This window comes from Thermobia domestica, unplaced genomic scaffold (genome assembly GCF_964235325.1).
Source record: "Thermobia domestica unplaced genomic scaffold, izTheDome1.hap1.1 HAP1_SCAFFOLD_395, whole genome shotgun sequence".
NCBI lineage: Eukaryota > Metazoa > Arthropoda > Insecta > Zygentoma > Lepismatidae > Thermobia > Thermobia domestica.
In genome coordinates, this window is record NW_027656106.1 from 1 (window position 1) to 144,179 (window position 144,179).

General features: G+C 36.6%; 1 protein-coding gene across 1 annotated transcript; it reads left to right on the forward strand.

Moving 5' to 3' along the window:
• The first annotated feature begins 17,904 nt into the window (after positions 1 to 17,904).
• LOC145676824 (uncharacterized) lies at positions 17,905 to 79,910 on the forward strand. The gene is made up of 8 exons (XM_081747604.1): positions 17,905 to 18,187; positions 26,505 to 26,704; positions 31,964 to 32,158; positions 34,556 to 35,129; positions 73,496 to 73,743; positions 75,021 to 75,180; positions 77,366 to 77,468; positions 79,690 to 79,910. The coding sequence occupies exons 2-8, from the start codon at positions 26,519 to 26,521 to the stop codon at positions 79,718 to 79,720; spliced, it is 1,497 nt and encodes a 498-aa protein (XP_081603730.1). The 5' UTR covers positions 17,905 to 18,187; positions 26,505 to 26,518; the 3' UTR covers positions 79,721 to 79,910.
• The last annotated feature ends 64,269 nt before the right edge of the window (positions 79,911 to 144,179 follow it).

Sequence of the window (144,179 nt, forward strand, 5' to 3'; positions counted from 1 at the left end):
CAAAAATTTCAAGGGGTGCACAAATGTACCTATGTCTTATAATAGGGGATGGACCCCTATACATGACCATATAACCATATAAGGTAATAGGACCTCATCCATTGGAATAAATTAGGTCAAAAATCAAACACGTGATACAACGTATTGCTTACGTTTATATTTTGGCAATTTTGTACCCCTAAAAGGGAACGAGGTAGACCACCCAAATTTATAATAATCTATATTAGGTCCAGTACTATGATACCAAATGTTTAAATTGGGCAATTTCCAAAATTTAAGGGGTGGGCCAAGATACTCCTCCCAAAAATTTTAAAGATATGCACAAATGTACCTTATGTCTTACAATAGGAAATGAACACCTGTATACACCCATATAACTATATAAGGTAATAGGACCTCATCCAAGGGAATAAAATGAGCCAAAAACCAAACATGTGGTTGTACTAAAATTTGACAATTTTGTACCCCCTGAAAGGGAACGAAGTGGACCACCCAAATTTATAGTAATACATACTAGGGTTCTATACTATTGTACCAAATGTTTAAATTGGGCAATTTCCAAAATTGATGGGGTGGGCCAAGGAACACCTCCCAAAAATTTAAAGGGGTACACCAATATACCCATGTCTTATGAAAGGTAATGAACTCCTGTATATGCCCATATAACCATATAGGGTAATAATACCTCATCAAAGGGGATAAATTAGGTCAAAAAACCCCCGAAATTTGAATTTTTGGCAATTTTTTACCCATGAAAGGAAACGACATAGACGCCCAATACTGATAGAGGTACATACTGTGGTCCTAGGCTACCACACCAAATTTTTAGATTTGGCAATTTCCAAAATTTAAGGGGGGTGGTCCTATGTACCCCTGCCAAATTCTAGAGGGGTGGTCCTAAGTACCCCTAGGTCATTGACACAGGCCAGGGACCATGGGTCCTGCGGGGGTCCTATGTACCCCTGCCAAATTTTAGGGGGTGGGCCATGGTACCCCTAGGTCATTGACCCCGGGCCAGGGACCATGGGTCCTGAGGCAGGGACCCAGGGGCCACAAAGTGTCCTGAAGTGACCCCCTTACTACTGCGCTACTCTTTTCTGATTGGTAGTTGTATGAAAGTCCAGAAGAAAATAGAAACTGCTTCTATTTCTTCCAAGTCAGGATCCAAATAAAGACAGCAGAAAATTTCAACCTGTTCTATGGGCAAGTTATCTCTCACACGATCGTTAAGTAAGGTTGTGAGTTTTAGATTGTGAATCGCAGGCTACTTTAGTCCCGTCTGAGGCAGAGCAACACTGTTAAGTTGTAGCCTGGATTAAGGCCTTAGTTCAGATCCGTGTGAGACAGGCTTAACTTTTAACTTGCAATCGTATATTGCGTCAGAACTTAATAATCCTTATCTTGAAATTCATATCTATAACTGAAAGTGATGGTATCATTCATTAAAAAGACAAATATACAGAGTCTATAAAATATGCAATGTACAAGAAAAAATAAATTATTTGGACAAAAACGACACATAAAATAGAATGGCTGTTCTTGCAATGGAATTCACGAGTACTCGCAATTCACATTTTCGTCTTCACCTAACTATAATTAAATATCTGTTATGGTGCTAGCATAAACAGCTATTTCCCGATAAAGAGAAATGAGTAAAAAGTCCCATACTTTTGTTTTATTAATTTTCAGTAATTGATTACAGAGGAAAACAAACAATGAAAACGCATAATTAATTATTACATTTTTAGTAATTAATTATTAAGTTTTTGTAAAAGAAAATCACATTTAAGCATGCAGTAGTAGGGGCCCGCGTTCGCCCGAATGACTCATCCTCACTCTCTTTTATGACCAGGATTTTTGAAATTTGTTCCCTTTTACGGCTAAGATGAGTGCTTTGGTACCTCGATTCTGATTGGTTGATAGAGGTCACGTGACGTTAGGCCCCGCCCACGCGGGAAATTCAAATTTCCAGGTCACGTGGTATGACGTCATGAGTCACCCCGCGGGGGAAATCCCTCACCCGGGATTTTGAAAATTGTTCCCTTTTACGGATAAGATGAGTGTTTATGATTGGTTGACAGCTATCACATGATCTTAGACCCTGGGATATTTGAAAATTCGTTCCCTTTTACGGGTAAGATGAATGCTTTGGTACCACGATGCTGATTGGCTGATAGAAGTCATGTGATCTTAGGCTCTGGGATTTTTTGAAATTCGTTCCCTTTTACGGGTAAGATGAATGTTTTGGTACCTCAATTTTGATTGGTTGATAGATGCCACATGATCTTAGCTGCAGCTCATGCGAGAAATTCAGAGTGATATGACGGCGATCCACCCTAGACCGGGATTTTGGAATTTTGTTCCCTTTTATTGATATGTACTGAAGTTCACCTTAAATATTATCATTTCCTTTTATGGGTATGATGGTTCTTACCTTATATGTTTACGTGTGGAGATCTTGTCCTTGAATTAGTAGCCTATGTCTCTGGAAGGAACAATGGTGAAAGAGGGGGTCCATCCTTGTCGCTTGTAGATTTCTTATAACAAATTGTTGTGGGTTTAAGCGATTTATTGCTCAGTAAGCGCTTCATTAATGGAAACAGTGTTGCCAGATTTTTCTTACCTAAACTGCTCCGATTCTTTTCGAAACGGTTCCGCAGAGTGCAAGAAATTTTAAACTAAAATTTTTTCGAACTAAAAAATTTGTAACTAAAAATTTTTAAACAAAAAGTTTCAAACAAAAAATTTTCGAACTAAAAATTTTGAAACAAAAAAAGTTTTAAACAAAAAATTTTCGAACTAAAAATTTCAAAAAAATTTCGAACTAAAAAAAAATTGAAACAAAATTTTGTCGAACTAAAACATTTTTTTAAAAACAAAAGTTTCGAACTAAAGATGTAAATCACATCTAAAAATTTTCAAATCAAACTTTTTATCGAACTAAACTTTTAAAATTTTCGAACTAGAAATTTAAACCAAGTTTTAGAAAAAACTAAAAAGAAAAATCCTAATAAATGTTTTTCCAGGAATCGAACTCAGGTCTTTCAAACCAAAGATGTGTATGCTAACCGCTTAAATGAGATCAGATTTAATCATGCTTGGTGGGTTTCGAACCATGGTTCTTGAAAATGATACACTTATACTTGAAGATAATAAATCTGGCAGTGTAACGTGGATTAAAATAAAATGCTGATAGACTTCTTTGTGTGTTGGCATAGAAGCACATATGATTGAAAATGCAAGCGTCAGCCGATGTTGTATCATTAGTGTTGTAAAAAAACGGTTTTTTTTCTGTGAAGTTTTTTTTCAATAAAAAACATCGTTCTTTTTCATGTTTTTTTTCAAAAGTCTGTTTTTTTTCTGGCAACTATTATTTATTGATTTACGTTGCAGATTATTGAAATAATCAACAGAACTTGAGTCGAAGCCCTCGTAACTTACAAATCTTTTGTTTCTTTGTGCCTATATACTAGCAAAATTGTGTAATTATTCCTTTCGGCACCAGGTCATTTTTGGCGTTTTCCTACATTTCCAGTTAGTGACTTATTGCTCAAAAACCATTCATTCCATTGATATGGTTAAGGTCTTGTTTTTTAGAAAATAGAAGTGGGTATTTTTTGGTGTAAGTTGCATTGCATTGCTGCCAACGGCTGGGAAATTATTGAGGGAAATGTAGGGATGAAAATTTACAAAAAAATTCCCTAACCGAATTTCAAAATTTTTTGTATCTAGCACCACTGCTGCTATATGAGTTCAAGTCACCTAAACAAATCTTTGGTGTGTTGACAAGGTACAGTGAAATCCTGAAGTCGCTGGCTTCCATTCAAAGAGGGAAAAAAATTCTGTCATACACATGAAATTTTGACACTTTTTAGGCCTCAGAAGCAAAAATCAAATATGCCGAGGCTACAGCTTCTCTAATTATCCTATTGAAACTTTTTATGGTGCGTTCTGTAGGGCAAAGAGAAAGCTTTCAGGTAGTGATACGTTTGTTTCAATGTAGCCAGTAAGAGGGTAATAATAAAGGGGAAAAGGGAATTTTTCCGAATTTTTCACCTAATAGTAGGAATTAATTGTTTTGACTGGAAATGCTGCCATCAGACAGACGAAAACTATCTGGAAATAAACCGTAGTGCTCCAAGAATATATCCTACTAGTATCATGGCGATATATAACAAAGTAAGCATGAAATTAAAAAAAATCTCATTCTACCTCACAAATTCACCATTTTCTTACCATTTCCAGAAAATGGTTTATTATAAACCTAAACTGTACTTCCCCTAATTACTTTAGTGAAGCTTTTTGTGGTGCGCTGTGTAGGCTAAGGATGAGGCTATTATACACTGGTACGTTTGTTCGAATGTAGCCAACAAGAAGGAAATAATAGAAATAAAAAGGGAATTTTTTCCAAAATTTGCCCCTAAAGTCTGGAATTAAAATTTTCTGTAGCTGGCAACACTAGCATCAGACACACACAAACTATCTTAAAATAATCTTTGGTATCCCTCTAATATATCCAACAAGTATTGTGACGATATCTAATAAAGTAAGCATGTCAATAAAAAATATCTCATTCTACCTTTTAAAAAATCAGTTATCTTTCCAATTAGAGAACAAGGTCTACTGTAAACCTCAACTGTACTTCCCCTAATTATCCTATTGAAACTTTCTATAGTGCGTTGTGTAGAGCAAAGAGGAGACTTCCAGATACTGGTACGTTTGTTCCGATATAGCTAACAAGAGGGAAATAATAGAGAGAAAACATATAATTTTTCCAAAATTTCCCCCTAAAATCTGGAATTAAAATTTTCTGTAGCTGGCAACACTGCTACCAGACAGACGCAAATTATCTTAAATTAAACATTGGTACACCACTAATATATCCTACAAGTATGATGGCGATATTTGAGGAATAAAGTTTCTAATTACCAAAAATATATTACGGTAAACAGAAAAGTAGGCAAAAACTAGAAAAATCAAGGGTTAGAACCTAAATACGAATTTTACGTACGCCCCCTAATTACCGCATTGTAACGATCTGTACTTGCGTTTGTTAAGTAAGGACAAATTTTCGATTGGCGTAAATTGACTTGCACTCGGACGTAAAAATACCGATTTATAAACAAAAATTTCTAATTTTTTGCCCAAATATAGGAGAATTTAAATTTCCCTAATTAGCAACACTGCGCGCAGGCCCGTCCAATTGATGTCAACAGTTAGGTATCCGTCCGAGGTATTTCCCTGGCAAGTCTTAAGGATGTCTTTCTACAACTAAGGAAGCTACAGGGAAAAAAGAAGTAAAGGAAATTCGAAATTAGAAAATTCTCGAATTTTTGACTGGGGTGAAATTTGAAAAGGAAATTCGACACCAGAAGAAAAAGAAATTAATATGATAAACTATAGTCCAGCCATATTTTGCAAGAGTAATATTCCGATATCTTAATTAGTGTCCACACAGGAGCGGATTAAACAAGTGACATACCCGTGTGTGCCACTTTGGCCACCTGGGCCACCGAGTATACATTTGATTACATTTTTTGACTACTAACTCATGTTGTTTTGTAGTTATAGTCTCGACTAATAATAATATCGTTGTAAACAATAACTTTAAGGAAAATTTTCTCTCCTTTTTACATCTTAGTTCCAACACTGTTGGTGAGAAATGCAGGGTGTTTCAAAATTAATTTTGGTTCTTTAAGTCTTCGTAGTACTTATTACATTTTATGTACAATTATAAGCAATGCATCAAGTAAAAGAGCACCTCAAACAGTCTTTGCTACAAGTGTTCGATGTGAGATTCATTCGTCACACGGCACACATCTAGTCGATAGGCGAGAAAGGCCCATAAAGTTTCTGCCATATGGCACAAAACACATTCAATTTATGGGAGTCTCGTTTCAATTGTACTATCTCCTGAGGATTTGCTGACGGCCAGATGCAAACATTATGAGTTGAGTTGATTTTAGTTTAGCGTCCCGTTCAGCAGTGAGGCTATATAAGACGTGGACCTACTGATTAACTTGGAATCCGAACCACATGAGCTCCCGCCGGGAATCGAACCCGGGTCTCCCACGCCAAAGGCGCGTACGCTAACCGCTTAGCCACGAGGGAGCTCGCAAACATTATGAGTGTTCACATTAGCTCTTAGGTGAAAGGTCGATTTATCACTGAAGACGACACGATCCAGAAAATCTTCATTCTTATGCAGGAATATTTCACTTGTGAAATTGGCACGTAAACCGTAATCTGTAGGCTTTAGACCTGTAGCAACTGCAAACGATAAAGACGTAGTTACAAGCTTCTCCTTAATATTCTTCACACAGACGGTTGCACTGTACAGATTCAGTCTTTATTAAAACAAAAAGCTTTCTGATCTCTAATCTCCATCTTTGCTACTTGCTCTTTCTAACGGCAGACAGAAGAAACAATGCATGTAAATGCGTGAGTACAAAACTGTTTGAGTTGCTCTTTCATTTGATATAATATTTATAATTGTAAGTTAATTGTAATAGATACTACAAAGTTTCTAAACCTTAATATTAATTTTGAAACACCCTGCATTACTTCAAATTGAGTCATCCTATATTCATGTCTTTTATATACATATCATCAGGGCCGGTCCTAGTCAATTTGTCGCCTCGTGCAATGCCATAATTTGCCGCCTCCCCCTTTCTCCAGAAAGAACAAATCTTAAAAGTCATGATTTTAAGTATGCTACTCCAGCATGAACAACAAAGGTGAGGGTAAGTGCAGTCGCACTCAGAAAGGCTTAAATACTTACTAAAAATGCAGTCCCGTCGTGTCTGTTTATTTTTCTTTAAAAATTAATCTATTATGTTAGTGAAAGATAAAGCAAACACACCTGCAGAGGAAAGATGGTAATCCTTTTTATAGAATTCGCTATCGAGCTTCAATCTCAATGTATAAGTTTGCAATTCCAGTGCAACTAACTCTTTTATCTTTATTTCTTGATTTTTCTTCTATATCTTCTAACATTAAAAAAAAACTTGTTTCTATCTTCAATGATAAGGAACTTGTTTCTGACAAAAACAAGACTAGTTTCATATCAAAACTGTGATAACGTACTACATGGAACAGATATTCACTACTATTCGAGAATTGAATTCTTGCACTTGAAACAATTAAGCAATTTGTGCTCGGATTTATTCCACCATTTGCTTTAGCATTGTCCATGTGGCCTTAAACTAATGCAACCTAAACTTAATTTATGAATGTAGTATTCAAATCGAAAGTCAGCTTAGTAAATGTAACTACCATCCTCATGAAGTCTGTTTCCAACAAGAAATATTTAATTTAAATAATATTGTAAAACTTTGTCTCATATAGGATCTTTGGATAGAGCAGTTAATAAAAAGAGCGTCCGGAATCGACTCTCCACTACCAGTTTTTATTATAAAAAGTTTCCTCTATAAAAGTATTTTCACAAAATACTATACAAATTGATCTATCTAGAATCAAGGTGAGTTATAGGTGGTCTTTGACCGTCGCAGACAGGATCTCCAACAGAGCTCCGTAGCAGGCTAAGAGGAGTGGATTTAAGGAACCAATGCTCCGTAGCAAGCAGAGACGGGTTAAGTGGCCAACAGAGCCCCGTAGCAGGCTAAGCGGCTGAGGTTAGGATTCCCAGACAGAGCCCCGTAGCAGGCTAAGCCAGGAGATGAGATAGGCGTAGTCCCATAGCAGACTAGAGGCCTGGGGTTAGGTTACTCCAAGAGTCCCGTAGCAGACTGAAGGAGGGTCTCCAGAAAACTGGTATCGAGTTGCCTTCGTCCATCCAATTTATAGGGTCCTTTGGGTGGCGGTGGCGCTGCTGCTCCGATGTCGTCTTCTGCTCCGTGGGAGGGGCCAGAAGCCGTCGTCTGCATGTAATTATAGGTCCCTCTGGTGGGAGATCCTCTTGCCGAACTATGTGGAGGTGTTTGTAAACATTGATGTGGAATTGCTTGTTTACCACATCACATAGGATATTACAATATACTTATGACAGATTTTGCCGGACCATGCAAGGTTGCCGCTCCACGCAAATGCACGTGTTGCATATATGGTAGAGTCGGCTCTGCATATCATATATATCTAGTCGACAAATTATTTATATATGACATTTAGAAAAATACTATTAGGCAAATTAGTATTAGTTTTTACCTTTAGACAAGTTATTGGATACTGTTCGTGACATTATTTTTGTACTTATTAAAGGCCTGCTTTCACGAAAAAACAAAATTTCATTTCTACTTTTATTTCTTAGTTGATAGTGATGAAAACTGCTGAAACCCGAATTGTTAATAGGTATGATATTCATGTAAATTGTAAAATATTTGTAGCGTATCAGTACCTAGCGTATAATTTATGTTGCATTTTACGGTAATTACACCTATATAAAAATATTTCATACTTAAATTGACGCAAGATGCATTACAAATGACTATTTGAAAAAAAACGAAATTTAGAAAAAAAACGAGAGGCAATGTTTTTTTTCTAAAAAAAACGTAAATTTCTGAAAAAATACGAACCGTTTTTTTTCTATTTACAACACTAGACATGATCCTGTCAGAAAGCATTTTGGGATGATGTCATGATCAGAACTGTGATACTAGATGTTGTAACTATTGAGAAACTTGAATGACGTCACGATCGATTGTTACACATCGTTTTGGTTCGTGATTCATGATAAAAGCAGCGTTTTGATTGGTTCGTTGTGATGTCATTTTATAAATTTCCTCGTTTCTGATTGGTTGATGATGACGTCGTTTTCATAGCGACCTAAATACAAATCTAAATTTCATTTTTCAAATCCTACACCGCTCTCAACTATCGAGTGAGATGGTCTACTTTTAAAAGTGTCTTCATTGCACCGACTTTTTGTTCATTGAATTTGAGGTAAGTTCAGTGAGATTTTATTTTTCACACAAGATTCGAAAATCATTTTTATTTCATATTTGTGGACGGATCACGAATACACTGTTTTACTTTTAGTACGAAATATTTAGGCTATGTGGAATTAGTGGAATGGGAAAGTGGGAGTACCCGAATAAACTCACGAGATCGAATCAGGAACTAAGCACGAGAAATGATATGGTTTAGCGTCCCTTCAGCGAGCGCCCGTCGGGAATTGAACAATGGCCAGAGATGTATGCGCTTGGTTTTGAAAAGAATTCATTACAGAATTTCGAAAACTACACCTGAGAATAATATGGTTCGATTCCCTTTGAAACCATTGTTTTAGTTTAGCGTCCCTTCAGCTTAACGTGATATTCGAACAACCACCTGGGATTGAATCAGGGCCAGAGGTGTGTACGTCAACCACTTAGCTTAGTTTTGAAAATAATGTATGATAACGCATGAGAATAATAAATTTCAGAAAAGGTTTGACAGCGCCCCGACGTGGAAAGCAAACCCACCGAGGATTGAGCCAGGGCCTTTCACGTTAGAAGCATGTACGCTAACCACTTAGCCACGAGTGCATGAATATTTGGTTAAAAGTTTTACGCTATACAGATTTTGTTTTGACAATTACATATGCGTAACGTTAATGTTTGATGAATCTCTTCAACTTGCAAACGCTTTGTTTTAGTTTAGCGTCCATTTAACTTAACGTGATATTCGAGCAACCACCAGGGATTGAACCAAGGCCAGACGTGTGTACGCCAATCATTTAGCTTAGTTTTGAAAATAATGTATGATAACGCATGAGAATAATACATTTCAGAAAAGGCTTGACAGCAACTCGACGTGGAAAGCAAACCTACCGAGGATTGAATTTGGGCCTTCCACGCTAGAAGCATCTACGCTAACCGGTTATAAAAAGAGTGCATGAATATTTGGTTAAAAGTTTTACGCTATTCAGATTTTGTTTTGACAATTACGTATGCGTAACGTTAATGTTTGATGAATCTCTTCAATTTGCAAACGCATCATTTAAAGGTCGTTGTGAGTGGAAAAAATGCTGACGCGTACTTTGTCACGTCTCAGCACTGTTGAAACATTCATTCATTTCATGCATTCTTTTTATCACTATAGAATGGTAGGTCAGTTACATGCTGATGCAATGGTCTCGAGTTTGACAGCAATAAAACACTCATTTCAGTAACATAATTATTTTTAACTTTGATTTCTAGTACGTGTGCTTTAATAATGAGATAATAAACGCCACCGCCAGGGAATCAAACTCAGGACCTTTACATGAATTACTTAGTTAAGAATTTATCATGAATGTTATGATTTCCTGTTTATCAGGTGATTAAGATTTTTCTTTCTTCTTTTCTTTTGTAGTAAACTCACACTGCACAATTCCTTTTTTCCACATTACATATTTGTTTTACCGTACCTGTTTGTTTGTTTTCTCCTTTTTTAACCATGGCCGAATCGGGTTTTACTGTTCGTAATGAAATCACTCGTCATTATAGACGATTTAACATTGAGGGCAGAATGTTGGAAGTACAATTTAATGCACCACCCGTAGGAACCGATATTATCCAATACGTGCATAACAGTTTCCAAGCGATGCTGGACCATTTACTAGCCATTGTCGATGATGAGGCGATGGTTGGTTTATCGGTAATATCACCACACAATACCAATAAACCATTTTGGGTGAGTTTTCGCCAAGCACGAAACATGACACTGGAAACAATGTGGGCCTCGTTCGAAAGAGTTTTACAAAGTAACAATTCATTTCTCCTGCACGAGCCATTCACCGTTCATTTCCATCGTGTGGATATACCACGTGGGTACGGCGACGGTTTGCGGCAAGGAGTGCTTCAAAACGAAGAATTGTTACGAAGCAAGCGAGGGATTGTACGTGTACAAAATCAAGATTCAAGGTGTTTGGCGTACGCCCTTGTTATTGCTATTGGCCTGAAGGCATACAAGAATGTAGATGTGCAACGTTATAAGCAGCATCAACGCCAATCGAAATATGTTGTGGACCAAGAAGTCGATGCGCTATGTGCAAATGCAGGAGTCAATTTGGATCATGGTGCCAGTGTAAATGAAATTCGGCAATTCCAGTCATACCTCAAAGAATATAAAATTACAGTCTACACTAGCTTCAAAGGTCGTGACATCATGTACGAGGGGCCCAACGATGAAAATCGCACTCCCATAAATTTGATTTGTTTTGCTGGCCACTTTGATATCATCCAATCTTTAACGGCTTGTTTTGCAACCAAGTTCTACTGTGAAGCGTGCCATAAAAAGTATGATCATCGTAACAGACATGTGAAAAATTGTCCTGTAACATGCTCCAAATGCTTACAGAGACCTCTATGTGACAAGAACCAAACGCCGATATTGTGAAACGACTGCAATCGTCAATTTTATGGCGAGGAATGTTTTAACAATCATCGTAATGCTCCATATCATCATGGGGAACCTGTATGCAAAATGGTGAAGCAATGTACTAAATGCTACAGAGTTTATTCTTTTGTACGAAGTGGACAACGCATTCATGACTGTAATGAGATCTTTTGTAATGTATGTAAGAAGATTGTTCCAGGATCACATCAATGTTTTATGCTTCCCGATCGACAGTGTTTGAAACCTGGTGTTCCATCACTCATGCACGCAAAGAAAGCCTTGTTGATTTTTTACGATATAGAATCTATGCAAGACATGAATATTGGCGATAATATGTATGTACACGTTCCAAATTTATTGGTTGCACAACAAGTATGTTATGCATGTGTTGAAAACAATAATATCCAGCAGTCTTGCAGTACGTGTGGTCAGCGCCAACATATTTTCCAAGGAGACGATCCAATTTATGATTTTCTTGAATACTTGCGGGAACGTCGTCCCAATATAAATAGGATTTTCTGTCTCGCTCACAACTCGAAGGGCTACGATGGACATTTTATTCTAAAGACCATGGTAGAACAATGCCAATGGAGACCTGACGTCATATTAAATGGGACCAAGATATTGAGTTTAACGTTGAATAATCTGACGTTCATTGACTCTTTGAACTTCCTACCTATGGCATTAAGTAAATTGTCAAAAGCGTTCAATTTACCCGCAACCAAAGGCTACTTCCCGCATTTCTTCAACACCAAGGAGAATCAATTGTATATTGGACTACTTCCAGAAACGTAGTATTATGGTGCAAATGAAATGGCCGTCGAAGACAGGAACAAGTTTATGCAGTGGTATAACGATCATCACAATGACACGTTTGATTTCCAGAAAGAAATTATCAATTATTGTATTCAAGATGTCAATGTACTGCGACAAGCATGTGTTTCGTTTATGACGTCATTTGAAGCAGAAACCAAAGTGAATCCCTTCTTGGAGACGATCACGATTGCAAGTGCTTCTAATTTAGTATTCCGCCGGAATTTCCTCAAACCCAACACCATTGGAATTCTACCGGCACATGGCTATCGATGGAGAAGTACCCAATCGATCGCCGCAATGCAATGGCTGACCTACATTGAAAAAACTGAAGGAAAACAAATCTTACATGCGGCCCGACAAAAAGAAGTGTTTATTGCGGGATTCCATGTTGATGGCTACTACCAAGATCCTGAGACGTTAGAGGAGCACATCTACGAGCATGCTGGCTGCTTTTATCACGGGTGTAAAGTATGTATTACTACAGGCCGTAATCAGCCCATCTACGACAATCCAGAAGACACCATGGAATTCCGTTATGAACGAACGCAACGAAAAAATGCAAGACTGCGTGAATTGGGGTACATTGTACATGAAATATGGGAGTGCGAATTTAAACAGTTCTTGAAACAAAATCCAACAATGGCGACGTATCTGAAGAATCACCCGTACATGAACCGCAGACCATTAAATCCAAGAGATAGCTTTTTTGGAGGAAGGACCAATTGTGTGAAATTGTACCACCAAGTCGACGAAAAAGCAGGAGAAGTAATAAAATATTTCGATATTGTTTCACTTTATCCTTACATAAATAAGTGTGCTAAATACCCTGTAGGACATCCTAGAATTTATCTACAGGGTGATGAAAATATACCACCAATAAATAAAGTCAATGGTCTGATCAAAATGACGATATTGCCAAGTCAACATCTTTATCATGGTCTCCTGCCTTACCGATGCAACAAGAAACTACTGTTTCCACTGTGTGCTGCGTGTGCCGAAGAAATGAACCCAGACCCTACACCAACGTGTACACACAACGATCAGGAGCGGTGCCTCACTGGAACATGGGTATCATATGAAATACAGAAGGCAATAGAATTAGGATATCAACCGGTGGAAATCTTTGAAATTTGGGATTATGACATTGAACAATATGACCCCATCACGAAAACAGGTGGCTTGTTCACGGAATATATCAATACGTTTTTGAAATCGAAAATGGAAGCTTCTGGCTGGCCCAGTTCCTGTGTGACCGAAGAAGACAAATCAAAATTTATACAAACCGTCCTGGAGCGTGAAGGTATTGCATTGGATCCGACCAAAATTGAAAATAATCCTGCACGAAGAAGTTTATCTAAGCTTTGTGTGAACGCTCTATGGGGAAAACTTTCTCAGCGTACAAACTTTAGCCAGACCACAATTATTGATCGGCCGGAAGAATTTTATGAAAAACTCACTTCCCCCGACATTAAACTCCATCAAATTGTACCCATCAATGATACGATGTTGTATGCATTCTGGGAGTACAATGAACATGTGCCTGTTCAAAACCGAAACACCAATGTCGTGTTAGGTGCATTTACAACATGTCAGGCACGTTTGGAACTGTACAAGTACCTGGAAATGTTGCAGGAACGTGTTTTATATTTCGACACGGATTCTGTGATATTTACAGAAAAGCCAGTAGAGCCAACCATTGAACCTTCAACGTACTTGGGATGCTTATCGGATGAAATGGAGTCTTATGGACAAAGAGCATACATCAAGACATTTGTCAGTGGAGGACCGAAAAATTACAGCTTAGAAATATTCAATCCGGACACCAACGTCACCAGTTACATATGTAAAATTAGAGGATTTACATTAAAATACAATGCAGGGCAGCAATTAAATTTCAACACGCTAAAAGAAATGATAACAAATCAATGCCGTGGACAAGTCGCCATTACCATCCCCCATAAAATATGCAGGACCAAAGACCATACCATCGTCACTCGCAAAGAAGAAAAAATGTACAGCATCCAGTACACAAAACGTCGATTTAAAGAACTCAATTCTTATGATACGGTTCCGTACGGGTACGTTAAAAAACAGAAGTTGGAACTGGAAAAAGAAGAAGACGAAGAAAAAACTGTAAACACCCAATAAGGCCGCCATTTCTTTTTTCCTTTTCCTTTTCCCCCCTCCTTGACCATAAAGCAGTAACACCAAGAAGAAAAAAACACAGTACCCAGAAGAGTTCATAAACCACCAACACCATCAGTGGAAGAAATGCAGAATCTCGAACCGAAGAAGGAACCTTGACCATAAAAGAGCAACACCTAGAAAAATGCAGTACCCAGAAGAGTTCATAAACCGCCAACACCACCATCATTGGAAGAAATGCTGTCATCTCGTACCCGAGGAGGAAGATGAAACTAAACAGATCCATCATTTACGAGTAAGTTTTATTTCTCTCTTATCAATATTTACTCGTTTTTATTGTTTCAGAAAAAAAAGAAATTCATAAAGTAATCCGTCGTTTCTTCTTTTTCTTTACAGGATACGTCTACACTCTACAGGATTCGAAGATGATGACACGTCCAAAATATTCATTAACTAGATTCTGTATTTATTATGTTAATAAAATTGTATAAGAAGAGCACATACCTTTCGTTAAAATACACAAGTTGAAAAAAATGTTTTATTATTTCTTGAAACCCTGAACACCTGTTTTCAAATAATGGTAATCTTGAAAATTTAAGGTGGAAAATATATCCAAGATTTGGTTTACATGATTTTGTTCGAAAAATTAATTAAAGAATTTTTAGTGTCCAAAATTTGGTTTTTAATTTAGTTGAAAAAAATGATTTGAAAATATTCAAATGTGGCTTACATCTTTAGTTCGAAACTTGTTTCTAAAATTGGTTCGAAAATTTTTAAAATTTTTAGTTCGAAAAAATTTTGATTTGAAAATTTAGTTCGAAAGTTTTTAGTTTAAAATATTTTTTTCGTTCGAAAAATTTTTGTTTAAATTTTTTAGTTCGAAATTTTTTTGGGGTTCGAAATTTTTTTGATTTGAAAATTTAGTTCGAAAGTTTTTAGTTTAAAATTTTTTGTTCGAAAAATTTGTTTAAATTTTTAGTTCGAAATTTTTTCGAAATCTTTGTTTCAAATTTTTAGTTCGAAAAATTTTTTGGTTCGAAAAATTTTGTTACAAATTTTTTAGTTCGAAAAATTTTTTAGTTCGAAAAATTTTTAGTTTTGAAATTTTTTTAGTTCGAAAAATTTTAGTTTAAAATTTCTTGCACTCTGCGGAACCGTTTTCGAAAAGAATCGGAGCAGTTTCGGTAAGAAAAATCTGGCAACACTGTTTCCATTAATGAAGCGCTTCCTGAGCGTTTAAAAATCGCTTAAACTACAACAATGTGTTATAAGAAATCTACATGTGACAAGAACGGGACCCTCTTTCATCATTAGAGAATAAATATATCCTTTTAGAGACACGCTAATTCAAGTACAGGATCTTCATACGTAAACATACAAGGTAAGAGCCATCTTGCACATATCAGGAAACGATAATATTTAAGATAAACTTCAGTACAGTAACAATAAAAGAGAACGTAATTCTAAAATCCCTGGTCATGGGTGGATCGCCGTCGTATCATGTGACTTCTATCAACCCAATAAAAATCGTGGTACCAAAGTTCATCTCACACATAAAATGAAACAAATGAGTGAGCGATTTCCATGTAACCTGTTCACTGTGTGGCGGGTCTAAAATCATGTGACCTCTATCAGCCAATCAGTATCGTAGTACCAAAGTAAACATCAAAATTGATACCGTAATTTAAAAAATCCTAGGACCTAAGATCACGTGACCTCTATCAGCCAATCAGAATCAAGGTACCAAAGCACTCATCTTACGCGTAAAAGAAAACGAATTAGTGATGAATTTCCCCGCAAGGGTAAAACATGACGTCATACCATGTGACCTGTTCATCGTGTAGCGGGTCTAAGATCATGTAACCTCTATCAGCCAATCAGAATCGAGGTAGCAAAGTACTCATCAAAGAGGATACCCAAATTTCAAAACCCAGGGTCTAAGATCATGTGACCTCTATCAACCAATCAAAATCAAGGTACCAAACCCCTCATCTTACCCATAAAAGGGAACGAATTTTAAAATAGTCCCAGAGCCTAAGATCACGTGACCTCTATCAACTAATCATCATTGTGGTACCAAAGCATTCATGTTACACATAAAAGGGAACGAATTTCAAATATCCCAGGGTCTAATATCACGTGACATCTCTCAACCAATCAGAATCAGGTATCAAAGCACTCATCTTACCCGTAAAAGGGAACGAATTTCAAAAATCCCGGGTGAGAGATTTCCCGCGGGGTGACTCATGACGTCATACCACGTAACCTGGAAATTTGAATTTCCCGCGTGGGCGGGGCCTAACGTCACGTGACCTCTATCAACCAATCAGAATCGAGGTACCAAAGCACTCATCTTAGCCGTAAAAGGGAACAAATTTCAAAAATCCTGGTCATAAAAGAGAGTGAGGATGAGTCATTCGGGCGAACGCGGGCCCCTACTACTCATGCATACAACTAATATTATGTTGTTTATTTTTTAAACGAACAAAACATGATTAAATCATAAATATTGTTATTCTTGAACAGGAAAATATCCCTGAAAGGTTTAATTTGCATATCTTATCAGGTTTTAAGCAAGTAATCTATTTCTGTAACAACATATAGCCTTACTCCTTGCCAACTTTGGCAAAATTGTGGTAAAGCAACGTAAAAGTTGCAAAAACATTGCAAGTGCTATTAAAAGTAGGCCGCCTTATGCAGGGTCGATTTGAAATAATACTAGAGTCATACTAAAAGCTTGACTACTACAGCAAACATATGTTAGTAGGACTCTTTAGTATGGCCCTAATCACACCTCAGAACGTCTTTGCATAAAGGCGGATTTTCATGTGTCCTTTACCTCCGTGAGTTGCGAGCGATTGTGCTAAACAGCCAATGAAATCACGCATCGGAGATGGCGCGCTACACTCGCGTCAGAGTAAAAATTTGTTCAATTCTGACGGAAGTAGCGCGCGTACACTATTGTATTCACTGACTAACATGGCGGAAGTCGCAAACTTTCTATTTTACGCATGCGCATTAGCTAGGGAGTAGTAATTTGGCGCAATACACGCACGGATGTATGAAAACGAAAATAATTTACGGTGAATACGCTACATGTGATGCTTCCGTTCTAACGCGGGCATGAAAATCCGCCTTAAGGCCTAGAAAGTAGATCCTTGCTTTGAGTTGACGCAAACCGTTACAGTGTAGTGATCATATACAAGGAATTTTACAAATATTATCTAACGATTTCTCAACAAATTGGAGTAATTTCATCTCTCGATCAGCAAGTTTTTGTGTCAACCTTTTTGGAACACTTTGAAGGCCCTGTTGGCAACAGTGTTAGAAGCAGTGATGCAAATTCAAAATAAATTTTGCGTTCGAGGGAAAAACCAGATCAGAATTTTGCTTTTGACAGCAAAAGGCATGTATATTTATATACAAACAAATGAAACAATATTTGTAAGTTGTGGAATCTAAAGTTGTAATTCCAATGGTATGGTAGTTAATAACGCAATTAATATTTGCGCTTGTGGTTTAATTTTATGAACGTACAATAAAACTTCGTATAGGTTTATAGACTTATCGGTGCGTCAGATTCTTTTAAGTAATAAGGGGAAATTTAGATTGGCACAAAGAAACTTCTAATTAAATTGGTTGGAATCACTGTTGATAAGGTTGGAGAAAGAGTGTTTGACAGGAAGCAGGAAGAGATATTTTTAAAATATCATTACCAAGAAAACTAATCGTTTGTTTGGGTTTCCGGTGAAGTGCTATATCTCCGCATTCAGGTCATATAGTCTCAAATTTGCATGTAAAATATATAAAGTGACGAAGACAGATATTTAATTTTATCCACGTAATAACTGTATTTGTGAATTTGCTAAGGAAATTCTGCCAAGAAGACATAAAACCAAGGGGTACTGAGGTAAGTAGTTATTTTGGTGCCGATTGAGAATAGGGTTCCACATATTTTCAAAATATACAAAAGAATTTTTTGATAATATTTTAATAGGGCGGTACGTAAGTAATTAAAATATGTTGTGCTCGTATCAGTGAGATGCATATCTCCATAGAAATACATTACATCTACTACGAATTCCACAGTAATGTACGAATTAACCGCTGTATCACCGCACCAATTTTACAATATTTATCAGATAATTGGAGAATTTATTTTTTGTAAAGAAGAGTGAGTGAAAGCTCAGTTTTTATATAAGTGCTTCGTTAGTAAGAAGTAATTAATTAATTATCACTTGATTGAGAGTACATCAATCATATTGAAACGCATAGTAATGTAAATAATTAATAATAATTATTAAAAATGCACATTATGTCGTATGATCCACTGCTGTTTTTAGCTTAGGAATTCAGCTTTTCGTAGGTGTGAGTCAGGTTGTGTATCACGAACACGGTATATATCAAAAGTCCGTGGTTCGAATTCTGAGTTTCACCAGTTTAGTTCTTAGTTGGTTAATGTTTACTTGTAGGTTGGTATTTCTTAGTCTAAAGGTCTGTTTTCTTTCATGAATCAGTATAAGGACGTTCAGGGATCAAACCCGATATCATTAAATTTGTTTACTTAAACGGTAGCCCACAGGAAACGAACCTAAACACCCTCTTATAAAAGTTAGGTGAAGGGAATAGTGAGGTTGACAAAATTGTTAGTTGTTTTTGATGAAAACGGCATTATATGTGGAGGCGGAAGGGACGGCAAAGCAGTGACAGGGACCCAAGCCTGAGCCCGCAGTTTCAGTTCAAGTTCCCAAGCCTGAGCCGTAATAAAGACAAAACAAAGTGCCCAGCGGGGCTCTAATGCGCCTTCATTCGCTCGCGCTCGCTGGGCAATACAATATGAATCAGGAAATCACTACCTTGCTCATAGCATGACCGAAGGGACTACAAAGGTACATTTGTTACGATTTATGGGAAAGGTATTGTGGAAATGGTGCGTAAATGACCAGATTGTCATATATCGTTTTGGAAATTTATCGAGTTGTTAAGAAAATAAGAAGTGTCACTTGTTAAAATGGTGTGAAACATATGGACTACTAAACAAGCAAACAATTTGTCGTAAGTGTAGAAATGAATTGAAACTACAGAAAAGGGCATTTATTCCGAAGTTGGTCATCCGCATAGTTTTCGGCTAACAACGTAATAATTAGTTCCTTTGTATACCAAAGTTTAATATTTAATTCAAATATTATTGCCGAGCGAGCGTCAGCAAGTAAAGGAGGGTTAGAACCCCGCAGGGCACATTGTTTTCTGTCTTTATTACAACTAAATGGGAATGGGAACCTGTGTTCTTCAACCTCGCCGCCATGTTTGTTATGTTATCGTTACATTGACAAGTAACTTTTCTTTAGTTATTTGCTTCCTGCATTTTCTACAATCTATTTTTATATTTATTAAGCCATGACTGTTACTTACTTTAATAATTTTCCTGATTATCAGTAGCCATGTGTACAAAACTAATGCTCATTACATTCCGAAAATCCTACCATGATGTAACCTTGTGCCAGTAGTTCCCTCCGCTTTCCAAATAGTTCCATGTTTAGAACCGTTTATGTAAGAAAATAATTACAACACTCACTCTCCTTATACATTATCAAGCACACAAACAAGCAATTTTTTTATTTCTTTCCGGTAAATTTTCGAAGTGTTGCTAGAATCGGACGACCAACTTTGGAACTTAACCCCAGAAAACAATAGGAACATCTGACCGAACCTAATCTAACTTAGTGTAGTACATTTTGATATTTTTGCGTGCAGGTTTACTTTTGGCGCACCCCTTGAAATAATTGTTCAAAAATTAGAATCCTTTCACTAATATCGCGCCGTGTGGACTTTGTGGTGGATAAATACCGTGCTCGTGGGTTTTCTCGGGGTTCTCCCGTTTCCTCCCACTTTCTTCATTTCGCTCATCATCACCGTCTCTTTTAGCCTAACCGGCATAATCGTGGGTCCTAAAACTTGAAGATTTTTTTTCACTAATTTCCTTCTTAATGTTTACCAAATGACTTGCGCTGGACGACATGAAAATATTTCACATGGCATACTTAGAATTCGAGGGGACCATCATTAGTAATTGAAATATTACAATTATTTTACGATTTGCGTATAAATACGGCGTCTGGATGTATGCATAAAAACTGCAGTGCAAGAAGCACAAAACAACTTGTGCTAGATGGCCAATAAAAAGCACGAATGCTATCTAACCGAGTAAGGCTGGGGGTCCTAGCGCTAGCGAGGAGATGCGTCCGAAGGGAGCAGTTGCTTCAGCGAAGGTGAGTATACACATAAGCGAGGGTACTGAAAACGAGTAGGTTTTGACAATGATACGAGTTTCAGTAGCACTTGTCATGGTTTCATACTAGTAGCATTCTGCTTGTAAGCATAAAATAAACTTGTGTACCCTGTGCAGATTGACCAACGACTTTCATTCCGTACCAGCTTGTTAGAAAATTGCGGAGTGTAACGCAATGCAAAACATGGTGGAATCAATTAAAACTATTATGCCTACTATCGCAAACTAAAACCCCGATTGCTTTGTGCTCACACATATCATTGCAGCGTGAGTCCCCAAATATATTTTACTGTTGCAGGTACAAGTCACTTCCGTAGCTTAATTGTATTCCGCGTGTAAAATTGCTTTTAAATCGATATATATATATATATATATATATATATATATATATATATATATATAAATGGATGTGTGTGTGTGTGTGTGTTCCACCATAACTCTGGAACATCGAGAGCAATTTTAACTAAAATTTGTACACACATTACTTGCAGTCTGGAAAAAGAATCCTATCGGGGTAAGACCCCCGGCACACCTAGGGGAAATGAGGAGAGAAAGACATAAATATGATGGGAAACGACCAATATTAGTGAAATCCGTAGTTTACGGGATCTATGAGCTGACTAGTGACAGTTTCGATGTTTTGTTTAAGTCCAAGTTCAGCCCCAGTGAGGGTAACACCTCCCCTTGCACATCTAGCGGGAAGGAAGTACATTCAAGAATGATCGAAAACGGCCGATGTTAGTGTCGTATCCCTTGTTTTTGGGAGTCGCTGAGATGAACAGTGAGATTTCCGATACCATTTAAATCCGAATTCAGCTTCAATTAGTACTCCAAAGAGAGGGGAGGGATGGCGACGTATAGAAATAATTGAAAATGACCGATATTAGTGTTGAATCCATACTTTTCGATTATGACAATTTTGTTGCCCTTGAAGTTCAAGGTCTGCTCCGAATTGGGACGAGGCACCTTATCACTCCTAGGAGGAGGGGAGGAGAAGGCATAAAATGATCAAAAACGACCGATATTATCGTCCAGTGGATAGTTTTTGAGGTCACTAAGTTGATTGGTGACAGCTTTGTTTTCCCTTAAATCCAAGGTGAACTATGAGTTGGGATAAGACCTCTGTCACTCTTAGGGAGAGGAAAGCGGATGACATAAAAATTCCGAAAGTGAAGACATATAAAAATTATCAAAAACGGCCGATATTAGTGTCGAATCATTACTTTCCAGCGTCGCTAACCTAATTGGTGGCAGTAAGTCCAAGTTCATCCTGTAGTAGGTCCTAGGGGTGAATGGAATTGGCAAACATAAAAATGATATGTAAAGACTGATATTAGTGTCGAGTCCATAGTTTTCGGTTCCCTAAGTTGAGTGGTGGCAATTCCGTTGACCTTTAAACCCGGGTTTCAGTGAGGGTAAGACTCTCCTTGCACACCTTGGGAGGAGGGGGGTACGTAAGAATAAACGATAACTGTCGAATCCGTAGTCTTTGGAATCGCTGAGATGAACAATGACACTTCTCATGCCATTTAAATCCAAATTCAGCACCCTATAAGTACTCCTAAAAGGGAGAGAGGGAGATGGTGAGATAAAAATAATTGAAAATGACCGATATTAGAGTCAGAACAGTTATCAGAGTCCTTAAGTTGATTGATAACATCCCTATACAGGGTGTCTTATCTCTCACGAAAATCATGAATAAATCACGAAATCAGAAAATGATCATGAAAGTCAAGAAATTTAGCTTTTGGGTCACGATTTTTTTCATCTGTACAAATATAAGTAATAGGTCGTTTTTTTTTTTTTTTTTTTTTAAATCGTCAAAATTCATCACCAAAAGTGTCTGTGGTCGGCTTTAGACGCTACCAAATCGCTAGCAAAGCAAACATGAAAGTTCGGCTCAGTTCGCACCCAAATTTGCTCTTGGAAATGTTACTAAATTGTATGGTTTGAAAAAGAAAAGGTCATGAAAAAGTTACGTAATTTCATTTTGGAATTTTAGTAGACGCCCTGCTATACAATTTACGTCAATTTTCAACCCCATTAGCACCCCTAGGGTTGTGGAAGAATGTACATATAAAATTAATCGAAAACGGCCGATATTGATATCGAATTTGTAGTTGTCGATATTGCTGAGATTAATAATTACACTCCGCGTTAAAGTCCAAGTTCAGCCTCCATCGGTATGAAAGTGAGAAGGAGTGAAAAACAAAATGTCTCATATGACTTGAGATTAGTGTCGAATCCAAATTGGTTTCGTCATGCCATTAGGTTACAATTGCGATAACATTTAATCCCAAATTTAGGCATAAACAAGCACGTCAGCTGAGTTGGGAATATACAGAGGCAACACCAAAGGCGTTGCTCGCATATCTATCTATCTATATATATTTGGATGTATATGTATGAATGTATATTCCGCTTGACTCCGAAACCTCTGGGGCAATTTTAACCAAACATGGTAGACAAATGATGTTCAATCTGGGAAAAATACTGTAGAGATGAACTACCCCAAGGGGTGTGAGTTGGAAGGAGTGACATTTAAAAATAATGCAAAACGACTGTTAGTGTGCAGTCCATAGTTTTAGGGGTTGCTGAAATGAATAGTGACACTTCCAGTGCTGTTCAAATCCAAGTCATCCTCATGGGAACGGGGGGAGGGGGTAGATAAAAAATAAACTGTGATAAATAACTGAGATTTATGTCGAATTTATAGTTTTCGGGACGGGTAAAAGTCTGGCCCGTTTGAAATTACTTTTGGAAGATAGATAGGACCCACTTCAATATCAATTTGATTAAAGGCTTATTCTGTGGGAAAGGGTATTTCAATATTTATGCCACAAATAGAATATCTTCGGTATTTTTATCATTACATTTTTATTGAAACAAATACGACGAGAGGCTGGAAAGTTCATGAAATCACTAAGAAGAAATTTACTTGGAAGAACCATTTTAATACATTATTCAATGTATTTCCCCCGAAGCTCAATACACTTTTCACAACTATGTTGCAACATTTCTAACCCTTGCAAATAGAAGGTTTTGTCCTGCTGTGCAAACCAGCCCTCCACCTCCGCAATGAGTTCCTCTTTGAGATGTTTATTGAGATGTGGGAAGAGGCGATAGTCGGAGGGGGCCAGATCAGGTGAATAGGGTGGGTGAGGTACACAGGTGAAGCCCATATCCACCAGCAATTGCATGGTTTGATGAGCCTTGTAGGAGGGTGCATTCCCCTGGAGAAACTGAACACCACTGCTCACTTTTGCCCGACGTTTTTTCTTCAGAACCTCCTCCTTTAGCTCAATCAAACAGTTGAAATAAACCCCAGCATTGATGGTTTCACCCTTTTTAAGATATTTGATAAGGATGACACCGTCCTTATCCCAAAACACCGATGCAAGCACCTTCCCAGCTGATCTTTAGGTTCGGTCGAGGAGATCTACTGTGGCGCCACTCCATGGATTGCTATTTAGTCTCTGGATCATAGTAGTGCAGACATGTTTCATCTTCTGTCAGCATACTGCGCAAGAACTCAACAGGGTTTTGAAACGTTTGCAAAATTTCGTGTGACATCTGCACCCGTGTTCTCTTCTGGTCATCATTCAAACATTTTGGGATCCATTTGGCACTGACCTTCCGCATGTCCAAATATTCTGCTATTATGACACCCACACACGCAGTAATGTTTTTGATCGATATACGCCTATCCTCCATGATTATGTCATGCACTTTGTCGATGTTTTCCGTGGTCACTGCACTTTGAAGGCCTGCCTGAGCGAGGTTCATTTTCACTCTCACGATGACCAGTCTTAAAATGCCTCACCCACTTCGCTGCTGTTGTATATCCAGAAGCGTGTTCCCCCAAAGCATCCTGCAAAGTTTTATGAATTTCCATAGAGGGTTTGTCTTCCAGCGCAAAAAGCTTGATGACGCTGCGAAGCTCATTCTTCTCTAATTTTCCTAGATCCTCCGCCATATCTTCTTACAGAACCTATAACAAAGGAAATAAAAATGATAAAATGATCATATACGGGACGGGAGGTTTACAATAAATGACCTTTCTAATAACTACAATGATAAGTTTCAATTTTTATTTTTTTCTTGGTGATTTCATGAATTTTCCAGCCCCCTCCTCCCCTCGTATTATAAGCGGAAACGGATTCAAATATTTCCCATAAACCTATTCTCCCCGTGCGAAAATCGGGCTTTTCAGCTAGTATACGTACGTATATATTATATGCATTTTTACCTAGATATTTATCTTGAAACCGTGTAAATTTACAAAATTATACCGTGTTGATATCAATTTAAAAAAATGAAATGAAATCTTTGAGTTTTACGTCCCACGATTATGCCGGCTAGGCTAAAGGAGACGGTTATGATGAGAAATGGATGAAATGGTAGAATGAAGAAAGTGGGAGGAAACGGGAGAACTCCGAGGAAAACCACACACACGGTGTTTGTCCACCACAAAGTTAACTTGGCACGAGTTGGGATTGAACCAGGGACCCCAAGCACCAGAGGTGAACGCTCTACCACTGAGCCACCGCGGCCCTGATATCAATTTATTTACTGTATATGTTCAAAGTTATGTAGGCATTATATATAAGTTAAAATTTTCCTCCGTTCGTGCACTCATGTTCCTTGTCAATGAATTGTAGATTCTTAGCAGTTTATAATTTGCATGTTTGACCTCATACTAATATGAACTTCTCTCAGCAAATATCCGTTTTTGTGGTTTCCTGTGACTGTTATCTACATGTTGATTACACAGTCGCCTAGTAAGTTTTGAAACTGGTGACCTAAAGATAAAATAAAAATTCGGAATAACCGTAAACACATGTTGTTATTCCACGTAGATTCCTCCTCTGTCGATGCAAATAGTAGCACGGAGAATAAGGAGGAAGCACCTGTCAGCAGGTTGAGTTGGCAAAGGCTCTCCGTAGTCGTCAAAAAATGCACGTTCAGAAGTCACGCATGAAGACGATGTTGTTGGTGTTCTTCGACTGGAGAAGTGTAGTTCACAAAGAATTCATACCTGAGGGTCACACAGTCACTGCAAAATTTTACGAAGATGTTATGCATGAGTTCATGAAGAAACTTTGACATGTGAGAGTACATATTCTTGTTTCTTATGACTGGCTTCTCATTCGTGAACGTACCTTTTCTTAACATAATTCTTGCTGAGCAAGTTCTTGGCCAAGAAGCAAGTTGCCTGCACCAACGACCCTCATATTCTTCCGACCTAGCCTCAACAGTCTTCTCTCTGTTCCACAGAGTCAGATCCAAGCTGAAAGGGCATAGGTTAAGGTTTGACTCCATTTTGATAACCATCAAGCTGTTACCAGTGAACTGAATAAGGTCACTCAACAAGGCTTCCAGGAGGGGATCTTACAGCTCTACACGCGTGCCACTACTTGCATCGAAAGAGGTGTAATAATAGCATGTGATTACTTTATTCTGTCTTTGTATTTCGTTTTTATACCAACAGTCGCGAAACTTAGTAGAAGAACTTTGTTCATATTTGTTTGGTAATAACATCCATATGAAGATGACTCGTTCGTCTTATACACGATGTACGTTACTCTATGTGAGAGAATATAGGAAAATTCATTTTTGTGCATGTAAACTTGAGGGATTAAGAAAGACTTTAAGTTCAGATTTTTGGATTTGCTATCTAGGATTTTGTAATAAGGAATGTGCCAACCTTTATGTCAAGTATTTGTGGAGCATAAGAGAACTGTTAATACCGTTGCGAAAAAGGAAGAGAGAGAGAGAGAGAGAAGAAAAATATCTGTAAGTGTTACGCATTTAGTGACTTTTTTGTTAATTTTTGAGGAACATATAAGTAGATCACACTGTCTTATATATAAAGTTAATTATATATATATAAAAACATTTTCTGGGGTGAATTTTTATTTTTTAAATGTCTTTTTAGATTAATTTCAGATAATGGGCTCGAGTCAACGTTTCTCTTTGCGATGGAATCATTATTTCCAGCACATCACATCAGCATTTGATACTTTGCGAAATGAAGAGGATCTTGTAGATGTAACACTCAGTTGTGAAGGAAAGCGAATCCATGCTCATAAAATGCTTCTATCTGCGTGCAGTTCGTATTTCAGAGAATTATTCAAGGTTAGTGAATGTACTCAATCCTTTTGGATAGTTTCAAAATTGAAGCACTCGTCGAACAAGAAATTTTCGTAAGTGCTGCTTGCTATAATAATAATAATAATAATAATAATAATAATAATTAACACTGGCTTTGTATCGAAAAATGATTATTGCTTCTTATTTAACCCTCCGTGGGGTCTTCGAAAGTAATTTTCCTAGTTTTATGCAAATTCATCTTCGAAGAGGATTTCCTTGAAATACAGTGCTGTTGTAGTTCTTGCCGACCAAAAATTTACAGATCATTGCACAATTTAAAATGTATCTCACTGCAATATCATTATTTTATATATAAAAGAAAGTTACAAGCATCTGTTTTATAGCAAAAACTTTATAACAGTCCTGTATTAGAAGACAGAATCCAGAAAACTCTGATTTACTATTTTTTTTTATTGGAAGTAGATTCTTACACATCTTCACTTAAAGACATCTATTCTTAAATATTGAATTTTTAATGCCACTAACAGAATATACAAGGTCTGGCTAAAAAAAAATAACGGAACTGGTGCCAAAAGTACAGTTTATTGTGACAAACTTACAAATTAGAGGTAATCCCTTTGAATATACCCCCTTCCCTCTGCGCATACACGTTTGCATTTAAGTTTCCATTATTGGAAGAAGTTGTGGAAATCTTCAAGTGTCACTGTCTTGAGAACCGCTACCATTTCTTTCTTCACTTCTTCCACTGTCTGAAAATAAGTTCCCTTGGGAGCGGATTTCACTTTTGGAAAAAGAGAAATCGCACGGTACCAAGTCCGGGAAATAAGATGGGCGTTCCAACGCTGGAATCCTCTTAGCTGCCAGAAACTGCTTAACGGTTAAAGCAGTATGAAAAGAAAAAACATTATCGTGATGCACAATCCATTCATTGTTTTTCCACAAGAGGGTCCTTTGTTTTCACGCGTTCTCCTTGCTTCCTCAAAATTTGGTGATAATATTGTTTATTCACTGTCTGACCTGACGGTACCCATTCAATTAGTAGGGGACCGTTGATTTTCTCTTGCGTACCGTGTTCATTCGCGGTGATGAGGGAGTTTTCCGGTGCATTAATTGGCTTTTCGTTTCAGGATTATACTGAAAGATTTACGTGTCGTCACCAGTGAAGATTTTCATTAACAAGTCCGGTTCTGCTTCCAAGCGTTTCATTGTGTCAGTGAAAATGCTTCCAGCAGTCTTTCTGGTGCTGCGTGAAGTTTTTGTAAGTTCCGCTTCCTTTCTTCCTTCCCTTTCCACGGATTGTGTCTTCGCCGACGGACGTCATCCCTCGAAACGTGAAGGGCAAAATGTCCTTAGATGCCGAAAGCCCAGAAATCTAAATCATCCTCCTCGACGATTGCACATCTCACTCTTCAGTCGCTGCTCACAGACTAAATCCGACCGAGAGCGGCAGCTCATGTATATAATCTGTTTTCGAAGACTCAAGGTTGCTTTGCGCGCATGCGCTCCCCACTGCATTACTGATAGGGTTGCCAGTCCTTTATTTTTTAGCCATTCCTCGTAGAAAACTATATACAGAAGTATACAACTAATAACATAGAGTTTAGAAAACTATTTGCAAATGTTTGAACAAAATATGTTCTTCCACCACAACGGCCTATGGTGAGTCCTATTTACAAAATAACACTTTCACCTTTTAACACTCACATTTGGAAAAGAGTATTAGTAGATCTTTTTCCCAGGGTAATTTTGTTAGTGAACTATACGCTGTTAATTTTGCAAAGAGAAAATGGAATTAAAAATTAGGTAGCATTAACTAAAGGGAATTTTAAAACAAAAGGGTTAAAAAGTTTAATTCGTGATATATCATGACACTGCGCCTCGACTTACGTAAATATATCATTGTGGGGCTCTTTGCGTAAGTTGAATTTTTATCATAGCCTTATATTTGTTGCAAACAAGTGTGAAAATGTACGAGGAAATACTGTTTAATAATAATGCAATTCAAAAACTCAATTAGGCCTAAGTAATATGTTTTATAAATTGGATACAGAAGCTTATATTCTTGCAACGCCAGGGGTTGAAAAATAAATAAATTAATAATAATAACAATTGATAATAGTTCAACAATAGTTAATTAATTAATGCCTCACTCACTAGATGTTATCAAAATAGAATGGAGAAATTTAACACTACTTCTTATTTCAGATGTAAGTACCATTCATATTCATACCGGAAATTTCTTTTGTATGTCGAATTTCCATAACTCAGGCACTATCTGTATTTATTTATAGTGATTTACCTTTTAGAATTTTTCATTCACTTTGTTATGTAGTTGTCACGTAGAAATCAGAGTATCCAATTTTTTTAGAGTTAGTCAATGGATTGAAATTTTGTAGATCATATTCGAGAGTGAAAGTTATTCTTTTAAGAGAAGATAGGAATATATCTTCTCTTATATAATCCTCAGTTATAATCCTGGTAATAAACTCGTAATTTCCAATTAAAAAAAGGTATCTGAGTTCTTACGAAATACTAGTTTCGTTTTTAAAATAAGTGCTCTATAATTATGGTAAGAATTAACGAATCTATAATTGAAGTCTTGCGCAATTTCCATCTCTAGTTTCTGACATGCAGAGGATGTTTGAATACATATACAGGGCTACAAAATTACGAAAAATATACGAGGGGGGGACAAAAAAAAAAAAAAAAAAAAACAACGGGAAATTCGTCATAACTTCTTTATTTCTTAACATTTTTACACCAAATTTTCATCACCTTCAAAGTATTGTCCATGGACCGCAACGCATTTCTGCAAACGATCCTTCCATTGTTCAAAACAGTTTTGAAAATCATTTATCGGGATCTTCTTTATGACCTCCAGCGATTTTTGTTTTACCTCCTCCACAGTGGCAAAACGCTTTTCTTTCATGTCACGTTAGTCTGGGGAACAAAAAGAAATCACAGGGTGCTAGATCCGGTGAGTAGGTAGGTGCACAATCGGCGTCATGCCGTTTTGGGTCAAAAACTGCTTTACGGAGAGGGCGGTGTGGACCGGAGCGTTGTCATGATGGAAGAACCATTTGCCTGTGCACCAAAGATCTGCCCTTTTCTTCCGGATACTCTCTCTCAATCTTTTCAAAACCTCCAAGTAAGACCCCTGGTTAACAGTTTTACCCGGGGGAACGAACTCCGCATGCACAACATCTCTGCAATCGAAGAAACAAATGAGCATTGTCTTGATGTGTGACTTCACTTGGCGAGCTTTCTTGGGATGAGGAGAGCCACTTGTCTTCCACTGGCTTGATTGCTGCTTTGATTCGGGGTCGTAGCCATAGCACCACGATTCATCACCAGTAATCACCTTGGCAAAAAAAAGTCAGGGTCCTCTTTGAGCTGATTTTGAAGTTCAACACATGCCTCAAGTCGACGCTCCTTTTGCTCGTCTGTGAGAAGGCGAGGGACAAATTTGACTGCAACCCTTCTCATGTGCAAATCTTCTGATAAAATCCTCTGAATTGAACTCTACGATATTTCAGATATCTCACAGAGTTGATCAATGGTTCGGCGACGGTCTTCACGGACGAGGGCATTGATTTTTTTCGGCGTTTTCGTCAGTTCTTGCCGTTGAGGGGCGTCCTGAACGGGGTTGGTCTTCAATTGACATTTCTTCATTTTTAAAACGTGCAAACCACTCGTATACTCTGGTTTTACTTAGGACAGCATCCCCATAAATAGTCTTCAGCATTACAGTAGTTTCCGCGGCCGATTTCCCCAACAGGAAACAAAATTTCACAGCCGCCCGTTGCTCTCGATAATCTGCTATTACGTTTTCGCCGAACTGGAAAAAGTTGTTTTATTAAACAAACTCTCAAGAGCGAACCGATGCACTCACAGCGACACAACTTCGCACACTGACGCAGGTGGCGTGGTCGTAACGGACAACTGGTACAACAATGGGTTCCCCCACTCCAGCACAATTCCCGTTTTTTTTTTTTTTTTGGGTCCCCCCTCGTATGTTTCTAGAGTTTTCTTATATGTGGCGCGTGAAGGTTAGTGGATTTTCTTGTCATGTCAAAGGATGATATAATTGTGTGTCAGCGAAGAAAAAGAATCTGCGCACTTCAAGAGTATAATGAGTATTCATAGCTAGCTAAGTGTGATTTAAATGGCTGTCGCTGAATGAAACAGAAAATGTTTGAGTGCAAATTTTTATGATAGCTGTGAATTCTACTTTCAGACTTAGTTCTTTGTAAATATGAGGGTCACTACGAAAGTTTTGAGATGTGAAGTAATTTACATACTTAAAATCAATTTAACAGTTACATTTTCTCAAAGTATTCACCATTACACTGTACACACTTTTGCATCCTCGAAAACCACTTTTGGAAGCAGTGTTGCCAGTCTTTTTCTTCAAGTGTTGAAAGTTCATTCTCGTAAGCCGCTACAGCTTCTTCACGGCTGCAAAATCTCTTCCCACGCATGCGATCTTTGATCCTGGGGAACAGAAAAAAATCACACAGGGCCAGATCAGGGCTATACGGCGGATGAGTCATAAGTTTGACCTCCGTAGATTCTAAAAACTGAATTGTGATGTTGGCCGTGAGTGCGGACGCGTTGTCATGATGAAGCAGGATCTCACGTAATCCAGTTCTTGGACGCCGTTCCCGAAGCTTCTGGAACACTTTTTTAGGCAAACAGTGGTGTACCACTGAGAAGTAACAGTCCTTTGTTCTTCAAGTGGAACAGTTGCAACATGGCCAGATTTGGAGAAGAAATTTGCGACCATCTTCTTCCCCACACTAAGGAGCTTCACTTTCGTGGGTGGATTTTCGTCTGGAAAGATCCAAACTGTAGAATGGCGTTTATTTTCAGAGTCAAATTAATAGATCCATGTATCATCACCAGTAACAATGTCAGAGACGCGTCAAGAATTCCCTCCATCAAATCTTGCAAGCATTTCTTCACACCATTCCACACGTATGCGCTTCTGCTGTTCCCTTTCGAGCTCCATTCTAGACAGCTGAGTACTGCTCACATCAACAAACAAGTGAAGGCGATACGGCCACGCCGATAAGCGAGGCGAGTGGAAACTTGCTTCGCTTCGTCGTTCTAGATATCACTACCGAACGCAACTGTTGGAATTCAAATTCTGTGCCACAACAATGCGTATCTCAAAACTTTCGTAGTGACCCTCGTATAAAATGATGTTTTAATTAAGTAATCATTAAACTTTAGTGGAAAGAATCACTACCAACTTATTTTCTTTTGTCGCACTGTTTGTAGGAGAATCCATGCCAGCATCCAATAATTATATTCAAAAATGTGAAATATCAGGATTTGTGTACCTTAGTAAACTTCATGTATCAAGGTGAAGTAAGTGTAGCTGAAGACCAGGTATCTTCTCTTTTCCTGACTGCTGAGCTATTGGAAATTCAAGGATTAGCAGGAGGTCTAAACAAAACCCTGGAAGGTAAAGAGGTACGTGAAGTGAAAGCCATATATAATTTATCGAACTTGTCACTAATTTATATGTGTATACAAACTTGACAAAAAGAAAAATTACTTTTTACGTGCTATTATAATAGAAATTATTCGTTTTGTCATTACAGGGTGTTAATGAACTATACGTACAAACTATAAGAAGTGATCGCTCCATTAAAATAAGAAAGAATAGAAATTCATGTACGTCTATGGGGATAAGTGCATAGTCTCATAGATAGAACCGTCTAAAAGCGTGAAACACACAGAATGTGACATGCGGTATTTCGAACACGAGGTAATATGGAATGGCTATCCATATTAGCGTAAAAAAAGCTAGTTATACTCATCCAAAGAATGCATATTTCAGCAATGTGAAGTGGGTGTGCGATGGATTCCCCACAGGGAATAATTCCGAGACTTGCTTCCAACAGAATTTTCACATATGTTCTTGACTTAAATTTTTGTCCACAATAAATAAAAGATAAGCGTTGATAACAGTGACTACAAAATGCGTTTGCGGGAAATTGGGAGTGTTAGGGACTGCCAGTTCCATGATTCTTTGTATTCAGAAAAACACGTGCTGCGATGTATTCTTTCAAGCTGATAAGTGTAAACAGCATGAAATATATCTTGAAATAATACATCGCAGCTCATGTTAAATTCCAAGCACGAGAAATCGTGAAGCTGGCTATCTCTAATATTCCAGACTTCCCACGGACGCATTTCGTATTCAGTGTTATCAACGCTTACCTTTTATATACTTGGACACACATTAAAGTCAAGAGCATATATGAGTATTCTGTTGAGAGTATATCTGGGAATCATCCCCTGTGGTGAATTCCTTGCGCGTCTATTGCACACTATTGACATGCATTTTTGGATGTTGTATGCGTGATTTCCTTTATACTATACGGTTTCTCATGTTCGAAATAACACGTATTGCAACATAATTTTTCGATTATTTTTCGAAGCCCCTAGTTTTGAAACTATACACTTTTTCTGCACCGGTCCATATGTTTTTATTTTGATGTGAGGAATCACGTTTTACACTTCGTTGGTATGTTTCGTTAAGACAGCAATTAAATTGAGGTTGCTGAGCCCTCTCACGGTGTTTATAGAGTTACGTCTCACTAACCATCAAATCACCCAACCAATCTTAAACAATCAGTCTCGTATTATTTCTTTTAATAATAGTAATTATATATTTTAATTAGCATTATACTCTGCGGCAGAGTTTTTTGTTTTGTATTCGTTACAATTTGCCTTACTTATTTCCATACGTTTCGCGAATACACTGCGATTGTTTTAGCAATCTGAATAGTCAGACATGGCTGCAAGGCATTCAATATAACAAAAAATAAAATGATGCTGTTTGTAACAGCTTTGTGTGTAAGACACCTTAAAATGTTGGTTGGTTTGGAGTTTAAAATCAGTTTAAATGCTTGAGCTATGTGGAACATGGATCCACAGCTTAACAGGTATCGAACCACATGAGCTTTCTGGGTGGCCTTGAGAGAAGGTGGTATTACTGTCAATATAACATCATTTAAAGTAAACAATTGATAAGACTGTCGTATATATTGATGAAAGATGAGAGTTTTCCTCTATTTAAAGCAAGAGGATTCAGAATTTCCTTCCATCTTGTGTTATAATCTAAAACCATTATTCAGTTCATTTTAAAATTCCGTGTTTATTTCGATAGTTTATTGGGCCATTACTTCGGCATGCATAAACGAAAGCTGCTTGCATTCAATTTTCTCAAAACTCACTCAAAAAGACTGAGCTTTTATTAAGTATAAGATATGGAAATCTTTTAATTAATATTATAAGAAGAATTCAGTTGTATCAAGTATATGCACAATGGAAGTCTTATTGTACCACATGTTTGGATGTCAGCATCGCCTAGAAATTGACTTAAAGGAGTATATTGATTAGTTATTAATTTATGAGCATATATTGAAAATCTATATACCTGATCCATCTACCAGTCGATTATATGTGTATAAATATTCTGCTTATTAATAAAATGTAACCAATATTTCTATATAGATTCAATTTTATTTTTATGAAGGGATTCGTAAATTGACTAATACAATATCGAACACAATTATAAGATTAAGAAAAATTTGATATACAGGGCAGCCCAAAAGTAGGTATATACCCCTGCATTGATCAAGTATAACATTCTACTTTATGGGTTTATTTGCTTCAGCTCTTCCGATGTTAGTAAAAGATGTTAGTAAAAACATATAAATCATATGGTCAGTACGGTACTCTATACCTATCTTCGGGCAACCCTGTAACTAATGGAAGTATTGTAACGTTTTTAATGTAAGAGATTAGTAATGCTGCATTACACTGCTTTCTTAGTAATTAAAATTCTTTTCTTTATAGTGTGAAACTGACAGTGGAAATTTTGTGTCTAAGCGTAGCTTCTCTTCAACACATAAAGAACATGAAATAGAACCAAAATCATCTTTCAGTAAGCGGCGAAAGTTGGATGAACCAAGGGACAATTTCGGAAAAAGTTCTAAGGAGCCTCAGTCTCTTTTAAGAAAGAGTGCAAACTCTAAGGAGCCTCAGTCTCTTTTAAAAAATAATGCAAAGTCTAAAGATTTTCAGTCTCTCTTAAAAACTAGTTCAAACTCCAGGGAGCCTCAGTCTCTTCTAAAAAATAGTGCAAACTCCACACCAACACTAAGTCACGAAAAACAAAAACCAACAGATATTGAAACAGAAAAGTCACAAGCAACAGATATTGAAACAGAAGATTCACAAGCAGCAACAGATAATGAAACAGAACAGGAGATAATACCAGTACCCATAAAAGTTGAAGTTCCAGAGTATATTGAGCCTGAAGATTCGTTTGAAAAACATGAAGAAGAGTTTGATGAAGATTCATACAACTCGTTTCAAGAATCCTTAAGCCAACAAGGATCAAGTGATCTGTTGCGAACAGGAGAAATTAGTAAGTACTAGGAACTTAAGAAGTATTGTGACGTTCACTTTTGCACAGTGGAAATTACAATGTAGTACGTTGGTTTTGTGTTCCTGAAAAGTGTTGGATATAATTTCAATTTTGTAACAATTTGCTCTTAGCATTATATGTAATCTTAAACTCGTAGAGAAGTAACACTTTTAAAGACTATTAAAATTCGGCCGAGAATATTCTAAGTACATTATTAGCTGATAAAATCAGATTCATACTTCTTTTCACATTAAATTTTCTACACTTTTCGAAACACCAAAATGCATTTAATGTTTCAACTTGCATATTTAAAAAGAAACTCTAAAGATGAGAACGAATTTGTAATACTAGGTACCGTATACGCTCGCGTAATGTCCGCTTTTTTTTTTTTTTTTTTTTTTTTTTAAACTAAGATCGCGGTGTTAAAATGCAGGTTGGACATTACGCGGATCGTTGAAAAAAAGAAAGAAAAAAAATGGATGTTTTCAGTCATTTTTTTCGAAGTAAATTTCATTTTGAACTTCCCACATAATGGTAATAATTAAATGAAAAGCAAATGAGGACCACTAATTGAATCAAATTTATGGCATTTAAAATCAATAAACAAATTATTTTTCTTACCTTTATTTTCTCCTCGAACATAATCTTCAAGCACGTCAGCACACACTTGATGTAAAGTCACAAACGCAACACAATTATAAATGTAAAAATATTAAAATTACTTGTAAGCAGTTTTTTCCACTCGAAAGAAACAAATGTTAATACACAAGCAGTTCTGGCACTTTTGTTCTTCTCTTGCTGCAGATCTCTTTCCGTTTTCTCCCGCAAACTCAACGACTTTTAATTCAAAAGCCTCTGTATAGCTGCTGTACTTCTCCATACCTTATTCTACTCACGCCACTTACTAGCAAGACAGTCGATCGGCACTGTTACAATGAATGAAAACAAAATTGAAATGCGCGATTCATTAGAGGAGGGAAGGAATGTCGGTGCAAAGCGAGCATTTCCTCGAAATCCAAGATGCAGGTGTGCAGAAATTTCCAAAATATGGTGGTTTTACAGGGTGTCTATTGGTCACGAAAGTTTTAAAGTCACGAAATCAGAAAACGGTCGTGCAAGTCAAGAAAAAATCACGAAATTTAGCTTTTGGGTGACGATATTTTTTTTATCAGTACAAATATAAGTACAGACTGAAAATTAGGTTTTATAAAACGTCAAAATTCACCACCAAAAATGTCTACGGTCGGCTTCGGGCGCTACCAAATCGTAAGCAAAGCTCGTTTCTATCACATGCATGAACATCCGGCCTAATTCGCACCCAATTCGCTCTTCAGAATGTTACGAAATTTTATGTTTGTAAAAAAAAAAAAAATCACGAAATTTCATTTTGGAATTTTAGTAGACACCCTGTTTTAAATATTCTTTGTTTCGCCATTTTTTAAAATTTTAGACTAGCGTGTGTCTCCGCATGTTACTCTCTACGATATTTTGCGTGTGTCTCCGCGTGTCACTATCTCATTTTCGATATTGAATTCAAGTGGATAATACGAACTGTTTCATGGTTCTACACTTAATAGTTTCGGAGATCTGATTTTGAAAAAGAAAAATCATTTCCCTCTTAGGGTTCGTATTTGGAAAATGCTGTCTAATCTGGAGCCTAGAATGTCTGAAGAACGTTATACAAATTTTCAAAATTCTACACCTAACAGTTTGGTAGATCTGGCGAACGGCAAAAAACAATTTGTCCCCCTTTCGTCCCTTAGGAGTCGTATTTCGCAAAACCCCACCTTATTTGCAGCCCAGGATGCAAGCAGTGTATTTATACAAAATTTCAAGGTTCTATGCATAATAGTTTCGTAGATCTGGGCAATAGCAAGAACTCATTCAAGTCCCGTATATCCTTTTGGAGTCGTATTATCCAACACCCCATCTCATATACGTGTATATTTATCGGATGTTCTGCCTGATACCGAGCGGGGCCTCCTTCAGTCGCTATAGGGAATCAAAAATTTCACTACATGGCAACGTCGTAAATTAACTTGTAATCATTAGCATTGCTCTATGAATCCATCAACCAGTGAGAACGATTGTAGTGGTGCTAGTGTTAACGTCTATCGACTTTAATTGCCATTTAGGAAGAATCGATGTAACTGATGAATTAATAGATCTTCTCTATGATTCATTATCTGCGACGTTGCCATATAGTGTAATTCGCATCTTCAGATGAGGAGCCGAAACTTATACAATTATATATATATATAGGCTCGGATCCAAGGGGGATCTATAGCCTCTCCCCCTTGACGCTCAGGTATACACTGGATAAAATGGGCTTCAATCCTGCTTTACATGGGATAAAGCGGCAAACTATGGTTTGGCCCCTCCCTTGATCATATCCTGGATACGCCACTGTATATATATATATATATATATATATATATATATCGCTTTATTTTGACTTATAGAATAGTAGAATGTAGTCCGTTGGCGCCATTTTGAGCACTTGACTATATATATATATATATATAGATAGATAGATAGATATAACGAAATATGAAGGTGTTCGTGGAAGTTCGAAGAAGGAAAGAATAGCTGAAATGTTCCATCTTTGAATGGGGAGAATGTGTTGATAAAAAGTATTCGGACACCTTCTCCACTTGGATACGTATTACAATAAAAGTGTGAGGGTAAAAGTCCATAATGTCACCTCTTTCTACCCCTACCCTCACCCCCATGCTGAGTTGGGATGAATTTAGACTTAAACAGAATTGGGAGTGTGCTGTTCAACGCAGCAACCCCGAAAACTATGGATTGGACACTAATATCGATCGTTTTCGATACTCAATTTTTCGCATAAATTATGACCCCTCTCCATTCCTCCTTAAAACAGTAATTATTCAAGATGCTGGGACACGAGTCTGTTTATTTTTAATGAAGGATTTATATACTGAGTTTTACCTTCTTAACTTGGCGACCTCATGAGATATTGAAGTTCTGCATAAATTATGACGCGCTGCCTCTTTAGGATATGCAATTTCATAAATTTAGTAATAGATGATCTTTGGGAGGCCTAAGGTTAATAATCGTGCCAAGTATCATTTTAATTAATTCAGCGGTTATTGCGTCATGCGACGACAAAAACTCACATTCATTTTATTATGCAGTTTTTGTCAGCTACTATTTTCAGTAATTTTGTAGTTGTGAAGAAATTAGTGTGTTCTTCGTAGATATCATTACCAAAAAATGTTTTAAAACTTAAAGAAAAATATATTTAAGTTTTGTACTATAGTAAAGTATTGTTGATAATGATAGACAATACTTTGTGTGCACAGTTCAAGTGCCATACTAATGACACATAGTATCCTCAAGTAGTAACTCGTCGAAGTATTTTAAAACTTCTATGAAGGTCTGTCGTCTCAAGAGATTCAATCATCGTCATTTTTTATATCATGATCACCTGGTTTTATAATTTCGTGTAGTGTATTGAATAGTATACATCTATCAAACTAGGCCCTACATAACACTTTGTACTACAGTTCAATAGTTTATGGAAAATCTAAGGGCATTTGATACATTTTACACATGGATACTATTCTCGAAGGTAATTATTACGATCGATTGGTTGGGAGTTTACATAGGAACTTCAACAGCGAGGCAATTTCTCCCCATCGTTAGATAAGCCAATGACCAGCATTGATGAACTGTCGTACTGAAAGAACATAAGATAAAAGATTAAATTAAAAAAAAAAAAAAAAAATTAGTTAGCTTATCGGCTAACTTAGATTACGATTAAATCATCACAATACGATTAAATTATTTGATAATCCATGACGTTCTCTGATACCTTTGTATACTGGAAATTCTACCTGGATATTTCGAATACTCAGAGGGACGATACACTTTACAATACGAACATCCAGAAGTACGACCGAATCAGATGAATTTGGCTATTTCGAGTATTGTTTATTCATAGTTGGTATATTGCCACCTCACTGCTCTACTGCAAAATGTTTTAGCTAAAAGTAGTAGGGGTTGGGGTGGAGATTATTAAGGATTACAACAAAATTATGGTCGATTTGTTGCAATCGAGATCAGCGCATGTGTATAATAATCTTCTCTTAGCTTAACGATAATTGCTGAAAATGTGAAACGTAAATTATACTTGTCGTGATCATATTTTGGGAGTCATTGAGTAACTAATAATAAAACGCTGGTGGTGCTGTATACAATATTGATCTGTAACTGACTTAATGGTGTTGAGTCTTTGCACAATATTTTTTTCTAGCTTATTGATGGATTTTTTTTTTAAATTGAACTCAGATTTTAATGGAGTGATTATACTGATTACTTTTTCAAAGCTGTGTAACGCCCTTTTTATTTTTCAAAATGAATTCCCATTATTTATAAATTTAATTTTAAATTAAATGTTATTATTAACCATTAAAATTACGTAGAGCAAGGAACATTTAAATACATTCGAAAAAAATTCAGAAAAATCAAATTAAAATTCGAGTTCATTTTAAGGAAAACAGAAGAATACGGTAGCTCCCTATAGAAATAAATCAATAGGTTAAAAAATTAAAATTATGTAGGTATTCAACACTGAATAGCGAATACACTTTATGAGGAGGTGAATGAATTCTCTCGAAACTAAACTGTGATCATTCTTCCTTTTCGTATTGAACTCGTGTTTGACCTACGGTGGGAGTACGTATATTTGGATCCCACTTAAAATTGTAGCTCCATGGCTTATATAACCTCGATGTTAAAAAGGAATATAAGGTTCCAAACTGGCAAATAAGAAAGAGCTTCAGAGGTTTCGACATGTTATAATTTACAGTTAAACGCTTCCTTTGAACAGTCTAGTACGGTTGATGCCACTCAGTTTGCAATACTTGAAAACAGTACTTTTTACCTAGAATCAGGGTGTCTACTGATACTGAAAATATTTGAAATACTGAAATTATAGTTGAATTTAATTTTGATACGGGAAATACTGAAATTTTGATTCACATACTGGAAAAATTGTGAAATATACAAATACTATCATTCTTTATAATCTACCCTAGATTTTTGAACTCCAAAAGTCCAGGGTAATAACAATTTTACATTGTAACTGGAATAGAGTAATACACAATTAGTTACACAAGTTATAATATAACTGAATAATACATTTATATAATACAAATAATGTTCTTGGCTCACTGTATGAGGCCTCCGAGCAGGTTGTCTACGGGCCATGAATTGAGGATGTCGGTCAAAGGAAAGTAGTGAAATTGAGCTTCATATTATGAAAAAGTGATTTTATAGAACAACAATAGTTAATGTAATACAATACAGTTACTGAAATAATAAATTGTGATTTTCCGTAATGATCCGGCGTTAAGACATGACGCCATCTCTTGGAGTTGCGGATAGTCACTATCTTTCCCCTTTCTACTAATACTGTTTTCAGTTTCTTTTGTTTTTTTTCTTTTTTTTTAACTTTTTGTTTTCAATACCTCACGTATAATAGCAATGGATTTATTTTATTATATGCAATGCTCCAAATACAGTGTACAGAGCTGCAAACTAGTCAGTAAAGTCAGTAAAAGTTTGCCCAATGATGGGAAACTGGGAGCCAGTTTTAATGCTTGATATGGATGTGGCACATTGCTTGTGTAAATATTTCAGCGCTTTCATGAGCAGCTACATATACCTAATCATTTGTATTTCAAAATCAAGGATAACTAAATTTATTAAAAATAAAATATTCATTTGATGGTATGGTATAACAATTACAAACCTGAAATCATTAAGAGTGTGATTATTCCTAAAGAACTTTAAAAAATCGTTGTATTAAGTACTGGCATTTTGCTGATAGTTATATTGAATGTACTGGAATTTTGAAATTGAAACTCAGTAGACACCCTGTAAGAATGCTTCTACTAGTTCGTTAAAGGAAGAATTGTGTTTTTCATCAAACAATGTGCAGATTACAGAAGATAGTAAATTCCGGGATAAAGTTATGAACTGGAAATAGTAATTTCTTATTTTTTTTAGTTTTCTGTTACTACATTTTAGACATAATACTCATCGTTGAGTTAAAAAAATACAGAAAATATTAGATTTTGGTTTTGGATAGTTTGATTTGGTCATCGATTTGGAAATACGTGAAGAAGTTCAGTAAATATGGCATAGGACAAGAAGACATGTTGAAGATAAACAGAATCAAAGTAATAGAATGAAGGTAAGTTCTACTGGGAAGTAAATTTATTTATTTATTTACTTTTTTAATTTCCTCAGTATGTATTGAACAAGTAATGGAGCAAGTTATATTGTTCTGCATCTGACGTATGAATGACACTTCGTCGCGAATATACTTGTTCTTGGTTGCTTTTTTGTATGCTTTACATAAACAGCTTGTTCCGCAAAGAATTTAACAAACCCAGCAGAAATATTCTTTACATTATAAGACAAAATCTTTATTGGGGGAACGAATAGTTATAGAGCTACGACTGTGGGAAATGTTTCAGGATTTCGGATATCAATATATATGTATGTGTTGTTGCAAATATGTTTTCTTAACGAAGCTTTATTCCAACATTATTTTTTAAAATATTATATTTAAATATTTAAAGAATACTTTATAGTATTTCTTACTGCCATAAGTTTTGTTTTTATTTTATTTATTTATTTTTGTAGTGTAATATCTTGTCCCTTTTTAACTCCGAGACTGTATAAAACGTGGACCTACTTTAAGATAACCTGAACCACATATAATTTAAACTTTTGCCTGGGCATGATGTGAAGAACCTTTATGCAAAATTTATTTCATGTGCATTACTAGTAGGGTTGCCATATTTCTAAAGTGATAAAGAACATTTTGCCCCTTTACCACTACGATGTCCCACGATATTTAGGTGTATGTACAAATTTGAAGTTCTGCTTTCACTGTATCAATATTAGTCTATTTCTTATATATGTCAATAGAGATTTACTTTGCGAAAAATATTCTCTCATAGTCAACACTGCAGTTTGATATGTAAGAAATGTAAGAGGCAATTAATTTGTAGTTTATGAAATTTTTAGAGGGGTCGCGGTGACTCAGTGATAGAGCGTTCACTTCTGGTGCGTGGGATCCTTGGTTCAACCCCAGTTCGTGCTAAGTGTGCTTTGCTGTGGACATACACCGTGTGCGTTGGTTTCCTCGGGGGGATCGTTTCCTCTCATTTCTTTCATTTTCATCATGACCGTCTCCTTTAGCCCGCACGGCATAACCCTGGGATGTAAAACTCCAATATTTCATTAAAGTTTTTAGAAGAAAATGCCTTTAAAATGAGTATACTTTTCTTCGTCTGGTGTAACATGCACTGCTTCTGTTTCCTTAACCAAATAGAATTCTCAGGATTCCCACGTCCTGGAAATCCTGGAAAACCTGGAAATGTCCTTGAATTGATTTTGTCCTGGAAACATCCTGGAAATGTCCTTGAAAATGCATTGCTATCCTTGAAATTTACACAAAAAATACTGAAGTCAGATTTTTCATATATATAATGAAGATTTTAATTGATTGCTATTCTTGGTTTTGTGCTGATAATAATTTGTCCTGATCCTGCATGTGTGGGTGGTTGATGGGCTTTCTTTCTCCTAACAGAGTGGTTGGCTGGAAGAATTTCTTATTTCTACGTTCATCCACTAATCTATCAACCTATTCTTGGATGCTGTCTTCACTAGCATATCCACCAGAAACTGTGCTTTGTACAAGTATGAATCCTCCATAATTAGTCTATTTTCACCCAATAGGCTGCACTCAAAGAATGTGATCAGCTGTTTTAGTATGGAAAATTTACTGAGCAGTTTAAAGATACACTTGCTGCGTATAAGTTCGACCCTGAGAGGCTGGATTGATTTTACACAAAACTGTTGGATGGTTCGGAAGAATTTAAAGATTTGTTGTTAATCATAAAGGAGCTTCTAGTTTTGTCTTATGGACAGGCTGCTGTCGAACGAGGCTACAGCGTAAATAAAAAACTGCTTATGAAAATAAGAAGAAACCATTGATCGGTTTGAGATTGGTGTATGATAACATTTTTCATAAGGACCTTACTTCAATCAACATCACGAAAGAAATGCAGCATCATGTCGTCCATGCAAGGCAGCGCTATATGGCAGAGCGTGAGAAAATAAGGACTGTTGAAAGAGAAAGTAAAGTGCAGAGCAAGAGGAAAGAGATAAGTGAAAATGTACAGCAGCTGCAGAGAAAGAAAAGGATTTTGATGGAAACAAGTAAAGCTTTGGAGACTGAAGCAAACCAGCTTGCACATGAGAGAAGTCTTGCTTTACTTTATTGACGAAGTCAGATGTTATCCGTAGAGCAGCTTCGCTAAAGAAGAAAGAGATTATGTCTATAGTTGAGGAAATCACACAACTCCTTACTCAGTTGAAAAACTTGTAATATAATTCCCATTTTTTTTCCTAATTATGTCTGTCACAATGAAGATGCCATGTACGAAAAATAGATTTTTGTTGTTCGTAAATTTGTTCGGTGCACAATTAAAATCTCATGTAGAAAGAATGAAAATACATGTGTTAGGTGTGTGTGGATCGGGTGGCTATAAAGGGGATTGGGAGGCAAAAAAAAAAAAAAAAAAAAAAAAAAAAAAAAAAAAAAAAACCAGCACTTTACGCTCCGCTTTGTATGTTAATAATGCACTTGCATTAATATTCCTGCATAAGCTACTGTACTTTTCATTTCACTGTTGAGAGTTTTGAACCTACAGTTATAATCCTGTTATACTTTTCTGTGTCGAAGTCCTGGAAAATTGGTGATTTGTCCTGGGAACGTCTGGAAATTTTTTTGGGAAGCAAAGTGGGAACCCTTAATTCTTCATGGAAATTATATATTAAGATCCTAAATTTTTTAACAATAATTATTTTTAAGGCATAAAAGAAGAAATCATGCCCGGGTTACATAGGACGATATCAGTTTTGCTCCTTCAAAGCCGGACGTTGGCAATCCTGCGCAAATATTGCCTAGAACATCCTACATAAGTACAGAATAATCTCAAGAAAGTGGCTACCATCTTTCTTAGCAAAGATGTCCTTTTACTCACTTAAAAATAAAGAAAGGCAATACTTTAGAAGCCAAGCAATGAAAATACTATTCCACTGAAAGTTTCCAGTAAATAAGTACGCAGTAATGTTTTATTATTATTACTAGGATAATTCAGAAAGTTATCATAAACAAAATAAATAAATAAACACTCAAGTACATTCTTTTACGTAATGTGAAAAATATATCTGTCCTCTATTTTTCAACATAATCGGCATGTAAATTGAAGCTCTTGCCATAGCGTTTTACCAGCTTATAAATTCCTTCTGCATAAACTCGGCCTCTTGGGAATTGAATCAACCTGACAGCATTTTAAAGATTCTTGTCATCAAAGTGCTGTCCCCAACTCACTTCTTCATATGAGTGAACAGGACAAAATCAAGCTCTACGAGGGATAATCAGACATTCATATTTCAATTGGCGCAAAAGGTTTTATATTCGCCGAGCACTGTAAGTTTTGGTGTTGTCATGCAAGAATACAACCCAAGATGTTAGTAGACCGCGACGTTGTTCTGGATGCCTCTTCTCACTTTCTTTAAAGTGTTACAGTAAACTTCAGAATCGATTGTTGTACCACGTCCCATGAATTCGACAAGCAAGACTTCCTTAGCATTCCAAAACACGGTGATATAACTTTCGTTGACAAATTTTATGGCCTGTCGTCGACTTGTTTTGGAGAAGTGGTAAAACTCCATGCTATTCGCATTGTTTTGCCTCTGTGTTCACATACGCCACCAAGTCTTCACCAGTCACTGTTCTGTTCAAAAACATTTCCCCTTCCGTGTTGTACTGGGAAAGAATATCTAAGGCACGGTGCATTCGACCAGTTCTGCGGATTTCCTTTAGAATTTTCGGCACCCACCGAGCACACAACTTCCAATGGCTAAATTTTCCGGTGACTCCGTTGTACAAAACAGTCCGAGATATGTTCAAAAGTTGTTCAGAAAGTTCCAAGATTGTGAATCACTGTTTCTGACAAACTTTATCATCAATTTTCTTGACGAGATCATCATTAATCACAAAAGACCTACCACTCCTCGATTTATCATAAATGTTTGCGCCATGTACAGCACAGAATTCACGATAGATGTCTGCAGCTGACAGACTTCTTGCCCAAAGAAATTTTATTACTCGGAGTATGTAGCATTTGACAGGATATTGTAATGACATCACACATTTTGTCACGTGTTAACCGACACACGCGGCTTTACGATGCTCTCATTAGCATAGCTGGAAGCATACTGAATCACAGATTGCGTGTTGTAACATTATGGCACTCCGCTTATTAGTACTAGCGCCACGCTACAACTGTAGCTGCTTTCCGAAATAATCTCGTATTTGACTTTACACATCAATCACAATTATCAAAATTAGTTAATCCGAAATTCAATCCAGGTGTCAAGATTTTCTCCATATCATACCCTAACTTAATAATAGTTAAATTTACTATTACCAGAACGCTCACTTTGGTGCGTGGGGTTCTTGGTTGGATCCCAGCTCGCTCGAAGTTGTTTTTGTGGTGGCCAAACACCAGTGCTTAGGGTTTTTCGAAGTTCTCCCGTTTCCTTCCATTTGTTTCATTTCACAGTATCATCCCTCTCCTCATTACCTTCTCCCTTAGCTTATGAACTTAAATGTAAAATGTTTTCATTGAAAAAAAAAAAAAAAGCTAGATAGTTGCTAACAGAGACATTTTCAAAGCTTATGAACTTAAATGTAAAATGTTTTCATTGAAAAAAAGTTATTCTTAGATGCTAACGAACAGACATTTTCAATGTAAATTATACTGACATTTTCCTTATTCAAGAAAAGCTCTGTATATAATCACAGGGAATATCATACCTTATTCTATTCATATACGAGAATAATAAGGACGAAGTTAAAAATTAATAACAATCTACATTTACACAATTCTCATTTGTTATCTATATATTTGATTTGAAGAGCTATATAAAAGTTGGGAAAAATTATAATATATTCTTATTTTACTTTCTTAACAAATGACGCAATAAAGGATATGCTTGCTAGTGCATCGGAATTACTAAATGCTAGAATTTCAGTTCTATCTGCTGATAGACCTAAATTATCTACGAATAAAGCTGTAAAGTCCTTTATTGAGATGCCAAGTAAGTCTAGGCTGAAACTGGTAGGATACAAAGGAAACCCTAAATATTTAACAGGTAGCCAGTTTCGTTATGAATCATATTTTATTTTTCTAAATTAGTGTATTGTTGTGCATTCATGAAAAAGAAGGAAGTATTATATAGTGGTAAGGGGATCATCAACAGTTTCACACTAGTTAGAAATTTACCTTAGTATTCCGTCGATGCACAAATGAATGAATCTTCTTCATCCTCAGGTCTTGAAGTATGCGTGAGGAAACAAAAAGTGAGGATGTGGTTTTGTGCATGCTGAGTTTTTAATTCGTAAAGTTGTTTTCCATGTTTACTGTGTAAAAAAGGAAGTCTGAAGAGTGAACTTGATACTGATTATTGAACTGTTCATATATTTGTAAAATATGATTTTCATCACGTACAAGTATTGGGTCGATGCATAAGTTCGTGCTCTTCTTATATTTTATTTTGCTGTTGTGTTAATTCAAATACAAATACAACATAGACATAACATATTCTACGACTGTAACAATACATTGCATACATTACATTCAAAAGCTTTCGCCATTTCGCGCGTTGTTTGACGAGGAGTCTCATGAAGCAACTCATTCAAGCGATTATGGTCAAAATCTGAAGGTTTTCCAGAATGTGGATCATCACACAAGTCAAACCGTCCTACTCTAAAGCGGGAAAACCATTTCTGTGCTGTTCCTTTCAGCAGTTGCTTCATTTCAGCATTTGCATTCACTGCACAAATTGTTCTCGCAGCTTCTGCTGCACTGGATCCTCAGTTAAACTCGAACATTTTATTACTACCCCATTTCGTTTTTAGTCTGCTAGGATAGCCGTGTGGTCTAGAAGGCTAGACAACCGACATATTAGGCATCGCGGGTTCCAATCTCGCCTCGGACATGTTTTTGTTGTACTTTTCACCTTGCATTTCATTGTAATCTTTCTCTTACATAGTGATTCGGATCCTACTTTATACTCGCATATAGCTTCAGAGGTGACACAGGACGTAAAATGGCATCACTCAATTTCGTTTTCCAAATACATCAATATTTTGTGACACTGCTGACATTTTACTATGTTATACTATCTGTGTTATGCATTTGAACTAAATTCATAGTATGAGACCCAGATTCTTTTATTACCATCTGTTGCCACATATCAGACGTTTCCATTGCACATTTTCAGCACACGTACCTCCAACAGTGTGCAACACTGTGCCACTACACTTAACTGATATGTTTGGTGATATTAGTGTATTTTAAATCTGTGCACACTTGTATATGGTACTATTTCAAATAAAATATTTTATGCTGAGTTGGCAACACTGCTTCATTTATAGCAACCCTGTTTGTGGTTTTCGATAGGGCATTTTGTTCTCATTATATTATGCAACTTTTGTTTTGATTGCTTTAACGATTTTCAAGATATTTACTTTAAACGTACTTAACTTCATGATATAATCTTTTGGAAATTCAAATTTTGAAGCCCCTAGCTCCTATCCTTCTGGTCCATAGCATCTTAAATTTTGCACATTTTCATTTCTCATGATGCTCTATCAGATGTGCTATGTGGCGATCAGATTTTAACGACAACTTGTGGGATCCTCCCATGTCAGCTACTCCTAAAACTATGGATTCGACACTAATATTAGTCATTTTCGATCATTTTTAAATGTTTATCCCCTCCCCAACTTTGAGGGCTGAACTTGGATTGAAACAGCAGCAAAAGTGTCAGTGTTTCTTTTATCGACCCCAAAAACTATGGATCACTAATATCGGTCATTTTTGATCATTTTTAAATTTCCCTTCCCCTAAACTCATGTATGTTGAAAATTTGATCGAGATTGGTTGGGTGGTTCAAAAGTTATTAGGTTTTATTAGTTTTTATTTATACGTCCCCCTCCCCTCCCTCTCCTCTAGAATCTACCGTTAAAGTGAAATTACAAAAATGTTTCCAGATCTGAACCTAATGTTTCTTGAAAATTTGATTGAGATTGGTCGGATAGTTCAAGAGTTATTAAGTTACAAAAATAGTCATTTTATGTAAATAGATTTTTATATATCTCCCGCTCCTTCTCTCCTACGTTGCTCCGTCAAATGTAAATCATAAAAACGATCCCAGGCCTGAACCTCATCTATATTAAAAATTTGATCAAAATCGGTCGAGAGGTTCAGGAGTTAAGTTTTATTTATTTTTTATACCCCCTCCCCTACTCATCATTTCTCTTATCAAAGTGAATAGCCTAAAACCAGCCGAGCCTCGAACCTCATCCATGTTACAAATTTGATCGAGATCTGTCTGGCGATTCAGGAGATGTAGAGTCACAAACAGTTATTTTCAATTATATATATATAGATTGAGCATACAGAACACATTTGCAATTATAATAATATAATGACTCAATAATCTGTAATATTTGTTCAATTTTTATTTTATTTTATTTCTTAAGCCTATATTTCAACTGCACAAACGAGCAGTATTCATCAGGGCAGAGGGCTTAAATTATTTTCCTATGGAGATCTACGTAGTTGATGCAACTAACAGTGGTACGTTGTAAGTTATTAGTATATCGTCCTAATATGACATATCCACAGCTGAGGAGTGTGTGTTTTCAACGCACTAGGGAGTTCACTGTAGATATACGTATGAAGATTAAGTTTCTGAACTAACTTGCTATCATTCTGGCAAAGGATGCATAAAAAGGAGCTGGAATTGATAGCGATAAACTACTACACGAAATTTTAGTAGTAGTTTAATGAGACAACACTAGAGAAATTGAGCTTGAGAAAGATTCTAGATACAATGTAGCATGGTTACGTGGAAGCTAGAAGAGAATTTGACGGTAAGAACTGACACACCTATTTCTTTGTTCTGTAACTTTTTAGGGTGTTACACAAAAAGTGAAACCCGACAAGTTAAAATAATACCATAGATGGAATAGATGAAATGAAACTAAAATAAAAGACCAGAAACAAGCAGTAAGAATGCAAAACACGAAAGTAACAGAGACAAGAGTAAAGAACGAAGTGAACAAAATAATACGCTAGTGAAGTTAAGGTTAGAATAAATTTCGGGAGGTAGCATCTGAATGTGAAAATGAACTTATTTACAGTAATTGGTTAGAACATGTATACACTAAATGTTCTAATTGAAACATTTAGCTTTCAAGCTGTAAACGATTCGTTATTGGTGTAAAATAAATAAATAAATTGTAATAGAGGAAATAAAAACGCATTTGGTCTGTCACTTTCACATTTTAAATAAGACTAGGATTTCAAGAGTTAAAAGTAAATGCTAGAGAGAGATAGGCATAGGAAATTGTGTAAGTGCCTTGTTATTCGTCTTAATGAGGAAAAAGTAGTGGGAGCATGTATATAAATCGAGTATATTTTTGTTGTAGGTGTTGTAGCGTCGACATTTTGAGAGGAACAGGTAACAGAGCACGAGATTCTAGAAATATTATCTAAGTGGTTTAAAAATGCATCGGATAGGGATGGTGGAAGAGTAAGAAGACGACAGGTAAAGAATCAGCGAGAAAGTTAGGTTTACTCTGTTGTGACAAGCAGTTTATCATGTATTAAATATAGTGTCATTGTAAGAACATATTAAGAAATATGCAGTTCAAATAGAGTGACCATCTTCTTCGTCGACTTCTGTAGTTCACGTAATACGCCAATTATTTGACCCTGTTAGCAGCTGTTAAATATAAAAGACCTTAGCTGTCAATTGTATGAGCTTCAAAGTCAATAGTACCTTCAATGGTAAGATTTTTGCTAGGTAGTAGATGAAACAGGAATAAGCATCAGGAAGCGTAGAAACTATAGCGAAGTTTGCTAAGAGGGAGGAAGTTTTCGTATTCACACGTACAGTCGCGGCCACCGATAAACGTCCCTTGCCCATACCCTTCGTAAGAAAAAGCCCTTTCCGCAAGCATAACCACAAGTTACCACAAAAGTCTTTTCCGCGCGTGCTGGGGACAAGGTTGTCACATTTTTTCTTAAAAATATCTGGACACCATATGTTCTTCTCTTCTAGAGAAAGCCTTTAGGGAAAACCGTAGTAGAAACGTATTGACGCATGAATTGTGTAATAAAAAAATATCTAAAAAAAATGTTAAATGATCCATTGCCTATAACATAATTCAAATCGGGCGAAAATATCGAAACTCAACACGAATCATTAGGGGGGCACGGTGGCTCAGTGGTAGAGCGTTCACCTCCGGTGCTTGGGGTCCCTGGTTCGATCCCAGCTCGCGCCGTGTGGACTTTGTGGTGGACAAACACCGTGCTCGTGGGTTTTCTCGGGGTTCTCCCGTTTCCTCCCACTTTCTTCATTCCACCATTTCACTCATCTTTCATCATCACCGTCTCCTTTAGCCTAACCGGCATAACCGTGGGACGTAAAACTTAAAGATTTCATTTCATTTTTTTCAACACGAATCATTTTTTTACCTTAAAAAAAAAAAGACATATACACTATTATAGATAGAAATATGAATTTGTACAGAATGTCCCTTTGTCACAAAATCAATGATTAAGAATAGATTGTTTTGAAGTATGTCTTATAGGGGTGTAAAAGAGGGTTCAAATAGTTTTTGTTAAGAACAGAGTTTCTCACGAATCCTTGAAGTTATTTTAAAAATTCAATTGCTGAGAAGGGGAAATGGAGCCATTTTCTATAATATTATACCTATAATTTTAGTTTTATTCAAGAAAAAGTCCCAGGTAATTAAAAACAAATATTAGTGCAAAATATCAGAAAATTGCAATTTGATTAGCACTTGTTTGATAAAGCTGTCAGTAAACTAAACTTAAAATAAAATTTAAAACAGGCTATTGTGAAAATTATGACTTGTATTTAAATATTTTACTATTGTATTGAAATAAATATAATTCAGTTGCTTGCAAATGTCTTACATGAAAACATATCCTAAGGTTAGTGGCTTTGGCTGGGTTTATGGTTCTCATCATGGAAACCAATAAATAGGCGATATTAAAGAAATGTTGTTTAAATTTATTGTATATTATCCCAATTGAAACGCGCGGAAACGATTTAACTCGATCTTGACTAGTGTTGCCCACGAGAAGAGACGTCTTGTTAAGTTTGAAGAAGCCTTGTCTCGATTCTAAAAGATTTTTTTCCACCTCATCTTTAAGGAAAAAAAAAAGTAAATTTTTACATTTAGCAATAAGAAAATTAAATGCTTTATAGGGATAGGTGTTAAATAATTAGCATTAATTAAAGATACATATCACCCAGGTTTCTTAACCAATGTTCATATCGAAATCAGATCTGTAGCTAAGGTTAGTTCGTCTTCGACTGCCTTCAGCCCTCTTGAAACTTTCACTTCTTTATTGGTTGTATATCAGATAACTTTGCTTCTATATCATTCTCGGTCTTCGTGTAATGAATCATAAAGGATAAAAGAAATATATTGTATTTGGTCTAGGAATTAATTCGTGCGGTTGGTACGCACACATTGAAGCTGTAGTACAAACACAAAATACATAAATACCTTAAGAAAAATATTGTCCATCGCTAGCCACCACTTTCGCCCATCTGTCAGGCAATGTACGGATTCCGTGGCGAAAGAAGTCCTCATCCTTGGAAGCGATCCAGTCAGAGACCCATGTTTCGATATCTTCTGAAGAAGTAAACCGCTGTCCAATCAAATCGTTGTTCATGCAATCGAACAAGTAGTAGTCCGAAGGAGCAACGTCTGGTGAATACGGCGGTTGGGGTAAAACTTCCCATCCGACATTTTCTAAATAGGTTTTGACCGGTTTTGCGACATGTGGGCGAGCGTTATCATGTTGAACAATAAGTTTATCATGTCTGTTCTCCCATTCTGGTCGTGTTCTGGCCAGAGCTTGCTTCAAACGCATTAATTGTCGTCGATAACGTTCTCCATTCATAGTTTCACCCGGTTGCAGCAGCTCATAGTACACCACACCTTTCATATCCCACCATATGCACAGCATAACCTTTGCACAGTGAATATCTCGTTTTGGTTGTGATGGACCTGGTTCACCTGGTTTCACCCAGGCCTTTTTTCGTTTAGGGTTCTCGTAATGGATCCACTTCTCATCACCCGTAATAATTCGATGCAGAAACCCCTTTCTGCTCTGTCGTTGAAGCAGCAATTCGCAAATGGTTTTTCGTCTTTCAACGTCTCTGTCTTTCAATTCATGTGGAACCCAATGTGACATCTTTTGAATCATTCCCATGGCTTTCAAGCGTTTGGAGATTGTTGTTTGATCAACGCCTAATGCTGCTGCAAGTTGTTCCTGCGTTTGACACGAATCCTGCTCGAGCAATGCTGTCAATTCTTCGTCTTGAAATTTTTTTGGCTGTCCAGCTCGCTCTTGGTCTGCCAAGCCGAAATCACCACTTCTAAACCGTGCAAACCACTTCTGACACGTTCGCTCAGCTAGAGCATGGTCACCATACACTTCCACCAAAATACGATGACTTTCAGTCGCACTTTTCTGCATGTTAAAGTAATGCAGCAGGACACCCCGCAAAAACACTTTATCAGGCACAAATTGCTCCATGTTCACTTAACTACAAACTGGTGTTGTTGACGCTTTAATCCACTGCCCTATACTACGAACGATACGCGATGACAGGGGTTTGCAACACATGTGTGGATACACGGAACTGTGGGATGCTCCGTTCGTTGCGCCATCTCTTGTCCACCCGCACGAATTAATTCCTAGACCAAATAGCTTATTACCAGTGGAAATAAAATAAAACTGCCACGTATTACTCTACAAGCGTTATCATATTACAAAATAAAAACTTGCAATAACATATATCAATATTTTAATTAACGCAAAAATAAATGGGGAAATTATTTTTAAATAGGAAATTCTGTAAAAACGTGCAATTATATGTTCGCCCATTCGTGAATACAAATATTTTGAACAAGAAAAAAAATTAATTGAACAGTAACCAACCACAAATTTTATAAGGTCATGATTACGAAAATAAGAGAATATTAAAAACTGTGGAGTACTGTCTTCCCTGGGAAAGTGCTAATCCTGATCTAAGTCAGAATCGTCTGTTGACGAATCTGTTATTTCCACTAAAACTCTGCTTGAGTTGACTGAAGATTTTTGTAACTGTCTTCAATATTCTCCACGTGAATTGTCAACTCTAATTCTGTTGAATGCACTATTTAATAAAGACATCAGTTTTGGTAGGGGTTCGCCTTTCATCTTTTGGGATTCTACCGTCCGTTTTAATTGTGACCACACCATTTCAATTGGGTTAAGTACGCAATGATATGGAGGTGATCTTAAAACAACATACCCATATGATGCTGCCAGTTCGTCTAATTGCGTGCCTTTTTCTTTTTCCGTTCGCAGGCAGTTGTTCATCAATAATTTGGAGAACAAGTGTTATCGGAACCGGACTAGATATGGCACTGCTGTGTATTCGCATATAATTAAAAATAGTTTCTTTTCTCCACGAAGTATTAGGCTTCGGATTAATTACACGGCTATGGTAAGAGACATTATACAAAACTATAACTGATATCTCCTGTAAGCGTTTTAGTATGGAGTTTTCAAACCAATGCTCGAAAATTTTTGCGTTTATTATCCCATGATAATCGACAGGAGATAATCGATAATCGAGCATCAGACATTTTCTTGTGAGTTATAAATAAAGCACTATCCACAAAAGCAAATCGGCCACCAAAGTGCATAATAACAATCCTTTCCCCTTTTTTGTCCGAAGTTGCAACTGTGCAATTGTCAAGAGTCGTCGGACCTATTTTGCATTTGGTACGTGTTGCTATCGTACCAAGTTTCGTCTAACTAGTATCCCGTGGAACGGTAGCTTGAATTTCTTCGAGATAACGGTATCTCTAAGCAATAACTTCATTGGACTCATATTTCTCGCTTTTTCTTGGCAATGATTTATACGAAAACTCCATACTATGTAACAGACGACGTAATGTTTTGATGGAATAAGGAAATTCATAAATAGTCTCGGATGTCTTGACAAATCATCACGTTTCTCCCCCCCCAAAAAAAACACATTTCAAATCGGATTATTGGAAGGGACAGTCCCCCCAGTTCCAAGATTGGGGGACATGTCCCCCTCATACCTCCGGCATTTGCGCCAGTGAACTATTGTTGGCTATAAACAATAAATTGAATCTTTCTATAAGGAACGAAGTTTATTGAGAAAGCATTTTAAGCTAAGATTTTTTCCTTCTTTCTATTCGTTTCTTTAATTTTTAAAACAGCAGAGAACTTTTAACTTGAACGCCTTTATATGTGTTCTGTTCATTCATGGATGAAGAAGACTTAAGTCAAACTCTTTCTTTTTTTTTTCTTTTATATATAAATTTTAAAAAAATCATGTTTAAATTTACAAGAATGTAATTCATTTTACTATGGTTTGCAAAATCCGGAAAACTATAAAACTCAAGAGGAAAAAAGGAAAATAACCCTACTACCAGCCTTAAGTTATATTGTAGCACCAAAAGTAAGACTCTTGCAGCAATTGAGAATGAATATTTACCCTTTTAGAGGCATTTACACTCTTCGCTTTTTTTAAATGTCATTCTGAAGGAAAAAGGATCCTTTTAAAAAATGAAACCTTCGTTAGTTCAGTTTAGAAATCTGACAGCATTAACTCCTTCGCGAACCCCAGTGAAGTTTGAGGTTGCTAAGCCACAGGGGGTAGAGGAAAGTTTTTCCTCTTCCAGGAAAAATAGTCGTTTATCCATGGCCCCGGGATTAGGTAGGGATAATAACAGATTTAAGCTGTTCGTCTTCAGGATTATTCGGCTCCCAGTTGGGACATACTTTGACCTATCATTTCTTCTTGACCCCCTCCCCTCTTTATCTAATAAACACTTAGCGAAGAATTCTTGGTTTACTTCCTCTTTGTGACGTGATAATTTGTAGTTTGCTATTCTAAAGGTTGGGACCGAGCCATTTAATTCGAAAACTATAACTGTTGGAGAAGAGTGTAGGGTAGAAATAACCGATATGAATAGGGAAGATGTAAGGGATGCACACATTGGTCTACAATTAAGAATCGGCAGTTTTTCTTTCAAGTATTTTCATCTGGGATTCTGTTCTCATTAAATAGTGTTGCAATAAGGAACATTAGGAGAAGAATTTCATATATATGAAAATGTAATTTTCTTTTCTTGTTATTTCAGACGAAACAGCTGAGATTACAAGGAGAAAAGGAATAAATTAACATTTATCACTGTCATAATGGACGGTTCTTTCTAACTGCAATCTTCACTCCAACCTATTAGAAGAGTCACTTTATCCTGTTGATTAAAAAAATGTGGTTAAAAATAAGTTTTTTAATTTTTTTTTTTTATATTTCTTTTCAAATATATTGTTGTTCTCTGTAAGACTTCTCAGAGACTAAATATTGAGGTCTTTGGAGTGTGTAATTCCACAGGAAGGTACAAATACACGATATGATACAATCACATTTTCTTCATTTTAGATTTCTATATATTTGAGTGCATAATGATTATTCTTAATACATTTTGCTTAATCCAACTAGTTATTTTTGAAGTTGTTAGAATTAATTCATTAAAAACTTTATAAACATGTATATTAAAACAGAAGATACGTTTTAGTTCTGGACTAAAAAACTGAAGAAACTAAATAAATAAAATATATCCTTTTAAGACAGGGCGTGTTGTTATTGAGAATAAAGAAAAGACAAGAAATACTTGACAGAAAGATCCGGTCTTATGTCACTGTCGGGAAGAATATGTTGAATGTTGTTAGAACTTGTGCCGCAGGAACACGTGTCCATGTCAGTTTGTGTAGATATCAAGATAGAAAAAAGCACTCGAAAGAGAGAGAATTTTCTTATGGCCACACTGAGATTTCTTTGCTCTAGAACACAAATAACAGAGATTATTATTACCTACATAAAATTACGGAGAAAAGCACTGTGGTTAAATAATTAAAAAAAAAAAAAAAACTGTTAACTATCTATAATGATTTCCTCTAATAATTTTTAACCAGAGTACTTTTGTCCTAAATAGATGCAGGTACCTTTACATATACACCAGAGACGGATAAAAATTTGCACACTTTATAACTTGTTCATATGTTACCTTCCCGAAATTGGAATGAGAATCGGTAACAACATGTACTATGATCGTCGGGGTGACAGTAGCGCAGTGATAGAATGCCCACCTGGTTTAGTTCCAGCTCCTGCCAAATGAACTTCGTGGTGGACAAATGCTGTATGAGTTTTCTCGGGGTTCTCGCATTTCCTCCCACTTCTCATCATTCCACTATTATCTCATTCTACTAATCTCATAATCACAGTCTTCCTTAGCCTCGAAACATAATCAAGGGACATTTAACTAAAAAGGTATAATTATGGTTCCATAGATGACGTTAATGAAAATAATATAACGCTTTGTAGATGGAATTACCTTGTAATCCGCATATCACTGTAGAACGTGAAACACTGGCGCAGACGCAATTGTAATTCGAGCAGCGCGAAAACATTCTTAAATCTTATTGAAAATATTAGAAGAACAGCGATGATGGAGTAGTGAGAGTGCAGTTTGACAATTGATACAGCTAACAATTTCTCGTATTCGCCATAAGTTCGAAGGTAGTAATAAAGAACGTGATATGCAGAAGAAAGATCTAGCAGAACTCTTTTTATCTTGGTAATTCATTTACTTAGGAGAATCTTCAGTTGATAGGTCGGTGATCCCAAGAGGTCTACTTTGAATGAAATGAAGCTCCATTATTTATATTTATATTTATTTATTTATTGTTTGTTTGTTTTTGTAATAATTCAGGTATTTTTTGAAATCTCTTTATATATTTCTAGTATACCATGACTCACGCCGATTTTGATATATCACGATACTCACCAACATACTATGTAGAATATATTTTCACTGATGGTTAACTTGTGGATTCTCATTGATAAGTGATATAATCATTTAAGTGCCCTCCAAGCTGGTGTATAGGCTAGCATGTGTGCCCTTGGTGCACATGGTTCTGGGTTCGATCTTCAGTGGGAGAACCTTAAGATTTAAACGCATTATGATGATTAGGATTCCACCTTTAACTAATTTAACAAATATATGTATATATAAAAATAGAATGTTTCGTAAAATGTATGGTTCCTCAGAGCCAGCACCTACAAATAAAAGGATTTAATAGTAAGTTAATTGTGATTTCGCTCTGTTCGGATTCAAGAGTAATTTATATATTCTGTGTGAAAATATTCTAACAGTATAAGTGTGAGGAATATTTTCATCACTGGAAAAGTATGTATGATTAATATGATTGATGGACAGTATGTACACATGCAAAATAAAAGTGTTGAGGAAGAGACTTGTGTGTATTTTTGTATTTACTTTGACCCCCATAAGAAAGATCATCAAGCTTAGAATTATTCTCTTCACATTATGATCTCATTGCAAGACAGCAAACCGAAATGAAGTTTAACCTCATTAATGTAACGCAGGCATTCTGAATGCGCTGTAAACGTTTTGCCAGATCTTCGGTTAAATCAACATATGCTGCATCACAATAATCTAAATGAGAGATTACCAATGATTGAACCAGGGACGCTTCAATGGATTCCGGGAGAAGGTTTTTTTTAAACGCTGAAGAGAATGAAGGGAGCCGTAAGCTTTCTTGCATACTCTATTAATATGGTCTGTCCAACTTAAGAATTTATCGATCTGGAGTCCTAGGCTATTGACGCTATCGCTTACAGGAATGGCTACGTTGTTTACAAGAACATTCGGTAGGCTTGTAAATATTGATTGTGGAGAGTAGTTTACGAGAACCAAGCATGATAAATTTTGATTTGGGTGGGTTTACTTGCAGTCCATTGTTACCTACCCATGTGCAGATACTTTCAATGTCACTGTTTAAGTGATCAATCGCGGTGGTTAAATTTAGGGGGCCGTAAGCTTTCTTGCATACTCTATTAATATGGTCTGTCCAACTTAAGAATTTATCGATCTGGAGTCCTAGGCTATTGACGCTATCGCTTACAGGAATGGCTACGTTGTTTACAAGAACATTCGGTAGGCTTGTAAATATTGATTGTGGAGAGTAGTTTACGAGAACCAAGCATGATAAATTTTGATTTGGGTGGGTTTACTTGCAGTCCATTGTTACCTACCCATGTGCAGATACTTTCAATGTCACTGTTTAAGTGATCAATCGCGGTGGTTAAATTTAGGGGATTAGTGGTTAAATAGCATGTATATCATCTGCATATAAGTGATATTTACAATGGGTGATGTGTTCAGGTAAATCGTTGATGTATAAGGAAAATAGAAGAGGTTCTAGGACGCTGCCCTGCGGGACTCCACATGGGACAAGTTTCGTATTGGAACATACGTTATTAGTGACAACTTTTTGTTTTCTATTTGATAAATAGGAGCTAAACCAAGATAGAGTTGACTGGGAAAAGTTGTAGAAGGAAGACAGTTTGGCAATCAGTATGTCATGGTCTATAGTTTGGAAAGCTTTAGAAAAATCTAGTAGGGATAACAGTGTGATTTGGCGTTCATCCATAGCGGCACGAATATCATTAGTGATATTTACTAGAGCAGAGCAAGTGCTGTGCTGAGATCTGAAACCTGACTGAAACGGATTTAAGGTGTTATTTGTTTCGAGGAACTTAGTTAATTGGTCATATATTATATGCTCTAAAGCTTTGGAGAGTGCAGGGAGTATACTAATAGGGCGGAGATCTTATGCTTTTGTTGGATTTGTAGTTTTAGGCAATGGGCGAACGTGAGAGAGTTTCCAAATTGATGGAAATTCTCCGGTTGTGATGGAACTATTAAAAATATGCACAATGACAAATACAATGAACGGTAATATTTTTTTAATAAGAATGATTGGCAAGTCGTCACAGCTCCTGAAGCAGGTGATTTGATTTTGTTTATTGCCTTCATGACTTCCGGAGCAGTGACGAGGTGAAGGTAGGGCTCGTTTTTTTAATATTCTTCAAAGTATTGATTTTATCTGGTATTGGTGTATAGCATAGCTGTTCATTTATGGTGTCTATATGGAGTTCTGGAAGTTTATCGATTTTGGCTTTGACACCAATACCAAGGAACTTCAGTTTTTGCCATAGCTCTCGTGGTTGAGTCGTATGGCTCAGGAGACTTCTAGCAAATTCGATTTTCGCCTTACGAACTTCTTGATTACAACGGTTTCGTAATTTTCTATATTCTTCCTGCATTAATGAGATATTTGATTTTTGTTTTAAAGCCGCTCTGTAACGTCTGTGGGCAGAGTCTCGAAGAGCCATGAGCGCGAGTATATTATCGTTAATCCAAGGATTGGGGGAGTCTACGCACTCTTTTCCTTCTCAAAGGGGCATGCTTATTATACAGTTGCTGCACAAAACTATTAAAAGTGGTACCTTTTGATCCAGAGTGGGAGCACAGTAAACTAAGTACCACGGCACGAGATTTGTGTCTTCGTACAACGCGTTGTCATATATTTGTTTTAGGTTTCTTTTATATATTACTCACGGAACGTATTTTGGACATTTTATGTTATAAGTTAGATAAAGAAGGCCATGTCGGCTTATACCTGGCACGGATACTTGACCTATATTTGTTACTTTACAAGTATCGGAGACTATTATGTGGTCAATTAACGATTCGTTCGTCTCAGTTCTGTGAGTAGGTTGTAACGTACAAAAAGAAAGATTTAGAGAATTAATATAGCTTTTATATCGCAGCACCTCGGATTTAGACGTCAAAAGGTCATAGTTCATGTCCCCCATAATTATGATGTTGCTGTACTGGGGATAACTTGGGAGATCGCTTCTTCAAAATTTTCAAAGTTTGTATTAGGTGGGCGATAAACGGAGATCAATAGAGTGTTTATTTTGTATATTCAGATCCAGCATGATGTATTCTGCAGAAGTGGAATATAAACTGGGGGATTGATCTAGTATTTTCACTTGAACGTCTTCTCTAACATATACCAAGACGCCCCCGGAACCCTTCCCTATTCTGTCGCATCTTATAGCCTTGTAGTTGGGTATGTTTATAAATGACCGTCTCCTTTAGCCTAACCGGCATAACCGTGGGACGTAAAACTCAAAGATTTCATTTTTTTTTTTTTTTTTTTTTTATTATTAATGAGTCGGGTGAGGTAGGTTTCAGCCAAGATTCAGAAACCAGCAAAGCATGCACAGAGAGAGGGCTAAGAATGGCCGTAATTTCATCGTGGTGCTTTATGGCGCTTTGTGCATTTAAGTGCAGAAGCTGAAGATCATATGGTTGCTTTGCCATCTCGTCTTTGAGGATTTCGCTGGTTGACTGGAGACCGGGAGTGAGGAGAGAAGGGCAGGAGAGGGAGGGAAGAGTGCGGTCATTGACACCAAGGTCGATGCCGCACAACTCCCCAGAGGATGAAGACACCTGGCTCAGTGTTTCAAATCTATCTACTTTGTTACTCTGCATTCTGTAATTAGCGACGACAGTAATGTGCACTGTTTATGAGTTTTTCTGCTTTCTAATGAGGTCTTTGAATAAGCAGGACATTTTCTACCACGTATTAGAATTGAACCTGATCTTAAAAGTTAATAACATTGAATACATTGTGTTGCACATAACTGAACTGGAAAATAGCGAAAAAAAAATAATGTGAGAGAAAATAATTGTACTAACCCTGCTTTTGCTTTTATAACTGCGAGGAGACGCTGAGGACCATTGCATTGTTACAGACACAAACATAAACTGGAAGAACACTAACCACACTATAATATGTAGGGAAGAAGTAAGAAAAAAAAAACACGTAACACTAGACACATGAATAACTATTAATTCAACTTGGCAGTATTTTCGAAACATATCCTTCATATTGACACACACACACACACAGCATGTGATAAAATGTGCTTAATGTGCTTCATTTTGGAAGTAGAGAAAGCAACTCACGCTCGTTTGTCACAGATTTTTTTTTCACGGCCGATGAGGATCACAATTTTTCCGTCGTTTGTCCACACACTTCGTACTCCAAATGCGTCCTTGGCACGTCGTAGAAGGTCCAGGCGTTTGGAGGTAAGGGATTCGGTAAGGAGGAGTCCACTGCCTTTCAATAGTTTTTTTTACCTTCCAAACTTGGTCCCGAGATCGATAAGACACAAATTTTACAATGATGGGACGGGATCCCTTACGCACAACTTCTGCAGCACTTCGACTACGACCAAAAGAACCCAGCCTGTGGCAACGGTCGATTTGGTCTACGGTGAGATTTACATCAAGCTTTTTGTTGAAAGTCTCAAGAGCAAGTGCCGTGGGATCTTCATTTGGTGTTTCAGCTACTCCGTGGAGGACCAGACATGGCGTCCTGCTATATTGCTCCAGTTGATCGATGCATTCGCCTTGGTCCTTTATTTCCACTTTCAAGTCGGATACTTCTTTCCTGATTAATTTTAAATCCTCAGAGAGCTGTAGTAACTCTTTTTGAACTTGCGTAGAGATATTCGGCTCAGCATTCTGTCCCGAACTATCTCCTGTTGTTTTAGTGCAGTAGTCATTTTATCTTTGAGTTTGTTAATTGTACCCTCGATCTGACTGCACCTTGCATTCAGTGACTTATTTGTGATGGGGGCCATTTTCCTGCAGAGGGTTGCAACATTACACTAGAAATCATACACTATGTTCTGGTGGGGAGAAGAATGCAGAAAAATGTCAACTTATTTACGGAGCACAACGTTTAGTGATTGTTGGAAGAGGTTTTTGTGATTCGTGAGCTATTTAGCTACCATTTAATATAATATAGAAGATATTACACAGGCTATGAAGCTGGATATTTGAATGAAGCACGGACACTAACTTCTCACTCGCCTTCTCACTTCCGCCATCTTCTTTCCATTATTGTTGCTTCGTTCGTGACCATTTAGTTCTACCGCCCGGGCCTGCCTTCAACAGCTCATGTATCTCTGAATTTGCATACGAGTGTAGCAACTGTGTTGAGAGAGATAAAATAACTGAAAACACATTAAAATTTTGGAGAACTGTTAGAGGTAAATGATGTGTCTCACGTACTACTTCCCATTTGAAGTTTTGAAGGTGACCGATTTCAAGATAGCCGCAGGAAATGCGATATGGTCTGTGTATGGATAATTGATCAAATTGATTTCTGTCTGTTGCGTACTTTTTCATTTTATTCGACTGTCATATAATATATAACATACAGTATGCGGCAAAACAAACAGTACTGAAATTCGCGTATGGATGGCGCACAGATGCAACGTGGTATAAGCTGAGCGCGCCACACGTGTGCTCAGTCGTGTGTAGACTAGCGTAGTGTGCAATTGGCGCAAAGATAATGTTACTTACAACAGAGGAGAAGGTGTTCATTCACGAGCACTATTTCCGCTCATACGGTATGGATCAGCATCTCACTGGAGGAGATGAGCGCTTACGTGTACTGTATTTCTGTGGAGCTATGGCATATGAACATGAAGTCTTCATCAGTAACATATGGTTCACTGATGAAAGCTCTGTGTACCTTGATGTTCATATGCCATAGCTCCAGAGCAATACAGTAGACGTGAGCGCTCATCTCCTTCAGTGAGATGCTGATCCATACCATATGAGCGGAAATAGTGCTCGTGAATGAACACCTTCTCCTCTGTTGTAAGTAACATTACCTTTGTGCCAATTGCACACTACGCTAGTCCACACACGACTGAGCACACGTGTGGCGCTCACAGCTCATACCACGTTGCATCTGTGCGCCATCCATACGCGAATTTCAGTACTGTTTGTTTTGCCACATACTGTATATATATATATATATATATATATATATATATTCATTCCTAGTTGAATTTTAATTTAAAGCCGTAGGCAATACCCACTCTCATTGTTCTTGTAAATAAATACACTTCCGGGAACCATGCCTTAGAAAGCTCGACGTTTACATTCAGAACTCCTATAGTCGAAATTGTAAATAAAAAGCACTTTAATCCACATTTAACTCTATGTGGAGCTTTCCCTAGTGCTTTAGTTCCGAAAAAGTCGAATAAGGACGAGTGAAATGGGGGTTGATGTAAGACAATTGTGGTAGTCTAATACTTCTGTATTTAGTTTCACTTTAAAAATCTGTACAAGATTTCCATATATTCCCATCAAATGGTAGCATTATGCAATATAAGATTTTAAGTTCTCCCCGCTGGTCTAGTAACTAATGTGTGCGTCTTTGTTGCATGGGGTCAGAATTCGGTTGGAGAGCCTAAAAAATTAGAACGCACTACCGTAGTTCAAACTCGTCCTTAAACTACAGATCCAGGTTTCATATAGCTTCGGTACTTAAAAAGGACTCCAACCAACAATCCAATCAAGTTCTTTTCTTCTATCTTCTCATCAAAATATATCTGCCAAATGATGTCACTATTATTCATGTGTAGAAATAAACTACAACAGTATGTAAGATCAGTTAACATATGCGAACATACAACCAACGCGCATTAGTTATGACAAGAGCAGTAATATCAGTAGAGTATGAGATTCATGAAACATGAATATATTATTCAAACTTTCTTAAACATTTGATCTCATTTTCATATCTATTACTTTGAAAAATTAACCTCATTTTGGAAAAAAATAATAATAATAAAAATGCGATAGTGTAAATTTATGAAGCATATATGAAGTTATGAAATATCTTTTCTATTTAAAAAAGTCTTACTGTTTCCTTTTTTCTTTTGGATAGATGATGATGCATATCCAGGCCCATCGCATGACGAAGTTCGACAGAATTTATTATACCTGATGACTATGAGGAAAAAGGGTCCTAGAAGACAGTGGGATACGAGTTGTATGGAACAAGCGATTACCCAAGTCAGAGAAAATAAAATGAGTGTTCGGATGGCAGCAAGAGTGTTTAAAGTTCCACGAAGTGCACTAATTAAGCTGTTAAAAACGGATTTATCAATGCATATGTTACTGTAACTAGTCAGGCCTGAAAAGAAGTTTCTTACATAAGTAAATTGTGTTATTACTGCTGACGTAAGAATTTACTTGTAAGACAACAAACTTTTATTTTTTCCGCATTGTTGAAACACAGAAGTTATATAAAGTAATAATGTAACAGTGATCCATAAACCAGTGGTTCGAACTTTTATTTTTTTTTAATTTTTTTTAATTTTTTTTAAATTTTTTTATTTTATTTTATTTTTTTTTTTGACTGAACATCAACGACATCGCAACACACTTGTCTGATTTTTTTATTAATTATAATATAAATAGTGTAATATAGGTTTGTACAAAATTGAGATTCTAAGTAGTTCCAAGCATTGCAAGTACTGTCGGAGGCGTTGACTGGGTACAGTCTGTCTCAAAATTGATATGAACTAATTATTAAATGCTTCATGATTTTAAATCTTAAAATTTAGCGACCCACTCTATGGAACTGTGCAACAGACTGATTGAAAATCACTGCATAAGTTATCAACAATAAATTAATTATTGTATTATATAGCAAATGAATTAGTTGTATCGAAATGACTGACCGATGAATGTTGCGAAACTGTTTATTCAAGTAAAAATACATTTTAATTGTGTGATTAAAATGCTTTTTGTGATGATCTCTTTTATGTTTTGTAAAATAGTAGGGATAATAAACTTGTCGCCATATTTTATTTTCGTTTTTCAATCAATCATCACAATCTTAGATGGATAATTGTATTAATAGTTCTAATTTGTTTATTTATATTATGGTATTTTCATAGACCTTACAGCTAGGACCAATAATAGGTCAAAAATTGAGTATTTTTCTTTAGGAGAATGAAGGAAGGGGGAAGCATGACTTTCAGATCAGCGTACATTAGAAAATAAACGAAGAACGACTCAGATGGCCAGCGTGGCAATTGGAATACATAGCTTTCTAATGAGTATGAAGCAAGTACTCAGACTCTTACACCATCTAAACTTAGTATTTGGGTCGTTTTAAGATAAAATTAAATTGGAGGTACAATTTGTGGAAGAAGAAAAAAATGTCCACTGATTTTAAAAATTATCTGTCATTACCGCAATCCTAAGTTTTCGTTCAATTTTACACTTCTATTTAAAAGACGAAATACTGTGGACTTTAAAATGAAATATCAGTAAACATGCGCCTAAATAAAGAAACTAATAGCGTGGAAATAGGAACGGAAGTCTGACAAGGATGCTGCATGTCACCAATTATTCAATATATAGGAGGCATTAGAAAAAGTGGTAATTGTATTATTAGGGAAAGGAACCTAAACAAGTTGAGATATATGGATGTTTCGGTCATTATAGCCAAAATCGAAAAAGAACTGCAGAACATGATGGACGGATTAGTTGACATCGGAACCGAATATGGTACGGAAACTAACATTGACAGGTCTAAAGTTAAGAGAATATCCCATAAAAACGAGTCGCTAGGAATCAGTGTGGATAAAAAAAGAACTTGAGGAAGTTGATCATTTTATGTACATTCATGTCCAAAATTACTGTTGCATGTCTATAAATATTTTGTGGGAGGAATATAATTTGATAACGAATTCAACCGGTATTTCTTATAATGTTAGTATGTGTATACTTGGCAAAGACATGTATGTGGCAAATTTCATGTCAAAAGAGCAGTGAAAACTAGCAGAACAATAAAACGAAAATAAATCTTTCTTGTCCAATTAGGAACATTTTGTTTTACTCATTCTAATTTTCGTATTTATAATTCTTTTTCTATGAAATTTACAACAAATATACAATTCCCGATTATAGACATAGTATCAGTATTAAAAGTACCCTACAAAATCAGTATCAAATTATATTCTTGCAAGAACACAGTTATAGATATCCGACAATCATTTTGGACATGAGTGTACTTAGGAAGTATTTTGACGAAGGATGCTTACTACAAGCAGATCAGGACAAGAACAGTCATGGTAAAGGGGCATTCAAAAAACACACACACACACACACACAAAAAAAAAAAAAAAAAAAAAACTAGCAGAATAACACCGAACCGAGGAATGATTACGTATAGTAGTGTAGTGCGGCCAGAATGATATATGGTGTAGTGTATTGCACTGTACGGCTCGGATACGTGAACACACAAAGTAGAGAAGTAGTACTTGGAGAGTTTTGAAATGTGGTACTGAAGAAGAATGAAGATAAAATGGACGGAGAAGGTACCTAATCAAGAGATTTTAAGCGAGTAGGTAAGAAAAGTATGCTTTTAACCAACATCCTTCGTAGCAAAGCAATCTGCATGGGATACATCTTGAGAGGAAATTCTATTCTTCATGTTGTCATAGAAGGAAAGTGAAGGCCAGAAAGGAGGACACTAGAGGATTTGAAATCCAGAGAAAGCTACTGGGAGCTAAAAGAAGCGCGAAATGGAAGGCGAGAAAAGGAAACAATTTCGTAGAAGAGAACCTAAGGAAGAATCGAAAATTCTGTGATCAATATTAGGATTTGACGACAGGAAAAACACTTAATTCTTATTATTATAAGTGAAATCAAATGTAAATAATTGCATAATCAAAAGAGCTGCAGGTTACAATTTTATAAAAGTTATTTTAAAACTTTATTTGGAACGTAAGTTTCAACCCTGAAATTGAACATAAATTATTACTGATTTTGAATCATGAATGTAAAAGTATAAATTACATATAAAGGCACAATGTTTGCATCACTAACTTCTGAGCTTGTTAAGCTGAGGATTTCGGAGCGAGTTCTATTCCTACATAATGTCATGTACAAATGTATAAAGGAAATATATGTATATAGAAATTGTTCATAACAGTAATGTTGGATAGCAAATGCAGCAGTCTATGTTCTGCAGATGGCCAAGTTCTGCGCAGTGGAATTTGATGACGTTGTGGAACTTGTCCTGTCCCTAAGTCGTGGTTATTGGAGGATCAGAGTGCCGCTTATTGGCATGGTTTTACTAATCCGAAGATGTACGACATAGCTGTGATGGAGGTGGAGCCACCAGATGACTAGTGGATACTTTACCCCATCAAAAGAGTAACGGCAACCGCGCGTATGTATTCAAGTTATTAATTACCTAACATGGATTTTGTACGCTTCCTGATATTTTGTTCCTTTCCTTTTTTAACCACGTTCCATTCCGGACCGTTTTTTAAATTTGCAACTAATGAGGGGAATAGGACCATCTTAAATAGACGGAAAGATTTTTTTGACGATTTGCTTAACACGTAATCATAAACAAAATGTGCGTGGAGAAAAGGAAATACACACCGCAGAACCGTATATTCTAGAACCCAACCGAATGGAAGTAGAAATTGCTATAAAGAAATTAAAGAAACACAAATCGGTGTGTTTTTTGAATGCCCCTTTACCATGACTGTTCTTGTCCTGATCTGCTTGTAGTAAGCATCCTTCGTCAAAATACTTCCTAAGTACACTCATGTCCAAAATGATTGTCGGATATCTATAACTGTGTTCTTGCAAGAATATAATTTGATACTGATTTTGTAGGGTACTTTTAATACTGATACTATGTCTATAATCGGGAATTGTATATTTGTTGTAAATTTCATAGAAAAAGAATTATAAATACGAAAATTAGAATGAGTAAAACAAAATGTTCCTAATTGGACAAGAAAGATTTATTTTCGTTTTATTGTTCTGCTAGTTTTCACTGCTCTTTTGACATGAAATTCGGGTGTAGACGAAATTCCGGCTGAGACGATTTTAGCTGGAGGCGGAAAATTGTGGAACAAGATACACAAACTTATTCTCTTTATCTGGAACAAGGAGGAATTGCCACAAGAGTGGAAAAAATCAATCATTGTTCCAATTCACAAGAAAGGCGACAAAACTGATTATAATAATTGTCGAGACATTTCTCTTCTGTCAACATCCTATAAAATCCTTTCAAACATTCTATTAGCAAGATTGACCTCATACGCAGATGAAATTATTGGAGATTACCAGTGAAGATTTAGACGAAATCGATCAACTATCGACCAAATATTTACCATTCGACATATACTAGAAAGAAGTTGGAATACAATACCCCGGCCATCAATTATTTATTCATTTTAGAAAGGTTTACGGCTTGGTTAGGAGAGAAACATTGTACGATATTCTTACAGAATTCGAAATACCGAAAAAAAACTAATTAGATTAATTAAGGTATTTTTAAATGAGTCCGGGTAAGAAAATTTTTGTCCACGAGCTTCACATCGAGAATGGCCTGAAATAAGGATATGCGTTGTCGCCATTATTATTCAACTTGGTCCTGGAGTACGCTATAAGGAAAATCAAATATAGCAACCAGGGCCTAGAGTTGAATGGTATTCACCAGGTTATGGCGTATGCTGATGATGTAAATGTAATAGGGAATGATAGAACAACAATGGAAAGAAATACAGAGGTCTTATTAGACGCTTGCAGGGACACGGGTTTAGAAATAAATGCAGAGAAAACTAAATACATTTAAGTTCGTCGGGGTCGTAATACGGCAAATTATGGATGCGTTAAAATATAAAATGATACTTTTGATAAAATGGGTACTTTCAAATATCTAAGATCAATATTAACAGATGACAACCATATTCCCGAAGAAATTAAATGTCTACTAAAAGCAGGGAATTCGTGTTATTATTCACTTCAAAATCTTTTGTTGCAAATTCTGTCGGAAGAATTTGAAACTTAAAATACATAAAATGATAATTATGGCGGTTGTTCTGTATGGTTGTGAAACGGTCGCTTTATTTTTATTTTTACTTTTATTTATTTCATTTTCCCCCTTAAAAACTCGGGGTTCATGGCTTCAAGATATACATTATTACAGTACAAGAATTAATAGTATAAATATTATATATTGAAAATATATACGTAGTAAGAGTACTAAACTAAACTGAAAAATCTGACTGAAAGTGTTTGAGAAGATCTGAGACAAATATTCGGACCCAAGAGGAACGGGAATAGGGAATGGCGGAAACTTCATAACGAGGAACTGCATAATTTATACATTTCACCAAACATTCTTAGGGTCATCAAATCTTGAAGCCTTAGTCTAGTCTATGTCCCATAACATTGCCCATATTCTGATCTTGTCTGATTCCAAGAGTACTCTTACCAGCCTTAGTAATGTTTACACTAGGCATTCTCTAGTTCAAGGTATTTTGTTAAAATGTCATTCCCTACTTGGTGTCGGCTCAGTTGTCCACTTTTGTTGGATTCCTAGCCATGTAGGCATTCTTGGTAATGAGCAAGCGGATTCTGTGGCAAAAGATGCAGCTCTTCACAATGTTGCACTAGTGACGCCACTTCCTTGCACTGATCTTTACCCGGTGTTCACATCTCGTCTTCTCCACCAGTGGCAGTCGGAATGGGATCACGCACATACCAACAAATTGCATGTCGTTAAACCACGGTTAGGAGTCTGGACCTCTAGTTCCCGACAGTCTCATCGCGAAGAAATGGTTTTAACTCGACTGCGTATTGGACAGAGTCATGTGACGCACGCATATCTTTTACGTGGCGTTGTAGCTCCAGAATGTGTCTTGTGGATACCTTTTATCTATTCGTCATCGTCTTGTTAATTGCCCCGATCTGGCTCGGCATCGACAACGTTACAAGTTTCCAGAAGATCTACACTTGCTCCTTGGTGACGACACTCGTTTACTTCGTGAACTGCTGTTATTTTTCCAAGAGCTTCAGATTTTGCATACAGTCTCATTTTAGCTCATGTGCGGATATTCTTTCATGTATTTTAATTAACTTATTTCTAGTTTTATTACTGTTGGTTTAGTTTAATTTGTTTTTTCTGTTAGATCTCTGCACGGGTGCAAAAAGACCTCAGTGTCTGCGCACCCACAAAATCTCTTACTCTACTCTACTCTAGGAGGCTCAGGTGGGCAGGTCATGTAGCCAAAATGGAAGAAAGTAGGAACACTTTCAAAGTCTTGACTGGAAGACCAATCGAGAAATGACCATGTGGAGGACCTAGGCGCAAATCGGAGAACAATATTAAGATGGATCTCGCAGAACTAGGAATACAAAGTAGAAACTGGATCCAGTTGGCTAAGGACAGAAGTCAGTGGAGAGTTTTCGTGAACGCGGCACTGAACTTCCGGGTTCCGTAGGCCATAGAGTTAGTTAGTTAGAGGTGAATAGGATATCACCGAAAGTGATTTTGTTCATTTTAATACGTTGCGGTGAGTACAAAGCTTTCATTATCTTTTTGTTTGATATATTATTTGCGCCCGCTCTACCAACGGTTGTTTTATTACAATTTTCGTAAATGATTTCTGCCAAGGATTAATCTCGTTTGGATTTATTTTATTGATGAATTATGACATTTAAGTATTTAAAACTCAGGTCAGGTTAGGGAAGCGGTAAAAATTTCAAAAAGTAACGGCCAGGGTATGTGTATGACTATGCAAGGTAACACCTCTGTATTCACCTAGTGATTAAGAAAAAAGTCCCTGGGGGAAGTAAGTAAGGCTGACTACTGACATCGATTCCAGGGTCTCTCGATCCCCAAAGTTACGCTATACCGCTGTACCTACCTGCTCAGTAAAGATAATTTTATGTTGGGTTTTGAATTGTTTCGATTTTTTATCGTCTTTATTTTCTAAAAAATTGGATTTCTCTAGATCATAATATTGCATTGCATTTGATTTTTTATTTTTATTTATTTATTTATTTATTTATTTATTTATTTATTTATTTGTAAATTTTAAAATATATGCTGCAAATAATGCTGTTGGAATTAAAAAGAAACCATTACAAAAATTTTCACTTCAAATTTATGATTGCCCTATTTATGAAGTAATATAGCATCGATAGTTCGTAATGCTAATTCTAACAGAAGTGTCCATGGAGAATTGGTACGCTGCACTCACCTCTGCTTTCCGGGGTCCTTGAACCGTATTTCATCCGAACCATGTGAGAATTCTTGATTGTTGACTTTAGTAGGCCTAGCCACAGATACTCGATTAGGACCTTTATATTAAATGATTTATTCATTCAGAAATTATCACGGTGTCGTTTTATATTGTGATATCAATATGAAACTAGTTAATTGAACTCACAAAGGTGAATCACAGAACTTTACAGAATGGAAAATTTCAATGTTGTTTAAAAAATTTGCAAAGATGGTTTCCTCATGATCAGAGGAATATAAATAAAACTGAATCAAAGGATAGGTCTAATGTCCTGAAGTCCCGTGAAAAGTTTCCTCATAATAGAAAATAGTAAACACTCATTCTATTTCTTCTTCTTCTTTCTTTATTGACGTGTTGATGTATGCAAGAAAGGAAGTAGTATAGATGATGGACTTGTAAGCCTACGCAACAAGCCTGTTTTATCAGCTCTCTAAATTTGTTACGTTATCGGTAATGCATTTGAAGACATTTCCGTAGTTCGTAGGTCATCATAATACTTCATAATTGCGCTACCAACATATTTTTGGCATAGTTTTGATATTTAGTGTATGCACAATAATATTTTTTTTTTCCTCCGAGATGAATGTACCTCCCAGATAATTTACACCTATTTCCTCAGAGGATACAACAGGCTTTTGTCAAATGACAATATTTATAAAATTAAAGTGCATTCAGTTCCATAATAGATTTTCTTTTTTTTTTTACCAATTTCGTAGTATGAAAAAAGCTAACCTAGTTTAAAATTACGTTGTTTCAGAATATGAAGTGCAATTATACAAATAATTGGGCCAGAATTTTTAAAAAATGAAATGGTTTCGAAGAAAACTCATATTATGAAATCCCGCTACAGGTCTTCAGAATTTAGAAAGTCCAACTTCAGTTCCATGGATTTAACTCATAAAAATGGGCCTCAAAGTTTGGGCACTAAAACCCGGCAAATGGGTACCCATAATTTTAAAAATAGGAAATAAAATAGACATTAAAAGTTAACTAAAATAATGAAGTTAATGAAGATAAATATTCAATGCAATTCAAAAACTAAATTCAAGTCATAGGTAATGTCCCAATAATATAGAAACATACCTGTTGTTTGTAGATTATTTCTTCATGAAAAGATAAAATTTTAATGTGTTCCATCTCGTAAAATTACTAAATAAATTATATGCAGCATTTTCACTACACACAGCACTTCTTACTAAACAACACAGTCCAAAATTTTATAGCACTTTCACATAGCACTACATCTTTTACAACATTTTTGAATACAGCTCTTTCACTTCTTGAAGAAGAATTCCTTTATCGGTGAGATTTGAAATTTCGTATAAACACTTAAGACACTACTTGGTCCTTCACAAGAAGAAACGTCAAATGACGACGGCAAGACAAATGAACTGAAGGAAGCTAATTTTTTGGTGCATCTATGGTAGGGGAGAGGAAGATGCAAATCATAGCTAGTCGTTCATTTGGCCGAGATTCTTTTATCGTCGCGGACTGAAGCTTAGCATTGACCTGGAAATAAGTTTCTGTTAATGTTAAATTTATTGAAGGGGCAGAAATCTTTCCTAAAACAAGCAATTTATGTAATAAAGTTTTTATTTCCAAGAAAATGTATATAATAGACAATATTAGGCACTAAAGTATTAGTATGGAACAAAAAGGGACAAAATTTAAGTAGTTTAAATTGAAGTTATAACCACCCAGATGAACTTTGAAGCGTTAACTTTTATTATATTTCCGTACAATTAAAGAATACGCATAATGCCTACATTCCGGTCTCTACTCATAAGTTTCCTCAGTTCTTCCAACTGAACCATTCCACGCTGTCATTCTAATGTACAAAATTTTACTTAATAGTATAAGAACGGAAATTCTGGGGCCAACGAAACCAACTGTGCCCAAAGGTAGCCCTTGGAACATGGGGCACACAAAGCAAGTCCGTGGCAAATTTATTTTCTATTGTTTGTACACACTTTTCAGTGACGGAGACAGAAAGTCATGGCAATTTGTAAATCAACTCTAAAAAAGGTTACCCACTCTTCTACATTAATCAACAATTATACATTTTTATATTGTTTTTAAATTATATACTTCAAATATTTCGCATGTGAAATTATTTAGTTTCTAAAGCAAACGATGTCGTTGCTTGTTGCTCAAGATAGCTTTTGTTTTCAAGTTATGAAAAAGGTAAAGTCGCCCTAAATATATTTTTGTTCCTTTTCTCTTATTTCTAGACCTGAACGAAGCTACACTCAGGGATTTTACAGCTACAAAAGTGAAGCTCAGTGCCATTCTTTCAGCACAGAATGAAATCCTTCGTAAGATTGAAGCACTTGAAGCGAAAGTGACAAATTCCTATCAAAAGAAGGGAAGTGTTTCTGTCGATGATCCTATAGTAATAGATTGCCTTCCTTTGAAAACGGAGGAAGAAGTTAGCATCATGGAGGAAAAGTTGGAGAATAATGCATTCAAAAAGGCGTTGGTAAGTAAAACAAAAGTATGCAGTATTTACAGATACTGACTCTATAACGTAGAAATCATACTGATGGTATTTACCCGTGAAAACGTGTACACAAACCTACGCAATATTCAAAACTGACTACAGGCTTTCGAACTATCAATTAGTTCATCTTCGGGCATGTTAAGAGAAATTGAACGTATGGATGAAAGGAACAGGGTTAATGGCCCTTAGTTATGGAGTGGTTCAACTAAGGATGAATAACCCTTTTCCTTTTATCCATGTATTAGACTTCCTTTAACCTGTCCGAAGATGAACTAGTTTATAGTTAGTCCATTTTAAATATTTACGTAGATCCTCACGGTTTTATTTATTTATTTAACAATCACTAAATACAGCTCAGAGGCCATTTTATACTGGATATCTAACAACAACAACAGCAAGGGAAAGAATTAGGAAAGGTGTCGGCCAGGACCTGTTTAGTAAGTACCATCCCGGCATTTGCCTGGTAGGACTGAGGAAAGCCCCAGTCAGAATGGTCGGCAGCGGGAATCGAACCTACGACCTCCCGAATGCGAAACCAACTCTCTACAACTTGAGCTACTTCGCTCGGTAAAAATAGCAAACAATGTGTTTTGCGTGGACTCGAACCTGCGACCCTATACGCAGAAGTCCATTACGCTAACCACTCATCTACGAAACCTAACGGTAAGTACACTGTTATGCAGTACTTAGTTTGAAACAAATTATTAATGCATTTGTTACACAGAATCATCTGTAGTATATAATTTTATACTCACTGTTTTCCAGCAACTTCGCTAAATTACAATATATGAGTCGACTTTCGGAAGTGACTCACTTCCTTCCTCACCTCTAGGTAAAAGGGAACATTCAGAGCATTGTAGAAGAAGGGAAAATGGGCTGCATTGATGAAAAAAAAAAAGCACCTTAAATTAAAACACGCAGGTGCATGAAATGCAGTCTATTTTCCCTCCTTTTACAATGTTCTGAGTGTTTCCTTTTCCTAGGGCTGAGGATGGAAAAAGCCACTCCCGGAAGTCGATCCATATATCGTAATTTAGCGAAGTTGCTGGGAAACTGTGACTACAATATGTCTTCGTCTTTGCTGCATAATATACCGTGTTGAGAAAACGTAGAATACTTATATAGAAGTAGATTTTTTTCTGAAATTACTGATCTCACAAAGGAGAAAGCTCCATCACTGGTTTAGAACGTATAATTTAATTAATTCTTCAAATATTATTTATCACTCACTTTATTTATTTATTTTTTAATTTAAGGTACGACAACTTGCAAAAGTAGGTGGGAAAGACACGAGAAACATTACTTACAGACTTCTCCCAAAATTGTTCAGTAACAACCTAGCTCAAAAGTACAGCTGGCTTGGTGCGAAGGGAAAGACAATTCTATCTACTTTAAAAATTGGACAAATCATACTTGGTAAGTATTTTCTATGTATATTTTTTTTCTTGATAATAAATGTTTAACCTATAGCCAATATAGAAGTTCTGCTAACAATAGTCCTCGATTATTTCGCGTACAGATTTTCAATACTAGTTCGGCATATTGGATTAGGGATATTTTTTTTTTCTTTTTCCATCATTTCGTATGTGTTTCTCCTAACTTACGCTTGATGATAAACCTTCACGCTTTCGCTTCTCTAATTCCAGCAGTCTTAGCTGCCTATTCTATCAATGTATACTTTAACTGGCCATGTTAAATTCAAGATGGCGACTTTTTTTTAACATTTCATGTTTTACTCGTAACCTACTCTTGATGATAAATATTCAACCCAAATTCATTTTCTCTAGCTCCAGTTCTTTGGGCTGGAAACTTACACGAGTCAGCGCTATAAACCCAATTTGCACTTTTATGGGTTGTTTTCACCTCATCATCCTTGTCCTATGTCCTTCGGCAACAAACTTGACTCGTACTTTGAACAACAACAACAACAACAACAACAAAACTATAAGTTTCATTAGTATCACGCGTTGAGTAGTTATCCTAATATATATGTATAGACACACACAGACAGACAACACAAATGCCAGGCGATGGAATTGTAGACCTCGCCAAGCTTGGTCAAAGCTCTTCACTAAGAATGTACGGTGATGTGGATAGTAAAAGGGCATTTTAGACAATAGTTGCTAATTTTCTTATACTTTCTGAGTGCAGCGTGGTTTTCGGTTTCAGTGTAGGTTAACATGGTCTGGTATGTAATTGTATGTACACTCATGTGATACAAGGAAATATGCATTGGCATGGCTACACTTTCAAATGGAAAAACATTGAACGAATGCTAATGACCGCTTAATGTGTCATCGTAGATGATAGTGTGAGTATACACTACAACAAGTGGAATGTTTTCGTGCGAACATGACTGTGATGAGCTAACGAAGTTGTCCTGATATTGCAGAATTAGGCAAAGAGAGTGTGGTAGAAGTCAGCGTAGTGCTGTTTTACGTACACTGTTAACAACTCTTAATAGAAAAATAATGTTTTAATTGCGATACGTGAAAAATCACATCGACAGAAAAAAAGACTGGATATGAGATAGTTGTGACAACATATTTTGCCAATAAATTTCGGACAGTGACCAATAATCGGTGTGAAGGAGATCAACAAACCACAATTTCACAGTGCTATGGTGAAATACGATGGCATAAGTGTCGTTGTCTGTGGTGCAGTGTGAACAGGTGGAACTATCAAACACAAGAGAGCATACATATCCACCCTTCTATTTTGCACTGCCTCAAATATTAGACAACCATGCTGTCTAATATTAGACATATGTGATCAATTTATGGCTTTCCCTCACGCCTTTGAAATCCTGAAACCCATAAAACGACCACCTATGGTTGGTTGTCTAATACTTGAGGCTGTGTAAACTATAGAGGGGTGGATATGCACTTATGTGTCCGAAAGTTTAAATACTAAAATTTAATTTGGTTTAAGGTTGGAGAATCACAAAATATGCAGTAATACATTAGCGCAGGATGGAAGCTTCACGTGCTTCCGAAGTGGACTTCTCCAGTTAGTAATACGGTAAAGCGAGCATCAGATGCTTTCTTGTATAAATTACTCATTTTCTTGTTTCTTTCAAATTCTCTGTCAAATTCAATGTAAGACAAAATAAATGAAACCTTAAATACATACCGCAACGTAGTAAAATGAATAAAAATACCTTCATCAGTTGTTGTATTAAAAAAGGATATACAAGTCTAGAGTAAGACATGGCTACGAAATGAAAGGAATAAAATCAGGAAGAGAGATTTTCAACATTTCAGATCACCACAGAACCTAACGTCATACTGTGGTAACCTCAAGTATTAAAGAAAAGTACTATTCCTGATTTTATGCCTTTCATTTCTTAACCACGTCTCATCCCGAACCTGTAGATCCTTAATAAACAAATATTATTATTAAAAAAAAAAAAAAAAAATAATAATAATAATAATAATAATAATAATAATAATAATAATAATAATAATAATAATAATGAAGCTGATGTGAAATCACTAAAAGTAGTTCTATTCATTTTACTAAACTGTGGTGTGTATTTAAGCTTTCATTTATTTTGTCTTACATTTCTTGTTTTTTCTTTTCTTTTCTTTTTTTTTCACAGATGTTGTTCGTGTGCACGCCAGTGAAGCTACGGACGCTCAAATTGTAGAACCGATCCAGCGCTGGCTAGTAAAGGCGAAACAAAGAGCAATAAAGGGAGAGGAGTACGTATAAAATTCAACTATAAAATTGATTACATATGCACCTAACACTTCTTATCTTACAATAAAATTTCGACGGCTCTAAACAGTCATCTTAATGTAAAGGAGTAGGGAAGATAAAATACCTTAAATCTCGAGAAATAATAATAATAATAAAAAAAGTGTGTCATATATATATCAGGGCGCAAAATTTCAAAGTCAGACGCACTCGCCAAACCAAAAATGATGGTCGCCAGTATAACACTTACGTACAAATTATGAGAGATCCCCCATCACCATCACTACGGCCTTTGGTTTGACAAAGATAAAGATTACATCAGGGCATAATATTTCAAAACCAAACAATTAGATATAGTGTAATCCATTTTGAATTGAACAATTTATATATGTTAAAAATATCTTACCTTAAGACTTCACGTTTGTGTAACGCTCTCTCTACACAAAAACACCAGTTGTCGATTGCAGTTTTCGGACTAAAGTTCTTAAGTGAAGGGCCGTTGATGGAAATTGTCAGCAAATCATCCAGTGTGTCAGTCTTCAGTGAATTCCTGTAGGCAGTCTTAACTCTGTTGAGATTCCTGAAGCCTCTCTCACAAGAAGCAGTACTCACAGGTAAAACTGCACATTCGATTGAGGTTGGAAGGGCCGCGGTGGCTCAGTGGTAGAGCGTTCATCTCTGGTGCTTGGGTCCCGGCTTCAATCATAGCCCACGCCAAGTGAACCTTGTGGTAGACAAACACCCGTGTGCGTGGGTTTCCTCGGGGTTCTCCCGTTTCCTCCCACCTTCTTCGTTCCACCATTTTCATTCATTACTCATCATCACAGTCTCCTTTAACCTAACCGGCATATGCGTGGAACGTAAAACTCAGATATTTCATTTCATTTCGATTGAAGGTGAGAAAGAAGGGGCGAATTACAACGTTGTGAAGACTTCACTTTCCATGTCCGTTGTGAAGGCTTCGCATTCCATGTTTTCTCTCACTCGGTGACTATTTTCGTGCAAAACAGAAACTGCGCATCCCTGTGAGTTTAGGCAGAAACCATTCCTACTGAACATTGGTCGCCAGCGGTGACCTGGCGACCAGAAATTTTGTGCCCTGATATACTATATTCTCATGTATATAAGTGCCGTGAGTTCAAAGTTTCTACATGGCTGTTGACAACAAGATAGGAGTTACTTGTTCTTATTTGTGCCTATGTTAAAAGAATGTCTTATTATGATTTCTTAAGAGTAATCACCTTTTAACCATGTTGTTTCATAAGCATTTACATAAATTGTGTTACATTTACACTTACCTTGACTTCAAGAGTCTGAAAACGTTAGACTTATTAAATCAATATAATTGCCTCCTTAAGGTGTGACAACTGTTTTGTAATTTAAAATCTTTGGTCAAGATATAACCTATATCTTCCTTATAGTACTAACATCACTTTCATATTTAATGGAGTAAAATTTTTATTATTGAAGAAGAAGAATTGAACTTTTCATTACTATAGAAACGAATCTTGAGTTGAGTCTCCAGTGCGAGCGGTCCTGGGTTCGATTCCCGGTGAAGGCACTCCGTCGAAAAGCTTTTCAGGCCAGCCATCCTGGGTTTTCCTCATTCACACCAAACAAGTGCCTGTGTGGTACCTAACTTATAGGTCCCAGGCCGCTTCTTTATTCCCTAATCCTTTCTTCCTTCCCTTTCCCCGGATAGTATGCTCGCCGAGGGATGATCATCTCTCATATGTAACGGGCTAAATGGCCATTGATACCGAAAGCCCAGAAATTTAAATCCTAAATCTTCCTTCCTTCCTAAACAAAAATTCAATTGCTTTAACCAAAGATCCAGAGATGGGAAACCAATTTGTAATATTCTTAAAAATTCAATTTAAAATAAATATTCTGGCATGGAGACACCATTTTTTTAATTCCTGATTTCAGGTCTCTATCCATCACAGCCAATACTACCACTCTACTTTAGTAGCTCAACTTTAGTAATTGTTCCAAATTTCGAAATCTAAGATGGAGCAGATTTGACATAGTCTTAAGATTTACCTATTATTAACTGGCACTCAGAAACATCCAAGTTCTTACTGAAGCATTATTCCGGCAATGAGATATTTGTGGATCATATTTATTGTTTAGTACTTGGTGAATTCAGAACGTTTATTAGCAAGTTGATAGATTATATTTTAATGACAATTCAAATTCTGAATGTATCTATTTTATTAATTTCAGAAATCAAGAAAAGAGAGAACAAAATCTTTGAATTTCTGGATTACAGCGATTTTTCAATCATGGGCAATATTAAAAGAAAACTTACAGAAGAGAGAGAAAAATCTTCAAAGTGTTACATCTCTGTATACTTTCATTTGCTTTTAATAAATCTTTGTCATCAATTGTTTCAAAGTTTGTTTCCTTCAATAAACAAATAAATAAAGAAAAAAACTATTATTACACTTGATTGTTTAATTTGGATTCAACTACCTCAAAAACGAGACAAAGCTCTCAGCGATTCCCTTCACAATACAATGATCAATTACACAGACTGGTCATATTCAAATAAGTATATATTTACTTTCAGAATTGTTCCCACATATGCTCCAATTATTTCGAGTTAATTAAGACTGAATAGCATAATGAAATTCCCTTCTTTTTACTTCCCTGTATAATAACACATGAGTTGGTTGTCATAATAACGCATCTTTAAGAATGCATGTGTTTTGAAAAGACCGACACTACATTAAGTCGTTAATTTTTATGCTAACATTTATGCTATCATTTATGCTATCAATACGCTTCAAGCGAATTGGCAACATTGAATCGGTGATAGTTGTGGTGATGGGCTTCGTTTTTGGTATGACTTAAGTGGGAAGAATGTATTCTATACCAGTTTTTTATGTTTCAGCTAAACAGTAAGTACTTCTAAGTCACTTAAGTAGATTATCATTGCAATCCAGATGATATATCAAGAGAAAGTTGATTTTATGAGGGCCAGTAAGAATCTGTTAACAAATGAAAGTGGTGAATAGGATTGCAAACTCTCTATAGATAATTCTCTTGTTATGCAATAATACAAGGTAAAGCAGTGTTTCAACTCTTGCTGATGAAATTATTCTATTAGAAACTGTTAATGGTAGTGTGCAGTGTTAATAACGTGATCGTATATATTCAATAAATAAATAAATAAATAACAAAACCTCAATTAGTGTGTGAAAGCGGATAAATATAACGCTTAAAATTGTCGGACACACAAGGAGAATACTGTGTGGTGTGTAGCATGAAAGTAAAAATAGGAGAGGATGGACTAATATGTGAAGGCCAATGTCAGCATGGTTCCACAAAAATTGTATAAATTTAACAAAAGGAGACAGTTATACATTGAAAAAAACGCGGGGAAAGTGGTTCTGTAATAGAGAAGACTGCGAACATCGTGGCAAGGAAAAAAAAAACTCATTGATCTACTGAAAAAGATGGAGAGTAACTTAAGCAATCTCAAAAAAGACGTTAAGGAAACGAATGAAGGAAATACAGCAATAAGAACTGTAATGAAGCATAAGACATAAAAAAAGGACATCAACGAAGCAAAGACTGAAATTGGAAAAGTAGCGAAAATAGACAACATAAGAGAAGAAGTGGTAAAACTAATACAATACTCAAGGCGAAACAATCTTGAGCTTCATGGAATCCTAGAGAAATCCGGAGAAAAGACGATGCTGTTTATATTATCATAAACTTTGCACAATCCTTGCGAGCACAATCTTTGCGAGTTCCACTTACTAAAGAAGATATAGATGTAGTGCACGGGATTCCCACCAGAGCAACCAGGGTTCCAAGACCAATTGTAGTAAAATTCAAGAATAGATGGAAGAAAGAAGAGCATATGGAAGCAAAAAAGAAGAAAAAGGAAATCAAGTGCAAAGACACAATAGGACTAGGCACCCGTGGTGCTGATGTAAACTAAACTAACTAACTCTATGGCCTATGGAACCCGAAGGTTCAATGCCGCGTTCACAAAAGCTCTCCACATTTCTATCCTTAGCCGATTGGATCCAGTTTCTACTATGTATTCCTATTTCTGCGAGATTCATCTTGATATTGTCCTCCCATCTGCACCTAGGTCTTCCTAATGGTTGTTTTCCGATTGGTCTTCCAGTTAAGACTTTGAAAGCGTTTCTACTTTCTTCCATTCTAGCTACATGACCTGCCCGCCTAAGCTAGACTTGACGACCCTAACAATGTTGGATAAACCGTATAAATTATGTAGTTCCTCGTGATTGAAGTTTCCGCCATTCCCCATTCCCGTTCATCTTGGGTGCGAATATTCGTCTCAGGATCTTGTTCTCAGTCTATGTTCTTCCCTCAGAGTAAGCGACCATGTTTCGCACGAAAATATATATATACAGGGTGGGCCATTTTAATTAATCCACGGAAATATCTGAAAAATGATAAAACATAGAAGAAATTTTTGAAGTACACGTTATATATTGCTAAGGGGGAAAACCAATTCCGCCAAAAGTACCCCTCCGCGCCCCCCGTAAATGGGGGTAACGGGGGGTAACTTTGAAATGTCAAATGGGAACATGGGTCGAGTAATACCTCGTTCGAAAGGTCTTGGAAAACTAAGTAACGCTGTACCAAAAGATGTTTCATATTGCGCACCAGTTTCAAAATGGCCGCCATGATATGGTTCGGAAACTCCAGTACCCGTAGTATGAAAAACATGGAAGGTAAATGAATGGAACAAAATTGAAATACGTAAATATCATAGGGCATATCGAACGATGCAATCCCTGTAATCCCAGTGGCCTCCCTGAAGGGGTCTTGTGGGCTAACTTCAAAATTTCAATGCCCGACCGGACAACGGTTCGGGCGTACGCTTGACCTACCCAATGCTGTTTGAAGGCAGACTTCATGCATAGAGAATTGGTGCACTAAGTTAACGCGGATGGTCACAGTTACATTTTGATTAACTATTAGCATTCATGTCATATTGTGAGCTTGAGGGACGAAACGGTGTGTACGTATATCCCCGAAATGCTTTCTGATTAACCAGCACGCATTGCTTTTTTTTATTCACTACTGCGTCATCCTTATAAACAAATGTTTCAACCACACCATACCTATTTGTAAGGTTAGCCTTAATTTACGAATTAAAGTAGAGTTCTCGTTTGAACTTTCACTTTACTTTCCACCTCACTCACATACAGAGCGCAGGGAGAGATTATTTTGCAGGACTTGGATTTCTCTCTATACATTATAGCAATTTTACTCTAATATTTTTATCTCTGTTGTATTATTCTCGAGCCTTGGAACGCCTCCATGGTTTTCCTATTTAATTTTCGTTATTTTCATTTATGTCTAACCGTATTCATACTATGGGCACTAGACGTTTTCTTAGACACAGTCACCATGTCTTTGTGATCATTTTGAAAACGGTGTCTCATGTCGAAAATTTTCTTACAGAAGCTGTTTGATATTAATTTGTCTATGTAACGTGATGTTACTCCCTTCAAGCTGCTATTTGAAATTTTCAAGTTGGCCCCGGATACCTTTCAGTTGGCCCTTGGAGTCACCCCTACAACACCTCTCGATGTGCCTTACGTCAGTTAGCTACTCCAGTTTTACTTTTGTTGATTTATCTCCAATCGCTTTCATACTACGGGTACTAAACCTTTTCTCTGACACGGATACTATGTTTCGGCGGCCTTTTGAGAACACTGCCATTTCACATCAATCGTTTTCTCCTGCAATATGTTAGATTTTGCAAGATTTATCGAATGAGGTACCCACTCGACTCATGTTACTATTTGACATTTTGAAGTTAGCCCCCAAGACCCATTTAGGGGGGCCACTGGGATCACAGGGACCACACCGTTCGATATGCCCTATGATATTTACGTATTTCAATTTTGTTCCATTCATTTACCTTCCATGGTTTTCGCACTACGAGTACTGGAGTTTCCGAACCATATTATGGCGGCCATTTTGAAACCGGTGCACAATATGGAACATCTTTTGGTACAGCGTTACTTAGTTTTCCAAGACCTTTCGAACGAGGTATTACTCGACCCATGTTCCCATTTGACATTTCAAAGTTACCCCCCGTTACCCCCATTTACGGGGGGCGGAGAGGGGTACTTTTGGCGGAATTGGTTTTCCCCCTTAGCAATATATAACGTGTACTTGAAACATTTCTTCTATGTTTTATCATTTTTCAGATATTTCCGTGGATTAATTAAAATGGCCCGCCCTGTATATATATATATATATATATATACATTAGGGATAGCCAATTCCGGAATTTTTACTTTCCGGAATCCGGAAAGTAAAATCGAAAAATTCCGGAATTTGGAAAAATCCGGATTTCGGAAAAAAATCCGGAATTCAGAAAAATTCCGGATTTCGGAAAAATTCCGGAATTCGGAAAAAATCTGGAATTCAGAAAAATTCCGGAATTCGGAAAGAATATTTTTTCTTTTTGTAATCCTAAGAATTTTGTTCAAATGCAAACGAACAAATTTCCTTTTTGTAATCCTAAGAATGTATGATGCAAGTTAAGCTGAAACTTACATCATAAAGTATACACCACTCAATCTTCCCATGGTTATTGAGATGTAGTCCAAAAGTACGATGTACTCCTAATATTTAATTTTTGTTTTACTGTGATATTGTCCAGAGGTAAGACATATATCACACTGAGATAAACAACTTGACATAATGAAGATGTTATCATACGTAGTGTTCCAGAAAATCGTGAGAAACGAATTTTTGTGAAGTTAAAATATGCGTCGCTTGTTGCCAGTGTGATGCAATTGATAACTTTTATGCTGGAATAGTCTTAGTCTTATTATTATTATTATTAATCGTTTATGTACTGTAAAAGAAAAATATGAACCGTTAAGTAGTAGATTTTATAGATTTTATCTGTTGTTTTTTGATATCTTCTAACAGTAATAACAAACTGCTTGTAAATACGCAATGATTATCAAGGACAATGACATATTAATGTAAGGACTACTCTGCAGACTAGCAATAAACAATAAACAATAACAAACAATAGTTGCAAAAAAAAAGTAACTAACTTAGGCACGTCAGAATGTTCGCGAGAATATAGGGACGCATTGAGACTAGCAAAGAGCGCGGTGTTATTATTACTCAAAGGGCCGTACGATGGAGGCATTAACGTTAATGTTAATGGCACTAATGAGCACTTACTTGCTCTGACGGTTAACCTAATTTTTCAGATGATTCTTAGAAGTGGGCGTGTTGGCATGCAGTTAGAAGACTTATATCCATTATTTAAAAAGAACACGTTATCTGTGAAGTACTAAGGATTTGCGTCACTATCGAACACTAACGTAGCACTAGCGACGTTTAAAGTCGAAATTGGAGTCTGACATAAGTGGCTTGTCAACTTCACGGACATTATATTTTCCTTGAATGCGAGAATTTTGCGCCCGGGAAATTTGCGCCCTACCACAAAAATGGGAAAAAATGCACTCGCAATATATTTGCACTGGGATGTTTGCGCCCTACCCCAAAAAGAGGAGAAAATGCGCCGGCTATATATTTGCACTGGGATGTTAGCGCCCTACAATTCAACTTATTTTTGTATTGTGTAAAGTAACTTCCACTCACACTTGAACTAGGCTTGCCTCTCATCGTCTCAGTGAGTTACTCCATCCGTTATAATATTCCGAACAAATGAAAAAAATACAATTTTAGTTCATTAAAGGGCAATCCATACAAATACAATTTTTCATTATACTACAAAATTTACAATAAAAGTATAAATGACTGATATATAATTATTTATTAATATAATCAAAGAGTATAATTTAATCTACAAAAGGGTGTTTGGCTCTACCCATATATCTGTTCACAATCCTTGCAAGTTGCTTGGCTTTTTAGGACACAAAATATAGAAAAGAAAATGTAAAGTGAATGTAAAATCAGTTCAGTAATATTATCAAGAAAACTATGTACAGTGTGTTTACTTGCTGGAATTACACTTCAAACACACAATTGCGTTCAGTCGTTCTCAGAAAGAAACACTACACCATTTGTTAAACAAAGTTTGGCTAAAGCAATCAGTGGTGTAGTGGTAACGTGTCAGACTTCCAAATAAAAAATCTAGGTTCGATACCCCATCAGGTAGTATGATTTTTTCGCATAAAATAATGGCTGCAGAGATTCATCTTCTGATGGAGAACTAACAAGGCATCACTAGCGATAGTTCGAGTAAATAGTGTGTGCGTTCTATATCATACACTGCAATAGTAAGTATGCTTCATATTTATATTCGTCCCGTCCCTCTCTCTTCCTTTCTTTCTTGACGTTTCCCTATCTATCTTTGCATCTTTCACTTCTCTCCCTCTCACACATACATGCAGTTCATATTCCAAAGTTAGAAGCCTGGTCCGGGGAATCTAATTAACTGTTAACTTCGGCCTCTTGTTTTTCGTGCTCTGGGGATAACATCAACGGTCCTAGTCATCTCTGACAGAAATACTGTTGAAACGCAAGGAAATAAGTAAAATCTCTTTTTTATCCTCTGGGTTATCGAATCTCAGTCGAATTACCGGTTCACTACGGATTTAAATTCCTCGATCCAGTGGTGGTCTATAACCTAACCAACATCATACGACTGACACGATGATGCGTATGAGCTCTTAGCGTGTTCTTTCTCTCTGTGCAAATTACGTTATACAGGGTTTGTATGATAAGTAATGAGACCAGGTCTGGAAACATTGTTTTATTGATCTGATCTGTACAGGGACTTAAAAGCTTTCGAAGTACTCTTCTCTTGCGTCGATGCACTTCTGCAATCGATGTTTCCACGCTGCAAACGCCCCCTGGAAGTCAGCAGCCGGCATGTCCTTTAGAAATGTGGTCACGGCTGCTTGGATGGCTGTGACGTCTGCAAAACGGGTTCCTTTCAAGCGTGGCTTCAGCTTCGGGAAGAGGAAGAAGTCGGCCGGGCTCACATCTGGGCTGTAGGGTGGTTGTGGAAGGACTTCCACCCCAATCCGGGTCAAAAAGGAGGTCACTAAGAAGGCGGTGTGGGCAGGGGCATTGTCGTGATGCAACTTCCACCGGCTAGCGATCGCCGGTCTTTTCCGCTTGACGCTCCTGTGCAGTCTCTCAAGGACTTGTTTGTAGAAGGCGGCATTGACGGCTTGTCCTTGGGGTACAAACTCCTTGTGGACCACCCCCACATTGTCAAAAAAAACAATCAACATTGTTTTCACCTTTGACTTCGACATTCTGGCCTTCTTGGGGCGCGGGGACGCAGGAGTGTGCCACTCCGCGCTTTGACGTTTCGTTTCAGGGTCGTACTGGAACACCCACGACTCGTCACCTGTTATGACGTCATCTTCAAAGTTAGGGTCACTGTTCAAGAGGTTCAACAGTTCCTGACAACAATCAACACGTCGTTGCTTTTGTTTGTCAGTCAACACTCGCGGCACCAGTTTCGCACAGATTTTTCTCATTCCCAATTGTTCCGTCACAATCTTGTGCACTGTTGTGTGGTTCATATCGAGTTCATCAGCAATCAATCTCAACGATAATCGACGGTCTGAGTTCAGGAGATCCCTCACTTTTGCCACAGTTTCGTCCGTAGTCACTGTTGTCGGGCGTCCAGCCCTCTCCAGATCCTCAACGCTTTCCCGGCCGTTCCGGAACGCACTGTGCCAACGAAACACCTGGGCTTTGGATAGGGCTTCCTCTTTGTAGGCCTCCGTGATGAGAGAAAGCGTCTGAGTAGCCGTTTTCCCCAGGCGAACGCAAAATTTGATCGCATAACGCTGTTCGATGGAACCCTCCATGTTTGTTGATTTTCCGCCGTGACAAGAATGTTCACAAGGGCTTTGTCCAAGGCTTGTCCGCGCTCCACTAAGGCTCGGAGCCAACTGACGCGCGGTGCGTTGCTTTGCTCGGACCCCCCCCTACATCCTCCATCACCGACAAACCCGCTCCAGCGACACGCGCGCCGCGGCGCGGCGAGTCTCATTACTTATCATACAGACCTTGTATTCGGAAGAGATGAAATCAATGCTGGATGTTCGGAACAGATAACTCGGAAAAGACTAGAAAATGGTACCTCTCTGGTTATTTGAAAACAAAATTTTATTTTACTAGTTCGACACAATATTTGTTCCCGTCCTATAATTCAATGTGTTTTATTCACGTTGAAATTTGAAAGATGCTACATCTATGAGAAACATGAACTTTTCCTTTCCATCATTTGTAGCTTTCCGTTACGATACAGTTTGGACTTTTAATATAGGTTATATCTGATAGAGATTTAGCAATAAAATAGCACTCTTCAATTTTCTCATTTTCTTTCTCTTTTCTTTTCGTTTCGTTTCTTTCGTTCAGTTTGCATTAGTAGTCTGAAATGGAAGATATGACCAACGCTATCTACTGGGTATATTAGAATGTATTTTGGATCATTACGTCCAACGAACACCACCGAATTTGCAATCGAACCACGCGGAAACAAAGCATGTGTGTTAAATCTTTGACATTATCGTAGATGTGTCTCGGAGATCTAGAGTTCTACTTGAAATTGAGTATGCTATCCATTTTGAAAGTAACATAATAAAATATTTAAAAGATCGTCTATATATTCGAATAGTTCTGAAAAACTATGTAAAAATAAACGTTATTTCTATATTCCTGTTGGATTTCTGGAAACGGAACTTTATAATGTTAGGTTATTTTCTTACTGCGTTTGAATTCCACAGTTTTATCTGTTCTCCCGTTCCTTTTTCTTCTCCTCTCCTTTCCTCTTTCTCTCTCTCTCTCTCTCTCTCGCTCTCTCTCTCTCTGCTCATTTCTGAATCTCTGTGTAATAGACATTCATTGGTTTCAATTTTTCATTGTGGGTGTTTCAATTTCTCCCTACATCAATCTATGGATCTTGTTTCGTCTCGGTTTTGTTATTTCTTTTTATCTATATTAATACATGTATAGTTTGAAATAAGAATTGCGCTTATGTTGTTTGCTAATTTTAGTATGGAAGAGAAGAAAGGAGGTGAGAGAGGGGTCTCTTTACCTGACACGACTATGTGATAAGATGTATATTTGGTGGCCTAACTGCACGGCGTTAGCTGTCGCATTTTTTGATGCGGAGTTTACCATTTGAAAGGCTGCTGTATTGTCATAAAATTAATAATCGTAGATTTAATTTACGTAGACAATCAAAAAGTAAAATATCTCAAGCTTACAAATCACACATAATGCAAGTTGAGGATACAATAAAAGGCAATGCTCAATCGTTCTGGAATTTTACTAAACGTAAAAAAGAGAAATTATAATACAATCAATTGTATGTATTATAATAATCAACAGTTGAGTACTAGTAATTCTATTGTAGACGGTTTTGCGCGATATTTTAGAAGTGTATATCCCGTTCACTCTGCTTTTCCTCAAGCAGGTAAATTAGATGCTTCTCACCCGTTATTAATTGAAGCAATTACAGATAACGAAATTTTAATATCTATAAATAAGTTAAAACCCTTGAAATCAATTGGTCCTGATATGATTCCAATTTATATTTTTGAGGGGTGTGTAGATGTATTAATAACATCTCTTGCTCACATATTTAATCTTATTTTAAGAACATCCAATTTTCCGGTACTTTGGAAGACTAGTAAGATATGTCCAATACTTAAAAAAGGTAATCCAGACAAAATAGAGAATTATAGGCCGATATCTTTGATTTCAGGCCTAGCTAAAATATTTGAACAGATATATACAAAAATTTTCAACCATGTAAAACCATATATTTCAATTTATCAGCATGGATTCTATGCAGGACGGTCTACCACTACGAATTTATTTACATTTATTCAAGACATTTTCGACTATCTTAATAACAAATCTACAGTTGATGCTGTATACACAGACTTTGCAAAGGCTTTTGATAGACTTGATCACGATATACTGCTAATGAAATTATCAAATATGGGTTTTTATGACAAATTGTTGATGTTACTATGCTCTTATTTACAAGGTAGGAAGCAGTACGTAACTTTCAATCAAACTAACTCAATAGTATATGACATAACCTCAGGTATACCCCAAGGCTCTAATCTGGGTCCATTATTGTTTTTGTTATTTATAAACGATTTACCTACTGTCATTAGATATTCACATGCATGCAATATAAAAGTGTGCAAACAAATTTTAGGCACGCGGATCATAACACGGATTTTTTTGTTATATGCACATGTTAAAGTTTCATATGCACATGTTAAAGTTTTTAGTTGAATGAAATAATTTTCACAGAATATTTTAAGTACGATAATGTAAAACGCATTTACACAAAAGAAAGTTTTAAAATCATACATCTAAGGAAATAATAAAAATGAAAACAAGTAATATACAATGATAAAATTTTATTTACAAATTACAATAAGATATATATATATAGTTTACATACAGATACATTTGTGATTTTAACATTTCTTGATATATTGTTTAATACAATCTATATTTATATTAGTATATGCACAATTACATATTGGCCAGTTTATTGCTGAAAGTTTTTTATCACTTGTTTTTGTTAATTTATACACATTGTTTTTATTATTTTGTAATTGATTAACAGAAGAGTTTTTATTTTCCATTATTATTTCACATGGATATTATAATGTAAATCTTTTTGTAAGAATAACTCTGTAATTAACTGAATGTTATCTTTGTTTAACAAAATGTTATATAATGTATATGTAAATGTCCAATCATCAATTTCAATATCACAATGCACTGTTGCAAAATCTTTATATAAGTCATCAAAAGTTTGTGTGCTTACCATTCTACGCCATGCATTATAGCATAACATATCATAGTCTAAAGTAACACAGTCATGTTCATTTAAATTAGCGCGATTTTGAAAACACCCGTAACACAAAAGTTTTCGCTGTGGTTTCCAACGTTCAATACATAATAACAAACATTGTTCATCTATAGAAAAAGAAGAGCACCGATATTCGCAATAATCGTATGTATTTAGGAAACGACATTGGTATTCACAGTATAGATTGTTGATACACATTTTTATCGTGTTCAAGATATGCTTCTCTTAAATCAGAAATGTGATAATCATTAAATGTAATCTCCTGATATGTATAGTTAAATTTGTTTATAAGATGCGGAATAATGTTTACGTCTATATATTTCACATGAATCTTTAGATATTGTTTTAATATTTCTTCACGTGTTGATTTTTTAATTAGGAAATTCCACACAATAATATTTAATTCTTCATCCTTTCACTTACACATTTATGCTCAGTTTCTTTGTAACGCCCCTATATAAACGATTCTACAATTGTATCATTAGTACAAGTTACTACTTATCTCTTGTAATCCTTTTGTATTTGGCAACCCTGCCGAAACATCATGTTCGCGGGTTCGCGCAAGGGATTCTGGGTACTCGAAGCTGAACAAGAAGACGCAATGGTAACATTAACTTTGGTGTGTTAGCAAAAACTATGTCAAATCTCTATTTACATTGGCCATCGTCATATTTAAAAGTGTGTTTGCTCTACTTCATACTCTAGTGAACTGCTTCACATGTTTTTCATATGTGCCACTAATCTGCATAGTATAAAATTCTGAATGGAGTTGGGTAATACTTATTCGCCCTAGCTACCACGTGAGCCATCTTTGTGTAGGTGCACGTTTTTAGGTTGGACTGCATCCTGTTATATCATCATATTCTGATATCTAGTGTGAACCATTCTCAAAGCGGCCTGGTCATCATGTTTTTAGTGGCCTGTATTTTTAACTTGCAGCTTGAACTAATGTACTTAATGTCCAGCTAAATTTTTAGCAGCGGGGCCCCCAATCCATTCGCAATGTCCGTGAAGCGAGGCGAAAGTAAGCACTCTCTTCATCTGTACTATTCAGTGATATCCGTGCCTTTATGTGATATGGAAGCATCAAGAGTTTATAGTAACTTCGCCTGTAATAATATAACACTCTGGGAGTGGAATCCAGAACATTGTTATCATTGTGAGTTATTTGAGTGGCAAGTATGGCTACAGGGTTATCATTTGTTCATACTAATCTTGCTCATGCTGTTTAGCCACTTAATCGCACGTAACCTCGTAATCTATGTGATCCATCACTTTTGGGTGGCTATTCAAGAAGTTAAGAACCTATCATCGCTCCAAGTGGTTAAAGTGGAATTTTGTGCATAGGCTCACACATGAAGTGTTAATCAATAAGAGTTGATATATATATATATATATATATATATATATATATATATATATATATATATATATATATATATATATATATATATATGTTTTCGTTAATCCACTATCTGTAATCTTCACAAAGTGTTCAGTTCTTATATTATCGTTATGATGTTATAATCTTACTACCTATCAGTTAGACTTCAGCTTATAATCATAAATAAGCATATTATCATCGTTTTCCAAGCTGTCCAGTGAACGTCATGGATTGGGTGCACACCAGCTCCCACCTGCCCAGACCGGGTTGTGTAAAAATGAAGAAATCTTCTTGTGTCTAATCTTCTAGGCCACATAACTCAGAGGAACCTCTCCACAACAGTGATCATTTATTTTGTCCAAGTTTCTGTGCATTGTGTGTGCTTTGAGCAGCAGTCAGTGTGTATATCATTTATTCTCCTATAGGAATGTGTTCCGTTAATAGTGAAAGTGCATTTGTGAAAGGTATAATAATTTCTGCTTGTTTAATACCTGTCAAAGGGGTAAGTACCCTGTGTTATGAGTGCCCGCCTTCGTAGCAGGCTAACCATAATTCTGCTTTGTACAGAATTATCTTTACTATTGCTGATTCACGGAATCGTGTTTACATAGCACCCTTATGTGGATTTGCTGATGCACGTCTTAAGAATGTATTTTCTACAAATGTCTATTAGCACTTATCAATGCTGAAGTATGTCATAGGAATACCACTAGCTACATGAATGTCTAGTTAACCGCTATTCATTGAGTTTATCACTGTCTGAAACATGAATACGTTTTCCGTATTTAAGAGGCACTTGGCCATCTAGCACAAGTTGATCAGGAATGTTGTCCTTTTGGTTTAGTGATGAGCGCAAGAGTCTTGGTCTTGCAGTTTTTGCAAGAGTCTTGCATGCAAGACCAAGACCAAGACCAAGACCAAGACCAGGAATCCCGATGCAAGACCAAGACCAAGACCAAGGGGTGCAAGACCAAGACCAAGACCAAGACCATACCTGCAAGACCAAGACCAAGACCAAGACTCTTGCGCAAGAGTCTTGCACAAGTACGGTACTACTTGATTTTTTATAGAATGTAAAAAGGAAGGGGAAAAATCATTACATTTTTCACGTGAACTTCTTGGCTCCAGTAAAAACACCGCCGGAGTGAATGTGTTCCCAGTAGTTTATGCAATCCATGTGAGTCGATCTGCTCCTGTAACATATAGCTACAGTATGTCATTTTTTGAATCGGTTGTTCACGAGACGACCGACAGCATAATTCTATGAATTGTTACAAGATATAATAACTTCAGTGTCTGATTTACGTTGGTCATCATTTGATCATTCACGACGGCCCATGATTGGAGTGTGAGAAATCATACGAAGAATAATTGTGTCCATAAGAAGTGAATAAGCTAAAATAAACTAGAGCATGTTATGGCCACGGTAGCTCAGTGGCAGAGCGTTCACCCTGGTTCCCTGGTTCGATCGCAGCTTGCGCTATGTGAGCTTTTTTGGTGAACAAATACCCTGCGCGTGGGTTTTCCCGTTTCCTCGTACTTTCTTCATTCCACCATTTCTCATTATCACTGTTTCCCTTAGCCTCAGTGTAATAATCGTGGGACGTTAAAGTATATATTTCATTTCATTTCAACGGTTCAACATCTTAGTGGTGTTCTTCTTCCAAAACTAAAGAAATATAGTATTTAACATCGGCAATTCCGTATACCATAGGTGTCGACTACATGGGTATGGCCTTGGATCTGAGGCTCAATCATCCGTTGGAAATTTTTAATATGTGCTCATAAAAGTAATATTGAAATAACATTTTCATGACATTGACAAAAACTTAGTGCATGTGACCGCAAGTTTGATTTCATAGGTGGATGCTTATACGTTAAATAATTGTTTATCAATATAACTTATAGCCTCCTTAGGTATACGGCATATCTAGGATTTAACGATATAACATTATACAACAATAAATAATCTATATTCACAACTGAGAGTGATTTGGTACTTATTTCAAATAACTTGAAATTTGATGCCGTTATTATGTATTTCTAATGTAGGTCAAAAGTACTTATATAAATTGAGTTTACACAAAATACATAGACAGTTGAGTCGTTTTCAGTTTTCACTCAAATTATTCTAAAATATTGGGGCTGCGGTGGTTCAGTGGTAGAGCGTTTACATCTGGTACTTGGGGTCCAGCGTTTGATCCAAGCCCCCGCCAAGTGAACTTTGTGGTGGACAAACACTGTGTGCGTGGGTTTCCTCGGGGTTCTCCCGTTTCCTCCCACTTTCTTCTTTCTTCATTTTCATTCATTTTTCTTCATTACCGTCTCCTTTAGTCTAGCCGGCATAATCGTGGGACGTAAAACTCACAAATTTAGTTTCCTTTCATATTCTAAAATATTAAGAGGTTTAATTATTATTATTATTTTAATTTTATCTCTCTCTTTTGGTTAATATTGCAAAACATATCATCGTCATAATAATAGCTATTCTGCCATTATTCGCAGGTCACTTGCTGCAGCTGAGAAGCTTCGAAGATTGTGGTATTCAGCTAGTCTCTTCGTCTTAACGTAGCAGTTTTCTGTTTTAATATCTTTGTTCAACTACAGTCTCCTTCGCCCCCTCCCTCTAGCACGTGCCTCATAATACAGTTCCTCCTCAGCCAATGTCCTCTTCTTAATTACATCTAAAATTCTTCTTTTCTCGCCTACTGCTACTATTTCTAAAACCTTCACATTCGTTTTCCGTTCAACCTAGCTGTATCTCTCCTTTTTTCTCCATGCCCACATTTCGAAAATCTAATTGTTTCATCGTTTTTGCGTAATGTATTTGTTTCTGCCCCATACAGTACATATTAGAATCAGTAAAACAAAATTTCAATATTTAATTGGGAGTTTGTTCAATACAAAGATGAGCTAATCGTGGTTGAAAAGAAAAAAAAAATCTGACGCTTTTAGAGTGTAAAAATAATTTTGCAATTTATGGTATTTCAGTAATCTCTGCCGTCTTGGTTTTCTTTCATGCGTCTCACTGTCAGGGGTAGCCTCTCCTGTTCGGGGACCAGTGGAGTACTGAAACTGTTAAAAAATATAAAAAATATTACGAAATATTGTTATTTATCTTATAAGTAGTGAAGCGTGATCACCCATTGAAAAAAAGTAAAGGTCATCGCCTATGTTGTACAGTATCATCACACTTACACAAAGGTAAAATATATTACATTTAGAAACATATATTGTATTTCTCTCAATATTGACGCAATGTAGAATTTATTATCCCTCATATCCAGAGTAAATTTTACTTATGAAAAGCATAGATTTCTTAAAAGCAAAACTTGCAAGACTCTTGCAAGCAAGACCAAGACTGGGTGTGCAAGACCAAGACCAAGACCAAGACTGGGTATGCAAGACCAAGACCAAGACCAAGACCGAGTATTCCAGTGCAAGACCAAGACCAAGACCGCATGCGCAAGACCAAGACCAAGACCAAGACCACCCGGGTCTTGGTCTTGGTCTTGCATTTGCTCACCACTATTTTGGTTTGCTATGTTAAGGTCACCATGGAATTATCTTTTGTCAGTTCATATTGATCACTTTATGGTCTTTCCCTTTTAATTTCTGTCCGAGTGCGCCGCTACATGACGATTACATGGGTTTTTGTTAATCAGATCATTATGTCTACGTAATTATGACGTTCATTTGTACCTAGCATCTTGACCGAGGCTTGGTTTTTAGCAACTCGTTGTCCGGTCTATTTATAATGTTTCACAACTACATTTGTCTAATTTGTCCATCCTTAGCCCACTTTTATGTCCTCATTCAGTTAGGACAAGTCATTTGTTTTATGTTTATATGCGAAGTAATGAAACTCTATCTAGCATGATGTTTCTTTGGGGTTCATTATTGCCATGGTAGTTACTCATAAATATGTCATGTTGCATTTTTAAGTATTACCTAATTGGTGTAAACCCGACTAGTCGTGGTAAGTAAGTCTATATTTTGCTCGAGCCATTTATCCTATTATCTGTTAAGGTCATAATAAGTTACTCATTATGCCATTTTATTATATATATATATATATATATTTCCAATATTTTCGATGTGTGTGTTTAATCACGTATCATTATTTTCAACTCAAGTGTAGTCATATTGTGGGTGTAAGTTTATTCAGTTATGTATCTGAATAAGTCACAAAGTATAACATTGCAGAGGGTTCTCAGAAATCAGTCGCAATCGTAATCTCAATATAATTTTGTTGTCATATTTAGCAAGATCGACTACTCTTAAATTGTGAAAATTCTTTCAGTTAAATAAATGTTGCAACACCCTACCATAAGTGTTATATTTGTGAGATCAACACTACTGTTTCCTTTTTCAGCTTCTGTATTCTCATGAGATACGCATAGGTAAGGAAATCACAGCACAAGGGAAGGGCTGTTTTCTGTGCACTCGTAGAGTGTGCAGGGGGCAGTCTCGCACATGTTGGATTCGTTTGCCGTTGTACTAAAGTTTTTTTCCTTGTTTTGTTATTATCGCATTACCTTAGCGCAGTTTATTCCTGTGTTAGCATCTTGCTTTATTCTTCTCCTGTGTTATAGGTTGATCACAGGTGGCGACCCCCACCATATACTTATCATCTCAGTGCTCCGGTACTGAGCAATCAAACTTAGCTGTAGCCTGCCAGGGATTGGGCCCTCTGGGGCGCTACAGCGGGTTTGTTTGTTTTTGGCGACCCAGCCAGGATATCAGCTGGTACCTTTTGATTTTTCTTGTGTTTTAGTGATTTCTATTTTATTTCTCTATATAGGATCTTGCCGGTATCGTATTGCAATTTTGTTTATCAGTATCTTGTACATTTTGTATATTTCTTAGCTTCCGAAGATGGATACCGTCATCTCTGAATCTTCCATAAAAAAAAAAGCCTTACTGTTTTAAATCAACTTTCATTGTAGGTGAGGTGCAGCGCTCTTTGTTGACAATGTCGGATTGGGTTGGGGACCCGCATTATATGTCAGTGAAGTAAAAGTCAATTGAGCGTTTAACGTCAGATAAACTATTCTTTCAGTGTATTCTTTTAGTTTTAGTGCATGTGTTAAACTGTTAGTGCCAGAATGAACAAGTCTAAGAGGAAAGCTCGTCAGTGTGGCCATTCAGGCACTTTATTAGAGTGTACTTCTTGTAACACTTGGTACTGTAAACAGTGTTCAGGTTTAAGTGAGGAAGCTTTTGCCGAGAAAGGCAAGCCCAATGTTTTGTGGGATTGTAATTCATGCTTGGTACAATCTCCTGATTTAGCAAATAATACTATCGAAATGGATGATGTAAACGCTGGATCTCTAGTAGAGAAGAGTCAAAGCGGAAGTAGTAGTGAAGTTGGTGTTACTTCTAATTTTTCGGATCTTCTAGCGCAGCTCACCGCACAGATAGATTCCATTAAGGTGGTTGTGACCGAAGAAGCCATACAATTGAAATCAAAGGTGATTGAAGAAACTACACAGTTAAGGTTGGATGTGGCCAACGAAAATTCCCAATTAAAATCGGCTGTGACTGAAGAAGTCTCTCAAGTTAAGTCCACTGTGATTAATGAAATGTCGGAACTGAAGGACACCGTGGATCGTCACATTAAAGAGCAGGACGCTCGTATTGCAGCCTTGAGCACCCAATTGGAAAACAACACGGCGGAGTTGAATCATCAACTGGAAGTGATGAATGAAAATTTAGCCTCTCAGGAAGAAACCCTGCTTAATTGCTTGAGAGACAATAGTATGTGTAAGCGTCAATTGGAAGCGTTGTCTACCCAAGTGAAAGAAATTCATCAGACCAGCAGCTCCTGTCTAGGACTACGGGACGAACTTGAAGCCTTGAAGGAGAAGGTTGATAGCCTTTTTGATCAAGATTACGATGAAGAAGTGGAAGAGCAGAGTAACCAGCTCAATTCTGATGTTGTTAGTGTGGGGCGTAGACACTTCACAGACTTTGAAAGATTCTTAGGTCTTGTTAATCCTAGTACTTGTGAGGGCAGTAGTCAGTCTGAAATTCCAGTGGTTGTTTCTGGTCCGTTGATTGGAACTACTTCAGTAACCACTACCTCTTGTCTTCACCCTGCCAAAGTTAATCTGTCCCAAGTACAGCATTTCTTTAACAACGCTAGTTGTGTTTCCACTGCTTCTTTTCATGGTATGCCGCATAGTCATTGTACTCATTCCCAACCTGGTCATGATAAAGGTTTGGATGGTCGGAAAGTTGATGGTTTTCCTAGTTATGAGCGAAATAATTTATTCAACCCTTTTCTTTCGCAGCATGCTAAAGATAGGAATGATTTGCCTTGTGTTTCGTCAGTCAGTGTCAGTCGAGGTGACTCTGTCTACCCAAGAACTTCCAACGTGGAGCCAGATGTTCCCTCTTTTCTGTCCAATGGTTGTCCACTGTCTAGCATCAATGGTAACAATAATAATGGTCATGGTTTAAAATCTTTACGTTTGTCAGACTTAAGTCATTTTCCTGAGTTTACAGGTAATGTGTTGGAGATTTCCCCACTTGATTTCTTACAACAATTAGAACAGAACTTCAAGTTGTTGAATCTTGATCCCGAATACCAAGTGTTAGTTGCTATGAGAGCTATGAAAGATTCTGCTGCTTGTTGGATTTCGCAGGTCTCGGATCAAATTCATTCATATCATGACTTTAAACGTCTTTTCTTGTCGCAGTATCTAAATCCAAAGGTCTGTAGGGCTCAGTGGAGATATTTACTGTCCACCAAGTATAACCCCAACATTCATGGAAAAGCTTCGGAGTTTGTTTGGAAACTTTCTAAAGGTCTAAGAATGCTTAAGAATAATATGTCACAAATAGAGTTAGTGGATTATCTAATTGATACGTTACCTCCAGAATATCAATTTACTTTAAGTCAAGTAGAAATCACTTCTGTTTCTGAACTCGCTGAGCGCCTAATGAGACTAGAAGTACCTGATAAAACTAAGTTGCTAAATAGTCCTCTAGTGTCTTTAGAATCATTTAGTTTTAAGCGTAAAGCAGGTAATGATAATGACACTCCTAGTAAGAGTAAGAAACGCAATGTGCATTTTGATGTTAACCTTGCTACTACTATGATTAATGAAAACAATAATGAACAAGGTAGTTCTAGTGCTAGCTCTAATTCTGAAAATAAAGTACCTACTAAAGAGAAATGGGCTCAAGTGGGATACGCCAATGTAAAGGATTACTTAGGCAATAATCCTCCTGGTAGTAACAATAACAACAGTAGTAACAATAATGTCAATTTTAGGCGTAATAACCGTAGAAGGTTTGGTTTTGGTAATCGTAATAGTAACAATAGTAGTAATAATTTCAGTAATAGACAAGGTAATAATGGTTTTCAAGCTAGACAAAATAATCGCAATGTCAGAAGGGTCAACGTCAGAAATCGTAGTATTAATAATGGCTTTACCAGAAACACTAATAATCAATCAGGGAATTCTTGTGAACAGGCTGAACCTATTTCCTCTTGTTGTAATTGTAGTCATTGTCCTAACTTTATAAATAATCATGAAAGTAGGGGTGTAACTTCACAAACTGTCTCTGAGCCTTATGCTCAATGTAATTCAGCTTTAAATTAACAGGGCAGACTCCTGATTGGTCGCCTGGAGCCCGCCAAGATTGTAGTCAGCGACCAGAAGCTATGTTATCTAACAGAACTAATGGTACCTGGTTCACTCAGTCTCCTCTTCAAGTTTATTTTATTCTAAATGAAAATTCTCATGATAGTGTTAATGAAAATAGCACCTTCGTAAAGTCACCTTATCTGTCAGGCCAAATAGCCGGTTTATCTCTATCTTGTATAATCGATAGTGGTTGTGAGGCTAACCTTTTGAGTTATGATAATTGGAAAAGGATTGTAGAAGTGTTACCTACTGCCAGGCTAGCGCCAGCTAAGCATGTAACTTTGCAAGCCTTCGTGGGTGATAATAAACACCGAGTTAAAGGTCAAAAGACTTTATACCTGGAATTTTCCGGTCATGTTCTCGAAGTTCCTTTCTTCATTGTGGAAGATATGAAGTCAGACGTTCTCCTAGGAACTCCTTTCTTGAGTAAATACAGCTGTGTTGTGGACTTTGCTAACTGCATTCTTTCCTTCAAAGACGTAGATGGCAAGCCAGCCAAATTGAATCTGAACTCCTTATGGATAAGTTCAGTGGAACCAGAACCTGTAATACAAGAAGTGAACCAAGAAGATGATTATTTGGTACCTATAAGCGAAATTCGAGATACCATCTTGTCCAGAACTGATTTAACCGAGGGCGTTAAATCTAGATTGGTGGATTTACTAGTTCGTTACAGGGAGTTATTTTCCGAGCGACCTAGACCAGTAAAAATAAAGCCTCTGAAGATCGAGCTCACTGATAACGAGCCAGTGGTGTGCAAGCCGTACCCGATAGCCTACTCAATGCGGGAGCCATTCAGAAAACTCTTGCAGAAATGGCTGGAATGGGGAGTGATTGAAGAAAGATTGTCACCTTATTTAAACCCTGTGCACTGTGTCTACAAGGCAGACAAGCAATCTATTAGACCCACATTGGATTTAAGACATCTAAATAGGAAGGTAATATCTGCTAATGTGCGCGTGGAGCCCATACAAGACATTTTGGCTCGCCTCAAAGGTTCTATGGTGTTCTCTTCATTTGATTGTAAAGATGGATATTATTGTCTACCCTTGGAAGAAGAATCCTATGACAAGACTGCTTTCTTGTTTGAAGGAAGACAATATTGTTTTCGTTACCTAGTGATGGGACTGAAATCTGCTACAAGTCTGTTTCAGTTCGTCATGAACAGTATCTTCAACCTGTCCACAAAACACTTTGTCTCTTGCTATTTGGACGACCTTCTTTGTTTCTCTCCCTCTATAGAACAACACTTCGAGCATCTAGAATTTATTCTGTATACGTTAAACAAGTTGAACTTTTCTTTAAATTTTCGTAAATGTAGATTCTTGTTTCCAGAACTATTATTCCTAGGACATGTCATATCTGGCCGAGAAGTTAAAGTTAACTCCAGGTTAAATGAAACTATTAGAAATTTTCCTGTACCAAGAACTCGTAAGCAGCTACGTCAATTTCTGGGCATAGCCAATTGGCGTCGCAAATTCATTAACAATTACGCCGAATTAACCGAAGATTTAGTGCATCTTCTACGCAAGGAAGTGAAATTTCATTTCGGTCCAAAGCAACTGGAAGCTTTCGAGGCATTAAAGCGGGAGTTAATTTCTCCTCCTGCCTTAGCATTGCCTGACATGGGTAAAACTTTTCACATTTTTTCAGATTCCTCTGCCATAGCCATTGGCGGATATATTGGTCAGTTCGAAGGTGACGAATTTAGAGTTATTTCTTATGCCAGTAGACGTATTAAACCCACTGAAATGTCATTGTCTATTTTCCAGACAGAATTATTAGCAGTAGTATTTCTCTGTGAGAGGTTCGCAGATTACATTCTTGGTAGAGAAACTGTTGTCCATACAGACAACAAGGCCATAACCCATCTTAGAACTATACGTAATTTAGACGCTAGAACCACTAGATTATTACTAAAACTTCAGGGTTATAACTTGCAGTTCGAACATTTATCTTCTGGTGAGAACTACATTGCTGATGTCATTTCGCGTAATCCTCCCGATGAGGATGAGTCTGTTAATGCTATGTACATGGTGAATGTTGTGTTCAGGAACTTAACCCAATCCTCTTTCTTACAGCTAATGTTTAAAGAACAGCAGAATGATGCTTTTGTTAGTAAATGTTTAACTAAATTGGAAGAAGGTAATTTAAATTATTGTAAACATTTAAATTTAGTGTATGTTAAGCAATCTAATGTTTGGAAATTGATTATCCCTAAGAGTTTAGTACATGTAGTAATAGACGAAATTCATAAGGAAGCACATTTTGGGTCCAGGAAATGTTACTTGCATTGTAGAGAACTTTTCTATTGGCCGAATATGAAGCGTGACATTGCTAAATTTATAAATGATTGTGAAATTTGTGCAACGACCAAACCATGTTCGCAGGCCAAAGTGCATCAAATGTGTCATGTGGAGGCTGATCGCCCACATTGTACATTAAGTGTAGACCTTATAGGGCGCTTACCAAAAAGTAGCTCTTATTTTTACATATTATCTGTCTTAGATGTCTATAGCAAATTCCTTGTGTTGTATCCAGTAAGGAATGCTAATGCCAAAGAGATTATTTCTATTTTTACTAAAAGGTATTTTTACCACTATCCTATTCCCCAGGAACTCATTACTGACAGGGGAGCACAGTTCGTTTGTCGCTTGTGGCGTCGTTTCTGTCGCCGGAATGGTATTCAACACTTGTTATTGAGCCCGTACAATCCAAAATCCAATCCTGTAGAAAGATATCACTCAGAAGTTTCTCGTTTGTTAAGGGTATTTATTAACAGAGATCATACTCAATGGAGTCAAAAATTATCAGAGGTTCAGTCACTGCTAAACAACTCTGTGTCTCTTACTACTGGTTACGCTCCTTCAGAGCTTTTTCTTAATTTCTCAGCTCTAGATAATTTCAAGAAAGAATTAGATTGGCCTTTAGAGTTTGGTGAAGTGGACCACAAATTTAGGCATCAATCAGTATTGTTAAATACAAGGAAAAGTCTTAGAAAAAATAATTCTAAAGTAAAAACCAAAGGTATCGAAATTAAGATTGGTGATCTTGTCTTCGTAAAGAATCAGAAGCATAGCTCTATGATGGATAAGACTATTAGCAAATTTTTCTTGAAATATTTGGGTCCATTTTTAGTCATAGGTGTGGAGAATAACGCAGTAAGTTTGGTAAATTTAAATAATGAATGGATTGGCACTCATAATTTAGATAATGTTAAATTGTTTAACTGTTCCTTGGAAAAGCGCCAAGAATTGTTGGTGAATACGTACTTATAAAAAAAACTGTTTGGTCAAAGTTTTTTTTTCAACCAGGGCGAGGTTGTAACGCCCCTATATAAACGATTCTACAATTGTATCATTAGTACAAGTTACTACTTATCTCTTGTAATCCTTTTGTATTTGGCAACCCTGCCGAAACATCATGTTCGCGGGTTCGCGCAAGGGATTCTGGGTACTCGAAGCTGAACAAGAAGACGCAATGGTAACATTAACTTTGGTGTGTTAGCAAAAACTATGTCAAATCTCTATTTACATTGGCCATCGTCATATTTAAAAGTGTGTTTGCTCTACTTCATACTCTAGTGAACTGCTTCACATGTTTTTCATATGTGCCACTAATCTGCATAGTATAAAATTCTGAATGGAGTTGGGTAATACTTATTCGCCCTAGCTACCACGTGAGCCATCTTTGTGTAGGTGCACGTTTTTAGGTTGGACTGCATCCTGTTATATCATCATATTCTGATATCTAGTGTGAACCATTCTCAAAGCGGCCTGGTCATCATGTTTTTAGTGGCCTGTATTTTTAACTTGCAGCTTGAACTAATGTACTTAATGTCCAGCTAAATTTTTAGCAGCGGGGCCCCCAATCCATTCGCAATGTCCGTGAAGCGAGGCGAAAGTAAGCACTCTCTTCATCTGTACTATTCAGTGATATCCGTGCCTTTATGTGATATGGAAGCATCAAGAGTTTATAGTAACTTCGCCTGTAATAATATAACACTCTGGGAGTGGAATCCAGAACATTGTTATCATTGTGAGTTATTTGAGTGGCAAGTATGGCTACAGGGTTATCATTTGTTCATACTAATCTTGCTCATGCTGTTTAGCCACTTAATCGCACGTAACCTCGTAATCTATGTGATCCATCACTTTTGGGTGGCTATTCAAGAAGTTAAGAACCTATCATCGCTCCAAGTGGTTAAAGTGGAATTTTGTGCATAGGCTCACACATGAAGTGTTAATCAATAAGAGTTGATATATATATATATATATATATGTGTTTTCGTTAATCCACTATCTGTAATCTTCACAAAGTGTTCAGTTCTTATATTATCGTTATGATGTTATAATCTTACTACCTATCAGTTAGACTTCAGCTTATAATCATAAATAAGCATATTATCATCGTTTTCCAAGCTGTCCAGTGAACGTCATGGATTGGGTGCACACCAGCTCCCACCTGCCCAGACCGGGTTGTGTAAAAATGAAGAAATCTTCTTGTGTCTAATCTTCTAGGCCACATAACTCAGAGGAACCTCTCCACAACAGTGATCATTTATTTTGTCCAAGTTTCTGTGCATTGTGTGTGCTTTGAGCAGCAGTCAGTGTGTATATCATTTATTCTCCTATAGGAATGTGTTCCGTTAATAGTGAAAGTGCATTTGTGAAAGGTATAATAATTTCTGCTTGTTTAATACCTGTCAAAGGGGTAAGTACCCTGTGTTATGAGTGCCCGCCTTCGTAGCAGGCTAACCATAATTCTGCTTTGTACAGAATTATCTTTACTATTGCTGATTCACGGAATCGTGTTTACATAGCACCCTTATGTGGATTTGCTGATGCACGTCTTAAGAATGTATTTTCTACAAATGTCTATTAGCACTTATCAATGCTGAAGTATGTCATAGGAATACCACTAGCTACATGAATGTCTAGTTAACCGCTATTCATTGAGTTTATCACTGTCTGAAACATGAATACGTTTTCCGTATTTAAGAGGCACTTGGCCATCTAGCACAAGTTGATCAGGAATGTGGTCCTTTTGGTTTGCTATGTTAAGGTCACCATGGAATTAACTTTTGTCAGTTCATATTGATCACTTTATGGTCTTTCCCTTTTAATTTCTGTCCGAGTGCGCCGCTACATGACGATTACATGGGTTTTTGTTAATCAGATCATTATGTCTACGTAATTATGACGTTCATTTGTACCTAGCATCTTGACCGAGGCTTGGTTTTTAGCAACTCGTTGTCCGGTCTATTTATAATGTTTCACAACTACATTTGTCTAATTTGTCCATCCTTAGCCCACTTTTATGTCCTCATTCAGTTAGGACAAGTCATTTGTTTTATGTTTATATGCGAAGTAATGAAACTCTATCTAGCATGATGTTTCTTTGGGGTTCATTATTGCCATGGTAGTTACTCATAAATATGTCATGTTGCATTTTTAAGTATTACATAATTGGTGTAAACCCGACTAGTCGTGGTAAGTAAGTCTATATTTTGCTCGAGCCATTTATCCTATTATCTGTTAAGGTCATAATAAGTTACTCATTATGCCATTTTATTATATATATATATATATATTTCCAATATTTTCGATGTGTGTGTTTAATCACGTATCATTATTTTCAACTCAAGTGTAGTCATATTGTGGGTGTAAGTTTATTCAGTTATGTATCTGAATAAGTCACAAAGTATAACATTGCAGAGGGTTCTCAGAAATCAGTCGCAATCGTAATCTCAATATAATTTTGTTGTCATATTTAGCAAGATCGACTACTCTTAAATTGTGAAAATTCTTTCAGTTAAATAAATGTTGCAACACCCTACCATAAGTGTTATATTTGTGAGATCAACACTACTGTTTCCTTTTTCAGCTTCTGTATTCTCATGAGATACGCATAGGTAAGGAAATCACAGCACAAGGGAAGGGCTGTTTTCTGTGCACTCGTAGAGTGTGCAGGGGGCAGTCTCACACATGTTGGATTCGTTTGCCGTTGTACTAAAGTTTTTTTCCTTGTTTTGTTATTATCGCATTACCTTAGCGCAGTTTATTCCTGTGTTAGCATCTTGCTTTATTCTTCTCCTGTGTTATAGGTTGATCACAGGTGGCGACCCCCACCATATACTTATCATCTCAGTGCTCCGGTACTGAGCAATCAAACTTAGCTGTAGCCTGCCAGGGATTGGGCCCTCTGGGGCGCTACATCTTTCTCACTACGAATTGCACAACTTTCACAAAGTAATGGTTCAGAAAGTTTATATTTTTCTAGTAACTGTTTTACACAAAGTTCATTTACTTCATTTGGAGTACAACCACACTTCATATCATTGAATATCAGAATGTCATTAGAAATTGTATTTTGATCTACCAATACTACTTCCTCTTCAAAGGGTTTTTCATTCGGGTATCTGAAATTTCGTCTATACACAGCATCGTCTATGGTAATTTCTTGTGTTGGATAAATAATCTTATATCTTTCATCGTCTTCAGGAATGTCAGGATCATTTGGATGTACAATAATAATTTTCTTTTGTTTTTCAAGTTCAAAACGTTTTTCACGTGGTGAAATGTACTTTACATGTTTACTTTGCAATAAGGAAAGATTGGTTTCAATTTCACCTTTCCTTTTCTTATTATGGAAAGAAGAATATGTTCTTAATTGTTTAACATTATGCAGGTCTTTATTAATTTTTCGCTTTGCAACTGCTGAAACATCTACCTTTTGACTGTACATCTTAACAACGTATCACCCACTTTATTTGTGTTAGTACAAGTACACGCATGCGCAGGATTTATAGTGCAAAGGTAGGGAATGCGCGAAACAAATGCGCAGAAAATAAATATGAATATTTTAAAAGTTTTTCCCCATTGCAATATTTGTTTACGTATTGAATTAGATTCCGTGTATTTTAAATATCAAAAATATTTAATTTGATACGTCAGACTAACTCCACTTTTATTTTGATTGAATATTATAATAACTTAAGAATCCCATTAATTATATACATGATCTTATGAAAATATAGTGTGAGAAAGCATGATTTTATTCATACAGATTTAATTGGATGAGAATTCAGTATTTGGATGTTACAGTACTATATCCATTTGTAATGTTTCATGATACAGCACATATACACAAAGTAAAGAAATATGCATGTAACAGTAGACATATACGTGTAACGGTTGACTTATGTTTGGCTTATGTTGCACATGTAAGGAAGAAGGTATCATTGAATGCACACATTGTGACGCCCAGCATGTCTTAACAGACACATATTGTACCCCAGAACTTCATAAAGCGTTAAAGACTGGATATAAAATTCTGCAAATTATTGAAGTATGGGAATTTGAACTGTTCGGTTCTGAGCTGTCATTTAAATATTTTTCTTTAAATATAGCAGGAATCTTTAAGATCTCTACCTCATGTCAAACCAAAGGAGACAAAGAAAAATACATGAAAGAGTATCATGTACATGAAGGAATAGAATTAATGGAAGATAACATTAGGACGAACCCATGCATGAAACATATTGGAAAAACAATCTACACGTCAATGTACGGAAAATGGACATAACGATCAGACTTACTGCAAAACAAAAGATTTTGTTTTACTTGCTGTTAACGCAACGCCATGCTACGGGTGTGAGGGTAAACATATGTAAACTTACTGCAGGCGGTATTCCTGCATTTTGGCTGTGTACCGACTATTGTGTTGAAAAGATGCAAGTCCGCAAGAAATATTCTTGATCTGTACTGTGTGGGCTTCTTTCGTCAAGACAATATGCTGAAAGCTACGTGTGAAAAATTTAGTGAATTTGTGTCTGCAGGGAAGACTACGGGGTTAACTGATGATGATTCCGACGAGTTATTGGGTGTTTTTACGGGGGTTAGTACGAGTTTTGCACCAGAACATAGTATATGTTCTACATTGGAACCTACATTGTATGGTACAGGCACTCGGGATTACTTTCGCATTGTTAATAGTAGAACTAGGCACTATCCTTATTTTGGTCTGCGTGGAAAGGAAGTTACCATTGAATGTATGCACACTAGTGGTATCGAAGACCCGCAAACATATGTTCGCTCATTATTCGAATTTGTACAAGAACATACGATAAATGACGTCAATGATATGTATATCGGTATTACTATTGAAAGTTTGCGTCAAAATTAAACAAACGATGTACATGACATGGCGTCCTAAAAAAGGAATTGAACCCCGATGTATTGTTCCATATAGTTGAAAATGTTTTAAATAGTAATGAACATTTTGGAAAGAAGGGAGATCCACATTGTTAATCCATGCAAGGGAAGGGGTCGAACCCGTGGATCGGCCAAATATGAAGATTATGCAACGCTTTGGAAAAGTGTTCCACCCCAATGGATAAACAATGTATATTGTCTTCCTAAGGCTATCATCCTTGGAATGGGTAAGACTGATCAGCGTCGTAACTACGTGTACAAATTAAAGAATCATCCTGAGCTAGTATTAAAACAGGCTAAGGATTTGTGCAATGATCCCAATGTTAGTATTGAGCATCAACATGGTTGTGCTATTGCAGATGCGAAGAAATTCGAAAACTAACCTCTGAATACCAGATGATCATTTATGAGAAGAACAAATGAGTTAACAGTATAATATATCCGTGAATTAAAGCTGGCAAACAAAATTTACATCTTGTATGAGAACCAATTGATAACTAACATACATAAACGTTTGGAACCCAATGTTTTTGTGGTTATTGTTTCTAGGATCTTAAAAGTATTATAGTGAACATCTATCACTTATTTAGTAAAAATTATCTATTCATTCTTACATTATGAAACTTTTAACACATGCTAACAGCCAGTGTTGGGCAAAATCAATTGAAATCAATTGCAATTGATCAATCAATTGAAAGTAATTGCTCTGAAAATCAATTGCAATTGATTTCAATTGCAATTGATTTCAATTGCAATTGATTTCAATTTGTAATTGACAATTAATTTCAATTGCAATTGAATTCAATCATAAAATTTGCAATTAAATTTTCGTCAATTGTTAATTGTTAATTGGTCACCAGGCAATTGAAACTTTTAATTGTTAATTGTCAATTGCAAAGGGTGCAATTGAAACATTTAATTGTTAATTGCAATTCACAATTGAAACTTGTAATTGTTAATTGTAATTGTTAATTGCAATTGAAATCAGCAATTAAAACTGAAGATAAGAAGATGTGTGTGTATTGTGTTGTCCACTTGTTACTGTTTTACATATTTCAAATAAGGTACTTATAAGAAATGCTGGATACCTACCATCCCTCCCCCCCATGGGAAGAAAGCCGGGAAACTAAGTATTTTTTAAAATATATTATGTTTATGGTTCTATCCCCCTCGAAAGAACTCTATATGCCCGTCGTGCATACAATAGGAATGGGCACTAACGAGTTCGAGCGAGTTTTCTTTAAAACTCGACTCGACTCGAAGCAGACATCTTTGAGCTCGACTTGAGATCTCGGCTCGAAAAATTTCCCCCAACTCGACTCGAATTCGGATCGAGTTTCCAGTCGAGTCGAGCCAATTCGAGCTAAATTCTTTGTGTAGTTCCAAGTACTACTATCTTCAAGTATCCTACATAGACAATATAATTATCAATGATACTACTACTACTACTATAATTAATTATCATTATAACACCGTGTACCTGTATAAACATGGAATATAGGCGGTTTGTATCGGAATACTAAAACTTAGTTGACTGTCGATCTCGGTCGTCAAGAAATCTTCAGGAGGCAAGGACATCGGTCACGAAGTTCTTGGTTTGAGTTCAGGAGGAGCAAGTATTCGGACTCGAGCCAAAAATTATTAAAAGTTATGGGACTCTAGCCAAACATGTTCAAAACTGCTCGACCCGGGTTTAGGGTTGTCAACAGCTCAAGCGGCTCGCTCACAGCTTATTCACTTATCGAGCCGAACCGAGAAGTGAGCCGAGCCAACAGCTCATCCAACCGAGCCAGCTCGAGCTGATGGCTCACACGAGCCGAGCCGAACCGAGCTGATTGCTTACCCCAACCGAGCCGGTTCGAGCCATCGGCTCAGCTAAGCTGACTCGAACCCAGCCTATGGACTCGTTTCAACGGAGCCGGTTCAAGCCATTGGCTCAATTGAGCCCAGTCGATTGGTAATCCCAACCAAGCCAGTTCAAGCTGTACGCTCAGTTGAACCGATCCGAGTCGGTTGACATCACTATTCCGGTTGGGCTTCTACTTTGGCTAAAAAATTGGACCGTGCAGTTCTCATCCTTGATGGTAAGAATTACAAAAAATGAAATCTTTAGTTTTACGTCCCACGATTATGCCGGTTAGGCTAAAGGAGACGGCGATGATAGGAAATGAATGAAATGAAGAAAGTGGGAGGAAACGGGAGAACCCCGAGAAAATCCACGAGCACGGTGTTTGTCCACCACAAAGTACAAACTGCGCGAGCTGGGATCGAACTAGGGACCTCAAGCACCGGAGGTGAACGCTCTACCACTGACCCACCGCGCCAACTGGTAAGAACTACAGTATATACTTATATTGGTGCTCACGGTGTCATTAACTTGTTCCGCCACCAACGAATTTCAAGGTACTTTGTTTTGCATCTTTTGTGCGTGTTTTGTGTCGCTTTATGCGCCTATTCCCACATTTTGTGCATCACCGGAAGTGGGTTGAGTTGAGTTGATTTTGAGTTTAACGTCCCGTTCAGCAGCGAGGCTATATGAGACGTGGACCTACTGATTAACGTGGAATCCGAACCACATGAGCTCCCGCCGGGAATCGAACCCGGGTCTCCCATCACCGGAAGTGGGTCAAAATGGGCCTACAAATATGGCGGAACACATTATTGCTCTTCCGCCACCAATGAATTTCGAGATCGTTTCCTCCACATCGTTTTGAGCCGTTTTGTGCGTCTACTTCCGTTTTGTACGTCGTGGGATGTGGGTTAAAATGAGTCCCCAAGGTGGGACGAAAACGATCAAGAGTTCCGCCACTATTAAATCTCGAGGTCGTTAATTTCACATCGCGTACCCTTTTGTACGTCTATTTCGACGTTTTGTGCGTCACTGGAAGATGGTCAAAATGGGCCTCGAAGGTGGGACGAAAATGACCCACTGCTCCGCCACTACCGAATTTCGAGGTCCTTCCTTTCGTATCGACTACTGAATTTTCGTGTTGTTTCGTGCCCCCATTTCCACGTTTCGTGCATCACCAGAAGTGGGTCAAAATGGGCTTCCAAGATAAGACGAAAATGACCCACTGTTCCGCCACTATCGAATTTCGAGGTCGTTAATTTCACATCGCGTACCCTTTTGTGCGCCTATTTCGACGTTTTGTGCGTCACTGGAAGACGGTCAAAATGGGCCTCGAAAGTGGGATGAAAATGACCAAGAGTTCCGCCACTACTGAATTTCGATATCCTTCCTTTTGCATCGACTAGTGGATTTTCGTGCCGTTTCGTGCCCTTATTTCCACGTTTTATGCGTCACCTGAAGTGGGTCAAAATGGGCTTCTAAGATGGGACGAAAATGACCAAGAGTTCCGCTACTATCGAATTTCGAGGTCGTTAATTTCACATTGCATACCCTTTTGTGCGCGTATTTCGACGTTTTGTGCGTCACTGGAAGACGGTCAAAATGGGCCTCGAAGGTGGGACGAAAATGACCCACTGCTCCGCCACTATACCTACCGAATTTCGTGGTCCTTCCTTTCGCGTCGACTAGTGAATGTTTCGTGCCCTTATTTTCACGTTTTGCGCGTCACCAGAAGTGTGTGAAAATGGACCTCCAAAGTGTGACCAAAATGACCCATTGTTCCGACATCGAATTTCTAGGTCGTTTCTTTCGCATCGTTTAGTGATTATTTTTTAAAAAGTTTTCTGTGCCTACTTCCTCGTCTTGTGCGTCACCGGAAGTGAGTTAAACGGGCCTTTAAAGTGGGAGTTAAATGGCTCACTATTCCGCCACCACTATTCGGGGTTGGTTCTTTCGCATCATTTAGTGTGTATTTTGTACCGTTCTGTTCGCCTACTTCCACGTTTTGAGCATCACCAGAAATGCGTCAAAATGGTCCATCAATGTGTGAGAAAATAGAGCCATTGTTCCGCCACTATCGAATTTGGGGGGTCGTTTTTTTCGCATCGTACAGTGCCTGCTTTATACCGTTTTGTGCTCCTATTTCCACTTTAGTGCTTCTATTTCCACTTTAGTGCGACAACAAAAATGGGTCAAAATGGCCTACAAGTATACCGGAATAACTTAATGCTGTTCCGTCACCATCAAATGAGGTCGTTTCCTTCACATTTTTTATACATGATTTGTATCGCTTTGTGCATCAGTGGGAGAGGGTCAAAATGGACCTTGAAAGTGGAATGAATATGTCTTTCTCTGCCATATTTGTAGGTCGCCTTTGACCCACTTTCGTTGGCCTACAAAACGTGAAAGTATGCGCAGAAACGGTATAAATATGCACTAAACAATGCAAAAAAAGCGACCTTGAAATTCGATACTGGTGGGAGAGTGGATCAGTTTTCTTCCCACATTGAATGCCCATTTTGACCCACTACCATTGAATCACAAAACGTGGAAATAGGCTTACAAAACGGTAAAAAGCACGCACAAGACGATGTGAAGGAAACGACCTCGAAATCGTTCCTGACGGAACAGCATTAACTTGTTCCGCCATATTTGTAGGATAACATTGACCCATTTCCGGTGACGCAGAAAACGAGGAAATAGGCGCACAAAACGACACAAAAATGGAAATTTAGCTTAATTACATGGAAATTTTAAGTTTGTAAGCTTAATTATATGGAAAATTTTATACATTTTTCCTTTACGTTGGTCTACTTTACGTTGATTTGGGACTTTTAAATTTTATTCATTTTTCCACTGAAAAGTATGTATAATTCAACAAGTTGATTTGATTTTGAGTTGATTTTGGGGTTTAATGTCCCGGTCAGCAGCGAGGCTATATGAGACATGGACCTACTGATTAACGCGGAATCCGAACCACATGAGCTCCCGCCGGGAATCGAACCCGGGTCTTCCACGCCAAAGGCGCGTACGCTAACCGCTTAGCCACGGAGGAGTTCTATAACTCAACATCGAAATTATTATTAGTTATAATTATAATAATTATCTATATAATTGAATTCATTGTAATTTGGTCCATAACAAACACTATACCATTTCGTACTAGCTGTTATGCCCGTTCTTCGAACGGATCAGATAAAATATCAATGTAAACAAACTGAACAACGGGAGAACAATTAAGAAACATTTCTAACATTGGATATATTTTATGTGAATATATATCCAACAACGTATATGTGTTTTCATTGGGAAGGCCGATGGGGGCTGAATTTGAACGTAAACACTATCGGGGGTTTCACTGTAGGTCTGAGCAACCCCGATAAATATGGATTCGACACAAATTCTAGTACTTTTATATGTCCCGGTGAACGCCCCCTCAGACCCCCTTGGTTCGTATTGTGGAAAAATCTCCTCTGGCCCCCACCAACCCCCAACTAATACCGCGAAAACTATGAATGTGACACTAACATCTGCCATTTTCTACTACTTTTTACATATGCCGGTAAAAGTCCCTATAATCCTCTGGTTCCAATTTTGAAAAAAAAAACAATGCCTCTGGCCCGCAGCTGATGGGGGCTGTATTTGGAAGTCAACGCCTGTGGAAGTATCACCATTCATCTCAGCGACAGCGAAAACTATGGATTTGACACTAATATCGGTAACTTTCCATTATTTTTACATGTTTCGCAATTCCCCACCCCCGGTGACTCCCGGCCCGCATACAATGGTGGCTAAATTTGAAAATCATCGCTAATGAAAGTATCACCATTGATCTCAGCCTCCGCGAAAACTACGGATTTGACATCGGTCATTGTGGATTATTTTACATGTCTCGTGATCCCCGTTATAATGCCCCCGTTTCTTATCTGATGGGGGCTAAATGTGAAAGTAAACGCAGTCTTGAGTTTCGCCAATGAGCTCAGCTACCCCGAAAACTATGAATTTGACATTAATATCGGTCATTTTCGATTATTTTTTTACGTCTCGGAATTCCCCCCTCTGGTGACCCAAGGCCCGCATACAACGGTGGATGCATTTGAAAGTCATCGCTAATGGTAGTGTCACCATTGATATCAGCAACCGCGAAAACTATGGATTTGACACTAATATCGGCATTTTGGATTACTTGTACGTTTCGGCATTTCCCCCCTTCCCCCGTTGACCCACGGCCCGTAGCCGAATACGGTGAATTTGGAAGTTAATGCGATCGGAGTTCCATTGATCTCAGCGACCGGAAAACTATGAAATCGACACTGATATCTGTCATTTTCTACTACTTTTTCATGTCCTGGTAAATGCCTCCCTGAGACCCCCTGGTTCGAATTTTTTCGAAAAAGCTTTGCCTTGGTGTGGGACCTGGACTAAGGTATCTTTGACCAAAATTTGGTAACTCTCGGTCGACTTGTCTGGTCCCCAGGCCGGTCCCAGTAAACGTCCCCTGGAGACCCCTAGTAAGGAATTAAAAAAAAACTCTTCGTCTTGGTCTGGGGCCTAGACCAAGCTACCCGTGACCAAATTTTGAAAAGTTTCGGTCCACTCGTCTCGTCCACAGGTCGCACAAAGATAGACAGATAGACACACGAACAAACTCTATTTTATTTATATTAGAAAGGTCAGATCCGCCGTTATTGTATTAGTGCGGTGCTTGAGCTATTGATCGTAAAAATTCAAACTCCGATGAGTGATAATTTTATAGGCTTGTTTTATTACAAGTTTAAACTCTTTAGTCAGTAGAGAAGAGGTCGTGAATCATGGGTCAGAGTTGATGACTATGGGTTTTGGTGGGTCACAGTGGGTAAGAGTGGTTTATGGTGGGTGGTGGGTCAGAGTGGGTCACGATGGGTCGTGGGTCACGACGGGTGGTGAGTCAATTGGTCGTGGCTAAAGTTTTCATTGCCCCACGCCCTCTCTGAACTACAGTGTTGAAAATTAATCAGTAAAAATCAATTGCAATTGATCAATCAATTGAAAGTAATTGCTGTGGAAATCAATTGCAATTGAATCAATTGCCAATTAATTTCAATTGCAATTGAATTACAGAATTCAATTGCAATTACTTTCCACTGCAATTACTTTCAATCAATTGATCAATTGCAAATGATTCTCCTTTTTTAATGGCCAACTGCAATTAACAATTAACCATTACTTATTTCAATTGTTAATTGCAATTAACAATTAAATTTACAGATTAATTGTTAATTGTTAATTCAATTGAAATTTGCCCAACACTGCTAACAGCTCATCAAGACTTATAAACACTTATTTCCCAAATAATTCAAGCAGAAGAGTATCTTTCAATATTTTAAATTGGGTTGTACATAGTTTTCATTTTTTGTAATGGTGTTAATCAGTTCTTTTTTTGCAACATTTACCACTTTCTTTTCATCATTATCAAAACATATGTTTAAAATTATCGCACTATACCGAACTATGCAGTAACTATTGTCAAGTTTCTTAGAGAATTACAGCAGTTAGATTCATTTGTTATCAGTTTTTACGCTCACAGAAGAAATCAAGTCATATCAAATCCTTTTTACACTTTGTATGTGTAATACGCCTACAGAGGAGTAACATTTTCATCCATACGTCTATTATTTCTTCATATTTTTCAATCACAAACACTATCACTATGGTTTTTATTCCAAATTAAGAATTTCTTAAAATCTTTCTGCAAGAATATTTCTATCAGTTGATTAAGAAATGTATCATTATGAATGGCATCATCATATATATGAAAAAACTGTTCTAATTTATTAAAAGTATTGCCGTGCATCTTTTGGAACTCATACCAAATTTCATCCTGTATATCCATGTCCATAACAACACTTAGTACTTTTGTTTTCAATATATTTTTATCTAACAGAATACAGTCATGGTTTATTGCGTCTTTTAATCCGCGTGCACATCCACTGCAAAGAAGCATACTTCTTCTTTTAGATTCCCACAGTTGAAACGCATTTATTAAGCACTGAGTGGTTATGCGAATGTTATCGCAGAAACAAAGCCATACGTTTTCAGCATTAGACATTTTTCAGCTCGGATTTCAACAGTTTTGAAAATATTGTTGTTTTTTATGTATTTTTGTAAAACACTAGGCACAAATATTTTCACTCCCCAACATACGAAGAAATCTTTTCATCGATTACAACAGCACAAGATTATTTATATGTACCTTTCTTAACTGTGGTTTTTATACTTTTCACCGTGGGATGTATTGTATTATTTGGATTAACCAAAGAAAACAGGTTTGAACAAGTTTAAGGTAGACCTGAAACTCATAGTTTCCACCCCTATTAGTTTTAGATGCTATTCTTTTATGATTATGAAGTGATTCTTATATTCAAATTAACTTAAATATTTCATCTTTGCAACAGTTTTTTACATCAGACAGTCACCCATGCCATTTACCCGCACTTGCTTGAATATCACATCTTTGCAATAAAATATTTTCATTTTTTTACAAAAGTTTTTTAGAACAGATAAAGTCACCCTTGTCGTCACCCACCCCGTTTACCCGCGATTGCTTGAATTTCTATATACTGACATTTAGATTAATAATTAGAAATCACGATACCTGAACATCAATAGATCCTTTGCATGTGTTTGTTTTAATTAGACTATTGGATTCCAAAGCATTGTGACAGTTTGACTTGATCGATAAATAATTCTTTTAAAAGTTAAAGGGGAGATTTTAACAATGTCTACTAGATTCTCCGATTCTTAAGTAGTCTTTGCTCTTGTTATTTTCCAATAATGATTATCTTAAGCTGTACCTAATTATCATGTTCTTACTTTTGACCATACTTAAGTCTCTCTCTCATGTTGAGTTTCCTACTTTGTCCACACTCGTCCCATCCTATTACCCATTGAAGCCTTAGCGGTTTACTCCCCTTTCTATTTGCTTTTGGTATTGCTTTTGATTTGGTTCCCGCGTAAAATTCAACAGAGTTGACAGCCGGATGGGGGTAGTTGTTCTACAACAAAACATTACCTAAAATAATACTGGTCATAGGCAAGATCAAATGGGACTAATAAATGTTTAAGGATCTGAGAAGTGAACTTTGTGCCGGACAATATTGTGTTCGTAACTTTTCTTAGGAATTTTCCCCGTTTTCCCTCATAGTTTTATTCATTTCGCCATTTCCTTTAGCCTAACCGACATAAATGTGGTAGGTAATACTCAAAGATTTCATTTATTTTATTGTTTAAGGAGAACGAGAATGTTTGTCAACATTGGTTAGTGTAGGTTGCGAATATATGTTGCAGTTGTACTCGCTGTCCAAATCAGCTATTCTGCTACAAACTTATACAAATTCTCATATTCAATTGATAAACCTCCGAATGCTGATATTGATCACAGTGCAGTACACTTTTTTATAGATAAATAGCTAGTGAGACCTTCATAGCTAACATGTCCTTAAAGACTGATAAGCTCAAACAAAGAAAGAAAAAAATCTAATTCCTAATAATATTTATAGTAAACTGATCAAATTATAAAAGTTTCCAACATCGGCCTCTGCCTCCTTTCCTTCTTACGTTTCATGAAATTGGAATTTGTTTTTACGGATAAACTGTAGTATATCGCCTATTTATCTGTTGTACAATCAAATAGCTTTATATGTAATAGGGTACGCATCTCCGATGTGGTAGTTTGTGATTCAATTCCCAACACTCATGTTTTCCTTCATTTATTCACCCGCGTGTCTTAAGAGGACTTCTTCATACCCACTAGAAACAAAGATTTCAGTTCAAGAATACTTTCTGACTTGAGCCCATTCAGCTTGTTGGTATTTAATAGCTTCAGCTATATATCAGGTCTAATTTTGAAGTGCTTACTTATCATTATTTAGTGTTCAAACAATTTTAACAAGGAGTCTGCTACGCATATGCACTCTAAAATAATAATACGAAAAATTACCGTGAGAACAATGAAATTGTTGACAAATCCGTCATTAGGTTAGTTCTAGCTTCGTATTGCTTATGAGGAATTCAATTGAATATGAAGATCGTAATGTTGGGAAGAAATAAAATGATGTGAACTATCAAATCGTTGTAAAGAAAGATAGGAACATATTTCGCAAGACCATGAAGATTATTGAATACAAACTTTTTTGTAGACTGCATTGGCTTAGTGGTAGTGTACATCCTCTTTCTCATCCTCTCTCTGTACCTCTTCCTCTCTCCCTCTCTCTCTCCCTCTCCCTCTCTGGACCTCTCTCTCTCCCCCTCTCTGGACTTCTCTCTCTCCCTCTCTCCCTTTCTCTGTACCTCTCTCTGAACTTCTCTCTCCCTCTCTCTCCCTCTCTGGACCTCTCTCTCCCTCTCTCTCTGGACCTCTCTCTCCTCCTCTCTGAACTTCTCTCTCTCTCTCCCTCCATCTCTGGACCTCTCTCTGAACTCTCTTTTCCTCTCTCCGAACTTCTCTCTGTACCTTTCTATATCCCTCTCTCTCTGTACCTCTCTATCTTCCTCTCTCTGTACCTTTCTCTATCCCTATCTCTCTGTACCTCTCTCTCTTCCTCCATCTCTGGAGCTCTCTCTGAACTTCTCTCTCTCTTCCTCTCTCTGTACCCTTCTCTATCCCTATCTCTCTGTACCTCTCTCTCTTCCTCCATCTCTGAACTTCTCTCTCTCTCTTCCTCTAAATGTACATTTTGTTTTGTTTTGATTGTCAGCATTATTCATTTCTCTTAGCTTACAGAGCATAAGGAAAGGAGATTACACTAAATGATCGATGTATCTTAAATATTAGATTTTACATCCCATATAACCTCACTACTAAAAGTAATAAGAATAGTTTCTCTCTTTGTTCTAGCTTGCCTATGAGATGAGACGAGACGAGATGAAACAAAAGTTTGTGTGGTTAAGTGGATAGCGTACATGTCTTTGACATCTAAATTTTATTCGTACTTATATTTTTCTAATATCATTTTCCATTTATTTCACAAGTAGCTCTTAATATGTTCATAGACTTTAGTGTTTCGAAGGAATTTTTTATTGGCTCACAAATAAATTTGTTCATAGCTCGAACAAGCGAATCGTTAAAAATTGAAATTGATAAGTCAAAATACATGGTGCAAAAGCAGATAATCCAATAAAAGAAATACTCAAAAGAAGAAGAAATAAGTAATAAGAGGATTCGATTCCCAAGTGGAATGTTTAAAAGAACTTCAAAGTCTATCAGTTTACTGTCTAAGGACTACAAAGAAAATAGCTTTGATGATGGTGAACTCCAAACAAATTCATACATATCATGACTATCTTACGTGAAGATTTCCTTAATCCTGCAACGCAAATGTGATGTCAAATAAAATAAGATTGTTTTCACATTACGCTCACAAATTCAAAACCAAGGGAGGTTTACACCAATTAAATGTTAGAATGAGACTTGACATACAACTTGCTTACTGTTCTGTCCTCACGAATACATATTTTCAAACTAATTGTTGAACCAAACTTCACCTTAGGTGGTTGAGATCCCGGGTTCAATCTTTGACCAACTAAAATTATGGCTGAACATATTGTGTATGTAACTTTTTTTCTTGAGCATTTCCAAGCGTTCCCTTCACAGTTTCTTCATTTTACCAATTGCTTTATCCTAAACAAAATAATTGTGGGGTGTCACATTTCATTTTAATACACAGTCAAGGGAAATCATTTCAATACATAGCGAAGAGAGACCACTAATTATTTATTTAACTAGTAAAGAATCTGATTTCAAATTTCAATATAAGACAGCAGTGGGTCAGTGGTAGTACCACCAGTTAGACGTAGTGAACTTTCTTGGAGTTTTCCACTCACTTTTTCGATACGAAACAACATTAAATCATTCATTTCTCATAAATACTGTCTCCTTTAGCCTAACCAAGTTTAAACTTTGATTAGTTTACCACAAGACAAAGAGAAATATTACTGGTGAAAAATCAAATAAGCAATTACCAATAAGAAAATACTACTTCAATTCTATTTCTCTTTTCAATTGTTTTGAAATCTTCAAGGTTTGTACAGTATAGTTCCGTGTACAGTTTGTTTTCTACCGAAAAAAATCATGTAAGTACCAACTAAAATTGTTTCATGGCCAAGTGGTTAGTATGATCGTCTTGGCTAACTGAATAGTACATCAGTGTTGGACATTTAATATTTTTTATTTGTACGAAAACATTTTCTAATATCATTCATCGAGGATTCGATTCCCGAAGATAGGTCATGTGACAACAGATTAATTCTTACAAGGAATGTTCTAACAATTTAGAAAAAATAGAGACTTCTTGCTGAAAAAATAGACTTCTTGGTGAAAAAAAAATCAACTCAAAATTCAACCATTCATCAAAATAGAACCTGCATTAATTTCAAGTATATATAAAAGAAGAAGAAACCTTATATGTTTTGCACAAAATGAATTTTCATTACACAATAGTTATTGAGACTATTATCAAAATACCTCAGCACTGTTAAAAAGTTAGAAAGGTTTTAAAAATTCAGAGGAAAGAAAACACAAATTTCCCAGCACCCATCCAACAACAACACACGCTTTATTTACAAAATATATACAACTTATTTTATTTCAAAAATTTTTCTTTTAATTTTCCCGCCTTCTCTAATCTCTCCCATTTTCCCCCTGCCTTCGCTATAGCCCAATCTTCCCCATCGTTCAAGAATATTTGAAGTTCATCTGCTCCCCCGCTATTACCCCGCTCCCCCACTATTTCCACTGCTACTTCTTCCACTGTCCGAAGTTCTTCTCTTTGTTGGACCACTGGAACTATCGGTGCTAATTCTAGTGGGAAGTATACTTTGTTCTTTTCCCATGTCTTCTTTCCTTTCTTCTTCTTCTTCCCTTTCTCCTCCTTTATTTCACCATTTTGCAGCGTTCTTTTAATTCCTTTTCAATTATCATTCTTTCTTTCAATCGGAATTATCAATTCATCAAATTTTTTAAACCAATCCTCATCAAAAACTGTGCTTCCTTTTGATGTTGATGGATGTGGGTACCCGTCCATTTCTTCTGGAAAATAATAAAAATAAAAATGTTATTAGTACAACATAATTTCATCAAAATAGTGCAAATTATAATTAATGTTTTTAATGTGTACAATATATACTTAATACTTAATAGAAATAAAAATTCTGTTATTCTATCCACATACGAAAATCAGTTTCCCTTAGCGTACAAAACCTATAAAAACTATCTTTAGTTTGCAAGAGCTATGTAGGATTCTGGGACAGTACTTTATACATTTTCGAATTCTCAATAAAACTGTACAAGCAAACTATCTGTGCTGTGTAAAACCCAAAGCTAAACGTGTCGTTAACTTAAGATCAAATCTAGTGTTCCCTCACAATATAATCGCTAACGCTATTGCAATCAGTGCGAGCACCCACGGGTTCAATTCCCGGTAGGGGAACTAGTGTTCCCTCACAGCGTAGTCGCTAACGCGTTTTGGCTTTAATGCGGGTGGTTCCGTGTAGCATACTCGCTTTTGCGTTCAATGTACGCGGTCCCGGGCCCGATTCCCGGTATAAAGGTGTCGCGACGCGGACGTACCCGAAAGGACCTGCGAATTCCGGTCCGAAGGGGCGAATATATTCACAAACGGTTCTGGGCCAATTACCGGCGGGGCATTCAGTCAAATAATAATAATAATTTTTATGATATTCTGAATAATGTTTTTTCTCATTTACACCAAACAAATGCCTTGCGTGATACCTAATTTCCCTCTTTTCCCGAATAGTGTGCTCGCTGAGAGTTGTCTGTCCTCACAGGTTAAAATGTTTAGAGGTCGGAAATATAAAATCAATCAATCTTTCATCAACGTATAAAAGATAAATCTAATTCGCCCGCAAAAACTCTTGCACTTGTAAAATCCTATATCTCAATCCCGATAAAAAAAACTTATATGAGTCCACTCCAACAACATAACAAGCAAAATTTTGATGCTATAAAACGGAATTCATACACAATTATTTATTTATTTAAAAAGTGGTAAGGTGTTCACTTCATATGTTTAGGGGCTCTGTAGTTCAATCCTAGGTCATGCCAACTGAACAAACACTATGTCTGCTTATTCCTTATACTTTTTTATACTAATACTACCAATATGTTTCCAAGAAAAAAATTCAGAACCAGTACATTAGCAATAGTGATTTAATACTATTTTAATAGAACTACTAGTGACACCTAGCGGCAAAAGTCATAATTAAAGATTAGTTGTGCGTTGAAAGTTCAGCACTGCTGACGCGTGTGTGACAAAGTTTCTTATATTTCTCAGGTGAGTATAGTATATAGGTTTTCAATGTGCAATAAACCATAGCACATATTCACTTCATTCAAATACATATGCTTGTATATTCTGTTGGTCTTAATATTCTATGAAAGTATTGAAAATCAAGCAAGTATAAGTAAAACTATTGGGTTAAATATAAACCCAAGTCTTTCAGTGACAGAACGAGTATTTAGTTATGTGGTGCGGTACCGCATCATTTCTGGGGTATGAAGCCCAGTCTTTCAGTGAGGAAGCACTACCTCCTCATTTCAGGGGGATGACCCCTCTACTAGTATTGCTGCATACGTTTACATTGAAATCCTAATACCAAAAAGACGGAGTAAAACCGTTCACTAATTGAAAAGTTATAGCGGGGAATTCAGTCATAAACACGGGCATAGTCTCCTCTTCTCCACGCAAAAGACCGCGTTTACTATTTGGAAAAGTTATGGGGGAATTCAGTCTTAAACACGGGCATAGTCTCCTCTTCTCTACGCAAAAGAGAGCGTTCACACTGCATTGGTTCTCTTTTTGCACCCCTAACAAGATATTTTGTATTTCATTTACTTTTCTGTAGTTCCAATATTTATTTTTCTCACTCATTAATTTGCTTAATATAGAGTTAGTATGTACAAAAAGCATGCGACTACCATATGATTAAGATTCTGAATACTGCAACACATGTTTAAAATACGCAAGTTTATATTTCTTACATTTTTCAAATATATTCCCAACACTTATTCAGAAATAAAGAACATCTACCTTAAATTTCTCTCACTCAATTACAATCTTTTATTCGTCATGTCTTGGAAAAAGAACCATTTGAGTATTCACTACGTTTCGCGATGGACAAGCTATTCTAACACGAATTCAAAGGGGGAAGTCCGCCGTACAGTTCTATGATCCAAAAATGAATCAATGAACGTAGTTCTTTTCTTTCGAGTCTAACTGTGGAAAAGTGCCATACATTTAAAGAAAAGTCTACACATTTACGTAAAAATTGCAATATTCGCATGTATCTTGGGAAATTGCATCCACTACAACTGAGAACTCTTTATATAAAACACTTAATACTGACTGATTTTCTAAATATTAGGGATACAAGCAAGACAATGTCTATCTTTTCTGTTGAACTTAATTATTTTACACTAAACAATATATTTTGAACATTATCTGTAGTAAATATTGAATATGTATCTGTTCTAAAAGTGTTCTGTATGTGTAAATTGCTTATTTTCCGAAAAGACTTCCCAATATGAATACAGGTTCACGACAAATCATTCAAACACAATGTATTTATATAAAATCTACAATCAAAAAATATTGGACAGTACACAATTCTGTTTAATCACAATTTCAGTTATAAAGATTCAAAGAAATTGCACACTTGATTTTTTGCCGTAAAGTCCGTCAGTGGCGGGTCTTAAGGCACATTGCCAAACATTTCTAAAATACCAACTATTATGTATTAAACTATAAAGTATCTCATTGGCGGTTCTTAAGGGATGTCACCACGAATTTTTCTCTAAAAAGATTAACACTGCCAAGATATTTTCTCGTGTAAAGTTCCCCCCACATATTCTTAACTATAATAATAATGCTAGTTCCATCCTTCACTCTTTCCTGTGGTTAAGTTGTCCAAGAAATGCAACCGAAACGGAATCGAAACTCAAACATAGTCTTCAAACAAAAGTTTAATTATTCGTAAAACAATTCATGGTGCGCTAACACCGTCAACTAATCTCTTTTAAAAAGCAAATATTTCGTCCTTCGTGGGGGCGGGCCAGCCCGTTCATGAAGCTAGCTTTTCCCGGTGTAGGCAAACACGGTGAGCGTTATGGACCATGCGTAGTTCCACCGATTTTGGTAAACACGGAAGGCGTTATGCCCCATGCGTAGTTCCCCCGATTTTGGTAAACACGGAAGGTGTTATAAGTCATGGGAGGTTCCCGCAATTTTGGCAAACACGATGGACGTTATGGTCCATGCATGGTTCCCCCCGATTTTGGCAAACACGGAAGGCATTATAAGTCAGACGCGGTTCCCCTGTTTGGGGGCGCTATGGTCCCCCACAAGTTGAAACATATTGACAAACTCTTAGTTCGTTTCTACACTGTGTTAATTATTTTCATAAGAAAAAACAATATGTGTCAATTTTCTAGGATGGGTCCCCCATTCGATACTTATGCAAATATATCTAATCAATTATAATAATATAAAACTTACATGAATATGATATCTTCTTTGAACAAGACACAGAAAAAATCCAGAAAAAAACACTTTAAAGAAACAAACGCAGAGGTCCTCGCCAAAAAGATTGTCAATACAGGGAATGTGTACTGCACTTATATAATATATTTTTTTATTTATTTATTAACATAAGGGGAATGGAATAGGGGAGAAAAAATAAAGTAAATGAATTTGCCTTGTAATACAGAATTGCATCACTCTACAAAGAAGAAGAAAAGAATTGGGGTATTTCGTTTGTCGGTATCTTCCCGAATCGAAGAAAATATTTCTTTCTTTTTCTATAGAGGTAGATGGTTAATACATATCGTAAAGTAATACCAGGGAATTTTCACACAATGCCTAAAGTTTGAAAAACATCGCCAGTATTTCTGAATTCGTACCTCAAAGACGCCAAATTGTCGTATTTTTCACGGCAAATAGTTGTTTACCAAGCAATAAAGAAATAAAATTCGTTATGCTGGGCTCAAGCGGGAATGTTCCTAAATTTTAAATGTCGGCTTTATTCAGTGAAACTATATAGATATCATTTTCAACATCTGTTTCAATAACTTGTATTTTTGCCGAAAAGAACAGCACAATTATTTTGTGTCAATACACAGAAACCATTCTACAGGTTTTTTGTGTGTTGTTTTGCAAACTCAATATGAAGGACACCCGTTTATTCATGAGGTTATCGACATTGAATCCAAGGCCAAAGTCTGGCACCCATCACCTTGTTTGTTTGTCCGAACAGGGTAATGGGCGGGGAAGGTTGTTGTTTCCAGAACCAACCACCAAAAGTGGTTTGAGAAAAAGAAGTAAACATCCTTTGTGACAAGGAATGTATGTCAGTTGTCGCGGGGTGGGGAGAGAGGGTATAAGCCTGTTCCCACAAGAACTCTGAACATTGATGAGGCAAAGAGGGGAAGGGGGTGGGATCTTCCACTCACTCAAAACTAGAAATAATGATTTGTAGGTAACTATCTCCCCTTGGTTAAACATTGGAGGCGGAACAAACTGGTCTTTCCTGGCCAATCATATCGCAAGGTTGTTTGCATAGGGTGTGAGAAACTGAACTTCATTCTTCGACCCTCAGTATTGCAATGGAAGTTGGAGAAAGAACACATCAGTCTGCGTATCTGCGAATTTTGTACTGAGCAGCGCCGAAAAATAGCAAAGTTAAGAACCAAGCAAACTAAACGAAAGGCATGCAGTTCGCAACAAAAAATAAATGAAAATAAATAAATATTCCTTTTTTTCCATCTTAATACTTTACGCAGTAAAACAATGCACCATTAAAAATCATTGCTAAACATAGGAGCTTAAAGGGTGTAATCATATTCATTATTCATAATTTTCTAGTTCAAATAAGAGTGTTCAATTAGTTACGAGCTTTACAAGTAAGATCATAATTAAATTAATGGGGAAAAGCTTGTGGGAGCTAGGGATCGCGTTTTAATCCATATACTGAAGTTCTAATTATCTAAATCGTAGTTTTAATTCTAATTTGATTATAATTGTTAAAATTTCGATTCAAAAAACGTATAGGTTCATGTTTAAAGCTAGAAACCGCGTTCAAAGTCGTATCCTGAATCAAGAATCGTGTTAGATCATGTTTGAAGCTAGGAACAACGTTCAAGCCCGTATACTGATGTTCTAATTATCTAAATCGTGGTTTTAATTTTAATTTTTAAAATTTCGATTCAAGAATCGTATAGGAGCATGTCTCAACAAGAAATGAGGTCATTCCACTTTCCAAACAACATCTATTGCACAACTAATAAAACCACTTCCCCCAGAACCCTCCCCCAAGGCCGGGGCAGCCTCCCCAAGGACGGCACGGCCATATTGACATCAAAAGTACACAGTCATAAAGCAATTAAGAGAACAATAAAGCTATTCAAGTGTACAATGCTAGACATACCTACTGAATATATCTTTTTTTAGAAATAAAGTAACAGAAGAGAAGAGAAAACTCAAACACATGTATTATCAAAATAAATTTAATAATTCGCTAGATAATCCTAAAAAGTTTTGGAAAACCGTGAATGAAGTAATAAGAAATACAAACGATTTCCCTAACAAACAAAAATTCACAACAAAAATGGAAGGTAAATAGTTTCTCCGGAACATGTACCAGGTATTTTAAATGATTTCTTTGTCACTATAGATTCAAATCTTGGTAGAAATATTAACGATTCAAGTCCTAACAAATATATGAAAGAGCCAATAAATAGCAATTCGTTTTTCCTACGCCTAGTCACACCCTACGAAATTCAGAAGATAATAGGAATGTTGCTACCGAAATATGGTGCTGCTAAAGACGAACAATAAATTTATGATTAATTACAAGCATCAATTAAGCATATACATTGCTCATCTTGTAAATTATTCATTCACCTCGGGAACAATGCCCACTAACTTGTAGAATAGCCAAAGTACTTCCCTTAATAAAAACGGAAACGTTGAAGAACTAAATAACCAGGGACGGCATTAAGGGTGGGCAACCGCCCACCCCAACAGAAGTACAATAATGAAGGTGACATCCTGTTCTTGAAAAGCAATAGGCATTACTTTTGGTTGCAAATGTAATAGGTTCTAGGACTCTGTTTAATTCTACAATGAACAATAATTTTAAGACATATATTTGTATTAATATAATGATGCCAAATATAATGATGATAATGAATTAAAGTTTAACACACAAACACAATCGTGCTATTGAAACGCCGGTGTTTGTATATGCTGCGCTGAAAAAAAAGGAAGCGCTTTTAAAAACCCGACTAAATAATGGACAGGACTGGGCAGCATTGTCTGTTGTCTCATTTCAGAAAGAGAGGGAGGAGAGTGATGCTTTGTGTCGGCGCGATAGCTTCTTGAAAAAGGATTGCAACTTGCAATTGTTTACAGGAATGTACCGCATGTCTTACCCGTGTGGCATTAAACAAATTTTCGAAAACCCTTATTATAGCATTGTTGAGTTGATGTCTGTTGGGTTCAGAAGTCTCGGTGGTCGGTGCTTGTTCAGCAAATATGTCGAAAAAAATTATCAGCGATTCTTCTCAGGCTCAGTGTCTTCCTCGTGTTCAAAGAAGCGCAATTTTCAATCCGTTGACGTTAGTGATAATTCTTCTTCTTCAATAGAGAAAAAGACAAAAGTACAAATACACGTGACAACCGGGATTCGCAATTTGAAGTGTTTGATTTCGAAGAAAGTGAAAATTGACTAGATGCTGGAGAGAGCGAAGACGACAACATTGCTTATGAAGATACTACTAACGACTTGTCAGTGGAAGCAGAGGGGCCTTTGTGCCCAACCAAAAGCCCTAGCCCTAGTTAATCGTGTCAACCACATTTGCATCATTATCCCACAACAAAATACGGCAAGGACAATCGATCATTCAAAAGTGATTGATATAAAACATTTCCGTGGATTGATTACAGGAGAATGCAGTTTTTTTCCTTGTAGAGTGTTTTCATTGCCGAACAAAAATAAAGGGGAGAATGATATATTTACAGCAGTTGGTTATAAAAACTGGGAAAGAGCTATAGAGAAGGACTCAGGGCTTTGAAAATACGAAAACAGCGAGCATTACAAAACTTCTCAGATTGCTTGGGCTTCGTTCAAACAAATGAAATCCAAAGATAGAAATGCATCTGTCGTCACATGTGTAAGGGAAGTGTATGACCGTCAAGTGAGGGAAAACCGTCAGTATATTGCACGCCTTGCTGATTTATTACGCTACACCACAGTGCAGGGAATTGCACAGAGGGACGACAGAGAGGGAGAAAATAGTGAAAATGGGGTCAATTTCCTCGAACTGGTTTCGTTGGTTGCTAAGAGTGATCTACATAAGAAATTGCTTAATGCTCAAAAAAACGCAAAATATTTACATAATTCGATCCAGGACGAATTGCTGGCGGCTTTTTGTAAGTTAGCTAAAGAAACAATTAAGGGTGAAGTTGAACAGGCAAAGTATTATAGTCTAATGATAGATGAATCAAAGGACATAAGCTCTCAGTTGTTGTACGATCCGATATTACTTTGAAGGAATAGTGCATGAGAGAATCCTTGGTATCCATCCTGCTGAAAATTTAGATTCCGAGTCACTGTATCGGTATGTGAAAGAAACTCTGTGCAGTTGTGGTATTCTTCTAGAAAACTGTTTGTCAAACATACGATGGAGCCAACGTTTTGAGTGGGCAATCTCGTGGAGTCCAAGCACTAATTAAGCAAGAAGTACCTTAAGCCATTTATATCCATTGTATGAACCATACATTAAACCTTGTTATCGTGGATCTCTATAAAGGGATACCGTACTGCAAAAACTTTTCCGACTTCTTAGAATCCCTGTATGTGTTTCTTAGTGGATCAGTGCCACATGCAAAATTTACTAGGATGCAAGGAAAGTTAGGAATGAAGCAAGTTGTTGAGCTTCAGAGACTAAATGATATAAGATGGACTTGTCAGGTAAGATTAAATGTTATTACATTTTCAATAGTTTTGTTGTGCAGTATTTACGCTCTACTCTCTGTTTTATAGGTGCGTATAATACATGTAGAAATTGAGAGGGCGAAATCTGCCAATAAGAGCAAGGCTAATGAATAATAATAATACGGTAATCGTTATAAAAATTACAAGAAACACTTTTTTAAGTACTGGGCTTCGGTATCACCGTATTAATGCTTTGATCGACTGAAGAATTTGTTTCTTCAAGAACAACAACTGTTTTGACAATTTTAACATTGTTTTCCCACGTTGCCAAAATCGTTTTTTTAAAAAAGGCTGACTGACATTGATTCGTTTAATAAACGCTTACCTTGCTTTATGAACGCGTTTTTTCAACGTTTAGTAAATATATCTGTGCTACTATAGTAGGTGATTTTGAAGAGAAACTAACTAGAAGCCCCTGCAATTCTCAAATGTCTCCTTTGCATTATAGTGATTAGATATCGAATCCGAATTGCATGTAATCTGGTAAGTGGTTATTATTCTAACATACTTGCTTATTAATCTACATAACTGATTATTAATCTAACATACAGGGTGTTAGATTAATATGTATGCATGACTCCAAAAGTGCATTACCATGTGCAATTCTCCATTTCCTGCAATAGTAGGCAACCCAAAAATCGCGGTTGTTAGGGTGGGTGAGAATTAGAAGGGCGTTGGACCAAACCTCAATTTTGTTACAACTATAGCAGTGTGGAAAACTGCAAATAAGAGAATAAAATAAATTGTTAAGAATGACGATTTTATTATCGTGGATACCATAAAAAAAGTTACAAAATGATCTTACTTAAGCAGTTCGAACAAGATAAATATTAAAGCCCGTCTCACACGGATCTGAACTAAAGCCTCAACCCAGGCTACAACATAACAGTGTTGTTTAACCGAAACTTCCATGCAATTTCTTTTATCCTTAGGTGATGTAGGGGTCTCAGACGATCCTTAAAACTAGGTAGATCTTACCAATTCTTCGCCGCAACAATGCACAGGAAAGCACCATATTTTCAATGGTGAATAATGTACTACTTACAGAAGATCCTCGTTTTTACAAAAAAAAAAAAAAAAAAAAAACACTACAGAATGGATTATTCAGAATTCCATACGCTATTAAAATTACTAACTCCGAAAATTCAGCAGCGAGATACGAACATGGGGGAGTTCGAATCAGCTGAAAAATGGTCTGTAGATCCTTGGATCCACCAGATTGTAGAACTGAAAATCAAATGACTTGTCCAAATATGTAAATGTGGGCAGTTATCAGGCGCCCACATACCCCATAAAGTAAACTTATACCGCGCCGGGAACCCATCTAATGCATTACACCCGGAATTTTGGTATTGTGCCAGCATTGTAAAACTGTTCCCTAAAATTTCACGAAAGCCACATAACACTGATGACAATTAACTCATTGTTTCTGGTCTTGGCTCAGGTTTACTTTTGACGCATCACATCTGAATTTTATGTTTACGAGTATAATATTTCTAGCCTAAAATTATTACCAGTGCTTTACGACGGATAAAATAAGTGAGTTGATATGAAAGATGCCTGTGTAGAAACTATTTTCCACCGGCGGTAAATTTCTGCACAGTTTACAGAAGTTGTATTTTGTTTACAAGTGGAACGCTACTAGTATGAAACATGACAAATGCTATTGAAACTCGAATCATTAACAAATATGGATGCGCACGAGACGAGTGGAGACAGGATTTTTCTGACAAAATTCGAGTCAAGACACAGATCTTCTAATAGAAAAATATACATTTTTGAGTCGACACATCACTTTTACAGCACATTTTCGAGACGAGACAGCCACAAATCTTGACTCGTGCGCATCCCTATTGACAAAACCCACTCGTTTTCACTACCCTCGCTTATGCGGATACCCACCTCCGCCGAGGCGCCTGTTCCCCTCGCTCACGCTCGGGCCCTACAGCTTCGCTCTGCTACGACTCGGTTAGATAGCATTTGTGCTTTTTAGTGGTGACCTAGCGCAGGTTGTTTTATTTTTAATGGACTGAGGGTTTATGCATGTATCCGGACACTGTATTTATACGCAAATCGTAAAACAATTATAATTTTTCAACAATAGCTTATGATACGCACTTGAATTTTAACTATGCCATGTGGATATTTTCATGTCACCCAGCATAAATCATTTAGAAAACAATAAGAAGGTAGTTAGTGAAAGAATTCTAATTTTGAACAATTATTTCGAGTAGTGCGCCAAAAGTAAACCTGCACGCTTTTTTAAAAACATGTTACATTTTTTTGGTATATAAATTGCACAATATACTTAAATCATCCATTTTTATTCTTTTAAAAGATGTAATTACATTTGTTCACATCTGTAGTGTTCGGGCGGATACCTTCACTGCATACTTTCTTTAAGGTCTTTATTCTTGCATTTTTTTAAATAATATAAATTCGTGCTTCATGTTATACAAAAAATCATATTTTTCCTATGACTATTAATAATACTACTAATGCTTCTCTTGTCCAGGCAGCATTGTTTTGAAATTACAGCGAAAAATATAGTTGAATGTCGTCAGGCGCTACTCTTTTTTGATTGGTAGTTGTATACAAGTCCAGAAGAAAATAGAAACTGCTTCTGTTTTTTCCAAGTCAGGATCCAAATAAGCACAGCACAAAATTTTAACCTGAACTGGGAGCAAGTTTACTTCTCACACGATCGTTAAGTAAGGTTGTGAATTTTATACTGTGAATCGCAGCCTTACTTCAGTCCCGTCTGAGACAGTCTTTAGAAATAGATGTCAGAGGTATGCAGTTGCTCTCCTTTTCAAAAAAAAATCGGAAAAAAGAAAAAAGGTACCTAATGTAAAGCCTAACAGCACGAAAACAAACATACACACGAAACGGAAAGAGAGAAAGACAAAATAAGGGACGCCAGTGGCGTAGCAGACTTACAGACCTTCCATGCAAGATAAAAGAGATGGGACCCTCGTTGTAAACTCAATAATAATAATAATAATAATAATTATTATTATTAAAAACTCATTTCCTTTCCAAAATTTCTGATTTTGCCTAAGAGCGTGTATGCATATAGTGGTCATGTGAGCATTTTTTGTCAATGAGCTGTCCCAAAGGCCAAAAGGGATGGAAATCTCTGAGGGAGAGGAACAAAAAAAGTTATCATACAATCTAGGTCAAAGTTCGAAGCACTTGCTTTTGACAGGTGCTTTTTTGTTTCTATTTTTCTGCAATAGAAACATTCTGGCGGCTAAGGAGTTACAGTATAGAATATTGCAAATTTGCATGGGCGTCTCGGGCAAGTTAAAATTGGGGAGACGGGGATGACTAAAATTCTACTAAACCCTAACTAAATTTACATAAAAATTATGAGTAAATGGTGATTTATTTGAATTATGAGCTAACAGGATCCTCATATTACCGTTACCAATACAATCGATATATTAAATATGAAGTATTTGCCAGTACTTTTGTTCATTTGTTTCCGATAGATTCCAAAGTCGAGTTGCAATGGAACTTCCAATGATTATATTTTACATTGACTTATAAATACAGTGAAACCTATGAATAACGAACATCAATGGGATATGAATTTTTGTCCGTTAATTGAGGTGTCTCTTACAGAGACGTTACAGAAAATAAATTTCTTACAACGGTATTGTGTGCACTAATATACAGTAAATATATTATATATGAGCGTAAATACGTAAAATTCAATATGAAAATACTCTATTTAATACGTGTTTGAATTACTGGGAGGGATGAAAAAGAAATTAATTTCTGTTAAATATTATTATTGCTGGGGGATGTGTTAATATATTTGTATACTGCAAAAAATAATGGGCCTTATGCAGAGTCGTTTTGACGTATGATTAGCGTCATCCTAAAGGCCTGACTACTGCAGGAAACATATGTTAGTCGAACTTTTTAGTATGGCACTAATCACCCGTCAGTACGACCCTGCATAAGGGCCAATGTTTGTATGATAACTTTTTAAGTCATCACCCTGTAAGCGTTTTTCGCTTATTTCAAATTATCAGAACCTTCTCAAAAGATGCATTAGGATCCAACTAACCTGCCAAACTCTTGATTAGCGAAAAAGGCATGCTTTTTCTCTACAAGGTTAATCCCAGATAGCACGAATACTTGCGGCAAATTTTTGCTTCATTTAGTGGAGCAAACAATCTGAAAGTTTCCGAAGGCAAAATTTCTTAATATTTATTAAAAGCTTCCAATATGATCTGCAAATTTTCGCTAATTTGTAAAAATAAATTCACCACTGCAATTAACTTGCATCTTTTTTGAAAATATAACGTTTAAAGTTTGCCGTCTCAAACAGTTTGCAACTCTGTAAAAAACTTGTTTCGAAAAACTTGCTGAAAGCAAATATGTGATGATATGACTGAGTGCGCGCGCATTGTATTAGAGCGCTACATCAACTGTGCGCTACATTCACTGCGCTACATTAACTGTGACAAAACAAGCGGGAAGTGAGAATCGAGAAAAACCAATACATCAGGATCAGAGGACTCCAGAATAAACTCACTGGTCTCTTATCAGATGTTTTTATTGACCCAGGCAGCCTGACGTTATTTTGTGAATGCGTGTGGGAGTAAGTATAGGGATATGATCGTTGAGTAAGTAGATAAATTGCGATATCCTTTGTCTGTGCGTTTATCGTTCGTAAGTTTCTTATCTTTGGCAAGTAGCTGAAGATGTTTAATGCTTGCCACTAAGAAAAGACGGATCCACATTATAAAAATTTTGATGTTTCATAAAGTTAGGTTTCACTTTATAAATTTGCAGCAAACATTACCTGATACATTTGCAGCAAACATGATCTTGCGATCGTGAAAACACTTTCTGCAATGTTGCTGCAAACCTTTTAATATTTTCACCAAATATATCAGCTCATTTTCGGAAATTTTGTCAAAGAAAATTTGCACAAAATATTTGCAGCAAAGTCCTGGCAAACTTTCTTGCTGTGCAGTCGCAAACATTTCGTTTGTATTGGCAGATGTTTTCATTTTCTGAGGCAACTTTGCTGCAAACTCAGCCAGCGTCAACTTCGTTATTTGCATTGAACTTTCGGCAAATTTTCTCATTTGAAAAGGCAAGTTTTTTGCAAACTTTTTAGTTTGCCTTTGCAAATTTTTAAACATTTTTAAAAATTTTTCTGTGCTATCTGGGATAAAACTCATTAGCCAGTGTCCTCTAAGAATCCTTAGTTTTTGCCGAAGACATATGTGTGTGTCTGTGTACGTTGGCGGAATGGACGAAAAAGCAAGTTACTGGGAGTGCATATGTTTAATGATGCATCCCAATCACAAAGAATATCCTCTTAGCAGAGTTGGCGTGGGTCAATGAAAACTTGACCCACGACCCACTGACCCACCACCCACCGCGACCCACGACCGAACTGACCCACCACCCACTGTGACCCACTGTGACCCACCATGACCCACCACCCACCGTGACCCACCACCCACGGTGACCCACTCTGACCCATCACCCACCATGAACTACTCTCATCCACTTTGACCTACTCTGACTCACCAAAATCCATCGTCATCAACTCTGAACACGATCCATGGCCTCTTCTGAACTGACTAAAGAGTTTATACTTGTAATAAAACAAGAGTGCGAAATTATCACTAATCGGAGTTTGAATTTCTAGTCAATCGCTCAAGCACAACTCTGTTACAATAACGGTGGATCTGACCTTTACGATATAAAATGGTAAAGTGTTTGTCAGTGAGGAAATTGAAAAAGTTCGAGGTGGGGGGAAATTAGTGTGTGCCTAAAATATACTTGTACTAAGAGAGTATTCTTGCAAGTGTTAATTTCTGAACGCATTCCACAAGAAACTCCTATTCGCAGGAAAATACCCCTGTGCAATATGGAAAAGGTTATGGTTTCTCAGTTCACAGTATTTTTCTCACAAAAGACTTGAAAAATCAGTTGTTCATAGGGTATAAAGGTGCTCGGGTACCCTATGTGAGAGCATCTCCATAAAGTATGCTCATAATTGTAATTTGTGTAATCACTAAAACACCACGTTAAATTTAAGTTACAAATATGCATAATTGCAATTATTATGAATATTTATTCAAAGTAGTTTACCTAAAGCAAAGAAGAAACTTAGTAAAAATTAGGTACAAAGATGAATAACACAAATAAGCCATTAGTAATACAAGTATACATTTTCCGTAACTCGTAATTTTCCACCTTAAAACAAATCTGAAATCGGATTTATTTCCTGTTGGTAACTTTTTGGCGGTAAATCATCCGCAGTGGAATGATGTCCATCCTTCAGCCAAGAAATAACTAATTCGTCTATTTCGAGCTTGTCTAGCGGTGGGTCATTAACATTGTTGAGCAACAAGTTAGACAATGTTTGAGCACTTAGTCTATTTCTAATATGTCATCTGTAAATTCATAAGGAGAAATCCCCGTTTGCACTCTGTCGTGGAAATTGATAATACTTCTACCCGATTTCTGCAACTTCTCATCGACAATCTACTTGTTAGACTCAAGTCTGATAACGATTTTTCTTATTTAGTCAGGTTTGAAATACTCAGCAAGAAGTATCATCTCTCCATCACCATACAACATCTTTTCCATATCGACCATGTCAGTTGGTAATGTCGACCCATGTAGAACAGAAACTTCATCTACCACACCTTTGATAGGGAATCTTGTGAATAAATTATCAATTAAAGCCTGATAAACTGATGATTTCTTATTTGTTTATAAATTTAATTTTTGTAATTACACATGAAGGTTTGATATCATTACCAAGTTTCCTCCCCCGTCTAGAAAGCGAAAGGGAACGAGGTTCCTGGAAAGTGTTCAGAGGTGAATGGGAATTTCCCTCCTTCCCCTTCAATTACCACACTGCTGTTTGCCATGTTCCAAATTACGAGGAATTTCAATTAAATTATCATAATATAATTATTTCCTTGTTGAATTATCAATACTTTTCAGTGGAAAAAAGGATGAAATTTCAAAGTTCCAAATCAAAGTAAGTAGACCAACATAAAGGAAAAAAGTGTAAAATTTTCCATACAATTATGCGTACAATCCAAACTTAAAAGTTCCGTGTAATTAAGCTTACAGTACAAATTTTATGCCTATTTTTCTCACAATTTTATGGGTTGATTGCCCTGTGCTGTAAGCGCTCCATACAATACCGTAAACATAAGCTTCAGCAATTATTATAACAGAAAGCAATGGATATATGAAGCCAAGCACTGTATTTTTTGTCTCTGATTTTTTCTTAAATAACATCGATCGTTTTCGATCATTTTTACTAAAGGTGGGCACGAGTCGAGCTGAAACTCGACTCGACTCGAATTCGAGTCGAGTTTCGAGCCGTGTGAAAGGTTGTTTTCTCGAGTCGAGTTTCGAGCTGAGTTACTGTTTTTGATATCGAGTTTCGAGTCGAGTCAAGTTTGGTACATGGTTCGCTCGTTTAGCTCGTTTTAGCTCAATTTGAAATCATGGCCTGATTAAACTGTAAAGCGAAAGCCATGAGAAATGTAAGCCGTACTGTGGAATACTTTTAGTGTTGCTCACGAGAGGGGCACTGCTTGCACCTCATCTCGTCTCGATAACGAGAGCACAATAGATTTTTTTAAAAATAAAAGGACAGCCTTAAATGTCGTGAGCACCAATATATGTATATACTGTAGTTTTTACCATCAAGGATGAGACCTGCACGGTCGTATTTCTGAACCTAAGCAGAAGCCCAACCCGGGTAGTGATGTCAACGGGCTCGGCTCGGTTCAACTGAGCAAACAGCTCGAGCCGGCTCGGTTGGAATGAGCCATCGGCTCGGCTCAATTGAGCCGATGGCCTGAGCCGACTCGTTCGGGATGAGCCACCGAATCGGTTCGGTTCGGCCCTGGTGAGCCATCGGTTTTTGCCGTCTCGGTTAGGTGAGGTGTTGACTCGGTTCATTTCTCGGTTCGGCTCGATAGTAGATGAGCTGTGAGCCGAGCCACTCGATCCGTTGACAACCGTAAATACGGGCGGAGCACCGCGGTGATTCAGATAACTGCTAACTCCAGAACATAAAAAAAAACAGGGTTGCCGGGGTATTCTAAGATGGATATAGGCCTATACATGATGTGTCTTATGTAACCCCTCTTTAATCAAATTGATGTGGGCATCAATTTATCTCCTGGTATACACCTTTATGCTATAGCCGTGTTGAAGCAGCTCTCACGTTATGAATACTCGTAATTAATTAATTAATACATAAAATTTACCATATTTTCCAATATTTTATCATATATATCTCGAATAACCCCTCCAACCATAATTATCAACATTAAATCTCCTTGTCTTTATATATGTGACTGTGTATAGCTGTGTTGAAATGGCTCCCATTATGAATGATTAATAAAAGGGATAATTCAAAATTGATCCCTTTTCTGAATATCTTATCATAGGCTATGTGGAGAAATTACTAATTTTTCAGTATTAACATATTGGTTTATTAGTCTGTTTTTCTGTTAGTATCAATCATTATAAAGAATTCTAGTGACAAAAGAAATCATACTTAACTTTAAATTATCTTCATAATAGTCTTTAATATAGACATAATATTCCTATATTGTCTTTAGCTTTATAATTTTCCTATGGTATTTTTAAATTCCTCATATTTAGAATTTCTTGCGAGAAGAATAGTCGTCATCTAGTTTCTACATATTATTATTATTATTATTATTATTATTATTATTATTATTATTATTATTATTATTATTATTATTATTATTATTATTATTAACAATATTATAAAAAGCCTATTCCGGATAACAATTTGTATAATATGGGCAGCTCGTGGAAACATAATTGTATGCCACATTTTCTGACTTTCGAGTAAGTATGAAAAGAAAGTTCATCATTCCTATGCAATTCGATACAATGACACATACCAAACAAGTTTCCCTTGTGGTTTAATACCAATCCGGTCTACCTAATAACTTAATTTTACCAGAAGTGACAATTATCATGATGTTCGCTAAATCCTCTCGTATCATGGTAAAAACGAAATGAATCTTTAAGTTTTATGTCCCACGGTTTTACCGGTTAGGCTAAAGGAGGCGGTGATGATGAGAGATGAGTGAAATGGTGGAATGAAGAAAGTGTGAGGAAACGGGAGAATCCCGAGAAAACCCACGAGCACGGTGTTTGTTCACCACAAAGTCCACACGGCGCGAGCTGTGATCGAACTAGGGACCCCAAGCACCGGAGGTGACGCTCTACTACTGAGCTACCGCCCCCCCCCACACACATCATGGTAAATAAAGTGATGACTTCGCTTCTTCATATTTTGTATGGCCGGAAATTCTCTTTTATCTTATTCATTGGAGGCAAACGTTCTTACAGATTTAGACTGGACTGCAACTGAACACGTGTGGTTTATTGTTCAACAGCCCTGCAACTCTGCAAGTAAACAAGTTACCACCAAACGGAATCTGTAATCAGAGGTCCCTCCCTACAGAGGTTCAGACTTTTCTTTACTGAATAGTTTTAAGCTCTTTCCTTTTTTGTAGGAGGCAATAAAAATAGGAGAAGAACAATATTATTTTTCTGCGGCAGTGTGTCATTTATTTGAGCAAAGCTATGGTAGTCAAAATTTGCAGACACTCCTCAAATAACAGAAAGAATCGCACAGCTATTTACAAAGGCAATCGGAAAAACAAGTTCATTTCTCTGCTTTCACGAAAATATTTACATGTGTGACACTTTGCGTGCTGAAATTAATAATAATAATAATAATAATAATAATAATAATAATAATAATAATAATAATAATAATAAGAAGAAGAAGAAGAAGAAGAAGAAGAAGAAGAAGTAGTAGTAGTGTCATTGATAATAATTGTATTGTGTATGTATAATACTTGAAGAGAGTACTTGAACTACACACACGATTAGGCTCGATTTGACTCAACTCGAAACTCGAACCAAATTCGAGTCGAGTTTCGAGTCGAGTTGGAGGAAATTTTTCGAGTCGAGTTCAAACATGTTTGTTTCGAGTCGAGTCGAGTTTCAAAGAAAACTCGCTCGAACTCGCTCGTGCCCATCCCTAATTTTTACAAACCAACTCACTACCAATTTTCCATATATAGAAAAGTGCCCCTCCCCCACATAAAGGAGAATTTTAAAAATGCTAGGACACATTCTCTTTATTTTCAATAAAGAGTTAATACACTGAATTTCAGCTTCGTAAGTTTAACGGGTTGCGAGATACTCATTTTTTTTTTCGCAAAAATTTGAATCCTCACTACCTCCTTAGGATATTATGCATTATAATAAAAGCAATATAACATCCCAATTTGGATTAAGGCCGAATTATATACCAAAAGTAATTTCATTTGACTTGGCAATTTGACCGTGATGATCAGGCACACATAGTTACATGCATTTTTTTATATATATATTACAGTGATTCAAAAATGTATTTTTTTCCAGTAGTTAGCTCTGAAAACTCACAGGTCTCGAAGCCAAGTTGTAGTGTAAGTCCTATTGCTATTATTACAATTAAAAATATCAATATCCAAAAGTGCCTGAAGTTCTTTTTTCACTTGGTTAGATATACTCACCTCAGGTAGGTAGACAGAAACAAGTGGAAAAGGAAGGGAAATGAAGGTCTTGAAAGTAAAACAGAGACAAATTTACCAGTCTTCAAAAGATACTGTCTACAATGCAGTGAGCAGAGAGGGTCGGTAGACCATACTGAGTCGGTGGGTCGCAGTGGGTCATGGTGGGTGGTGGGTCGCAGTGGGTCACGGTGGGTGGTGGGTCGCAGTGGGTCACGGTGGGTCACATGTTGTTGACCCACGACCCACTGACCCATTCAGAAAACTTGACCCACTGACCCACCGAACCACTGACCCACTCCAACTCTGCCTCTTAGAGAAAGTGAAAACGGAAGCTGGGTAAACTGCAACCCAGATTTGTTCTAGTATCATAAGTAAAAGAAAAATTTTGCTTTTCCAAAAAGTGAGAGAGGAAACATTGCTCGTTGAAAATTTTATTGTAAAATAAGCAAAGCTTGTTTGTTGTCTATAAAATTGTCGGGAAAGATGAAAGGCCCAGAGGAGAAAGAACTAAATTTGTTAAGGATGGGAAGATCTTTCGCATAGAATTCTTGGACATATGACTGATCCTGCATCAGTGTTAAAGAACAATTTCAAGTTCAGCTTCAAGCTGTTCTGTTTGATGGTTCACCAGGTCTAATCTCATGATATATACACTTGTGGGCAAAAGAATTTTCTGTCTACTGTAATATATCGCAGAACCGAGAATAATTCCTGTCCGTTATGAAGAGGTTATTGAAACGTTTGGAGAAAGAAGGACTGTCCGCGTCCATATCTGAGAGTGTTCGTAAAAGGCAGGGTTTTGTTCCGTAAGAGCACACATTTTTGCATTAAGAAAAATCTGTCCTTACTATAGAGGTGTCCGTTATTGAGAAGTATCCGTTAAGGGATGATTCACTGTAATATAATAGAGAGAATTGCATTTTTTAAAGTTCTTGAGAGTCCAAATAGATGAAAGATAAGTAAGTGAGGGATACTTATTTCCATTAAAATAAAGTGGAACATCCACCAGCCTATGCTTTCTGTACGTACCAGACGTATTTTTTGGAACCGAAAATTTGAGTTTTAGATCTTTGCACTTAGGGTTAGTGCAGTAGGGATGAAATCACTTAATAGACCCATTCACCATAATCTACTTCCATTACTGCTACAAATTTAAGTTTACATACAATATGTTGTTAGGCAACTCCTTCACCTTGACATAGGGATTATACTTTTAATACTATCCATTAATTTATTCTTTCTCTACCTTCCTTGTTTTTCTTCTATCATAACTCCTACATGCCATTCGGAATATAATTTATTCTACAATGTCTTAATATCTTCTTAAAATATTCGGAGGCACATCCCCCTGTACCCCCGTCAGAGACGCCTGTGCAAATTTGCAACTGGATTTACTTACGTTGCAATTTGTGGTCAATGGTCATAAAGAAATTGTCATTAGAAGACATTATTGTAAAAATTAAGTTTTACTTCTTCATCCATTGAAAGTCTTAGGGGGCCTCCATGCTTTACCCACCGGAATATCGATATCGAAAATTTATGATGTTAATATATCGATGTTTATATCGATATATCGAAATATCGCACAAGCCTAGAACCAAAAAATGTTGCATTAATAATAATAATAATAATAATAATAATAATAATAATAATAATAATAATAATATATATATATAATATATATAATATATAATATATAATATATAAAGGATGCTTGAAATATTCACTAAGTCATTTTCAAAATGAATACGAAACTTTGTGGACAAACACAATACTCAGTCAAACGTTTAACACATGCTTTCTTTCCATGTGGTTCGGTTGCAAATTCGGTAGTGTTCAATGGACGTACTCATCTGAAATACATTCTAATAAACCCACTAGGTAGCGTAGGTCATACCTTCCATTCCAGACTACTAATACAAACTGAACAAAAAAGAAAGAAAGAATAGAAACGATAAAGAAAGAAAGAAAAAATGAATGGATTCTAGTTTACTGGTAAATTTCTATCAGAAACACCCTATATTAAAAGTCGAAACTGTATCACAATGAAAAGTTACAAATGTTCAAAAGGAAAAGTGGATGTTTCTTATAGACAGGGGCGGATCCAAGGGGGCGATCGGAGTGATCGTCCCCGGAAGAAAAAACTTTCTTATATATATATATATATATATATATATATATATATATATATATATATATATATATATATATATAACATCCCCAAGTTTCGAACCCTTAAAAGTAGCAGTATGACAACCTACCGCCCCCCACCAGAAGTCGGTCCTGGATCTGTCCCTGCTTATAGATGTAGCAGACATTGCATGTTTCAAATATCAAATGTGAATAAAACACATTGAATTATAGAATGAAAATACATTTTGTCAAACTAATAGAAATGTTGTTTTGAAATAACTAAAGAGGGGATCATTTTCTAGTCATCTCCCAAGATTTATCTGTTCCGAACATCCAGTGTCGATTTCATCTATTACGGATATAACATTAAAATCCGCACAGTTGCAGCCATTATTTTATGCGAAAAAACGATACTATCTGGCAGGGAATCGAACCGAGATTTTCCACGTGGAAGTCTTGTACGATAGCACTACTCCACCGATTTCTCTACCAAAACTTTGCTAAACAAATGGTGTGGGGTTTCTATCTGAGGACGATAACACGAAAAGTGCTGCAGATAAATGAATTGTTTCGAATGTCCTGGTAATTTCCTTACCCTTTCCAAGCCAACATTCTTACATCATCTCTATCACGAAACAGGTGTTTCTTTCCATGTTCTTAAGGATTGCTCGTCTAGTATGAGAAGTCGATTCCTCATGATCACTTTGTTAAAAAACAACTTGAGCGTGATCAGGATTTGAATTTAGATTGGATAACTTTACTGCTTGTAAGTCCGCACCGTTACCCCTACACTATCATGTCACATGAAGCTAAACCCCAAATATTACTAACTTCAGCTCTGAAACGAACCGGCTTCTTGTTTGTTGTAAGGTTATTTACACCAAAATGTACAACAAAATTAATTTATTCGACGGCTAGAGACAAATTAGGGCACACTAATAAACAAAATAACATAAATCAAGAAAAATTACGGAAATAGTAACATATTATGCAGTAAATTCGCCGTGCAAATTCAAAAGTAGGCGAACAACAACAACAACAATAATAATAATAATAATAATAATAATAATAATAATAATAATAATAATAATAATAATAATAATAATAATAATAATAATAGACAACTATACTGTTAAGGTGAACAATTATTATTATAATTATAATTATATTTATTTTTATACGCATACTTTTGAACTTGCAGGGGGAAATTACTGTATAATATGTTATTACTTTTATAGTTTTTCCTGGATTGTATGTTATTTCATTTATTAGTGGGTACTAATTTTTCTCCAGTTTGTCCAATAAATGAATTTATTTGTATCGTGCTGGATATAAGTCCTTGGATAGGTAATGGCGATTGCTTAGGAACCAAATGCAGAGTATGAGAATTAAAGATATCATATCTGAAGTTTGGTGTAGAGAAGAAATTGTGAACCAAGGATTTAAGAACAACTCAAGTTATTAATATAAACTATGCCAAAGATTATTGACTTATAGCATCATATAAGAAATATAAAAGACGTTTTGAAACGAAGAAAAATAACGTATAACTTTTTAAACGAATTCAAAGATATCTAACGTAAACACAGTAGAGACAAATCGTGTATCGCATAGGATAGTGATTCAGTGGTCAAGGCCCTTGCCAGTAATCTGGAGGTTCTCGTATCTGATCCGCGTCAAGAAGTATTTATTTTTTCTACTTTAGGATTTTTAGTGGCGATTGATCGGCAATGACACACATTTTATTATATTCAGATATTTGAATACTCGGATGTTTCAATACTTCAACTATCAAATCTTCAGGAATAATAATAGTAATAATTACAAATTAATAATAATTATCTCGTAGAAGACTAAAAGTTAGAAGCTTATTATCGCTCAGGCGATACCACTATATGCAGAAACGCGACTTGTCAAGAATATTTCGGTTTTATGTTCCCAGCGAGGAGAGGAAGTTTTCATCTTGTTTCTAAAACAAAAATTCGAGTCGAGAATTAACATTTTACATTCGAGACGGGACAAGGATAATTCAAATTATCGTCCCGCTTTGAAAATGAGAATCGAGATGAGATGAAAACTATTGTAAAGATTTCTCGTCTTATCTAATTCTCGAAATAGTGTATGAACATTCTTAGTTTATGTTCCTAAAAGTTATTTTGTTAAATGCCTTACTGTTCAGTGATATTCAGTTATTTTATTACAGTTATTTTCCTTTAAACGTACAGTAGAATATTTTCTACAGGAAACTTTACTGGAACACTTTGGTTTAAAATTTGGGTAGTTGCAGAGGTGTATCTTGGAGGTACGAACCCCCTCTCCGAAATGTCAACTTTTCTGTAAGTTTTGTCTAAATTTAGGTTCACCCTGTTCCACACAGCTCCCGCCCAGTGAGCAATGTGCAGAACAAAAGCCGTATGTGTAAGTTTTTCGGTGTCCTGTTTCCTCCCACTTTCTATTCTACTATTTATTTCATTCTCTACTATTTATTTCAGTCTCCTTTAGCTTAGCCTGAATAACCATGGAATGTAAAACTTAAAAACAATTTTTCTTACGGCTCATGTTAGTTCAATAGCCCTACATTCTACATGAAATTTGCCAGGAAACCTTTCGTTTAACAATTAGCTAGATGTAGGGACGGACGCAGGGGGCAGTGTTGGGCAAAATCAATTGAAAGTAATTGCTCTGAAAATTAATTGCAATTGATTTCAATTGCAATTGAATTCAATCATAAAATTTGCAATTAAGTTTTCGTTAATTGTTAATTATTCACCAGGCAATTGAAATATTTAATTGTTAATTGCAATCGACAATTGAAACTTGTAATTGAAATCAGCAATTAAAACTGAAAAGAAGAAGATGTGTGTATATTGTGTTACTGTTTTACATATTTCAAATAAGGTACTTATAAGAAATGCTGAAAAACTTCCATCCCTTTGCCCACCTGGGAAGAAAGC

Coding starts and splice junctions, on each gene's coding strand:
- LOC145676824 (XM_081747604.1), top strand. CDS start 26,519: ATGGGCTCGAGTCAACGTTTCTCTTTGCGATGGAATCATTATTTCCAG. Junction 73,744..75,020: donor ATGCATTCAAAAAGGCGTTG/GTAAGTAAAACA, acceptor TTTTAATTTAAG/GTACGACAACTTGCAAAAGT. Junction 75,181..77,365: donor AATTGGACAAATCATACTTG/GTAAGTATTTTC, acceptor TTTTTTTCACAG/ATGTTGTTCGTGTGCACGCC.